This window comes from Schistocerca americana, chromosome 8, assembly GCF_021461395.2.
Source record: "Schistocerca americana isolate TAMUIC-IGC-003095 chromosome 8, iqSchAmer2.1, whole genome shotgun sequence".
Taxonomy (NCBI): Eukaryota; Metazoa; Arthropoda; class Insecta; order Orthoptera; family Acrididae; genus Schistocerca; species Schistocerca americana.
In genome coordinates this window covers 373,245,077-373,377,417 of record NC_060126.1, presented here as the reverse complement: position 1 = coordinate 373,377,417, position 132,341 = coordinate 373,245,077, and the positions used below count along the sequence as shown (strand labels likewise).

The window sequence follows — 132,341 nt, the reverse complement described above, 5'->3', positions numbered from 1 at the left end:
CAGGACTGGACGAACTAACGTATTGTAAGCTATTACCTTTGTTGAAGGACTGTATCGCTTCAGGATTCTACCAATAAATCGCAATCTAGAGTTCGCCTTACCCGTTACTCGTGTAATCTGATCATTCCATTTGAGATCATTTCGAATAGTCACACCCAGATACTTGACGGACGTTACCGCTTCCAAAGACTGGGCATTTATTTTGTATTCGTACATTAATGGAGATTTTCGCCTTCTTATACGTAGTAGGCTACACTTACTAATATTGAGAGATAACTGCCAGCCATTACACGACGCATTTATTTTCTGCAAATCCTCATTGATTTGTTCACAACTTTCGTGTGACACTACTTTCCTGTAGACTACAGCGTCATCGGCAAACAGTCTAAGGCCACTGTCAATACCATCAACCAGATCGTTTATGTAAATCGTAAAAAGCAGAGGACCTATTACGCTGCCCTGAGGCACACCTGAAGTTACGCTTTTTTCTGTTGAAGTCACCCCATTCAGGACGACATACTGCTTCCTGTCTGCTAGAAAACTCTCTATCCAACAGCATATGTCATCGGAGAGACGACAGTGCGGAACTGAGTCGAACGCCTTTCGAAAGTCGAGAAATATGGCATCATCGTGGGAGCTGGTATCTAGAGCCTGTTGTATATCATGCACAAAGAGGGCGAGCTGTGTCTCGCATGACCGCTGTTTCCTAAAACCGAGTTCGAACACCTTCTGCTGCAATACATATTGCAACACAGTCCGGCATCGAGTTGATTAGATGTCTGAAGTTGTCCTGAGGCAGAATGGCCCACAAATCCTGAATAGCCACCTCCATATTATATAGGTCCCACATGGGGTTGAAGAATGTCATCAACATAACGCTGCCCTGTTAAGGTTCCACGTGATTTAGAGTTCATCAGCTGTCATACTCTATAGCTCCACCAGACCAATGCGCAGGCTGTGCGTCTGGTGTGGCGCTTGAGAGCATGGGTGGAACAGTACCGTTCATGACGCTGCCTCCACACCCGTATGCTTTTACCATCCGTCCCCAAAAACGAATCGGGACTCATCACTAAACACCACGTTTTGCCAAACTGTGGCAGTCCACTTCGATCTGGCTGGCCACCATCGTAGTTGGAGTCGCCGATGTCGGGTTGTTAACGGTGGTACACGACAAGGTGACCTCGGCTGCAAATTAGCATCGGCAAGGTGTCTGGAAATGGTCTGTGGAACAACTGGCACCCATACATCTGCTTGTTTCGTGGAGCGAGTCACTGTAGGATCCCTGATCGCTTGCTGCAGGATCATTCGATCCCCTCGCCTCGTCATCTTTCTGGTCACTCCAGACCCAGTAACTCTCATGTGGGTGCCATCTAGTGTCCACCGCTCCCAACATCATCTGATGGAACTTTCTGAACGATCGACCTGGCGGACCACATGGTGTGTCGATCAGCCCGTGCTTTTCATGCCGATGATTAGACCTCTTTCAAACTATCCATAGATGTCGCATAACACGCCTGCCTGGCATTCTGCTGCTACTAACATCCTCCTTGTGTCGGGATATGATCGTCACTGTATGATTCGTCTACTATGCACCTTTTAAATGGAATCACCTGTAAAACTGCAGCTGCACTACAGGGTCTGTGGCCATGCATACTGGCACCAAACTTGGGTCATTTTCATATCGGATCTCACTGTACTTATTTACAAGTTTCGCGTTTGTACCCTTATTCCCTCTGGGTGCAGAGTTTTCAGGTTCTTGAATGTATATTCAATATGAGGTATTTACCAGTTCGTTCGACAAAACCGTGATGTTTCCGTGACGTCACGGATCTTGTGCTGTAATTGGGTGACAGGGGCAAACTGAGCAGCCGCCACTTTCCCTTTTAGTGACGTTTGACGTCCTTAATTGTCGGGAAATGTGACATCATTAGTTAAATGTGTTACTCCATAATGTGCGGTTTCAGGTTAACGGAATGTTTTAATTATTCACAAGCATATAAAATTGACAATAACTCAGACACAATGAATTTACAAGAAGAAACGTTGCTAACTTAGATTTGTTTTTGGAGAGGATCCGCCTTGAGCACAACACAATTTCTTATTTTTCTTTTTATTCTTAGCTTTTAAAGTAGCTTCCTACGTCGGAGAGAACTACCAATGGCATGAACAGAAAATTAACTTCAACACTGTTAAAATACCAATATTAAACATTGATTAACGATACAGCTAAGCACAGTAGAGAGATACAGAGACTGATATTCGGTAACAGAGGTTCAGCCACTCCGATGATACCTTTCGTCGTAAGCAGTGGAAAATGAAGATGATGTGGAGGTCAGCAGGGCACCCATAGGCTGAACAAACTGAGCCTTCAGCAGGCCTTACACACCTGTAGGCTAGTCCATAGGAGCCACGCCCCTAACCTCTGTTGCTAGGAGCTAAACCGCATTACGAGGGGCACTTGTATGTCTACCAAATATTAGTCATTATCAACATTCCAGACACCTTGTCAGTCATTACTAAATTCCCTTGGCAAAATACACTCCTGGAAATTGAAATAAGAACACCGTGAATTCATTGTCCCAGGAAGTGGAAACTTTATTGACACATTCCTGGGGTCAGATACACCACATGATCACACTGACAGAACCACAGGCACATAGACACAGGCAACAGAGCATGCACAATGTCGGCACTAGTACAGTGTATATCCACCTTTCGCAGCAATGCAGGCTGCTATTCTCCCATGGAGACGATCGTAGAGATGCTGGATGTAGTCCTGTGGAACGGCTTGCCATGCCATTTCCACCTGGCGCCTCAGTTGGACCAGCGTTCGTGCTGGACGTGCAGACCGCGTGAGACGACGCTTCATCCAGTCCCAAACATGCTCAATGGGGGACAGATCCGGAGATCTTGCTGGCCAGGGTAGTTGACTTACACCTTCTAGAGCACGTTGGGTGGCATGGGATACATGCGGACGTGCATTGTCCTGTTGGAACAGCAAGTTCCCTTGCCGGTCTAGGAATGGTAAAACGATGGGTTCGATAACGGTTTGGATGTACCGTGCACTATTCAGTGTCCCCTCGACGATCACCAGTGGTGTACGGCCAGTGTAGGAGATCGCTCCCCACACCATGATGCCGGGTGTTGGCCCTGTGTGCCTCGGTCGTATGCAGTCCTGATTGTGGCGCTCACCTGCACGGCGCCAAACACGCATACGACCATCATTGGCACCAAGGCAGAAGCGACTCTCGTCGCTGAAGACGACACGTCTCCATTCGTCCCTCCATTCACGCCTGTCGCGACACCACTGGAGGCGGGCTGCACGATGTTGGGGCGTGAGCGGAAGACGGCCTAACGGTGTGCGGGACCGTAGCCCAGCTTCATGGAGACGGGTGCGAATGGTCCTCGCCGATACCCCAGGAGCAACAGTGTCCCTAATTTGCTGGGAAGTGGCGGTGCGGTCCCCTACGGCACTGCGTAGGATCCTACGGTCTTGGCGTGCATCCGTGCGTCGCTGCGGTCCGGTCCCAGGTCGACGGGCACGTGCACCTTCCGCCGACCACTGGCGACAACATTGATGTACTGTGGAGACCTCACGCCCCACGTGTTGAGCAATTCGGCGGTACGTCCACCCGGCCTCCCGCATGCCCACTATACGCCCTCGCTCAAAGTCCGTCAACTGCACATACGGTTCACGTCCACGCTGTCGCGGCATGCTACCAGTGTTAAAGACTGCGATGGAGCTCCGTATGCCACGGCAAACTGGCAGACACTGACGGCGGCGGTGCACAAATGCTGCGCAGCTAGCGCCATTCGACGGCCAACACCGCGGTTCCTGGTGTGTCCGCTGTGCCGTGCGTGTGATCATTGCTTGTACAGCCCGCTCGCAGTGTCCGGAGCAAGTATGGTGGGTCTGACACACCGGTGTCAATGTGTTCTTTTTTCCATTTCCAGGAGTGTATACAAAATACGTCCTGATAATTTAAATTGTAATACATGACTGAGAAATATACAGTGCGAGTCACTAACTATTGCCACAAAGAATAACTCCGCAAGTATGATAGGAACTGAAAAGTTTGCGGGACAAAAGTTGCATGGGACAACGGGGGCCATAATATGACGTTGGTTTTTTGTAGCTGGGTGGAATCGCGTCAGAGATAAGAGGATCAACCTTGTTTTCTTAAATGGGATGCTATAGTTTGCTACTTATTTTCTGATAGCGGCTATCGAGACCAATCCAATGATGTGTAACAGTAAGGTCTTCAAAGGTCAACGAAGGTCACAAAGGTGACATGAACGTCCATTTCCAGAAAGATTTCGAAGTGATGACCATTGGTATCAATGCAGTGCTGCAATATTCTTATCATGGATTGAGTGGTATTCCTCATCACGTCGGCATTTATCGAAGCACATACTCTGACAATTCTCTCTCGCATATCTTCAGGTGTAGTTGTAACGTCTTTATAAACAATGTCTTTTACGAATACCCACAAGAAAAAATCCAGAGGCTTCAAGTCTGACGAACGAGTCGGCCACGACACATCTCCTCCGCGTCCAATCCAACGATTTGGGAATTGCCTCTGCAACTCATTTCTAGCCATCAGCGAAAAACGTGCCGGACACCCATCGTGTTGATGTCACATTCTGTGTCTTCTTCCTACAGGTATTTCTTCTGATGTGTCGGCAGCTGGGCCAACACCTTGTAGCTAGAGATGGCTGAAAATGCACGCTAGACTAACGCAGACGGGCGTGAAGTACTGGAACAGGCTACGTAATTAATGCTGTGAAGAAAAGTACGTAGCGGGATTAATACTTATTTTTAATCAATCATTGTGGTACATCGCTCTTGACTATACACAGGAGACTTTAATTACAATCACTGTAAGGCTAATGGCGCCTTGCTAGTTCATAGCCATTAACTTAGCTGAAGGCTATTCTGTCTCTCGGCTAATGAGAGAGAAAGGCTTCGTACATCTAGTCACTAGCTAGGTCGTCCGTCCAACTGGGGCGAGTGCTTGTTCGTATCACGAGACCTGCCTTGTGGTGGCGCTAGGTCTGCTATTACACAGTGGCGACACGCGGGTCCGACATGTACTAAATGGACCGCGGCCGATTTAATCTACCACCTAGCAAGTGTGGTGTCTGGCGGTGACGCCACATCTTCCAATAAGAAACCTGATGTTTCTTGCAGGAATGTGGTGTACTTCCTACCATTAAGATTTCCTTCGATGAAATAGGGGCCGGCTGGAGTGGCCGAGCGGTTCTAGGCGCTACAGTCTGGAACCGCGCGACCGCTACGGTCGCAGGTTCGAATCCTGCCTCGGGCATGGATGTGTGTCATGTCCTTAGGTTAGTTAGGTTTAAGTAGTTCTAAGTTCTAGGGGACTGATGACCTCAGCTGTTAAGTCCCATAGTGCTCAGAGCCATTTGAACCATTTGATGAAACAGGGCCTATAATTCTGTCCTCCAGAATCCCACACCATACATTCACCGACCACAGTATTTGGTATGCAACTTGCCGCAGCCTACATGGATTTTCAGTTGCCTAATAATGCAAGTTATGCAAATTAACATTTTCACGGTTCGTGAATGTAGCCTCCTCAGTAAATAAAATCAAATTAATAAATGTGTCATCCCTCTGAATCTGAAGTTAAGCCCATCGGCAAAATTCAATGCGACGCATACAATCCGTGCCACTTAATTCTTGGTGGAGACTCATATGGTAAGGACTATATTTATGGCGACGCAGAACACGAGCAACACTACTCTGGCTCATGGCAGATCCATTTGCGATTTGACGCGAACTAACACAAGGATCTCGAACCACAGTGGCAAGAGTACCAATTTCCATTTCCTCATTAGTAACTTCCCTTTGCCTCATATGTTTCCGATGTGTTAAATATCCTATTGTTCTCAATTTATAACATACATATTTAAATGTACGACGTGTATGGTGATTACACTGAGGATACCTTTCAGCGTATAAGTCTCTAGCTCTCACTGAATTTCGTTGGCATCCTTCGTAAATGAGAAACATATCGACTTGTTCGTCGAAGGAATACATCATTCACATTCGCTTGAGTCGACGACACTAGTCTTACCGTTCCTATTAGGGTTGTATTGCGAAACCGTCGAATGGTGTTTACATGGCAATGGCACTTAGATGGATACGCCTTATTCAGCGAATATTTACTATTTGCACGATATACGAGAGAGAATTGTCAGAGCAAGTGCTTACATAAGTGCCAATGTGATAAGAAATACCACTTGATCCATGATAAGAAGATTGCAGCACTGCATTGATACCAATGGTCATCACTTCGAACACCCTCTACAAACGGACGTTCATACCACCTTTGTGATCTTCGTTGACCTTAAAGACCTTACTGTTAGACATCATTGCATTGGTCTCTATAGCCGCTATCAGAAAATAAGTACCAAACTATAGCATCCCATTTAAAAATACAAAGTTGACCTTCATATCTCTGACGCGACCCCACCTAGCTACAAAAAACCAACGTCTTGGTGCAGGCAGTCTATATGAAAGAAAACGTTGTTCTGCTCCTTTTTGTAACAGTTATTACACAACTGTTTATGTTATCTACGAAAAACAGTAGCAGCATATTTTTATTTTGCCTGGACGAAGAACGTTGTGCTGCTGAAACACACTGCTTTTCTATGTTACTTATTTTACAAATAGAAAGCTTCTTTTGAGAAATTACAACAGCACAGGTCAAACACATAATGTTTACTGCAGTAAACATCTCCTCGAGGAGCAGCATATGGTATGGAAAAATTTAACTCTATTCATATTGCAATTACACTATAGATATACACTCATCATCAAATTTTCTGTTCCAGTTGATTTGCTTTTCACAGAGAGACGCACATATCCTCAGTTCACTTGATAATTGCTCACAGAAATTCTGTTTTTCAGCTGGGATATGATGGCTCATGTCACTTCTTCGCACTTTTTATTGGCAGAAGTTGATCATACAAGATAGGGAAAACTGACATGTTATCTGGCCACATATTTTTCCCAGTATCTGTCCGTTCCTCTGTAATGCTTTCACAAAGCCATGGTTGCAGAATGGTTTTTCTTCGCCATTAATGTATTAGTGTCGGGAGGTGAAATTTGTAGCTCTCACTGAATTTCGTTGGCATGTTCTGAATGAGCCTCTAAGCAACCCTTAGACTGGTGCGCTAAGAATCCTGGACTCCTCTAGATCCATTTTGCAGACAAGAAATCCGTTGTTCTTGGCGTTTGACATTAATGTAATATAGTCGCGTGTGTGATGTAACTTACGTGAAAGGATCTTTTGTTCCACTCTATAAGGGCACACTCTCTATGAATTGGTGTGATACAGCATCCACAGTCAACATCTATCTTCAGAAGTTCTGGGAAACGGGCTGATGTAAAACTTTTTTGATGTGTGTAGGCTGTACTAATACCTTCAGCACTTCGTACTGGTTCGTACGAATTCATGCTTTTCAATCGAATCATTATTAAAATGGTTTGGAGAAGTGTTATCAGTAGTTAGTGACTATAAGTTAACGTATAAAGTGCTGCGATTACAATCAAGAGCCACGACTCCATTGCATCGTGGTCAGCTATAAGTTGATCATTTCTATTTTCTGAAATTTTGATAGGATCTTACGTCAGTTTTTTACGGTATTTGTTTTCCATTTATACAGATTATGCACTTTAATTACCAGTTGCGAGATTTCTTGTAAATGTGTGCTACTGTGACTTTTCTTTTTTATTCTCGAAGTCAGATGGCGTTACAGAATTGATCACTGGTTCATGAATTTATTCATTGAAAGTCATAGTTCCGCCAAATAAAATTTTCTGGCTACTACTTGCTGTATTGCGAGGTGCCGGGCTAGCAGTGTATTTAACACTAAATTCTTCTAGAATCTTCATATGTAAATGATGCTCTAAGCCCCCCCTATTCTAACTCCGGCTTTTGCTGTTGCACATGGATTAAAAAGAAACGCAAACTGACTGTAATCGACCCTGCAAGTGGAGTAGCAAAGAGTTTGGCACCTGCAATAATTTAATTTGATAAATAAGGTAAATAAAGGAAAGTTTCATTAACGTAGTGAGAAATGATAGGGTTGCTCTACCGATTAACAGAATGAAAGTTCTGTCCGAAATAACAATATGATTTATTATGACTAAAAATAATAAACAAAACACATGAAACATTTACAATACATCAAATTGGCTCAAACTGGATACTCAAACAAATGCTGTGAAGGTGAAGTTGTCCCTAAACTAGATTGTGACATTTATGACGAAGTGGTATGTGGAGCCAATTCCTTGCAACTCAAATCTTAAGAGAAACACACAGCAAATCCAACAGTAATTGCTGCTACAGTAGTGAGAACTCAGACAATGACCCCCAAGACAGAACAAAGTTAGAAAAGATGAACAGGCGCGCTCTGCTGAGCTCTGATTATCACCTAACAAAATTGCCTGCTTTGCCGGTGCTGCGGACGTACATTACCAAGCTGTCTTCTTAACTGCAAGGACACGATCTGGCGTACCGGAGGCAATGGCTGGTTGCTTCGACGTCCCGTCGAGGTGATGATAATGTCGCGAGTATGTCCCGAAACAAATTATCCTGGTCTGGTTGTTCCAGACTAAAGACTTACTAGCAATACAAATACGCCTCTGAGGGAGATGAAGAAGGTTCGCCACACAATCACTGACGGTACAGTGATTGATTTTAACAAGCGAAGTCACACAGTAACTCCGATACAGTCATATTTAGCCAAAACTGCTCAAGACAACCAACATATGGCGCTTGTACGCAGAACGCTCAATTTCCAAATGTACTCGGAAAGTTACGTTGAAGTCGAAACTTCAGCAACTTCGTCAAACAGTTACAATCAAATAAAAGTATATTAGACAGCCAACGGAAGGCAGGCTGTCCAGAGCAGCGAGAGCTCATTCTTGTAACCTACTCTGACCGAAAGGCGAGAGCCGGCTCTCTCAAGAGCACCTGTAAAAACTGAACACAGAACATTCCCGCCCCCACGACAGTGGCCGTGGTTAAACGTTCCAATCAGCAACTCGTAAACCAGCGCCGATTTTGCTACGTCACGGAGCTATGCCCTGAGCAAGCCAATCACAGCTACGATTTTGCAGCAAACGCGGGAATTTGCCCGCCAAGACTGCCTGGGAACACAAGTCATTCCCACGCCTCGCTGGTAGCCCGTCAGAAACGGTTTTCACTAAGTTTCTGCGAAGTAACGGGATCTCTAGCCCAGCCGCCCCTTCCGGCGCATCTGGGCGCGTCGCTCCCGCTCTTATGACAATTTCGGCTTTTGGAAAGCATCCACTCGACTCCCTCACACCCGTCGGCTTAACCCTTTCAAGCTCAGCGGAAGTCGCCTGTCACTGGATCACCCGGGTGACGAGAGACGCTGCGTGGAAAGTCCGCGTGTGAAGGAATAGCAACTTTTCACCGCATGCAATTAGAGAGAAAAATCGAATTAGAGTAAGATAGAAACATTAGAGGGGGCTTCTGCCACCTCTCAGTATTAGTCCAGTTTCTAAGCAGTAGCCCACTTACAAGTTGTGTAGATAAATGAGTTCCAAAACTGAAAATGTCAAATGGGTCAAATGGCTCTAGGCACTATGGGATTTAACATCTGAGGTCATCAGTCCCCTAGACTTAGAACTACGTAAACGTAACTAACCTAAGGACATCACACACATCCATGCCCGAGGCAGGATTCGAATCTGCGACCATAGCAGCCGCGTGATGCCGGACTGAAGCGCCTAGCTGAAAATGTCATACCACATGAAAAGGGCACCTATTCGCACAGTGATAAGTGATCACGGATTAGATTTCAGATTTATAGATATGTTGATTCACTCCAAATAATTTCAAAATTTCTGCTAGATGATGATAGGTGTAAACTAATCGCAGAAAACAAAACCTTTTAGCAGCTTGGAGTGGCTATTTTATAACAAACTGAACTGGACTGGTCGTAGATCAGACACAGTTCTCAACATTAAATTAATTTTATTCAGTTTTAGCTAATCGAGCTGCAGCACTTACTTATAGATATGGAGAGTTGGATACTGGACGGGACATCGAGCCCGTTCGCTTCAAGTCAGTTTCAGGACCGCTGACACAAAAGTTACATGTATAAAAATAAAATAAAACTTTTCCTTTTAACTTTTCGGTAGGATTTTGGATACGGACAATGTCAAACTGCCGCTGAGGTGCTCAGAGTGGTCACATCCCTAGTGCGCGTCGCGTAGACCTGCTGACGTCACCAGTCCGCTGTTGCGCGTCCGTTACGGGGAAAGGCTGGTGGCAGGGATCGGGTTAATGGGCGGCCGCGCGGCCGAGAGGAGCTGCTTCCGGCGGGACTGCCGCGCTCTGATTGGCCGCGCTGACCCGCGGGTCGCGGCGATTAGCTCCGGCACGCAGGCAGCCGCCGACTCTGCGCAAGCAGGTCCGGCTCTCCGCCGTGGAGTACTCTCGCGGACGGGGAGCAGATCAGTGTGTACTATCCCGTCGACAACGAAGTCGTTAGAGACGGAGCACAAGCTCGGATTAGGGAAAGATGGGGAAGGAAACTGGCGGTGACCTTTCAAAGGCATTTGCCCTAAAGCGATTTAGGAAAATCACGCGAAACCTGAATCTGGATGGTCGGAGGCGGGTTTGAACTGTCGTCCTCCCGAATGCCAGTCCAGTGTGCTAGCCACTGCGTTACCTCGATAGGTTCTCTCGCGATGACCAATGCATGGGGCGAACGAGTCATTGCACCGCCCACTCATTTAAGCTGTAACGCAGTGGTCGTCAAACTTTTTTGCTCAAGAGCCAAATGCAGACATTATTAGACGGCACGTATGACCACAGATGTACCAATCTAATTATAATAGGTAACTTACATGAATTAGCACGTTATGAGCCCAAATAGACTAGTTATAGTAAGGACGCAGTAAGTTCGCCGCTGATCCCCCATTATTGATCGTTACGTCGGCAACATTCGGAACACTCCTTGTCGACTATTCTCTGTTTAATTGCTACCACTCTCAGTGACCCTAAAACTGTGACACTGTAATTGCCTGACGACCTATTGTTGCATTATTTAATGAATGTAGCTCCATCTTCTGGTGGAGTATGGGATTATGGCTGTTCAATGTTCAATAAAAACAATAACAATCACTGTTAGATATGTTTATTTCCAGGCAACCAGTTTCGACGTCATACTACGTCATCTTCAGGCCAAAACTGTTCCAATCCAGTAACCTTCGTGTTACAAATAAAGCAGTGCCTTTAACTGGTCTCGTAATAGCTATTACGGGCATACGTGCTCGTTGGAAAACACTTACTGACTGTTGTCCAACGAGCGCGTATAACCGTAATGGTATTACGAGACCAGTTAAAGGCACTGCTTTATTTGTAACACGAAGGAGCAGTTTTGGCCTGAAGATGACGTAGTGTAACGTCGAAACTGGTTGCCTAGAAATAAACCTATATAACGGTGATTGGTATTGTTTTTATTGAATATTGTTGCATTGTCTATGTGAGTGGATTATTAATTGCTTAACAGCGGTAACTACACTTATATTTAAATGGATTATGAAATACGCAGCAGCAGTAGGATTCGTTATGAATAGAAAGATAGGGCACAGATTGTCTTACTGTGAATAGTCCAGTGATAGTTATAATCTTGTCATAATCTACAGTAAACCAACGTCGACAACGACTGTTCAGGTATAGACGACGACGTTGCAAGCTGAAGATGAAGCGATAGAGGAAATATATGAGGATATTCAAAGGGTAATACAATACTTAAAGGGAGATGAAAATCTAATAGTCATGGGGGACTGGCATGCAGTTGCAGGGAAAGGAGTAGAAGAAATAGTTACAGGAGAATATGGGCTTAGAACGATGAATGAGGCATTAATAGCGAATACTCTGTTCAAGAATCACAAGAGGAGGAGGTATACTTGGAAAAGGTAGATTACATCATGGTTAGACAGAGATTTCGAAATCAGATAACGGATTGTAAGGGGTACCCAGGAGCAGACATAGACTCAGATCTCAATGTAGTGGTGAAGAAGAGTAGGCTGAAGTTTAAGTGATTAGTCAGGAAGAAGCAATACGAAAAGAAGTGGGATACGGCAGTACTAAAGAATAACGAGATAACCTTTAAGTTATGTGAGGCTATAGATACAGCAATACTTAATAGATCAGTAGGCAGTACAGCTGAAGGGCAGTCACAGAATTTGGAAAGAAAAAGTTAGATACTAAGGAGACAACTGCGAAGAAACCATGGGTAACAGAAGAAATACTTCAATTGATCGATGAAATAAAGAAGTACAAAGATGTTAAGTGAAATTCAGGAAAACAGATATAAAGTCGCTGATTAATGAAATAAATTGGAAGTGCAGAGAAGCTAAGCGAAGTGAATGCATGAAAAATGTGCAGAATTCGAAAGACAAATGATTGTCGGAAGCACGAAATCAGCATAGAGGTAAGTCAAAACAATATTGGGTGAAATTAAAAGCAATGGTGGTAACATTAACAGAATAACGGGAATTCCACTGTTAAATGTAGAGGAGAGAGCGGATAGGTGGAAAGAGTGCACTGAAGGCCTCGATGAGGGAGAAGATTTGTCTGATAACAAGAATTATCGCATAATTAGTTTTGTAGCTAATGCATCCAAGTTATTGACAAGAAAAATAAACAGAAGAATGGAAAAGAAAATTGAGTATGTGTTAGATGACGATCAATTTGACTTTAGGAAGGGTAAATGCACCAGAGAGGCAATTCTGACGTTGCAGATGATAATGGAAGCAAGATTGAAGAAAAAATTAAGTCATGTTCGTAGGATTTGTCGACATGGAAAATGCGTTCGGCAATGTAGTTTTCTGGGCATGGTCACCATTAGACCCAGAAGAAGGCCGCTGCAACCGTGGCCGAAACGTTGGTTTTTCTCCAGAAGCAGTAGTTTTATGCATTATGACGCGGTACCACACCCAGAAAACTTTTATGTCGACTGATTCTGGCCGCGGAAGCCTACGCAATTATATGGTGCAAGATGTTCGAAATTTTGAGAAAAATAGGGGTAAGCTGTAGGGAGAGATGGGTAACATACAAAATGTGCACGAGCCAAGAGTGAATAATAAGACTGGATGACCTAAACGAAGTGATCGGAGTAAAAAGGGTGTAAGACAGGAATGTAGTCTTTCGCCCCTACTGTTTAATCTGTAAATCGAAGAAGCAATGATGGAAATAAAAGAAAGGTTGAGAAGTGGGACTCAAATTCATGGTGAAAGGATACGTTTCGCTGATGACATTGTAATCCTGAGTGAAAGTGAAGAAGATTATGTGATCTTCTGAATGGAATGAACAGTCTGTCGAGCACAGAATATGGATCAAGAGTAAATCGAAGAAAGACGAAAGTAACGAGAAGTAGCAGAAATGAGAACTACGATAAATTATACACCAGGATTGCTGGCCAGGAAGTAGATGAAGTTAAGGAATTCTACTATCTAGGCAGCAAAATAACCAATGACGGATGGAGCAAGGAGGATATCAAAAGCAGACTATACTGGCAAAAAAAGGCATTCCTCGCCAAGAGAAGTGTACTAGTTTGGAACAGAGGCCTCAGTTTGAGGAAGAAATTTTTGAGAATGTACGGTTGGAGCACAGCATTGTATAGGAGTTAAATATGGACTCTGGGAAAACCGGAACAGAAGAGAATCGAAGCATTTGAGAAGTCTTACTATAAACGAATTTTGAAAATTACATGGACTGATAAGGTAAGGAACGAGGAGATTCTGCTCAGAATCGGAGAGGAAACAATACGTGGAAAACACTGATAAGGAGAAGGGACAGGATGATAGAACATTTATTAAGACTTTAGAGAATGACTTCATGGTTCTATAGAGAGCTGAAATCTGTTGAGGAAGACAGAGCTTGGAATACATCCAGCAAATAATTGAGGACGTAGGTTGCAAGTGCTACTCTGAGATGAAGCGGTTAACACAGGATAGAAATTTGTGGTGGACTGCATCAAACCAGTGAGAAGACTGATGACTCCAAAAAAATGTGAAGTAAACTAAACAGTTACAAATTTAAAAATGGATTAAGAAACAGTCCCGATCGCAAAACTATTTATTTCGGTGGTAACCGATTTCGGTCAGTGTTCTCAGATCCTCATACGGTGAATGGAGTTACAACACCCACTCCATTCACCGCTTACCGTCATGGTATGACAGTCTGAGGACGGTCAAACACTGACCAAAACTGGTTGCCACCGAAGTAAATGCTTTTGCTGTCGATACTATTTTGTAATACATTTTTAAAGTACTTTTAAACAGACCGCTGTTTCTCCACGAGAGATGTTCTCAAAAATTAATTATCACAGATGGTTATTAAATGTTTTGAATATAATTTTTTCTATTAATTGCACTGTATTACAACAGCCTTAATTTACTGTCGTATTCCTTGCTACAAATATGTACCGCATATGTAGATGACCGTCTCTATAATGCTCATACACGATTCTGTGTTACTTCTGTTTGAAATTTGTACCATAGCAGCTTGTCGGTATGAAGCACAACGCAACTTAATTGTGTGGAAGACAAACAATAAAACATTTCCGTTGTCACATCCTTTAACTCCACTGTGGCCGCATTACTTACACGTCAGCCGCTGAGGTTGGCGGTCAACTTTACTTGGCTCATGGTAGAATTCATCGCTGTCAATTAAAATTAAGCTCATCTAAAAACATTACTGTCGCTGTACGTATTTTTGTGGGGAAGCGTACACTCATAAGAAGCTGTTGAAGTTTGTTGACGTTTTTGGTTCCGGGTGTTAATTTCTAGATGCATATTGTTGTAAAATACAGTTAAGAACCGCGGGCCACATGAATATTTGATTTCTGCCGCATTCTGCCTCGGACGAAGCTTGAAGACCTCTAAAGTTTCTGTGCAACAAAAATACACAGAAGAAGGAGAAAGAAAATTGCCAATCTGTTAGATGACTAGTTTAGGAAATGTAAAGGCAACAGAGAAGCAGTTCTTACGTTGTGGTTGATAATGGGCCCAAGACTGAAGAAAAATCAATACACGTTCATAAGATATGTCGACCTTTAAAAAGCATTCGACAATGCAAAATGGTGCACGATGGTCGAAATTCTGACAACAACAGGGGTAAGCTATAGGGAAAGGTAGGTAATATATAATATGTACAAGAACCATGAGGGAATAATATTCATAAAATGGTATATTAATAAGTAAGAAATTTTTAGTTTTCCCCTTTCGCAAAAATTTTGAACCCACACAATTGTGTGGGACAAGACTACCTAACATATTTAAATTATTTATCATGAAAGCACTCTGGGTCTTCTTGGCAATAGAATATTACGCTTCACACACATTTTTCTTGTCCTCCTTTTGCAGTTATGACTAGGCTGCAAATCCTCAACTGCAGGCCAGTGCTAATACCGGTGTGGCTTTTTATCAAACGGTGCACTCGCTGATTTGTATATTTTATTTGGTGGCTCTCTGTCAGATCCACTTAGATGCTCTCCGCCAGAAGATGATGAAATTAGCACTTACCTAATCACCTGTCGGAAACTCACTGACGTCTTCCTTGTTGGCTTCATCTAATAAAGCTAGAATTTCCTCAACGATAAGTCCTAAAATCTTTTTTTAAAAAAACTAACGTACTGTGACAATAACGTGTAAAACTAACGTTAGTACGAAACGTCTATTCCGTTATCTGCTCCAAATCCTAACCTGAGACAGCGACTGAAATGAGCATACGCCGAACACGTAGTCCCTACATGCGTAACTGTGCGTGCCGGAGTTACTGTCTTTGTAGCTGTGGACTATTTAAAAATTTTTCTCGAACTAATTTTTAATTGTTTCCGTGTACCTTTCAGACACTGAAATACGTCTGTCTAATGTCAAAATGCAATAAATAATACACAACTAAGACTTTTCTCCACGCATATGATCCCGATAAACCATTTTGAAAATTTCCAAAAATTTAAACACAGTATCTCGCATCTGTAACAAGATATCAGTATGCTTCGAATTGTATATAAAGCAGTAACCCTTGCATAATCGTTTCACTTACATAATGCGATAATATGAGGCTACAACGCAAATAAACAGCACCCTACAATTGTGCGTGTTACAACCGAACGGAATAAGATAGAATATAGATATCAGAATTAACAACAGAGAAATGTAAAGCCAGCCGTCCAGAATACCATCTATTTGAACACGAGGTGATCGGACTGCGTACCCCATAGCATCCCATTCCATCACTCCTAGTGCTTCGTCGGCATGATGATGATGACTCCAGTGTGGTAACGTTTATCATATCCGTAGCCCCACATACAGTTGGGTCCATCGCGATACTGCATGCAGAACCGAGTCTGGCCTGAAGAGACGACGTGGCCCCACTGTCATGTAGTCTTGCCGTGGGCGCACCACACTCCCTGCTACTGTGTCATGGATAGCCGCAACAATGTGCACCTTGATTACAGTCCGCGGTGCTCCCACGTACTGTCATTGTCTGTGAGGATACTTGACTCGCTGCAGACAGTCCTAAATTCTGACTCAAGGAACACAACGCAGCTGTGCAATCCTGCACGGCCGAGCCAACGATGGACGTGCTGAGATCTGCATGGCGTTGAGTACACTCAGCTTGAACACACTGATTTCACGTTTACATGGCAGTCATGAGATCCTGACAAACGCGAGTTGCGATATCGTACAATGATAAAACGCAGTGCAGGTAAGCCATAATCCGCCCGCTGCAGAATTCCTACGTATTAGGATAGATGTTCCGTCTTGCACAAGGCATAGTACGATCTTCTCGCAAACAACCAGCATTCAAATACGGTTTCTGAATGTGAAATCCGCTGTATAATATTTCTAATGTGCAGAATGTAGGCGGCGTTACATAATCTGTGCGGTCGCCCTGAAATGCCAATATTTTGCACATTCAAGGGTGCAGTACACTTCGTGCAGATATCACATTTGTTGCATGCCGCTTGCATGATGTTGCAATTTTAATGATCAGCACTATAGACCAATGCTGTAGTTATACAAGAAATAAGACAAAAAAGTCTACAGATATATCCTTTTTTTAATATTCTAGATATTCGCAAAAAATACCAAGAACCACATATAAAATCAAGGTAAGAAACAATCTGGCCGTAGATACAACATAGCACAATACATGATTTGTAAATTTTTGTAGAAGGTATAATATGCAGCAATGACTCTGAATTACTGCTTTGTTTGGGATACAGAGTTCGAGAAAGACTTTGACGCGCTTGTCAGTTTTATCAGTGGTTCCAACCCTTTATGAGATCATTACCCCTGAGATCAATCAATCACACATTTGCGAGTTCCCCAACCCCCTCCTCTACCGTCACTAGCATTAGCGCCGAACTAAACTTTACAATAAAAAAAACAGTTTTCTTTGAATACTTTTATTTTTAAAATGACGAAATATATACTAAATTTCATTTTTCACGTGTTTTATTAAACAACAAGCAGATGAGACAATGATATAATTGGTACTGCTTATTTCTAACAACTTTTTTTTATGGAAAGATGAAGCAATTGTCAGTGTATCATGAGTCCCAGTTAGAATTCCTTCTCACAAAAGAAAGCTTTCTGCAGTCAGGGTGGACACAGGTTACAAAATGCGCTGCGTCTGCACCACTTCTCTCGCTAGCGATATTTGCATCACCCACACCTTGCACCCCCCATTTAAAATTATACTTACTGTTCTTAAATCATTTGATTGCTGGAATCTTTAATTTTGAAGTGCAAGAAATTGGAAGACTTCGGGCTGCCAATGCTTCGTGACTTAGCACTCCTACTACTACTATTCTATTACTACTACTACTAATAATAATAATAATAACAATAGTAATAGAATAATTTAGGCCCTACAGCAGCCATAACATATTGTCGTGTTGTGGTGTCAATTTGTTCTTTTATCTGTTGCGAAGTGGTTAATGAAGGAATTTCTAGTCTATTGTAGAAACTACTTACAATCTGGAGAGAGAGGGTAAAATTGAGACTGATATGATGAATTTTGCAAACAGAACTTTTTCTAAATGTGAACATGGATATTGAGCTCTAGCTGTCGTTTGAGCTTTTAAAAACTTTAATTATTATGTTTATGGTAAATACATCAAAGTGTACTACAATCTGCAGACATTAAGTTTTCTATTAACATAAAAGTTACTGCACCCTCTAACTACTAGTTGTATAGCATTTCTTCAAGAACAGGACTTGGAAATAATGCATCTACAAAGTAAGAATATGTCATCACTGACGCTTTACTGTGTGTTCCGCAAGGGATAACTGAACTTTTGACCTTACTCAACAAATCGCAGGATACTGAATACTTTACATGAAAGACACTCATCATACCCAATATTATTTAGACATGTGTAATAATACGGCAACATGGCAGGATTTAGATCCTAGGTGGCATAAGGTAGAAACACTTCTATCAGACAACCCATCTGAGGGAATTCAAGAAAATTACAAGATTCACAATGATGCTTTGTTCTACAGATGCAATGACAGTGGCAATCACTGTTTTCTATGTATCCCTAACGCATGTAGAGGATCGTTAACCTGGCATACTCACTGTGTTTGAGGCACCTATACCGCTATTTCTCAAATATGCACTGATACAGTCAACGGCTTTTAAAAACTTGACTTATGTAAAAGAAGGCTAAGCCAAAAAAAAAAGTTGTAATATTGAACTCAATACTTCCAACACAATCAATGCTTTTAGTATCTGTCGATATGGATGAGCCAGCGCCACCTGCAATGAGGTAGTGTCAAATACTTACTAATTTTCTATGTTTTTTTTCTAAATAGGTTAACTTATCTGCCTTGAAGCCAATAACAGTATTTGCTATAGTAAGAAGAATTCACAAACAGTACAAATACACAGTTGGAAAACTTGTTGCACTCGTTACAGACAATGCTTCAAAGATTTACTGAAAGACAATGACATTAATCATGTTTTGATATCTCGCTTTCAACCGGAAAGAAACCCCCCTAAACCTATTTTTAGGGAATTTAATTGATTTACAAGAACATACGTAAATACACAACACACACTCTTGGTAGAGTTTATAGAACCTTATGAACAAGTAGTGGATTACCTGTCAATTTACACCACACTCACCTCCTAAATTACTAAGCAACAACAAACAAGCAAATGATTGTATAAATCCCTTGCCACACCTGTCGAAAGAAGAAATCACTCTACGAGAAAAGGTAACAGACACACTAATCGCACTGATAGAACACGCCAGAACTCCAAAGAAAACACACAATAGACAGTTAGGTCGAGTTCAGACACTTTTGGAGAAACAGTTTCGCTAAGATCACATTCGAAACTTGATGCTTATACATAGTGCGTGTTATGAACTTTTATAGAGAGCGAGGATGTTAAAGACTGTGTTGTGTTGTACCACAATCGCGACAAAAAGCGATAAACAAAATAAGACAAAATAAACGTTACGAAAGGTCATATCCTTTGACAGAAAACTCAAAGGATCTCGAAGATAATACAAAAAAAAGTTTTAAATTTATTTCTCTGTACTTGATACCAAGAACGACAATTTTATATTTTTATGTCTAATATTTTTCTTTCAGCACAACACACAATTGTTGTGTGTTGTGCTGAAAGAGTTGTCCAGACAGACAACTCCATGGGCTGATATCATTCGTCATCCTGTATCGTCACCCGTCACACGTAGTCTCTACGTCGACATCGGTTCTACGCCTAGACACATAATATATTGTTATACGGAATCAGTGGAGAATCTAAAACTGGAACTCACGTAAACCCTTCTTTTTAATAACAGTGAAACGACTATTTAGCATCCAATATCGACACAAAACAAGTACGTTGAAAACGTTACACTCAAAAGAAAAGGACAGTGGATTTCCCAAACTGAGCAAAGACAATACCTGTGTAAATAGAACTACCATCTGTTATTTATAAACTCAAGTGTGTATAAAGCGAGAACTCTCTACAATGTATTGTAAAGTAAGTTATTGAACTATTAACGTGAATGTGTGTTAAAGAGAAATGATTATCAGAATAACAGACAATTAACAGCCACCACCTAACTACTTGTTGAATGGCGTCGCCAAGTTAGAAGATGAACTATGTCACCGCCATTCAAGGGGACGTGTGTCATCCCTTCTTCTAAATTAATCGGATAACCGACCAATCCATAGACGAAGAAAGTTATGTAAGCGTAATCAGTAACTCTTAAAAATGTGAACTGATGTCTTTTGAAACAAATGATTCTAGTTTCTTTAATGACGGATCTTGTCTCCTTCACTCTCTTCTGCCTTAGCTCCCGATGTAGACGCACTCTTTGATAGGAGGTGCGGTATTTCTAATGTCTGGAATGACCGCTATTGTGGCAGCCTATATGCAAACTTGTATAACCAACGCACTCTTTGATAGGTGGTGCGGTATTTCTAATGTCTGGAACGACCGCTATTGTGGCAGCCTATATGCAAATTTGTATAACCAATCATAGAACCTGCCTTCATTATCTTTTCATGATTTGCGAAGTCCGATTTAAATTTGTTGTAAGCATTTTTATGCGCCCCAGCACTGGCGATTCAAACATTTACTACCGATACGCTGTCTAGGGCCACCCTATTAAAGACTAACCACGAAAACCAGTTTTAAAGTAAAACTTTTATTCATTTTATTTCCTTTATCAGAACGTCTCGTTCTTCCTTACAATATTGCTGCTCTTATCAATTCCAATAGCAAACATTGTCAATGATTAGCTGTGAAGCGGAGTTGAAATATTATATTACGCATCGACAGCAAATGTCTACATTTGCCGCAAGGATTTTTCATTTTTTTTAACAACAGCATTGCAATGAATTAACTGTATCAAAATCAGTTCATTATCAGTACTGTAAAACCATAATATTGGATTAGGGACTATTTCACTGAATACAACCATTATTCGCTGATAGAATGTTGTGAAGTAAACAGCATTGTTTTAGCAATGTAATACTCTACACTATTAGAGGCAGAAATCATCTTCGTGAGTCTTTATTATAGTCGTGTACAGCTATAGCAAAAATGAAATTATATCCAACAGATTTCTTCCATTGCTTGCTCAGTTGCGTAAATTACCAAACGTAGCTTTACAAGAGAGCAAATCTGTTTCTTCCTGACAGTACTTATTTAACAAACATGTTAGCAGAAACTGAGAGCATATGGATTGGAAATTAATAAAATAGTACCTTCTGCAGTTAAACTAATGTGCTTTTAAATCGTCTATATCTCCATCAGTAAGACATACAAAACAAGGAATACGTAGAAGTTAGCAGCATCTTTTCATAGCATTACACTTTGTATGAAATCTGCTGTCAACTAAATTATAGCTGATGTTCCATAGTTTTCTTGCTGTTACATAAACTTACGTCAGTACAATTTCAGGTCAAATTCTATGTATCAGCTTCGTTAGTATTCTTCATCAAAGTGACATATACTCCACCATTTCACTCTCATTACCTGTCAGTATATTCTCCTGTCAGAATGCAAGCCTCCAGCTGGATTATTCTGTGAACACATCAGATAAATGTTAGAAAGGAGAGTGAAAGAAAAACACTTTATAAATACAAATAATAAAAGAAAGGAAACATCAGAATTGTTATTAACGCTGTAAAGAAATGTTTATTGTTATTCTTTCCAAGAAGTAATTTACTCATCCGAAGTAACATCTCCAGCAATATTAGAACAAACGTAATCAATGCTCTCTTTTGCTATAGTGTAATTCACACTTGAAGCAAACGACTGGCAATAATATCAATGAACGAACGAATGAAAGTTACACATAGAGTACAGAAAACAATTAAATGTGGTACACATGGCTTCAGAATTATTGTACAGAAACTTTGATACAGCACATAAAAATGTTTCAAGGTTATGAGTATTCATAATGTGATACCCAATTCGACGATGGCTGATTAGCGTAGCAAATGATAAGAAAAACGCTTGAGAATTAACTAATTTTATATCGGCAACAAATCTTTAGCGCATGCAACAGTATTCGAAATAAATAATTTGCCCATCTCTCTTTCTTAATTTTTTTCAGAACCGTACGTTCATGTCATAAGTTTTCGTGATGGAAATGGTATCAGGGTGTTATTGGTCGTTCAGGTGCATCCAATGTTTACATAGATTTTGTATGATCTCATGTGCCACGTCAAGATTTAATTTCAATCTTTTCATCTCAGAGCAATTACACATTCCGTCCTCGGTTATTATTCTTGGATATACCACAGCCTCTAAAGCCCTCCCTAGCATCGCGGAAGTCTTACACATGTCTTATCATCCTTCACCTTGTCTTGTTAATGTTTGGCATAAATTTCTTTCCGTGCTGAGTCTGACTGCGATGTCACATAACTGGTTTTCTCCTGAGTAGTTGCTCTCTCAGCAACAGTCCGTACGAACAAAACAATTGCGAATTTACCTGTAGTCGCTCGCACCTTAGCTAACTGGGCTTTGCGATTCTCTGCCTTTAGACTTATCAAGGCAGAAAAGTGACGCCTATTGTCCAAATCACCGTCTGTTTGAACAGGAGGTGATCGGATAGTGTACTCAATAGCACCCCACTCCGTCACGCAACTTGCTGAGCCGGAATGATGCTGAATGCAATCTGGCAACTTTCATTTGCCACACTGTCCGCCACGATAGCTGAGTGGTCAGGCCTTGGTGCTGCAGATGCTCGCACTGACTGTGTCGATAATTGGCTTCATGTAAACGAGCTCATTCCCTGACACAGTGTGCGTGACGTAGCTACACGATCCGGCCGAGCGAACAGTACACTGAGGCGACAAAGTCATGGGATATTTCCTATTACCGTGTCTGATCTCCTTTTGCCTGGCGTAATGCATCACCTCGACGTGGCATGGACTCAACAAGTCGTTGGAAATTCCTTGCACAAATATTGCGGCATGTTGCCTCTATAGCCGTCTATAATTGCGAAAGTGTTGGCGGTGCAGGACTTTGTGCACGAACTGACCTCGCGGTTATCACCCATAAATGTTCGACTGGATTCATTTGTGATGAGTCGGGAGGCCAAAACATTTGCATCAATTCTCCAGAATGTTTTTCAAACCAGTTGCGAACAGCTGTTGCACGCTGAAGGTTCAAATGGCTCTAAGCTCTATGGGTCCCCTAGACTTACAACTACTTAAACCTAACTAACCTAAGGACACCAACACATCCATGCCCGAGGCAGGATTCGAATCTGCGGCCGTAGCACTAGCGTGGTTCCGGACTGAAGTGCCTAGAACCGCTCGGCCACAGTGGCCGGCTGTTTGGCGGTGACATGGCGCATTGTCATCCATAAACATTACATCGTTGTTTGGCAACATGAAGGGCGTGAATGGCTGCAAATAGTCTCCAAGTAGCCGAACGTAATTTCCAGCCAGTCATCGGTTTAGTTGCACCAGGGGACCCAGTCCTTCAGTCCATTCCATGCAAACAGAGCCCACACCTTTGTGGAGGCACCACCAGCCTGCACAGTGCGTTGTTGCCAACTCGGGTCCAGGGCTTCGCTGGGTTTGCGCCACGCTCGAACCATACCATCAGCTCTTACGAACCCACTAGTTAATATGGTACGTTATTATATCTGCACTGAGATGACAAAAGTCATGGAATACCTCCCAGCATCGTGTCGGTCCTCCTTTTGCCCAGAGTAGTGCAGCAATTGGACCTGGCAAGAGTGTCATTGGAAGCCCCTGCAGAAATAGTGAGCATTGCTGCTCCTCTAGCAGTCCATAACTGCGAAAGTGTTGCCGGAACAGAACATTGTGCGCTAACTGACCTCTCGATTATTATCCATAAATGTCCGATCGGATTCATGTCGGGTGATCTGGGTGGCCAGAAAACTAGTCGCTAACAATTGTGGCACGATGGCATGCTGCATTGTCATCCATAAAAATTCCATCAATGTTTGGGAACGTGAAGTCCATGAATGGTTGCAAATGGTAGTCGAATATGACCATTTCCAGTCAATAACCGGTGCAGTGGAACCAGAGGACCCAGTTCATTCCATGTAAATACAATCCACACCGTTATTGAGCCTCCACCAGCTTGCGCAGTGCCTTGTTGACAGTTTGGGTCCATGGCTTCGTGGGCATGCGCCGCACCTTACTATCAGCTCCTACAAATTGAAATCGGAACTTATGTGATCAGACCACGGTTTTCCAGTCGTCTAGGCTCCATACGCAATGGTCACGAGCCCAGGAGAGCCGCTGCTTAGCAAAGGCACTCGCGTCGGTCGTCTGTTGGCCATTAACGCCACATTTCCCTGCAATGTTCTAACGCATACCATCGTCGTACGTCCCACATTGATTTTTGTGCTTATTTCACACAGTGTTGCTTGTCTATTAAGCACTGTAAACGCTGGTGCTCTCGATTGTTAAGTGAAAGCCTTTGGCCACTGCGTCGTCCGTGGTGAGAGGTAATGCCTCAAATCTAGTATTCTCAGCACACTCTTGACGCTGTGAATTTTGGAATATTGAATTCCCTAACGATTTCCAAAGTGGAATGTCCCATGCGTCTAGCTCCAACTATCATCCCAAGTTCAAAGTCTGTTAATTGCCGAAGTGCGGCTATAATCATGTCGGAAACCCCTTCACTTGGAGCACCTAAGCACAAATGACAGATCCGCCAATGCACTGCCCTTTTATGCCTTGCGTACGCGATGGTACCGCCATCTGCGTATTTTCAATCGCTATCTCTTGACTTTTGTCACCGCAGCTATGTCTCTCCTCCCTGACGCAGTTAATATTGTTCATGGCAGTATCGCCCTTTTGAATATTTCGATTGAGAGTTCGCAAGACACACGCGAGTTCCAGAGTAGCTCGAGGTGTTATAAAGCGGAACAATAAACCGGGTCTGTCTTATTTCATCAGATGCTTGCCCTTTATTACACGAGGGATAAAGCTGTCTCCTCACAATGAACCAACATTCAAATGGTGTTTTTTTCGTTTTTTTTCGTAAGCTTTCAGTATAAACAGCGTGTAGATGATGTTACTTCTATCCATATGTGGCTGCTCTGAAATGCTGAACATTTGCATATCGTAGCACGTTGAGCAAAACACGGAAAGTTGTCGTTTCTTGCACGCTGTCTTGATGACGTTGCTGCTTAATGGCTAGCAATGTGTGGACGAGATTCACAACACTAGAAAAAATGTCACGAGGCACATTTCGAAAGGCGAGTGCGTAGTATAACCAGTAGATGCAGGAAGTGGCTATCGTATGTGACGGTTAACACTTCCTGGCGCTGTCACATCCTCCATCTTAGCGACTTACTCTGAGTTTTCCTCCTTACAACTGCAAGGAAATGCGTGAGCAATCGTTTACAAGCTCTTGGATCGTAGAGCCTATGGAACTAGCTGCTTATATTGTGTTATAATGATAATGAGAAACTAAAAGATGATTATAGCAATAGCTTCTAACGCTAAGTAAAAGAAAAACCAAATAGCGAATCTGTGAACCCGAAATCGCGATAGTTTCCACATCGAAACAAAAGCATAATCAAATAGCGAACTTATTACCATTTAGACTGTTGCTTAAGTTTACAGATGTGTAAAGAGATCAAATGTGTCATAGCATTACAAAGGCGTGCTGTGAAGTAATGCCTCCGAATTTTTTATGTGGAAAGTTTCAAAATTTAATAAAGGAAACAAACTTTATTATAATTCTAAATCTTTATTTGTCAACATTGTATTGTACTGTATGTTAACCGGGGGCCTAGAAACGACGGAGAGGCTCCGTCCCTGCCGCAGCCGCGGTGGTCCATAACCCCACGATGACTACCGCAGTCCACTTCACCCCTCCGCCGCCCCACACCGAACCACTCTTTCAGGATTATTGTGCAGTTCATTCCCCGGTGCCCCCCCCCCCCCTCCCCAGGGAACGTCTCACACCAAACGAGTGTAACCCCTATGTTTGCGTGGTAGAATAATGGTGGTGTACGCGTACGTGGAGAACTTGTTTGCGCAGCAATCGTCGACATAGTGTAGCTGAGGCGGAATAAGGGGAACCAGTCGCACTGCCGAGGCATATGGAAAACCGCCTAAAAACCATCCACAGACTGGTCGGCTCACCGGACCTCGACACAAGTCCGCCGGGAGGATTCGTGCCGGGGAATTTGTCAACATAGGCACCCTGGTGTCGAACACATTTCTCACAACGAGGGACGAGCTTATTGTTACCATCACTGTAGAATGCTTTACTTTGTTGATGGAGCCACAATCTCACCTGTTCTTGCACCGCTTCACCATCATCAAACTGAAGTCCTCGAAGCTGTGCTTTAAGTTTTGGAAACAGATGAAAATCGGATGAGGCCAAGTCTGGACTGTATGAAGGATGATCGAAGACGGTAAAACCAAGGCCTCGGATTGTTTCAGAAGTCGCAGCGCTCGTGTGTCGTCTGGCATTGTCATTCCGAAGCAGAGGGTCCTCCATGGGTGAACAAGTTTTTCGAATTCGTTCTTTCAATTTGCCAGCAGGAGTGGTCGAGCGCTTCTAGGCGCTACAGTCTGGAACCGCGCTACCGCTACGGTCGCAGGTTCGAGTCCTGCCTCGGGGATGGATGTGTGTGATGTCCTTAGGTTAGTTACGTTTAAGTAGTTCTAAGTTCTAAGGGACTGATGACCTCAGCAGTTAAGTCTCATACTGCTCTGGGCCATTTGAACCATTTTTTTCTTTCAATTTTCTGAGCTGTTTCCCATTCACCGACATACTTATGATACACACCGCCACGTTACACGTTACAGTTCCGAGACCACTAGCGGCAGAGGTTTGAAACTTGCGTAAGCGAAGCGGGAAACTCGACCGAGTAATAAGCATGACATATGCTTCACCAATATTGAGAACAGAAAAAAATGTCGGAGGTATTACTTTTCAGCACGCCCTCGTATATGCGTTAAAATTCAGTTCCATACTCAGGAAATCGTCGTTGGCACCATACATGCGAAATCTTTTGTTTCTGTCTAGGGTAATGTCTCAGTAGTTCTGGTCAGCCGTCGCCTTGCTCTTATCTCTTATCAAGTATCAGTGTGTACGTGAGTCACGTAAATGACCTTGATGATTGTACATTGTAGTGTTGTGGTTGTAGAGCCTTGTTGCGGTTATTCGAAGGTCACTCCAAAAGAAATGCGTCCAACTTTCGTTCTACACATTTGCTGTTTACACTGTTCTCAGGTGTCCAGCCGCGTGTAGTCCTCTTCGTAACGCGATATTTCGACATCGTACCTTGCCGTCATCTTCAGGTGATACCAGCAGAATGATTGTGTTCTCTGTATTCCGCCTCCTTTATTCTGCGATCGCTCGCCACCCCTTCGCACTACATCGTGGCACAACGCGTCGGTTGGAGCAGGGGAACGGGGGGGGGGGGGGAGCGTGGCGGGGGAGGGGGACGACATGACTGAAAACTGGGTGCGAATCCCCGTCTCTCAGTGCTTCTGTGGCTTCCTTCGTGTGCGGTTGTGGCTCTCGATTGACGCTGTCATTTTAGTTGGCCGAGCGCTGGGTCCCAGAGTGTCCTTAGGATTCAACCAGTGACGCTGGCGTAGCGCTCCCTCAGAAAAGCTGTTTCACTTGATGTTTGTCTGAAGAAAAGTGCTGTTACAGCGTTCCTGTGATGTGATAAGGAGACAATGACACAGTTTCACACGAGACTGAAGAGCGTGTACGGGCGCTGTTGATCGCAGTACAGTTATTCGTTGAGCAAGCAGATTATTGGTGAATGTGGGCACGCCAATACTTCGGACCCCGCGCAGCGGCAGACCGAAAACCGCACGGATTCCACTGTGCAGCGTATTCACAAACTAATTCTGGCTGAAGAACGCGTAACACTGAACTAACTGCCAATCCGAATTGGAGAGGGGGAAGCGAAAATGTGCAGAATATTGAAGTAGTTGAAAAAGATTTGCGTCAGGTGGATTCCGAGAACGTTGACGACTGGACAACACTGAAATACCTACCCACCTATCCTGACTTCACACCGTTGGATTACCACCTCTTCAGTAAACTTAAGAAATACCGTCGTGGAACTGGATTTGAAGATTATCACGCCCTTGGAAAGGCTCCTAAACAGTGGCTCAGATGTGCTGATCCTGACTTTTACCACACAGGTTTACAAGTCTTAGTTCCGCAGTGGCGCAAGGGATGGCGACTATGTGGAAGTATTACAATTATTCTCTCAATAATGTATCAACATACTGCAAAAAATATCAAAAATATGGAAAATTAATTGGAAGTTTTTTTTTTAAAAAAAAAAAAAAAACATTGTGGACTTGCTTTGGAGTGAGCATCGTACATAGACTAACATCAATATCTGCATCCAGATCCAGAAAGTCTTAAAAATATGTTCCTCACCGGGTCCTGTCGTTCGTCCGGCCGGTTCACTTGGCCGAAGGCGCAGTGCTTCGTGGCCGGCGTGAAGTTTCCAGTCACCTGGAAGTGGTGGAGGTAGCCGGGTGGCGGCTCCGATTCGCAACTGGAGGGACCCAGGAGAACGCTGGGAACAGTCCGGCCCAGCTCCACGTCTTCGTGAAACACCCGGAGGCCCACTTGCTGCGCCAGGTCCATCAGCGAAGCCTCCACTTCTTTGTCTCCACCTGCAGTACAGTCAGAGACCGATGGTCAATATTCGATTCGTCGACAGTGCAGCAATTACATAGCGCTGTGGGGCAGCGAGTGTCGCAGAGACCTAGACAGTTGCTTTCGTTACATGATACTGCTACAAACGGGAGAAAAGGATTATTAAACTAGTATGTGACAGCATACACTATCTGATCAAAATGATCCAGATGCTAATAGGGCGGATCGGGGAATGCCTCCCAGATGTGGGTCGTACCGGGGAAATGAAACGCCTGGGGTGGACCAAAACCAGCAACGTTGGCGGCGGCTGTGCCCCAGAGGATCGGCTTCACGGCAGCGCGTGTTCTCTAGCTTAAGAGCGGCTGTCTACTACACGCTGACACAGAATGACAGGAATGTTTGAAATGAGTAGTGGCAGCCATGGGCAGCTGGCAGCACTGCGGGTTGGTGACAGTTAGCGAGTAAACAGAACGCCATTTCAGTAATCATGGATCAGTGGAACGGACAACAGCGTGCGTTAGCCAAAAAATGTTTTAAAAAAACTAGGACAGTTTGGTAGCGCTTTTTAATTTCTGTAATTTTTCTAATCTTTAATGTAGAAATAGGATTAAGTCAATCAATTGTAATAGTTATGAAAACATCAGATATTATAGCTTTTATAATTTAGAACGTCATGATGCCGTTCCGCCGGAATACGCGATACAGTGATGGATTAATAATTTTTAAAAGACTGGATCTGCCCTCAAGAAGAAACCAACAGGACGACCAAGATGTGAGCGTTCTCCAGCGAACGTTGATGTACGCGAGTCTGTCTTAAGAAGTCCAAGGCGTTCAATTCGTAAGCAAGCAGCATTGGTTGGAATGTCCCGAAAGAATGTTCGCAGAATTCTTCATCTTGATTTATAATTTCATCCATACATACTACAGATGGTGGAACAACTGAAGGACAACGATTTACGGTTACGATTAGAATTCTGTCAACAAGTGAGAACAATAACAGACAATGACGGTGAATCCTTAAACAAGTTGTGGATGTCAGATGAGGGACATTTTCATCTCACAGGTTATGTGAATAAACAGAGCTACCGTTACTGGGCAAACAAAAGTCATAATGACGCTCATGAGCGATGAGCGCCGTTTACACGCTAGTAAAGTGACACTACGGTGTGGCGTTTCATCATATGGGATTATCGGACCGTATTTTTTCACAAATTAACAGGGAAAAGCAATAATTGTCAATGCCGATCGTTATGTGGAGATGTTACGAACTTTCCTTACACTTGTCTGAATAACTTTCCTAACGTTCAAGAAGGACGGAGCAACTTCACATACTGCACGGCAATCAATGCCACGTGTGCGAGAATTGTTTGGCAACCGTGTGATCTAGCGATTCGATACCATTCCTTGGCCCCCTATATCATCGTATTTATCCGTTTGTGATTTTTTTCTTGTGGGGGGGGGGGGGGGGTACCTCAAGAGCAAAGTCTACAGGACTCGACCAAGAACCTTGGATGAGTTAAAACAGAGAATTACGGATGCAATTTACAGTACTCCAGCTGAGATGTTGCAGCGGTCAATGAGGAATCTCAACAGCGGATTTCACAAATGTATTCGTACAGGAGGAGGCCTCCTAAAGGACGTAACTTTTTAAAAATGATAAATGCCATCAGTGTTTCGTAAATGGCAAAGTTGTAAAGTTTCAGTTACTATGAATGCAATTTCTTTCCTTCATCACATCTAGTTTTATTGGGTTGTGAAAATTTTCCAGTTTTCTGTGTCACATGGGGAGGATGGCAACCGGAAACTACCTCCGACAATAATTCCCAAGAGAATCACATAAGCCAAAAAGACAAGCATATTTAACCCAAAATTTTTAGGTATAAATGGTTCCACAATCGGATCTCCGGTGGGAACTGTGTTAATTGCTCCTGAGAGTAGCAACATGAATCTTCGAAACTAAGTAAGGATCGGTACCTGGAACGTACAGAGTTTGTATGAATCTGGGAAATAAGCAAACTTAATGCAGGAAATGGGAAGAATGAAAACATATATTCTAGGAGTGGCAGAGACGTGGTGGACACATGCTGGAATGTGTGAGGTTCATGGAGGAACTATCTACTATTCAGGGAATCAAGGCAATAGATACAGAAAAGGCGTGAGATTAACTGCCTCAGAAGAAGTTTCGAAATCTATAATAAATTTCTTCCCCACTCAGATCGACTGGCTTTAATTAAACTTAATGCCATCCCAATTAATGTCAACATCATCCAAGTAAACGCGCCCACATCAGATTCAACTGAAGATGAAGTGTTCTACGAAGAGTTGAAGCAACGTCTTAGGCTGGTAAAAGGAAGAACATGAGATAATAATGGTTTATTTTAACTCTAAAATACGAGGGGGAAGATTTGAAGAACTAGCCTGTCCATGTGGATTATGGGTACTTAATGATCGAGGCGAACGGCTTTGTTATTTTTGTCAAGAGTAAAGGATGAAGATAACAAACACTTGGTTTGAGTTACCAACTAGACGCTTGTACACATAGAGAGCTCCAGTTGACCCCCTTGACAGTATAGTACGGAATCAAGTAGATTACATTCTGCTAAACAAGCGCTTTGCATCCTCGGTAACGAGGGCATGCACCTATTAGTAGAAATAAAAATAAAAATTACAAATATCAAAAAACATACACAACGGTGGAAAATAGAATACGATCGCCTTACGGATGAAGATATCGAAAACAAGGTAACCACAAAAATCAGGGGAAGAGTTACAAAAACATTTAAACCACAACCAGGAGAAGGAACAAATATAAACAACGTATGGGACGAAATACATAAAATTGTGACAGATGTTGTGGAAAATGAAATAGGTTACAAACAGAAAACACGAAAGAAAAATTGGCTGACAGACGAAATTTTGGCATTATTTTTTTTTTAAAAAAAAGAAGAAAGTACAAAAACGAAATAAATCAGGACAAACGTAGGGACATGCAGAAAGTCATAAGAAAGGAGATAAGAGCAGCAAAAAATAACTGGCTGAAACAACAATGTAAAGAGTTGGAACGACTGCAACAAATAGATGACGACTTTAGCTTACATAAGAAGATAAAGGAAACTGCAGGTATATGTCGTAAGAAAATCTTCTCAAATACAGAAAATGACCAAGACGAAATAGAATAGGAGAATCAGCAAAAGAAAATTATCAGGGAGGACTATATAAACAATCTTTTTGCAGATGAAAGACCTGAAATAGAAAATAAAGATGACGAGGATCTATCGGGTCCTGCCATCACAAAAGATGAAATAAGAAGAGCAATATGAACGGCAAAAGATAGAAAAGCAGTTGAAATTATTAGATGATAACGGCATCTCAGTTCTCCAAAAAATATTCAATCAAATTTATAATACGGTTAAATTTCCTGACAAATGGCTGACGTCACACCTCATCCCTTTACCCAAGAAGAACAATGCAAAAAAATGCGGAGACTACAGACTAATTAGCCTGATAAGCCACACCGTAAGGATATTTCTCAAGATCATCCAACATAGAATCACAGCCAAGTGTGATAGGGATATGGGATAGTCACAGTTTGGATTTAGACGGGGTCTAGGTGCGAGGGAAGCATTGGTCGCGATTAAGGCATTTGTTCAAAAGTCCTACGATCTGAGGAAGAATGTTGCGCTTCATAGACTCTGAAAAAGCGTTTGACAGAGTGCAACACCATAAGCTTGTACAAATTTTGAGAAGACGGGAAAGGTATTCGTTGCATAGAAAATCTGTACTGGAATCAAACTGCTGAGGTCAGAACTGGCGGCCAATCGACAGAAGCACAAAACATCTTTAGAGGAGATAGACAAGGCTGTGTACTCTCACCACTCGTCTTTAACCTGTACTCAGAACACATATTCCAGGGAGCGCTTGAAGATTATGAGATACGTATAAAAGTAAATGGGGTATGGATTAACAACATAAGATACGCAAATGACACAGTCTTAATTGCAGATAACATGAACGAGCTGCAAGATCTTCTAACTACAGTGGGAGAACAAAGCACGAATGTGGGTCTGAATATCAGCACCAAAAGGACCAAATTTATGATAAGCACTCGCAGTTCAAATGAGCAATTAATGGATAATAATCAACCCATAAACAGGTTGAATAGATTGCACTACTTGGGGACGTGGTTGTGCGAAAATTGGTCATCGGACATGGAAATCAGATGCAGAATAGAGAATACCCGCTGCGCATTCATGAATTTTAACCTCGAAGTTAGATTTATGAAGAGCTACGTGTGGTCGGTATTTTTGTATAGCGTGGAAAGTTGCACGTTGAAAGTGAACACCGTGAACAAGCTGGAAGCATTTGAGATGTGATTATGTCGAAGAATACTTACAATTCAGTGAGCAGCAAGAAAAACAAATGGAGAGATCTTGAGAACAGTAAAAAGAGACTGCGAACTGCTAACCACAATCAAACGTAAGGAAACAGCTTACTTAGGCCATGTGATACAAAATGAAAGGTATCACCTTCTTAAACTGATAATTGAAGGGAAGACTGAAGGCAAAAGAGGAATTTGCAGAAGAAAAACGTCATGGCTCCGCAACATCAGACAGTGGACAGGAATAAGAAACGCCGGCGACTTGAACCGTGCTGGAAGAGATAGAGAAGACTTGACAAATGTGATCGCAAAATTCATTAGTGGATATGCAGCAGAAGAAGAAGAAGTATCTAGCCTTCGTCTTTATGACGGCTTGAACTCTACTGGAGACAATTTCGAAGAGGTGCCTGACGTATGTAGACGGACAGCAGCCCATTGTTCCCTAAGAGCCGAAGCCAGAGAAGATAGTGATGATGGACGATGAGATCTGGAGAGAAATCGACAATCTTACTCATCGCAAATTTTTTCGATTGGGCTCATGACGGGACTCTGAGCAGTTCAGTCCATTTTTGGAATGTTTATGTCCACAGACCCGCGAATACACAAAGCTGTAAAATTTATTCATATACTTCCGCACTTTTGCGTTTTTAAGCACAATAAGGGGGCCGCAACCTAACCGAGGAAAACGCCCTCCTACTGTAACACACCTCCTCCATACTTCGTTATTGGCACTGCACATTATGGCACGTAATGCCCTCCAGCTGTTCGCCAAACCTAAACCCTTCCCTCTGATGTTCACAGGGTATAGCTTAATTCATCACTACGAATGTCCGCCCCAATAAGGCGGCACGGTAGCTCAGCGTGTTCGGTCAGAGGGTTTAGCTACCCTCTGTAATAAAAAACTGAGTGAACGGATCAACGAACAACTTGAACGAGTGTCATCGGACGTCCGCCACGAACAAAGTCAACGAACGATATAGAACCAAATGGGATTTAAAAAAAAGAAAAAATAGCTGAGTGGTCAACGTGACGGATTGCCGTCCTACGGGCCAGGGTTCGATTCCCGACTGGGTCGGAGATTTTCTCCGCTCAGGGACTGGGTGTTGGGTTGTCTTCATCATCATTTAGTCCCCATCCGGCGCGCAGGTCGCCCAATGTGGCGTCGAATGTAATAAGACCTGCACCAAGGCGGCCGGACCTGCCCCGCAAGGGGCCTCCCGGCCAATGACGCCAAACGCTCATTTCATTTCACTACGAATCATTCTTTTCCAGTCAACCACTGTCCAGTGACGACGCTCTTTACGTCACCTCACGTCTCACTTAGCACTGACTGCAGTTTCCTTTACCATATTTTAAGTTAAGATTCCCTACGTGCGGTCACTGTCCTATCTGGACTGGTGGCAGCACTTTGAAACTCACGAGTGATTCCTTTCGCCGACGTCAAGCGATTATTACAGCCACCGTCTGCAATATCCGTTGATTCCTGTCCTTGAATACATGAGTTCTGCCTTGGTCTTCATTTAGCTGTGGTTCATCCTTCGCATATCCACTTGAAAATCACATCGTCAACGGGCGACTCGGCCAGCTTTAGAAGGGGTGAAACGTCGCTGACGGATGTGTTACTCAGGTGACATTCAGGGAAGTCACTGAGCTCTGGTGACCGACCCTTTCCGCTCTTACTGCTTCCCTACTGCCAACAAAGTACTACCCATCTCCTTTTATACATCTCGTGGCATCTAGTGGACCGCCGCGCTGGGTAGCCGCGCGGCCTCGGGCGTGCGGCTCCCCACGTCGAAGTTTCGAGTCCTCCCTCTGGCATGGGTGTGTGTGTTGTCTATAGCATAAGTTAATTTAAGTTAGATTAAGTAGTGTGTAAGCTTAGGAACCGATGACCTCAGCAGTTTCGTCCCGTAAGACCTTACCACAAATTTGCAAATTTGCATCCAGTGGTCAATTCCGCACAACATATGAGTGTCCGGATACTTTTCATCAGATAGTGTATGGGATTGTGATGGCAGTCGAGTTTGACTTTAATGTTGCTGCGAACTGCGTAGGATGCACTGCTCATGAGGACCCGTTAGTTTGCATAGTCTGGTTGTCGATCTTGATATAGAAAGGATAGCTTTTAAAGGCCTAGAGACATCATTCTACAATGTAAGATTGAGTAAGAGGTTTGCAATTCTTAGAAGACTGGAACTAAAGCACAGAGAGAGGACGAATAATCTAACACATCTACAAAACCTAAGCGCGAGTAATAAAAGCGGAAAGCAAAGAAAGAGCGTGTTAGGAGTGATGTGAAGCAGGGCTGTAGCGTATTTCTACTGATGTCGAACTTGCTAGTCGAAGACGCAATAAAAGCAGTAAAAGAACTTTCAGAAGAGGAATAAAAGTTCAGGTGGACTAAATATCAATGCCAAGGTTCGCAGAAGACATGGCGCTTCTTCTCAGATGTAAAGAAGTCATAGAAGACGTGTTGCAAGAGAAGGGCTACATACTTAGCGCGGAATATGTATACGAATGAGCAAAGCAAAGACGAAGGGGATATAGAGTACAGAATAACAAAATGCTTAACATCAAAGACGCAGTAATGGACGGGATATAGAATTCTCCCACCTAGGAAGCAAGATTATGTTATATGACCAAAGCATGAAAAGTAACAGGCATAGTTCGACACACCTGAAGAGCTCTACTGATATGAGATGTTGATACGTAACTGAGGAAGAAGTTCGCTGAAACTGTATCTCTGGATCACAACGTTGTATGGAAAGGAAAGAGCATCAGAAGTACAGAGAAGAAGAAACTGGAAGAATTTGAAATTTAGTGCTGTTGAAGAACATTAAAATTACGTGGGCAGATAAATTACTAAATGAATGAGTACTGAATGTATAGATGAAGGGTAACAGCTACGACATCAAGAAATAGTTCAAATGGTGCTGAGAGGAGCAGCAGAAAGCACAAATACAATGATAAAAATGGAAAACGTTACAACATAAAGCACCAGCCCAGTATTGTATTGTATTGTATGTTAACCGGGGACCTACAAACGACAGAGAGGCTCTGTCCCCGCCGCAGCCGCAGTGGTCCACAACTCCACGACGACTACCGCAGTCCACTTCACCCCTCCGCCGCCCCACACCGAACCCAGGGTTATTGTGCGGTTCGGCCCCCGGTGGACCCCCCAGGGAACGTCTCACACCAGACGAGTGCAACCCCTATATTTTTGTGGTAGAGTATGGTGGTGTACGCGTACGTGGAGAACTTGTTTGCGCAGCAATCGCCGACATAGTGTAACTGAGGCGGAATAAGGGGAACCAGCCCGCATTCGCCGAGGCAGATGGAAAACCGCCTGAAAACCTGGCGGATTCGTGCCGGGGACCAGGCGCTCCTTCCCTCCCGGAAAGCAGACCTGTACTCATCTAACTTTGTAGTTATGTTCATCACATGACGGATATTGGATGACTAAACTTTCATTCCATTCACAAGCGATGTCTATCCTCAAAATCTCTTTTTATTCGCTGTACCATGGAAGCAAACATCCTTCGATCATCATCTTCAAGGATTTTTTGCAGTGTTTGCATCGTTCGCAGTTCCACTTCATGAGGATTGATAGCTGGTGGCTAGTGTGCTTCCCATTGCATTCCAAATATGATATATAGAGCCATGGCACCTGGCGGGGTGGTTAGCCGTACATTCCTCAAGACGATTGTCGTGTAAGCTGCTTTTCGTGACTTTCACCAGATGGTCAGTGGACACGCTGGCATCTAACCGCGCACAATAAGCGTAATCAAAGCTCAACGCTGAACACCGCTGAATGTCTCGAACACTTCAATGGTGATATGCATGAGCAAAATCTTCTCTGTTTACAAAGCGTGTCACTTCGAATAAAACACTCGTGCTTCCGACAGCTGCCTCCACCATCATTACCATGAGGAAGAAACAACCAGGGCTGGCACGGTGTTTTGTAGGAACGTGGACTGAGATCAGCAGCGCTCTGGTCTGCCCCCAAGATACGAGATATGTTACGCCCTGTTAGAGACGACATAGCTCTTCGAGTGGCCAGTGCTAAGCCACACGTGACATTTCAAACAAAGGGAGCTTGATAAGTCGGCTGCAGGTGAAAATTTCTTGGAGAATGGACTACGGTTTGATTACGAATTTGAAAAGACGAGAGTGTTGGCTCATATGTCATCGCACTGGGGTTCTGTTATAAAGCAGGAGGACGAGATTAGAGTAAACTACAAAAGTTTTAGCAGAGGCCAATTGCACACACTAGTGCTGAGGGTCGGCTCTGCACTTTAGCGTAACCGTAGGTGGATGGTTGACACTTGTAGGGAACCGGCACCTCGTGTCACCTGACGCCATTGGTCCTGCAGCAGATGGGATCTTCCCAACTCGCTTTTCCACGCATGCGTCACTTCCGCCCTTTCCGGAATGTTCCAGTTGCTGCTATCATGACTGCATAAGCGGAACACCACGACAGCCGCGGCAGTCAGTGGTTTCCTTCTGATGATGAGAATGGCGGAGACAGTCGTCGAAGTCTCGAGTGTTTTATTCGAAGTGACACAACTTGTAAACAGAGAAGATTTTACCGAATTATACAATGATAGTCACTGTCGAAACTGACGTCTGGCTCTGCACCATTACAGATGCTGTTGTCTGGTGTATATGATAAAGGACACATGGCAACTCAAGATCCGAGACTCTCTTCCGGTAATCTGTTCCCACGGTTCATGGTGACACTTTTCTTGAAATCCTTGCCCAGATTTTACCTGTTGTCATCGGTCTATTATTCAGAGCGAACATTCTAAGATCTCGTGGTGTTTCACTAAACAGTTGTCTTGACTCGTCTCATTTCCGCTCATTCTGTAGTCATTGCAGAGCAGCCAGCTGTCTGCTCGACCTGCCAGAATGATGATCTCATGTGTCCTCATGCCAATGCTTCTATATTTCTCAAAGTCCAAAAGATGGTGGTAAGGTGCATATCTACATGCTCTAGGCATTCTGTGTTGCGATCTTCAGCTGGGAAATTCCAGTATCGTTACACACTCCAAGCAGCCATCACTTAGTTCACCTATTGGACTGAATTTGTTTGAGTACTAAACAAAAGTGAAAGTAAACTCGCATATGGATTACATTCACTCAGTGTACTAGCGACTGCCCCCCTCCCACCCCCGTCCTCCTTCACACCAGTAGCACAAAGTATCTACGGCCGGACGACTTGGGTCACTTTATAGACTTACGTTCAAAGATCAGATAACTAAGATAGGCAAATGGATAACATCACATTCACATAAGTTAGGCGATTTAAGCACGCCAGTTAACTTATCGGGAGACGCGTATGTTATACGTAATCGGGCTCCGAATCAGTGTCTCTGTTAGTGAAAACCGTATAAAATTCGCTACGGCAGTTCCTAAGAGTAGCCTATACGTATAGACAGAAAACGGCGCCGGGGTACTTTTAATTCATAAACTGTATACAAAAAGAAGACATACAGGGCGGTCCATTCATAGTGATCGGGCCAAATATCTCACGAAATAAACATCAAACGAAAAAACTACAACGAACGAAACTCGTCTAGCTTGAAGGGGGAAACCAGATAGCACTATGGTTGGCCCTCCAGATGGCGCTGCCATAGGTCAAACGGATATCAACTGCGTTTTTTTTTTAAATAGGAACCCCCATTTTTATTACATATTCGTGTAGTACGCAAAGAAATATGAATGTTTTAGTTGAACCACTTTTTTCACTTTGTGGTAGATGGTGCTGTAATAGTCACAAACGTATAAGTACGTGGTATCACGTAACATTCCGACAGTGCGGACGGTATTTGCTTCGTGATACATTACCTGTGTTAAAATGGACCGTTTACCAATAGCGGAAAAGGTCGATATCGTGTTGATGTATGCCTATTGTGATCAATACGGCCAACGGCCGTGTGCTATGTATGCTGCTCGGTATCCTGGACGACATCATCCAAGTGTCCTGACTGTTCGCCGGGTAGTTACGTTTTGTAACGAAACAGGAAGTGTTCAGCCACATGTGAAACGTCAATCACGACCTGCAACAAATGATGATGCCCAAGTAGGTATTTTAGCTGCTGTCGCGGCTAATCCGCACATCAGTAGCAGACACATTGCGCGAGAATCGGGAATCTCAAAAACGTCGGTGTTGAGAATGCTACATCAACATCGATTGCACCCGTACCATATTTCTATGCACCAGGAATTGCATGGCGACGACTTTGAATGTCGTGTACAGTTCTGCCACTGGGCACAAGAGAAATTAAGGGGCGATAACAGATTTTTTGCACGCGTTCTATTTAGCGACGAAGCGTCATTCACCAACAGCGGTAACGTAAACCGGCATAATATGCACTATTGGGCAGCGGAAAATTCACGATGGCTACGACAAGTGGAACATCAGCGTCCTTGGCGGGTTAATGTATGGTGCGGCGTTATGGGAGGAAGGATAATGGGCCCTCATTTTATCGATGGCAATCTAAATGTGCAATGTATGCTGATTTCCTTTGTAATGTTCTACCGATGTTACAACAAGATGTTTCACTGCATGGCAGAATGGCGATGTACTTCCAACATGATGGATGTCGGGCACATAGCTCGCGTGCGGTTGAAGCGGTACTGAATTGCGTATTTCATGACAGGTGGACTGGTCATCGAAGCACCATAGCATGGCCCGCACGTTCGCCGGATCTGACGTCCCCGGATTTCTTTCTGTGGGGAAACTTGAAGGATTTTTGCTATCGTGACCCACCGACAACGCCTGACAACATGCGTCAGGACATTGTCAATGCATGTGTGAACATTACGGAAGGCGAACTACTCGCTGTTGAGAGGAATGTCGTTAGACGTATTGTCAAATGCATTGAGGTTGACGGACATCATTTTGAGCATTTATTGCATTAATGTGGTATTTACAGGTAATCACGCTGTAACAGCATGCGTTCAGAAATGGTATGTTCACAGAGGTACATGTATCGCATTGGAACAACCGAAATAAAGTGTTCAAACGTTCTGTATTTTAATTTAAAAAACCTACCTGTTACCAACTGTTCGTCTAAAATTGTGAGAAATACGTTTGTGACTATTACAGCGCCATCTATGACAAACCAAAAAAGTGGTCCAACTAAAACATTCTTATTTCTTTACGTACTACACGAATATGTAGTAAAAATGGGGGTTCCTATTTAAAGAAAGGCAGTTGATATCCGTTTGACCTATGGCAGCGCCATCTAGCGAGCCAACCATAGCGCTATCTGGTTTCCCCCTTCAAGCTAGACAAGTTTTGTTCTTTGCAGTTTTTTCGTTTGATGCTTATTTCGTGAGATATTTGGCCCGGTCATGATCAATGGACCACCCTGTATACCAGAGAAAAAATGGTCCCATCATAGCAAGGAAACTGTGGATATGTTCCCGTTTATTCAAAAGACTCTGAAAAATGAGGTACGAGCTACCTCTATCTGCCTCCGTCAGCACCTTTAAAAATTTTCCCAAAAAGCGTGGCATACAAACATATTCGCGCTCTCTTTAACATGCGACTCAGCTCAAACTACCACAAGTTCCTCAAATTGTAACTCACTCACCCCCACTAGTCCATTGTAAGACGCTCATACCCATCCACTTCCAGTTACTCTTTCTCACTCACTCATTCTGCCGAACTCACTGTCATTATCTCTCTGTGTCTCTCTGTCAGTTATTGTCCCCTGTGTCACAACCACAGTCCGCTTTGTTCTGTCCCACAACTACAGTTTTCTCTCACTGTCACTAGTCATCTCTTGCTCTCTCTTACTGCTAGTATCTCATTCCTTCCTTCCTACTGGTCTGTTCTCACCTCAGTATCTCTCCCTTCTTCTTCGTTGTCAATGTCATATATTCTGTCTCTCATTATCACTGGTTCTCATCCACTTCCACTTTCTGTTTCTCTGTATTCCTTTCCGCTTGGCACAGTCTCCTTCCCTCTTTTCTAGCACTGTTATATCACTATCAACTATGTTACACTGCCACTGTGTCTCGCTCTTTCTCTCACACTGCCTTGGTCTCCTTCGCTCTTTCTATAAGATAACCACTGTCTACAGTCTTGCAGTATTTGTTACTTTTCCGTCTCTTTGCCACTGCCACTGTCTTCTTCTGTCTCGGCATAAAAAAGCGCGATTATGTTCGCAAGCCAAACTTTTTGGGAAAATTTTTAAAGCTGCTGATGAAGGCGGAATGAGCCAGATGGTACCCCACTTTTCAGTCTGAGCATTTTAAGTAAACAATAACATATTCACATTTTTTGGGTTGTGATAGGAGTATCTTTGCGCTGTTTCCCTTCTTTTCCCTGCTGGAACAAGTTACGTAACTCACATAAATGTAATTTATTGGTCAGGAAAATTTACATAGTTTACTTATGTGAAACTGAAATAACACAAAACTAATTTTACGCCGCAGGCCGGATTTTGCGTGCCAAAAAACTGCACTTGCTTCAGTACTACAATGTGGGGTTCCCAGATATTAATGGACACACTTTACAACATATGCTGCGTCACTTTGTAAACTAAGATTTCGAATATAATGAATATTATGTGCGCATTTTACGTAAACAAATAGGGTAACTTTGAACCTCAGTATCTTCGAAACGGATAAAGACGTGAAGAAATTTTCACGGTTGTTCGAGATCGAAATGTTAGAAACATCGAAAAATTACAGCCATTTGCTGTGCATAGCAATTTCGGAATCCGTGGTTGGTTTTTTGTACCCATAAAACACGTTTTTGATATGTTTCTCCATAACAGATAAGTATATTTGAAAGCGGGGAGATGGATCTGCTAGCTTAGGGGATATACTGTTAAAATTTGAGCAATTTGCAGCAGTTATTTATTACATAGATTTCGTCTCTTACTGCATTTTTCTCAGAAGAAGAGTAACTTTGAACCTCTGTATCTTGAAAATGGACAAAGATATCAAGAATATTTTCAACGTTGTTTGAGATCGAGAACTTAGGAATATATGGTAAACATTTTAGCCATTTATTGAACATAGCCATTTTGGAGCACTCGGCTGAGTTCTGGTCCGCTTGTGGCGACGAAAGTGTAGTAAAAAGACGCTTTATTGAGACTTTCAGAGGAATTGCCCATGAAGTAATGGTGCCTCCGTAAGTCCCATCAAGCCCTCCGTCGACCACATTAAATTCAACAAGAACTAAGCGATTTGCTCTAGTTTCCTAACCAAGAGGAAGTGTGCAATATTCATACTTTGACGCTGTACTGTAGGATAGTGACACTGAGACGATCCTTCTGTTGCGTATAAGAATGGTCCCTAGCCCAAAGGCTACCAATGCATACTGTCGCATGCATACCGATGTATAGAATGTGGCAATTAGTTTCGTGTGGCTCAGTGGAATAGTGGAAGTTCCTGAATTTTGTGCCACTTCATGTTTGTACTGGAGAGCAGTGACTTGATCCGTCAAGATATGCAGGTATCAAAAAGTAAACAAACGCCAGAAAGGAAAACGACAATAGGCCACAGAACCTTGACAGTGATGCCTGAAAAAGAACGCAGAACCGTCCCTGCTGGTGAAGATGAAATGGACGCTGTCAGTCATGAAGCGACAGCATGAGGAGCTAGCTCTGGCATTCACCACTATATGGCTCAAAATGGTTCAAATGGCTCTGAGCACTATGGGACTTAACATCTATGGTCATCAGTCCCCTAGAACTTAGAACTACTTAAACGTAACTAACCTAAGGACAGCACACAACACCCAGCCATCACGAGGCAGAGAAAATCCCTGACCCCGCCGAGAATCGAACCCGGGAACCCGGGCGTGGGAAGCGAGAACGCTACCGCACGACCACGAGATGTGTGCACACTATATGGCAATCGTATCTTTTTCATACCAGCGGTTCGCTTTAATTCATCATAGTTCGGTCAGTTTGCAGGAACTATTTATAAATTATATATGAGTATAGAAACATTGCTTGTAAATTAATCTTCCTAGTAGTAAAAACCATATCAAAGTCCCTACAGTAGGTCATGGGATTAGCCTGAACGTATAGACAGAAGCGAGGAGGGCATTTCAGTTTATACAGGGTACGGTGTTCCTACAGTACACCATATCACTACATACTGGTAAAATTACTGCTACAGAAGGGACTCATTACGGCGAGTGACAGTGTCCAGAAGAGTCTGAAAGCACAGGATTGCATTCTGCACAGCAGAAAGAAAGACGTCCGTAGGTATACTGGCTACTCTCTTGAAATGCTGCGCTTCAGATCAGTACTTGGGTGAATGTCCCCTGGTAAACCCTGTCCTTCAGTTAGCCCGACCACCAGAAATCACAGGGAATGAGATCAGGTGATCTCACGAAGCATATGGCAGTAACACTGGCCAGTCACACTGCACGTCTCTGGTCCCTGAGCGCCAAACTGTTCAAAAAAGAATGGGCCAATGATGAAGGTAGCCGTCAAGCCACACCATATGGTTACACGTTCACTATACAGAAGTGCACAGTCACTGGAGGTGAACATCCCCACACTCGTCAATTCTGTGTGTTCACCTTACCCATCAGAGAAAAATGAGTTTCTTCTGGCCATAGGATGGTCCAAGGCCAGCTCTCGTCAACTTCAATCGTTGCGAGAAAGTGGACAGCTAAGTCAACACGTCGTTGTGAGTCCTGTGGTGCAAGCTGCTGAACGATATTGATCTTGTACAGGTAGCATTTGAGAACGGTTCGAAGCACCATCCATACAGTGGGCCAGCCGTCTTGACACTACGCCATACGATCGGGAACTGCGCGCACCGTCGTCTGCCATAGCAACCGTGATTTCATCAACCTCCTGTGGTGCAACCGGTCATTGACCTCTTCTCAGAGCGACGCGCAGTTTCCCATTGATTCGAACTTCTTCACCACGCTCCGCACAGCAGCCAACGATATTCTCGCAGTGCAACTGCAGCGTTACTGTTGTTTTGATAGGCGCTTCGCCGGCAAGTGTGGCCGTGCGTTTAAAGGCGCTTCAGTCTGGAACCGCGTGACCGCTACGGTCGCAGGTTCGAATCCTGCCTCGGGCATGGATGTGTGTGATGTCCTTAGGTTAGTTAGGTTTAATTAGTTCTAAGTTCTAGGCGACTGATGACCTCAGAAGTTAAGTCGCATAGTGCTCAGAGCCATTTGAACCATTTTTTGATAGGCGCTTCAGTCTGGAACCGCGCGACCGCTACGGCCGCAGATTCGAATGCTGCCTCGGGCATGGATGTGTGTGATGTCCTTACGTTAGTTAGTTTAAGTAGTTCTAGGTTGATGACCTCAGAAGTTAAGTTCCATAGTGCTCAGAGCCATTTTTTTGTTGTTTTGATAATAGAGCTTCACCAATAATGCACTGCTCCTTTGTCCAAGCCCATGTGGACAGGTCAACAAGGTCACTGCCATTCGTCAGGTGTGTGAGACTATGAATCAGGATGACTGATCACAGCACCAGGTTGCCATAATTGGAACTGGAGATTGACGCTGTAACGCATGGAAATCATGCATCCCATACCTCTTTTTTTGGTCATCAGTCTAATGACTGGTTTGATGCGGCCCGCCACCAATTCCTTTCCTGTGCTAACCTCTTCATCTTCATCTCAGAGGTAGCACTTGCAACCTACGTCCTCAATTATTTGCTTGACGTATTCCAATCTCTGTCTTCCTCTACAGTTTTTGCCCTCTACAGCTCCCTCTAGCACCATGGAAGTCATTCCCTCATGTCTTAGCAGATGTCCTATCATCCTCTCCCTTCTCCTTATCAGTGTTTTCCACATATTCCTTTCCTCTCCGATTCTGCGTAGGAAATCCTCATTCCTTACCTTATCAGTCCACCTAATTTTCAACATTCGTCTGTAGCACCACATCTCAAATGCTTCGATTCTCTTCTGTTCCGGTTTTCCCACAGTCCATGTTTCACTACCATACAATGCTGTACTCCAGACGTACATCTTCAGAAATTTCTTCCTCAAATTGAGGCCAGTATTTGATATTAGTAGACTTCTCTTGGCCAGAAATGCCTTTTTTGCCATAGCGAGTCTGCTTTTGATGTCCTCCTTGCTCCGTCCGTCGTTGGTTATTTTACTGCCCAGGTAGCAGAATTCATTAACTTCATTGACTTCGTGACCATCAATCCTGATGTTAAGTTTCTCGCTGTTCTCATTTCTACTACTTCTCATTACCTTCGTCTTTCTCCGATTTACTCTCAAACCATACTGTGTACTCATTAGACTGTTCATTCCGTTCAGCAGATCATTTAATTCTTCTTCACTTTCACTCAGGATAGCAATGTCATCAGCGAATCGTATCATTGATATCCTTTCACCTTGTATTTTAATTCCACTCCTGAACCTTTCTTTTATTTCCATCATTGCTTCCTCAATGCACAGATTGAAGAGTAGGGGCGAAAGGCTACAGCCTTGTCTTACACCCTTCTTAATACGAGCACTTCGTTCTTGATCGTCCACTCTTATTATTCCCTGCTGGTTGTTGTATATATTGTATATGACCCGTCTCTCCCTGTAGCTTTCCCCTACTTTTTTCAGAATCTCGAACAGCTTGCACCATTTTATATTGTCGAACGCTTTTTCCAGGTCGACAAATCCTATGAAAGTGTCTTGATTTTTCTTTAGCCTTGCTTCCATTATTAGCCGTAACGTCAGAATTGCCTCTCTCGTCCCTTTACTTTTCCTAATGCCAAACTGAACGTCACCTAGCGCATTCTCAATTTTCTTTTCCATTCTTCTGTATATTATTCTTGTAAGCAGCTTCGATGCATGAGCTGTTAAGCTGATTGTGCGATAATTCTCGCACTTGTCAGCTCTTGCCGTCTTCGGAATTGTGCGGATGATGCTTTTCCGAAAGTCAGATGGTATATCGCCAGACTCATATATTCTACACACCAACGTGAATAGTCGTTTTGTTGCCACTTCCCCCAATGATTTTAGAAATTCTGATGGAATGTTATCTATCCCTTCTGCCTTATAAGTCCTCCAAAGCTCTTTTAAATTCCGATTCTAATACTGGATCCCCTATCTCTTCTAAATCGACTCCTGTTTCTTCTTCTATCATATCAGACAAATCTTCAGCTTCATAGAGGCTTTCAATGTATTCTTTCCACCTATACTATGGACATTAATGCCGCCAAGTCTGGTACTTGTACGGTAATTAGTTTCCGTATTATAACGTGTTAAATAGGGAAAGTTTAATTATAGCCATCGCGTACATAGGAAAGGCAAAGTAAAGGCACTCACCCAGCTGCTCTCCAAACTTCATCTTACAGCGGAACACCTTGGCGTCTTCGAACTCCACATCCAGACGGACGATGAAGTAGAACTCGGTGCCGTCGACGTCTCGGCCTATGGGCACGCGGTGGCTGTGGCACACGAGAGGGGTGCGGCCGGGGAAGGCGGCCTCCAGCTGGAAGGACGGCCCCGGGGCGCCGAGGAAGGTCCGCTCGGGCACGTCGCAGGTGGCGGCGCGGCCCGACGGCGACGTGACGGTGACGTCGAGGCCGTAGTCGTCCTTGTAGGAGCCCGTCAGGCGCAGCAGGTCGTCGGCGCGCGGCGCGCGCTCGGGGCAGGCCTCGCGGCAGGTGTGCGCCGGCAGCCAGGTGACGGGCCGGCCGCGGTACAGGCCCGAGCTCAGGCCCAGCTCCAGCACCACCGACAGCAGCAGCGTGCGCGCCGACGGGCCTGCGGTAGTAGTCGCTGGTACAGCAGGGAGCCGCGGCTACAACTGCACCCACACACTGAACATCCGCGGAAATGTTCTGTTCTTATTGCACTACTGCCTGTTTCTCCCCCACTCGTAGATGGAATGTGCGAAGAATATATATGGTAGTAAAACATGGGCTGTGTGAAAACAGGAAAAAGAACAGAGTCGACGCATCTGAGATGTGGTTCGACGGAGGATTGCCGAAAATTAGGTGGACTCATAACGTATAGAATGAGGTGGTTCTCCGCAGAATTGGCGAGGAAAGAAATATGTGGAAAACACTGACAAGAGAAAGGGACAGGACGGTAGGCCATATGTTAAGACGAATAACTTACATGCTACTAGAAGGAGCTGTGGAGGGTAAAAACTGTAGAGGAAGACAGAGACAGGAATACACCTAGAAAATAATTGAGTATAGTCTTCAATAGGCAGCGTTCTAGGTAATCGAGAGTGTCGTTTACTTCACGCTTAAACAAATACACTTACATATACACTCAGCTTTCGTTATTTTTCTCTGGACATTTTCTTCCCGCATCACCTGCTTCTCACCAAGGTTTTCAGTCTCTTTCTCTTGGTTGTGAGGCAAATACCCGAGCTGGAAATTTCTCTACAATGTACCCAATTGTGACTGGCTTCAGATCCAAATGGATAGCCCACCGAATTGCTCAGAACTGGACCAGACAAAATTCTAAAATTAATGGCCTATGTTTTCAATTCCTTCCTAACAATTACCAGAAGAATGGAAAACATCATACACGTCCAACATAGGTAAAAAGGATGACGGGCAAAATTGCTCAAACTCTAGAGGAGTAAGTATAACCAACTCAATCTCTAGATTATAAGAGAAAATTATAAACGCGCGAACGCGAATAACAAATTTGTACGAAGAAGAGGGGAGTACCCGTGGTCTAGGGGTAGCGTCTTTGATTCATAATCAAAACGTCTTCGGTCCCGGGTTCGATCCCCGCCACTGCCTAAATTTTGTTAAATAATCAGCACTGGCGGCCGAAGACTTACGGCATAAGAAGTCAGCCACATTCTGCCAACGGCCTTGTCAAAGAGGGTGGAGGAGCGGATAGAGATTCAGGGCACTCTCTTGTCCTAGGGGTGGGAAATTGCCCCTAAAGGCGGAAGAATCAGCAATGATCAACGACATGAGGATGCAGAAGGCAATGGAAACCACTGCATTAAAGACACGTAAGTGTATCCACAGGTCATGTGGCCTATAATTGAAGAAGTGTCATGATGATCTCTCCATTGGCAAAAGATTCCGGATTAGTCCCCCATTCGGATCTCCGGGAGGGGACTGCCAAGGGGGAGGTTACCATCAGAAAAAGATTGAATAATCTACGAAAGGATAACGTTCTATGAGTCGGGGCGTGGAATGTCAGAAGCTTGAACGTGGTAGGGAAACTAGAAAATTTGAAAAGGGAAATGCAAAGGCTCAATCTAGATATAGTAGGGGTCAGTGAAGTGGAAGGAAGACAAGGATTTCTGGTCAGATGAGTATCGGGTAATATCAACTGCAGCAGAAAATGGTATAACAGGTGTAGGATTCGTTATGAATAGGAAGGTAGGGCAGAGGGTGTGTTACTGTGAACAATTCAGTGACCGGGTTGTTCTAATCAGAATCGACAGCAGACCAACACCGGCAACGATAGTTCAGGTATACATGCCGACGTCGCAAGTTGAAGATGAACAGATAGAGAAAAAAAAATGGTTCAAATGGCTCTGAGCACTATGAGACTTAACATCTGTGGTCATCAGTCCCCTAGAACTTAGAACTACTTAAAACTAACTAACCTAAGGACATCACACACATCCATGCCCGAGGCAGGATTCGAACCTGCGACCGTAGCGGTCACGCGGTTCTAGACTGAAGCGCCTTTAACCGCACGGCCACACCGGCCGGCAGATAGAGAAAGTGTATGAGGATATTGAAAGGGTAATGCAGTATGTTAAGGGGGACGAAAATCTAATAGTCATGGGCGACTGGAATGCAGTTGTAGGGGAAGGAGTAGAAGAAAAGGTTACAGGAGAATATGGGCTTGGGACAAGGAATGAAAGAGGAGAAAGACTAATTGAGTTCTGTAACAAGTTTCAGCTAGTAATAGCGAATACCCTGTTCAAGAATCACAAGAGGAGGAGGTATACTTGGAAAAGGCCGGCAGATACGGGAAGATTTCAATTAGATTACATCATGGTCAGACAGAGATTCCGAAATCAGATACTGGATTGTAAGGCGTACCCAGGAGCAGATCACAATATAGTAGTGATGAAGAGTAGGCTGAAGTTCAAGACATTAGTCAGGAAGAATCAATACGCAAAGAAGTGGGATACGGAAGTACTAAGGAATGACGAGATACGTTTGAAGTTCTCTAACGCTATAGATACAGCAATAAGGAATAGCGCAGTAGGCAGTAGAGTTGAAGGGGAATGGACATCTCTAAAAAGGGCCATCACAGAAGTTGGGAAGGAAAACATAGGTACAAATAAGGTAGCTGCGAAGAAACCATGGGTAACAGAAGAAATACTTCAGTTGATTGATGAAAGGAGGAAGTACAAACATGTTCCGGGAAAATCAGGAATACAGAAATACAAGTCGCTGAGGAATGAAATAAATAGGAAGTGCAGGGGAGCTAAGACGAAATGGCTGCAGGAAAAATGTGAAGACATCGAAAAAAATATGATTGTCGAAAGGACAGACTCAGCATACAGGAAAGTCAAAACAACCTTTGGTGACATTAAAAGCAACGGTGGTAACATTAAGAGTGCAACGGGAATTCCACTGTTAAATGCAGAGGAGAGAGTAGATAAGTGGAAAGAATACATTGAAAGCCTCTATGAGGCTGAAGATTTGTCTGATGTGATAGAAGAAGAAACAGGAGTCGATTTAGAAGAGCTAGGGGATCCAGTATTAGAATCGGAATTTAAAAGAGCTTTGGAGGACTTATAAGGCAGAAGGGATAGATAACATTCCATCAGAATTTCTAAAATCGTTGGGGGAAGTGGCAACAAAACGACTAATCACGTTGGTGTGTAGAATATATGAGTCTGGCGATATACCATCTGACTTTTGGAAAAGCATCATCCACACAATTCCGAAGACGGCAAGAGCTGACAAGTGCGAGAATTATCGCACAATCAGCTTAACAGCTCATGCATCGAAGCTGCTTACAAGAATAATATACAGAAGAATGGAAAAGAAAATTGAGAATGCGCTAGGTGACGATCAGTTTGGCTTTAGGAAAAGTAAAGGGACGAGAGAGGCAATTCTGACGTTACGGCTAATAATGGAAGCAAGGCTAAAGAAAAATCAAGACACTTTCATAGGATTTGTCGACCTGGAAAAAGCGTTCGACAATATAAAATGGTGCAAGCTGTTCGAGATTCTGAAAAAAGTATGGGAAAGCTACAGGGAGAGACGGGTCATATACAATATGTACAACAACGAAGAGGGAATAATAAGAGTGGACGATCAAGAACGAAGTGCTCGTATTAAGAAGGGTGTAAGACAAGGCTGTAGCCTTTCGCCCCTACTCTTCAATCTGTACATCGAGGACGCAATGATGGAAATAAAAGAAACGTTCAGGAGTAGAATTAAAATACAAGGTGAAAGGATATCAATGATACGATTCGCTGATGACATTGCTATCCTGAGTGAAAGTGAAGAAGAATTAAATGATCTGCTGAACGGAATGAACAGTCTAATGAGTACACAGTATGGTTTGAGAGTAAATCGGAGAAAGACGAAGGTAATGAGAAGTAGTAGAAATGAGAACAGCGAGAAACTTAACATCAGGATTGATGGTCACGAAGTCAATGAAGTTAATGAATTCTGCTACCTGGGCAGTAAAATATCCAATGACTGACGGAGCAAGGAGGACATCAAAAGCTGACTCGCTATGGCAAAAAAGGCATTTCTGGCCAAGAGAAGTCTACTAATATCAAATACCGGCCTTAATTTGTGGAAGAAATTTCTGAGGATGTACGTCTGGAGTACAGCATTGTATGGTAGTGAAACATGGACTGTGGGAAAACCGGAACAGAAGAGAATCGAAGCATTTGAGATGTGGTGCTATAGAAGAATGTTGAACATTAGGTGGACTGATAAGGTAAGGAATGAGGAGGTTCTACGCAGAATCGGAGAGGAAAGGAATATGTGGAAAACACTGATAAGGAGATGGGACAGGATGATAGGACATCTGCTAAGACATGAGGGAATGACTTCCATGGTACCAGAGGGAGCTGTAGAGGGCAAAAACTGTAGAGGAAGACAGAGATTGGAATACGTCAAGCAAATAATTGAGGACGTAGGTTGCAAGTGCTACTCTGAGATGAAGATGAAGAGGTTAGCACAGGAAAGGAATTGGTGGCGGGCCGCATCAAACCAGTCAGTAGACTGATGACCCAAAAAAAAAAAAAAAAACGAAGAAGAACAGGATGAGTTCCATGCCGGACGTCAAGCACCGGCTTGGCGGCAACACTGACCACGAATTTAGAGACCCACGTGGTTTTCGTTGAGCTTAAGAAAGTTTATGATTGCATTCCGCTCCGTAAATTGTCGATTGCATTGCTACACGATGGAATGAGTTGTTTATACACTCCAGGAAATTGAAATAAGAACACCGTGAATTCATTGTCCCAGGAAGGGGAAACTTTATTGACACATTCCTGGGGTCAGATACATCACATGATCACACTGACAGAACCACAGGCACATAGATACAGGCAACAGAGCATGCACAATGTCGGCACTAGTACAGTGTATATCCACCTTTCGCAGCAATGCAGGCTGCTATTCTCCCATGGAGACGATCGTAGAGATGCTGGATGTAGTCCTGTGGAACGGCTTGCCATGCCATTTCCACCTGGCGCCTCAGTTGGACCAGCGTTCGTGCTGGACGTGCAGACCGCGTGAGACGACGCTTCATCCAGTCCCAAACATGCTCAATCGGGGACAGATTCGGAGATCTTGCTGGCCAGGGTAGTTGACTTACACCTTCTAGAGCACGTTGGGTGGCACGGGATACATGCGGACGTGCATTGTCCTGCTGGAACAGCAAGTTCCCTTGCCGGTCTAGGAATGGTAGAACGATGGGTTCGATGACGGTTTGGATGTACCGTGCACTATTCAGTGTCCCGTCGACGATCACCAGTAGTGTACGGCCAGTGTAGGAGATCGCTCCCCACACCATGATGCCGGGTGTTGGCCCTGTGTGCCTCGGTCGTATGCAGTCCTGATTGTGGCGCTCACCTGCACGGCGCCAAACACGCATACGACCATCATTGGCATCAAGGCAGAAGCGACTCTCATCGCTGAAGACGACACGTCTCCATTCGTCCCTCCATTCACGCCTGTCGCGACACCACTGGAGGCGGGCTGCACGATGTTGGGGCGTGAGCGGAAGACGGCCTAACGGTGTGCGGGACCGTAGGCCAGCTTCATGGAGACGGTTGCGAATGGTCCTCGCCGATACCCCAGGAGCAACAGTGTCCCTAATTTGCTGGGAAGTGGCGGTGCGGTCCCCTACGGCACTGCGTAGGATCCTACGGTCTTGGCGTGCATCCGTGCGTCGCTGCGGTCCGGTCCCAGGTCGACGGGCACGTGCACCTTCCGCCGACCACTGGCGACAACATCGATGTACTGTGGAGACCTCACGCCCCACGTGTTGAGCAATTCGGCGGTACATCCACCCGGCCTCCCGCATGCCCACTATACGCCCTCGCTCAAAGTCCGTCAACTGCACATACGGTTCACGTCCACGCTGTCGCGGAGTGTTACCAGTGTTAAAGACTGCGATGGAGCTCCGTATGCCACGGCAAACTGGCTGACACTGACGGCGGCGGTGCAAAAATGCTGCGCAGCTAGCGCCATTCGACGGGCAACACCGCGGTTCCTGGTGTGTCCGCTGTGCCGTGCGTGTGATCATTGCTTGTACAGCCCTCTCGCAGTGTCCGGAGCAAGTGTGGTGGGTCTGACACCCCGGTGTCAATGTGTTCTTTTTTCCATTTCCAGGAGTGTATGACCAAGTGAAATGGTTCAAATGGCTCTGAGCACTATGCGACTTAACTTCTGAGGTCATAAGTCGCCTAGAACTTAGAACTAATTAAACCTAACTAACCTAAGGACATCCCACACATCCATTCTCGAGGCAGGATTCAAACCTGCGACCGCAGCGGTCGCCCGGTTCCAGACTGTACCGCCTAGAACCGCACGGCCACTCCGGCCGGCATGTCCAAGTCGTCAGGAGCTTTATATAGACGCACAACATGTCGAATTCAAGTAAACAAAAAATATATATTTATATATTTGCGGAGGTTCCAGTGACCAAAGTATCAAGGACGCTCGACAGCATCTGCATCACTCTGTATTCAACAGACCATGCAACGCTCTGCCACTGCGCCATCGATCAGTGCCAATGGTCACGTGCCCATTTCTGGCATACCTATGGATCGTCGACTGTGGAGGCCGATCGAAAGGAGTATTCCATGCCCTATGTGTTCAGCGTTAAAGTCTGATGCTAGTTCAGCCACACTTCGCCGCCTCTCCTGTGTTACCAGTCTGCCCAGCCTTCGACGTTCAACATCTGTAATGAGGGTTGGGCGCCCAATCCCACGTCTGGACGTGGTTTCACCTTGGTTCCGCCAGGTGTTGAAGACACTCACCACAGCACTCCTTGAACACTCGATAAGTCATGCTGTTCGCGAAATGCTCTTGCCGAGCCTCCGGGCCATCAGAATCTTCCTTCGTTCAAGCGCAGATAGAGCGCGCGTCTTCCCCCTTCTACAAATCGACAGCATGCTCACTGATACTACACACATAAAAAAAAAATTTGCATCACCTCGGTTACGAGAGTTTCGGAACGTGTACAGAAAATTGGAATACAGATCAACATAAACATTATTTCTGCCCCTTTTTATTGCTCATGAATGCCACACATTGCATGTTGAACCACCATACAGCAAGAGCTTCAGAGGTGGTGGTCCAGATTGCTGTACACACCGGTACCTCTAATACCCAGTAGCACGTCCTTTTGCACTGATGCATACCTATATTCGTCGTGGCGTACTACCCATAAGTTCATCAAGGCACTGTTGGTTCAGATTGTCCCACTCCCCAACGTCGATTCGGAGAAGATCCCTCAGAGTGGTTGGTGGGTCATAAACAGCCATTTTCAACCTGTCCCTGGCATGTTGGATAGGGTTCATGTCTGGAGAAGATGCTGGCCACTCTAGTCGAGCGATGTTCTTATCCTGAAGGAAGTCATACACAAGATGTGCACGATGGGGGCGCGAATTGTCGTCCATGAGGACGAATGCCTCGCCAATATGCTGCCGATGTGGTTGCACTATAGGTCGGAGGATGGCATTCACGAATCGTACAGCCGTTAGGCGTCTTCCATGGCCACCAGCGGCGTACGTCGGCCTCACATAATGCGGCCCTAAAACAGCAGGGAACCTCGCTGGACAATGTGTCTAAAGCGTTCAACCTGACCGGGTTGCCTCCAAACACGTCTCCGACGACTGTCTGGTTGAATTCATATGCGACACTCATCGGTGAAGAGAACGTGATGCCAAACCTGATCGGTCCTTTCGGCATGTTGTTGGGTCCATCTGTACCTCGCTTAATGGTGTCGTGGTTGCAAAGATGGACCACGCCATGGACATCGGGAGTGAAATTGCGCATCATGCACCCTATTGCGCACAGTTTGAGTCGTAACAAGACGTCCTGTGGCTTCACATTGCTGTCAGGGTTCCTCTTAGCCATTATCCGTAGGTAACGCTCATCCACTGCAGTACTATCCCTTGGACGGCCTGAGCGAGGCATGTCATCGACAGTTCCTGTCTCTCTGTATGTCCTCCATGTCCGAACAATATTGCTTTGGTTTACTCCGAGACACCTGGATACTTCCCTTGTTGAGAGCCCTTCCTGGCACAAAGAAACAATGTGAACGCGATCGAACCACGGCATTGACCGTCTAGGCATGGCTGAACTGCAGACAACACGAGCGTTCCTGGTGGAATGACTGGAACTGATCGGCTGTCGGACCCCCTCCGTTTAATAGGAGCTGCTCATGCATGGTTGTTTACGTCTTTGAGCGGGTTTGGTGACATCTCCGAATAGTCAAAGGGACTATGTCTGTGATACAATGTCCACAGTCAACGTCTGCCTTCAGGAGTTATGGGCTCCGGAGTGATGCAAAACGTTTTTGGTGTGTGTATATGCGCCGTGCGTGTGTGTGACTAGCAGTCATTCCAAGCCAGGTGCCGCTGCTATCGCCTGGATAGGTTTATATCGGTGGTCATAATGTTCGACAAAAATGCACTTTAAGTGGCAGTGCCAATTATTAAAAAAATATTTATTGATATGGTTGCTATCATATTGGGAAGCAATACAGTAAAAGACATAATACTTAGTTACTTAGGTTTCTCATCGTTGGCCCTTGATTTTATTAAGTTGTTTTTATCGTCTGCTCTCACGACATTGCTGTATGAAAGTTATTTTTGTGTTTTGTGAAGTCTGTGTAAAGGAAGCGTAAAAGCACAGGAGAAAACTATCTCGCTAATGACACCATTGGTTCCTTCCCGAGAACCGTTGTATTTGGAAAATTGATCTCTGGTACCTTGTTTTGTTCGCATGGAAGAATGATGGAGCACGACGCCCAGCCCAGAGGTCTGACTGAATGGATCTTACATTTATGATATGGAGCTAGCAGATTGCGAAAGAGCAAGTTATTCGAAATTGTCAGGAGCATAGATGTAAGAAACACGGTCTGATCAAAGCATCCGGGCATCCTATGTAATTCGGAATTGACCACTGAATGTCAGGAGAAGCGGACCCGCTGGTATAAAAGAAGGCGGGGAGTACTGAGTTGTTAGTAAAGAAGGAGTAACAACAGGAGAACTCTGCAACTTCGAACGTGGACTAGTTATTTCCTGTCACCTGAGTAACAAATATGTCAGGGATATTTCAGCCCGTCTAAGGCTACCCAAGTCGACTGCTGGTAATGTCACTGGGAAACGTGAGGGAATCCAGTGGAAGTATTTGGGTTTGGCAAATTCCCGGTGCATTTACCTGCCATCATGAATAGCGCCAACACTGAAATATAGAGGAGATGGCGTTACGGTATGGAGATGTTTTTCGTGGTTGGAGTGTTTAAGAAAATGCTAAATGTGGAAGGATATGGACACTTTTACGTCATTATGTACAGCGTGCAGTAGAGTAACAGTTCTAATTCGATGATTGTATGAGAATGACAATGCACACTGTCATAAAGCAGCATCCATAAGACAGTTGTTTGTTCCTGAAATGGAGAGGTCTGCCGAGAGCCCCGATCTAAATCTAGTGTAAGACATTTGGGATCAGTTAGAATGTGAACATTGAGTCAGACCGCAGCTTTCAACATCTCCACCTTCTCAGATTTCGGCTTCCCCCACAGACACTGAGACACCTCACTGATGGATTTCCCAGCATCGTTCAAGCCGTCTTGAAGGCAGTATGAACGTCCATTAACAACCGTCTGGCTACTTCCGATTAGTGTATATGGAAAGACGGGTAATAGTACAATATGTACAAGAACCAAGACGGAATAATAAGAATGCAAGGGCAAGAACGAAATACTCGGATTAAAAAGTGCGTTAGGCAGGGATATAGTCTTTCGATCTCCTGGTATTCAACCTATATATCGACGAAGCAATGACAGAAACAGAAAGAACATTGCGATTAGAATTCAGTGCGAATGGATATCCACAATATGATTCGATGATGCCTTTGTTATCCTCAGTGAAAGGGAGGAAGAGTTGCAGAACGCCTTCAAGGGAATGAACGATCTGATGAGCTCGCACTATCGACTGGGTATAAATTCAAGAATGACTAATGATTTTAGCGATAAACTTGACATAAGACTTGGTGTCTGCGAAGAGGGCGAAGTGAAGGATTCTTCCTGGCACCCAAGTAGCACACGATGGACGCAGCAAAGAGGACATAAAAAGCAGAGTGCATCCTTGGCCAAAAGACGCCTCTACCAAGGCTATCAGTAGTTCTGACGAAATGTCGTCTACTTCCGGGGCTTCGGTTTGACTTACGTCGTTTGGTGCTCTGACAAATTCCTCTCACGGTATCATATCTCCCATCCCACCTACATCTACGTTCTCTTCCGTTTCCATAACACTGCCTTCAAGTGCATTTCCTTGTATAGACCACCTACATTCTCGATCAACCTTTCAGTTTTCCCTTCTTTGCTTATGACTGGTTTTCCATCTGAGCTCCTGATATTCAAACAGCTGTTTTTTTCTTTTCTCCAAAGGCCTCTTTACTTTCCCCATAACAGCATTAATATAAATAGTAAATTGCAGCGGCTCTATAACACTCCCTTACGGAACTACCTAAATTATAAATACATGGCCCTCTGTATCTCATAGATGACGAGCGAGATCTCTATTTGCAGAACCCAAAGTGATTTTTATAGAGGAGATTTTCGTACTCCAGGACCGTCATAATGCGTGAGCATAAAACATGTTCCGTAATTCCGAAAATCTACCTGATCTTAGGCCAGTATCTCATTGACGCTTATATTAGGCCCTAACAATTCAAGTCCGACACGTGTTCTAGAATATTATCTTCGTTATTGTACTGGGATTTATTATTTATGATAATCATTTCCATAAACAATTGTCATTTCATAACATGAGTGAATAGCCTAGACAAATACTTCGTCGGTTTCGAAACCGTATGTGGGATTCAGAGACAATAAATAACCCTTTATATGTCTGAGAAGTATTGCCTACCGCTGCCCAAAATGAAGGTATAGCTTCGTGAAATATAACTCATGGTCGAAAGGTTATTTTTAATGTAGAACAGGACGCGCTTAATTCAAAAACGTACCTGTAGTGTTGTTAGCTCTTTGGAAATTACACCTGAAATAAGTGCTCCAGTTTTCCAAGAACCCTTGAACGAAGAAGTCAATATCTTCGTCACTCGTGTCCTCGGTTTCGTCGTTGCGCCTCACGTCGGGACTGCACAACACGTCTGGGACGTGTTCAAGGTGTATTCTGTCAATTTACAAAGAACAGATGTGAGCAGATAAACGTTCCGCAGACATCAAAAGTTCAATCTGCCATACCTTACACAGAAAATTAGAAAATAATACAAGAGCAGAAATTAAAGTGAAAATTTGCAATCAGATGTTGTCGTACGGTAATGATAGCTGGATAATAGCATGTCAAACGATTTCAATGCTAGAGAATGTAAAGATGAGATTTTTTAACTCAGATCTGTGATACAGAAAAAGTCTGGAAAGTAACTTAGGCTATGCGATTAAAAGCGAAAATAGCTTCCACAGGTAAAAAACTAGAAGTTTATAATGTGCCAGATATCACAGTCAAGTGAAAGAAAGATTTAGGAAGGCCAAAGAAAACACCGCCTACAGAACAGGCAACTACTACAAACTGTAAGAGCATGGGTATCATCTCCTGACAGTGGTGCTGTAGGAATACCATATGAATAAATAAAGTTAAAGAATTTTTGACCGCGCACGTGTACCAACTAACAGTGTTACAAATTGGAATTTGTCATACATTTTTATTTAGTGCTCTATATAGTCACCACGAAAAATCAGCACCTATCGTATCTTTAAATCAGTTTCAGTAGTCACTGCTCATAATGTGACTGTGCCTCATAGTTCTACAGTGAATGGCAAAATCCTGGAGCAAATCCACACAGTGGGTTCCAACGAAATGTTCATATTCAGATTTATGTTGAGTTAAGCGATCCATCTTTTAATTACTGTGTTTGTCAGGACAAAGAGTGTCAACACTTCTGCACCACGTCTGTTCGCCTACATTTAAAAATTTTGCTAACCTTCAGGACACACAGCGACCATAACGCTGCCACACTCATTCTCACAGCTTTTTTCAGTCACCACGTAAACAGCGCTACACTATCAGCGTTAATATATTATATTCTAGACCTGATGAGACAGAAAGATAAAAACACGCTGCGGCTCTACACACACTTTCAATAGCAGTACAGTAGTTAAGTATTCCAGACTCAACAACATACTTTTGATGAGAAATTGAGAGATAATCTATAGGACTGTAAAAGTATCTTTCAGAAGCACACTCTGTCAAGTTTTGATGTTAGCGGTTCGTTCATTCCTGGTGTAGATATCCAAATTTTCTGTTCGCATATACAGAATGAGTTAAAAGAATATATTCTAGCATAAGTGTGAAGTTCAAGAACAACTGTTAGTACACTTGGTATCTACTTAAAAAAAACTTTGTGTTTTGCATTACGGCAGGTCTTGTCATGGGGGAAGCCTCGTCAGAGAGGTGCACCGCATGAGCGTCTAGGGAAGTGATTCCAGTGGTGGTTTCCCGTTGCCTTCCACTGATGAAGATGAAATTATAATGAGGACAACACAACACCCAGTCTCTGAGCGGAGAAAATCTCCGACCCATCCGGGAATCGAAACCGAGCCCCTTGGCGCGACAGACTGCCGCACTGACCACTCAGCTATCGGGGCGGACTGGTATCTACAAACGGGGAAAAAAGTGTTGGATTAAGACATCTGTCCCACCCCTAAAATCCCGATGACATTTTACCTTTTGGGATTGGTGTGCCAATAGGAAGGGAATGGTCTAGAAGAAAAATTGAAGTGGACCGATTTTAGTGCTTAATCAGCTCTGAGACTCATACGTGACAGAGATTACGACATTCGTGTGTATCAGTTGCCGTGCAGTAGAGTAGAACGAACAGAATCCTGTAAAATATTCAGTATATTTTTAGAAAAGAAGAAAAGTGAGTAGAACGTTGTACGATAATCCCAGAAAATATTTTACCACACCTATGTTCTGAGAAACACGCGTACGGACATATACCTCCAACACCTATGGCGCCACTTTTCTGTTTTTAGATTGTGCAAAACCCCAACGCACAGAAAAAATATTGTCATATAAAGAAATTCCCCCCCCCCCCCCCCCCCCCCAAGAACCATGGACCTTGCCGTTGATGGGGAGGCTTGCGTGCCTCAGCGATACAGATAGCCGCAATGTAGGTGCAACCACAACGGAGGGGTATCTGTTGAATGGCCAGACAAACGTGTGGTTCCTGAAGAGGGGCAGCAACCTTTTCAGTAGGTGCTAGGGCAACAGTCTGGATGATTGACTGATCTGGCCTTGTAACAATAACCAAAACGGCCTTGCTGTGCTGGTGCTGCGAACGGCTGAAAGCAAGGGGAAACTACGGCCGTAATTTTTCCCGAGGACATGCAGCTTTACTGTATGATTAAATGATGATGGCGTCCTCTTGGGTAAAATATTCCGGAGGTAAAATAGTCCCCCATTCGGATCTCCGGGCGGGGACTACTCAAGAGGACGTCGTTATCAGGAGAAAGAAAACTGGCGTTCTACGGATCGGAGCGTGGAATGTCAGATCCCTTAATCGGGCAGGTAGGTTAGAAAATTTAAAAAGGGAAATGGATAGGTTGAAGTTAGATATAGTGGGAATTAGTGAAGTTCGTTGGCAGGAGGAACAAGACTTCTGGTCAGGTGACTACAGGGTTATAAACACAAAATCAAATAGGGGTAATGCAGGAGTAGGTTTAATAATGAATACGATAATAGGAATGCGGGTAAGCTACTACAAACAGCATAGTGAACGCATTTTTGTGGCCAATATAGATACGAAGCCCACACCTACTACAGTAGTACAAGTTTATATGCCAACTAGCTCTGCAGATGACGAAGAAATTGAAGAAATGTATGATGAAATAAAAGAAATTATTCAGATTGTGAAGGGAGACGAAAATTTAATAGTCATGGGTGACTGGAATTCGAGTGTAGGAAAAGGGAGAGAAGGAAACATAGTAGGTGAATATGGACTGGGGCTAAGAAATGAAAGAGGAAGCCGCCTGGTAGAATTTTGCACAGAGCATAACATAATCATAACTAACACTTGGTTAAAGAATCATGAAAGAAGGTTGTATACATGGAAGAACCCTGGAGATACTAATAGGTATCAGATAGATTATATAATGGTAAGACAGAGATTTAGGAACCAGGTTTTAAATTGTAAGACATTTCCAGGGGCAGATGTGGACTCTGACCACAATCTATTGGTTATGACCTGTAGACTAAAACTGAAGAAACTGCAAAAAGGTGGGAATTTAAGGAGATGGGACCTGGATAAACTGACTAAACCAGAGGTTGTACAGAGCTTCAGGGAGAGCATAAGGGAACAATTGACAGGAATGGGGGAAAGAAATACAGTAGAAGAAGAATGGGTAGCTTTGAGGGACGAGGTAGCGAAGGCAGCAGAGGATCAAGTAGGTAAAAAGACGAGGGCTAGTAGAAATCCTTGGGTAACAGAAGAAATATTGAATTTAATTGATGAAAGGAGAAAATATAAAAATGCAGTAAATGAAGCAGACAAAAAGGAATAAAAACGTCTCAAAAATGAGATCGACAGGAAGTGCAAAACGGCTAAGCAGGGATGGCTAGAGGACAAATGTAAGGATGTAGAGGCCTATCTCACTAGGGGTAAGATAGATACTGCCTACAGGAAAATTTAGACTTCAAGAAGAATATAATAATTCCAATCCCAAAGAAAGCAGGTGTTGACATATGTGAAAATTACCGAACTATCAGTTTAATAAGTCACAGCTGCAAAATATTAACACGAATTCTTTACAGACGAATGGAAAAACTAGTAGAAGCCAACCTCGGGGAAGATCAGTATGGATTCCGTAGAAACACTGGAACACGTGAGGCAATACTGACCTTACGACTTATCTTAGAAGAAAGATTAAGGAAAGGCAAACCTACGTTTCTAGCATTTGTAGACTTAGAGAAAGCTTTTGACAGTGTTGACTGGTATACTCTCTTTCAAATTCTAAAGGTGGCAGGGGTAAAATACAGGGAGCGAAAGGCTGTTTACAATTTGTACAGAAACCAGATGGCAGTTATAAGAGTCGAGGGACATGAAAGGGAAGCAGTGGTTGGGAATGGAGTAAGATAGGGTTGTAGCCTCTCCCCGATGTTGTTCAATCTGTATATTGAGCAAGCAGTAAAGGAAACAAACGAAAAATTCGGAGTAGGTTTTAAAATTCATGGAGAAGAAATATAAACTTTGAGGTTCGCCTATGACATTGTAATTCTGTCAGAGACAGCAAAGGACTTGGAAGAGCAATTGAATGGAATGGACAGTGTCTTGAAAGGAGGATATAAGATGAACATCAACAAAAACAAAACAAGGATAATGGAATGTAGTCTAATTAAGTCGGGTGATGCTGAGGGAATTAGATTAGAAAATGAGGCACATAAAGTAGTAAAGGAGTTTTGCTATTTGGGGAGCAAAATAACTGATGATGGTCGAAGTAGAGAGGATATAAAATCTAGACTGGCAATGGCAAGGAAAGCGTTTCTGAAGAAGAGAAATTTGTTAACAATTTGATAAGTGTCAGGAAGTCATTTCTGAAAGTATTCGTATGGAGTGTAGCCATGTATGGAAGTGAAATATGGACGATAAATAGTTTGGGCAAGAAGAGAATAGAAGCTTTCGAAATGTGGTGCTATAGAAGAATGCTGAGGATTAGATGGGTAGATCACATAACTAATGAGGAGGTATTGAATAGAATTGGGGAGGAGTTTGTGGCACAACTTGACGAGAAGAAGGAACCGGTTGGTAGGACATGTTCTGAGGCATCAAGGTATCACAAATTTAGCATTGGAGGGCAGCAGGAGGGTAAAAATCGTAGAGACAGACCAATAGATGACTACATTAAGCAGATTCAGAAGTATGTAGGTTGCAGTAGGTACTGGGAGATGAAAAAGCTTGCACAGGATAGAGTAGCATGGAGAGCTGCATCAAACCAGTCTCAGGACTGAAGACCACAACAACAACAAATAAAGCAATTCTGCCAGCAAACTGGATACAAACAATGAGATGATAATCTTAGAAAAATTTGTTCTTAACTGCCGGATTAGACTCTCCCTGAGGGGGAGTGTTTACAGCGACAAGAAGAATCATTACGTCAAACGAAATCACAAATGAATACAAGGGTGAACAAATGTGGACAAGAGTAACCGCTCTCAGTAGTCATATGTTCCTGCCCACCATCAGATTCACACCAATCAGTCATACGGTCGTTAAAAGATAGCCAAAACTAGATAGCAAGGTAAAACCACAACCATATGGTGCTATAGTAGACGCGACGAAGAAATACGTCTGGCAGCTGGCAGTGCTGTTGCCAGCTTTCATTTCCGGAAAATAAATTGTCCCAGGCGAAATAACAGTTTTCTCTAGAATTGTGCCAAACCTGAGGCACTGCTACAGGGAATTATTCAAAATAGCGCTACATGACTGGTTGAGAGAGGCGCGTGAAGCACTCGCTACAAGCCCACCGCAGCTGTCAGGGATGAAATTCGCCAACTCTGCTATTCTAGATGATGACCTTAACCTGCTCAGCATCGACTGGGGGAACTACGACTACCCTCAACCATGCACTGTACAGTGGCTTATTTGTACAGCATATACGTAAGTGGAGATACGTCTGAAGTTAGTGGTGGTTGAATCGTTCGGGAGAATGGGAGGGTCGAGTGGTGGCTGCAATGGAAGTTTTAAGTTACATTAATAATACCGTGAACTTATAAAATATTTTCCTTTATAGCTTTCATTCCCCTCGATTACTTTTGCGGTTACTTGTTTCCTTTGATTTTGCTCTTTGGATAGACTAGATTTCCTTTCCAGCTTAACACATGATTAGTCTTCCTAAACAACTGGATAATAAGACGACTGGATAATTAGAGAAAGTATGTGTAAACGCCGCCGTTCTCAGCCGCAAATGTCTTTATTTTAAATGAAACAAAGTGATAGTTAACCTCTTTATCTTCCTGTTCACATTTGCATACGACCTTTTATACGCGAAACTTAGTATAAGTCAAGATCTAAGGGCAAATATTAAAAATACTGAAACTGCACAAGTTCGTTACTTATGACAGACCTTAACCTAAAGATGGTGCACGATATAAACAATACTAGTCATGGAGCGCCCTTAGTAGACACAGTAAGAATAAGGCAAGGGAGTTTTTGGCGCCTGTGGAAATGTACACACGTTTTTCCTCCGACCCATTCGTGGAGAGAATGGAAAAGATGGTGGATGATATTGTGTGTGTGTGTGTGTGTGTGTGTGTGTGTGTGTGTGTGTGTGTGATAATGTTGGCATAGTCCACCATTCATCGTACAGCGGCATGAATCGCATATGTATCTAGAACACAACGACAATAGCGGACGAACGGTGTACACAAATTCCTTTCCATGTGTGTAGGAAGAGACTGAAGCCATTGTGTGTAAAAACGCATCAGACGCGAACCCTGCAGTGAAACCAGGATACTGCCAAAACAATCGGGTTTTCTAGATGTTTCAATGAAAACACGAGTAATTTGACGTTTATGTCGAACCGAGGCGGCAGTTGCGTAATATCCCGTTCCGGACAGTACTCATGGTCGGGCCGTGTTTCCTGCAAGATGGAGTTACGTCAGCCTCGGATGAGGACCCGCAGCCGGTGCTCTCGGAAAAGATGTTTCCAGCGGACGTCTGCGGGATGTGTGGTTTGTGGTCTGTCTAGAGAGCAACTAGATGGGACATGAGTCCAACTTAGTTCATAATCGCTACAGATGCAACCTCGTAGTTCATTACTGGACACCAACGATTCGTTTACAATATACGTTCGCATACCGAAATGTGCTAAGCACTTACAACCGATATCAGATTAGCCATCTCGGATGGTCCTCACTGTTACCTGACTTTTAATGTGTTTATTCAAACCAGTTACTGTGTATTTCTGGACGGCTCGATTATTCTCACTAAAATTCACAGTACTCATACGGCTAAAAAATTAAGCATACGCCATAAACAATGAAACTTTCGCTCTGCAGCAAACGATGCGCTGTTAACAGACTCCGTAACATATTTAGACTGAGTGTTGGATCCCGACTTGAACCCACTCCCTACTGACAATGAAACTTATTATTTTTATCAAACAATAAGGAAGGATCTTGCGTAGGATGTGTCGAACCTAAATCACGTTACAACTGCAAATGATTATAGACTTCTATACGCAGAGTGTGACCCTGTTTGATGAGAAACCGATGCACAGTGAACCAGACTCCTGACCTCTATGCAACACAGATCGAACAGGCATTCGCACAGCCAGAATCAACGCGTTCACGTCCAAGTAAGAGGCGGAAAATTCGAAGTGTTGTGCCACCTACAATATCCGCAACTATGTCCACTAGAGGGTTTTCAAATAAAGGATAATATCCGCAACTATGTCCACTGCAGAGTTTTCAAATAAAGGATATAAAACTTCAACCCGACGTCACTTTTACCTTGACGTCACAAATACATTTAAACCGTTGCGCTGCAGACCTGCTACATGACGGCTCAGATGACTTGTGTGCCCACCCTCTTTGCGGCGAGCGACGCTGTTAAGCGACACCTAGCGCCATACGCTAAGTCATGCGTACATGGATTGTTACGTGAAATATGTTTGTTGTGACTCACTCTGCCAGCCCTCTCATTGTCTACATTCATGTCAAGAAACAGGAGTCGATGTACAGGGGCTAAGGGCTTCACTATTAGAATCAGAATTTAAGACAGCTTTGGAAGACCCAAGACTAAATAATGAAGAAGGGATAGGCAATATTCCATCAGAATTTCTAAAATCATTGGGGGAAGTGGCAACAAAATGTCTATTCACTTTGATGCGTAGAATGCATGAGTTTGGCGATAATCCATCTGACCTGCGAAAAAACATTACGCACAGAATACCAAAGATTGCAAGCGCTGACAAATGAGGGAATTATCGCACAATCAGCTTAACAGCTCATGCATCCTAGATGCTGACAACATTAAGCAACTGAAATCACTCAATAGAGGAGAGTCCACTGGACCTGACGGGATACCAATTCGATTCTACACAGAGTACGCGAAAGAACTTGCCCCCCTTCTAACAACGGTGTACCGAAAATCTCTTGAGGAACGGAAGGTTCCAAATGATTGGAAAAGAGCACAGGTAGTTCCAGTTCTCAAGAAGGGTCGTCGAGCAGATGCGCAAAACTATAGGCCTATATCTCTGACATCGATCTGTTGTAGAATTTTAGAACATGTTTTTTGCTCGCGTATCATGTCATTTCTGGAAACCCGGAATCTACTCTGTAGGAATCAACATGGATTCCCGAAACAGCGATCGTGTGAGACGCAACTCGCTTTATTTGTTCATGAGACCCAGAAAATATTAGATACACGCTCCCAGGTAGAGGCCATTTTCTTTGACTTCCGGAAGGCATTCGATACAGTTCCGCACTGTCGCCTGATAAACAAAGTAAGAGCTTACGGAATATCAGACCAACTGTGTGGCTGGATTGAAGAGTTTTTAGCAAACAGAATACAGCATGTTGTTCTCAATGGAGAGACGTCTACAGACGTTAAAGTAACCTCTGATGTGCCACAGGGGAGTGTTATGGGACCATTGCTTTTCACAATATATATAAATGACCTAAAAGATAGTGTCGGAAGTTCCATGCGGCTTTTCGCGGATGATGCTGTAGTATACAGAGAAGTTACAACATTAGAAAATTGCAGCGAAATGCAGGAAGATCTGCAGCGGATAGGCACTTGGTGCAGGGAGTGGCAACTGACCTTTAACATGGACAAATGTAATTTATTGCAATGTATTGCGAATTCACAGAAAGAAGGATCCTTTATCGTATGATTATATGATAGCGCCCCCCCCCCCCCCCCCTGAACCGTGGACCTTGCCGTTGGTGGGGAGGCTTGCGTGCCTCAGCGATACAGATGGCCGTACCGTAGGTGCAACCACAACGGATGGGTATCTATTAAGAGTCCAGACAAATGTGTGGTTCCTGAAGAGGGGCAGCAGACTTTTCAGTAGTTGCAGGGGCAACAGTCTGGATGATTGACTGATCTGGCCTTGTAACAATAACCAAAACGGCCTTGCTGTGCTGGTACTGCGAACGGCTGAAAGCAAGGGGAAACTACAGCCGTAATTTTTCCCGAGGGCATGCAGCTTTACTGTATGATTAAATGATGATGGCGTCCTCTTGCGTAAAATATTACGGAGGTAAAATAGTCCCCCATTCGGATCTCCGGGCAGAGACTACTCAAGAGGACGTTGTTATCAGGAGAAAGAAAACTGGCATTCTACGGATCGGAGCGTGGAATGTCTGATCCCTTAATCAAGCAGGCAGGTTAGAAAATTTAAAAAGGGAAATGGATAGGTTAAAGTTAGATACAGTCGTAATTAGTGAAGTTCGGTGGCAGGAGGAACAAGATTTTGGTCAGGTGAATGCAGGGTTATAAATACAAAATCAAATAGAGGTAATGCAGGAGTAGGTTTAATAATGAATAAAAAAATAGGCATGCGGGTAAGCTACTACAAACAGCATAGTGAACGCATTATTGTGGCCAAGATAGACACGAAACCCACACCTACTACAGTAGTACAAGTTTATATGCCAACTAGCTCTGCAGATGATGAAGAAATTGATGAAATGTATGATGAGATAAAAGAAATTATTCAGATAGTGAAGGGAGACGAAAATTTAATAGTCGTGGGTGACTGGAATTCGAGTGTAGGAAAAGAGAGAGAAGGAAACATAGTAGATGAATATGGATGGGGGCTAAGAAATGAAAGAGGAAGCCGTCTGGTAGAATTTTGCACAGAGCATAACTTAATCATAGCTAACACTTGGTTCAAGAATCATAAAAGAAGGTTGTATACATGGAAGAATCCCGGAGATACTAAAAGGTATCAGATATATTATACAATGGTAAGACAGAGATTTACGAACTAGGTTTTAAATTGTAACACATTTCCATGGGCAGATGTGGACTCTGACCACAATCTATTGGTTATGAACTGCAGATTAAAATTGAAGAAACTGCAAAAAGATGGGAATTTAAGGAGATGGGACCTGGATAAACTGACTGAACCAGAGGTTGTACAGAGTTTCAGGGAGAGCATAAGGGAACAATTGACAGCAGTGGGGGAAAGAAGTACAGTAGAAGAAGAATGGGTAGCTCTGAGGGATGAAGTAGTGAAGGCAGCAGAGGATCAAGTAGGCAAAAAGACGAGGGCTAATAGAAATCCTTGGGTAACAGAAGAAATATTGAATTTAATTGATGAAAGGAGAAAATATAAAAATGCAGTAAATGAAGCAGCAAAAAGGAATACAAACGTCTCAAAAATGAGATCGACAGGTAGTGCAAAATGGCTAAGCAGCGATGGCTAGAGGACAAATGTAAGTATGTAGAGGCTTATCTCACTAGGGGTAAGATAGATACTGCCTACAGGAAAATTAAAGAGACCTTTGGAGAAAAGAAAACCACTTGTATGAATATCAAGAGCTCAAATGGAAACCCAGTTCTAACCAAAGAAGGGAAAGCAGAAAGATGGAAGGAGTATAAAAATGGTTCAAATGGCTCTGAGCACTATTTAACATCAGTCCCCTAGAACTTAGAACTACTTAAACCTAACTAACCTAAGGACATCACACACATACATGACCGAGGCAGGATTCGAACCTGTGACCGTATCAGCTGCGCGGTTCCGGACTGAAGCGCCTAGAACCGCTAGACCACCGCGGCCGGCGAAGGAGTATATAGAGTGTCTATAAAAGGGCGATGTACTTGAGGACAATACTATAGAAATGGAAGAGAATGTAGATGACGATACTGCGTGAAGAGTTTGACAGAGCGCTGAAAGACCTGAGTCGAAACAAGGCCCCGGGAGTAGACAACATTCCATTAGAACTACTGATGGTCTTGGGAGAGCCAGTCCTGACAAAACTCTACCATCTGGTGAGGAAGATGTATGAGACAGGCGAAGTACACTCAGACTTCAAGAAGAATATAATAATTCCAATCCCAAAGAAAGCAGGTGTTGACAGATGTGAAAATTACCGAACTATCAGTTTAATAAGTCGCAGCTGCAAAATACTAACACGAATTCATTACAGAGGAATGGAAAAACTGGTAGAAGCCGACATTGGGGTAAATCAGTTTGGATTCCGTAGAAATATTGGAACACGTGAGCCAATTCTGACCTTACGACTTATCTTAGAAGAAAGATTAAGGAAAGGCAAACCTACGTTTCTAGCATTTGTAGACTTAGAGAAAGCTTTTGACAATGTTAACTGGAATACTCTCTTCCAAATTCTAAAAGTGGCAGGGGCAAAATACAGGGAGCGAAAGGCTATTTACAATTTGTACAGAAACCAGATGGCAATTATAAGAGTTGAGGGGCATGAAAGGGAAGCAGCGGTTGGAAAGGGAGTGAGACAGAGTTTTAGTCTCTCCCCCAATGTTATTCAATCTTTATATTGAGCCAGCAGTAAAGGAAACAAAAGAAAAATTCGGAATAGGTATTAAAATCCATGGAGCAGAAATAAAAACTTTGAGGTTCGCCGATGATATTGTAATTCTGTCAGAGACAGCAAAGGACTTGGAAGAGCAGTTGAACGGAATGGACTGTGTCTTGAAAGGAGGATATATGATGAACATCAACAAAGGCAAAACGAGGATAATGGTATGTAGTCGAATTAAGTCGGGTGATGCTGAGGGAATTAGATTAGGAAATGAGACACTTAAAGTAGTAAAGGAGTTATACTATTTGGGGAGCAAAATATCTGATGATGGTCGAGGTAGAGAAGATATAAAATGTAGACTGGCAATGGCAAGGAAAGCGTTTCTGAAGAAGAGAAATTTTTTAACATCGAGTATAGATTTAAGTGTCAGGAAGTCGTTTCTGAAAGTATTTGTATGGAGTGTAACCATGTATGGAAGTGAAACATGGACGATAAATAGTTTGGACAGGAAGAGAATATAAGCTTTCGAAATGTGGTGCTACTGAAGAATGCTGAAGATTAGATGGGTAGATCACATAACTAATGAGGAGGTATTGAATAGAATTGGGGAGGAGTTTGTGGCACAACTTGACGAGAAGAAGGAACCGGTTGGTAGGACATGTTCTGAGGCATCAAGGAATCACAAATTTAGCATTGGAGGGCAGCTGGAGGGTAAAAATCGTAGAGAGAGACCAAGAGATGACTACATTAAGCAGATTCAGAAGTATGAAGGTTGCAGTAGGTACTGGGAGATGAAGAAACTTGCACAGGATAGAGTAGCAGGGAGAGCTGCATCAAACCAGTCTCAGGACTGAAGACCACAACAACAACAACATATGATAGCGAAACAAACACTGGTAGCTGTAACTTCTGTAAAATATCTGGGAGTATGCGTACGGAATGATTTGAACTGGAATGATCATACAAAATTATTTATTTGTAAGGCGGGTGCCAGGTTGAGTTTCATTGGGAGAGTCCTTAGAAAATGTAGTCCATCAACAAAGGAGGTGGCATACAAAACACTCGTTCGACCTACACTTGAGTATTGCTCATCAGTGTGGAATCCGTAGCAGGTCGGGTTGACAGAGGAGATAGAGAAGATCGAAAGAAGAGCGGCGCGTTTCGTCACAGGGTTATTTGGTAAGCGTGATAGCGTTACGGAGATGTTTAGCAAACTCAAGTGGCAGACTTTGCAAGAGAGGCGCTCTGCATCGCGGTGTAGCTTGCTGTCCATGTCTCGAGAGGGTGCGTTTCTGGATGAGCTAGCGAATATATTGCTTCCCCCTACTTATACCTCCCGAGGAGATCACAAATGTAAAATTAGAGAGATTCAAGCGCACACGGAGGCTTTCCGGCAGTCGTTCTTCCCGCGAACCATACGCGACTGGAGCAGGAAAGCGAGGTAATGACAGTGGCACGTAAAGTGCCGTCCGCCACACACCGTTGAGTGGCTTGCGGAGTATAAATGTAGATGTAGGTGTAGAATAAAATTCAGAAGAATGGAAAAGATCAATTTGGCTTTAAGGAAGGTAAAGGCGCCAGAGAGGCAGTTCTGACGATGCGGTTGATAATGGAAATAAGGCTACAGAAAAATCAAGACACGTTCACAGGATCCGTCGAGCTGGAAAAAGCATTTGATAATGTCAAACGGTGTAAGATGCTTGAAATTCTGAGAAAAATAGGGGTAAGCTGTAGGTAAAGACGCGTAACACATAGTACGTTCAAGAACCAAGAGGGAATAATAAAAGAGACAGACCAAGGACGAAGCACACAAATGTATGCTATGTAAGATAGGGATGTAGTCTTTTCGCCCCTTCTGTATATAGCGAAGAAGCAATGACGGAAATAAAAGAAAGGTTCAAGAGGGGGAAAAAATATGAGGTGAAAGATTATCAGTGACAAGTTTCATTGAAGCTCTTGCTGTTCTCAGTGAAAGTGAACAAGAATTAAAGGCTCTGCTCAATGGAATGAACAGTCTAACGAATGCAGAATATGGATTGAGAGTGAACTGAAAAAAAGACGAAGGTAATGAGAAGTAGTAGAAATAAGAACAGCGAGAAACTTAACATCAGAACTGGTGGTCACAAAGTAGATAAATTAAGGAGTTCTGCTAACCAGGCAGCAAAATAACCCATGATCGACGGAGCAACGAGGACATGAAAAGCAGGGTAGCACTGGCGAAAAGGGCATTCCTGGCCAAGAGAACTCTGCTAACATCATACAATTTGAGGAAGAAACTTCTGAGAATGTACGTTTGGGGTACAGCATTGTATGGTAGTGAAACGTGGATAGTGGGAAAACGGAACGGAAGAGAGCCAAAACATTTGAGATGTGGTTCTAAGGAAAGAAATAAGGATATTCTCAGCAGAATCGTCGAGGAAAGGAATGCGAGTATATAGAAAACACTAACAAGATGGTAGGACGTCTGTTAAGGCATCACAGGATAGCTTCCATAGTACTAGAGGGTGCTATAATGCGGTAAAAACTGCAGTGGGATACAGAGGTTGGAATACATTCAGCAAATATTTGAGGACATAGGTTGCAAGTGCAACTCTGAGATAAAGAGGTTGACACAGAGGGGAATTCATGGTGGGCCTCATCAAACCAGTCAGAAGACTGATGAGTCAAAAAACAAAAAGGAGAAAAAAAAATCTATATATGCTTGGTTGAGTGTAAATGTGTACAACGCTTTTGAAGACTGCCATAAATTTATTTTAATATTTAATCTCCTTACAGCTTCGTTAGAGTCCATCTGATGCGGGCAGTCAGTCACACTAAGTCAAGACTAGCCTTACAATCCTGCACACTTCAGTAGGAGAGAACGAGTAGGAAGCTATCGCAAGAGCATCGTTTTCAGATTCGTCATACTCGCGATACTACGGCGGGAAGGAAGGCAGCTATTATACACTACTGGCCATTAAAATTGCTACACCAAGAACAAATGCAGATGATAAACGGGTATTCATTGGGCAAATATATTATACTAGAACTGACATGTGATTACATTTTCACGCAATTTGGGTGCATAGATCCTGAGAAATCAGTACCCATAACAACCACCTCTGGCCGTAATAACGGCCTTGAAAGGCCTGCGCATTGAGTCAAACACAGCTTGGATGGCGTGTACAGGTACCGCTGCCCATGCAGCTTCAACACGATACCACAGTTCATCAAGAGTAATGACTGGCGTATTGTGACGAGGCAGTTACTCGGCCGCCGTTGACCAGACTTTTCAGTTGGTGAGAGATCTCGAGAACGTGCTGGCCAGGGCAGCGGTCGAACATTTTCTGTATCCACAAAGGCCCGTACAGGACCTGCAACATGCGGTCGTGCATTATCCTGCTGAAATGTAGGGTTTCGCAGGGATCGAATGAAGGGTAGAGCCACGGGTCGTAACACATCTAAAATGTAACGTCCACTGTTCAAAGTGCCGTCGATGAGAACAAGAGGTGACCGAGACGTGTAACCACCACACCTCATACCATCACGCCGGGTGATACGCCAGTATGACGATGACGAATACTCGCTTCCAATGTGCGTTCTCCACGATGTCGCCAAACACGTATGCGACAATCATGATGGTGTAAAGAGAACCTGGATTCATCCGAAAAAATGACGTTTTGCCATTCGTGCACCCAGGTTCGTCGTTGAGTACGCCATCGTAGGCGCTCCTGTCTGTGATGCAGCGTCAAGTATAACCGCAGCCACGGTCTCCGAGCTGATAGTCCATACTGCTGCAAACGTCGTCGAACTGTTCGTGCAGATGGTTGTTGTCCTGCAAATGTCCCCATCTGTTGACTCAGGAATCGAGACGTGGCTGCACGATCCGTTAGAGCCATGCGGATAAGATGCCTGTCATCTCGACTGCTAGTAATACGAGGTCATTGGGATCCAGCACGGCGTTCCGTATTACCCTTCTGAACCCACCGATTCCATATTCTGCTAACAGTTATTGGATCTCGACCAACGCTAGTAGCAATGTCGCGGTACGATAAACCGCAATTGCGATAGGCTACAATCCGACCTTTATCAAAGTCGGAAACGTGATGGTACGCATTTCTCCTCCTTACACGAGGCATCACAACAACGTTTCACCAGGCAACGCCGGTCAACTGCTGTTTGTGTATGAGAAATCGGTTGGAAACTTTCCAAATGTCAGCACGTTGCAGGTGTCGCCACCGGCGCCAACCTAGTGTGAATGCTCTGAAAAGCTAATCATTTGCATATCACAGCATCTTCTTCCTGTCGGTTAAATTTCGCGTCTGTAACACGTCATCTTCGTGGTGTAGCAATTTTAATGGTCAGTAGTGTAGGACAGACGTAAGAGCGGCGCCTCGATTTCAAATGCATGCAACCCGCAACAGGAATGTCGTAATCGTTCCGTTTGTGGTGTCTAGTTCACAGGAGCAACAATACATACCTGATGGCCAGAGCGCCGCCGGTGGGCTGCGGGAAGCGTGGGCGGTAGGCGTCGTGTGGCGGGGGCGGCGACTGCACCAGCAGGCACCAGGCGGCGTGGTGGGGGGCGCGCCCGGCCACCACTACCAGGTCGAAGAGCGACGCCAGCAGCCGGGGGCGCGGCACGCACCGCACCTCCGGCGCCGACACCTCCACCATCATGCCGCCGCGGCGCAGGGAGCGCGCGCTGTACAACAAACATTACGTAAACTTAATCTACATTTTTCGATTCATTAACCTATTTCCAGCATGTGTTAAGTATGCTTCCCACCATTTTCATTGTTTTACGTTCGCACTAAAACCTCTTAGCACTTCGGATCTTACTAGACATCTAGACACTGATTTCGTTACCTCCTGCAGGAAACGCACTGGTTGATACTTGGCATGTAGTACAAGGTCACTGGAATAGATACTCACTCTACTGTTCGTGAAAATTGCAACATCGAGAAGGACACGTGTAATTACAATTAATGATGAGCGTCAGTGACCATTGATGATAGTCAGTGACCGTGAGAATTCTGTAGCGCGTGAAGTTGCCATATGCTGCAATCAGGGTGTTGACATGGAATCGAGGCTCGTCTATGCTGCTGGGGAATACACTGCCATGTGGTTTGTAGGTGCATTCACAAAATATCGACATTGTTTGCAGGAAGGCCAGAACAAACAAGTTGCCGACCAAATGGTTCAAAAGGCTCTGAGCACTATGGGACTCAACTGCTGAGGTCATTAGTCCCCTAGAACTTAGAACTAGTTAAACCTAACTAACCTAAGGACATCACAAACATCCATGCCCGAGGCAGGATTCGAACCTGCGACTGTAGCGGTCTTGCGGTTCCAGACTGCAGCGTCTTTAAGCGCACGGCCACTTCGGGCGGCTCAAGTTGCCGACCGAACGTATCCCAGACATGGTCGATGTGTGACACGCCAGGTGAATTTGCAGGCTAGGGAAGCAGTGTCACCCATAATTCTACGAAGATGGCTTAGAACAGGGGTCTCCAAACTACGGCCCGCGGGCCGAAACCGGCCCGCGAGAGCCGGCAAACCGGCCCGCGTTAGCTGGCCGGACATCCTCGGTATCCGGCCCGCCAAATATTTGAGGTGGTACCTATACTGCCAACAATTGAGTTTCGAGGTCTATCGCGACCAATACACCGCGACATTGGCTCTGCTACTCGCTACCAGACTGCATAACTAATCTTATTGTTGCGCCGCTTGAAATAACAATGCGTTGACTTGCTCTACCTCTGTTACGTCTTGCAGTAATAGTGTTGCTAACAATGATTTTGAGATTTCGTTAACTTTGCAGGACGGTTTCGTGAAGAATGTGCAGTGACATACTTTTTTGTCGGTGAAATTCCCCAGAATAAAATACGCCAGAATTTCGGTCAGGTACGTCCACCAATCAAAATTATGTAATTAAATAAAAATCGTAGTTCGTTTCAGTGCTAGCTAGTCCCACAACCTTAGATTTTTGCGATTTCATCTTTTCTTTAGCCTTACATTACGTTGATCATGGAGTGCTAGGGTGCTTTAATCCCACTAAGTAGATCTTGGCCCTTATGACTTCGCGGACTAAAAAGTTTGGAAATCCCTGGCTTAGAAAAATGGTTCAGATGGCTCTGAGCACTATGGGACTTAACATCTGAGGTCATCAGTCCCTTAGAACTTAGAACTACTTAAGCCTAACTAACCTATGGGCATCACACACATCCATGCCCGAGACAGGATTCGAACCTGCGACCGTAGCGGCCGCGCGGTTCCAGACTGAAGCACCTAAAACTGCTCGGCCGCACCGGCCGGCGAGATGGCTTACACCTTGTTACCACACGTGGCTGGGCATTGCCCTGCTGAAATATAGCATGTGGAGATTCCTTGCTCTGTAACATTCCCGAAGCAACAGTTGGTACTCATATTTTCATCAGTATAAGTGAGGCGACACTGCATGCTATAGCCAATGACGCTCCAAATCATCACACTTGACGTTTGCCAGTTATGCCGCTCAACAATACAGTCTGTCCAACTACATTCACCACTACAGCATCTAACATGTATACGGCCATCACTGTAGCAAAAACTGAAACAGGACTCGTCCAAAAACGCTACATTATCCCATTCAGAACACCAGTAACAGCTTTCACGTTCACAGTGCAATCTGAGGACTTTCTGGTCCGAACGAACACTGAGTCGCAAAAGTGTACAACTTTGCCTCCGCCGTTTGCCGATAGGTGGCGACAACGGTAAATAGCGGTCGAAAGAAACATATCGCAGACACCAGGCAGTTAGCTTGGACCTCGGTCAACATAACCTCATTCAAACATTAGTCGATTTGTGTCTGCATCATAAAACTGTTGTTGATTGAAAATGTCAATTTACGAGCCTAATTCTCGTCATTTGCGGGAGGTGTTACTGTTTTGTTTTAGTATGAAGAAAACAGCGGCCGCGCCTCATCAAATGCTCTCAAGTACGTATGGTAAGGACGCTATTAGTGAAAGAACGTGACGTGAGTGGTCTCAACGCTTCAAAAACAGTGATTTTAACGTCGTAGACCGGCATAGTGGTGGAAGAGAGAATGTTTTCGAAGATGCAGAATTGAAGATATTGCTGAGTGAAGACTCGCGTCAAACTCAAAAGAATTGGCACGCTTAGTGAGAGTGACACAGCAAGCCATTTCAAAACGCCTCAAGGCTATGGGCATGATCCAGAAAGAAGGAACTTGGGTCCCGTGAGAGCTGAAACCAAGAGACGTTGAACGGCGTTTGTATGTTTGTGAACAGTTGCTTCAGAGGCAAAAACGGAAGGGATTTCTGCATCGCATTGTGACCAGGGACGAAAAATGGGTTCATTACGATAACCCTCAACGCAAAAAATCATGGGGATATCCCGGCCATGCTTCTACGTCGACGGCCAAACCGAATGTTCACGGCTCCAAGATCATGCTCTGCATTTGGTGGGAGCAGCTCGGAGTCGTGTACTATGAGGTGTTAAAACCATGTGAAAGAATCACAGGGACTCGTTATCGAACGCAATTAATGTCTTTGATCAGAGCTTTAAAAGAGAAACGACCGCAATACAGCAGGAGGCACGATAAAGTGATTTTGCAGCACGACAACGCTATACGTTTCAAAAGAGGCCAAAAAGTACTTGGAAACGCTAAAATGGGAGGTCCTACCCCACCCGCCGTATTCTCTAGACATTGTTCAAAAATGGCTCTGAGCACTATGGGACTTAACATCTGAGGTCATCAGTCCACCAGAACTTAGAACTACTTAAAAATAACTAACCTAAGGACATCACACACATCCATGCCCGAGTCAGGATTCGAACCTGCGGCCGTAGCAGTCGCGCGGTTCCAGAATGATGCGCCTAGAACCGCTCGGCCACAACGGCCGGCCTCTAGACATTGTTCCCTCTGACTATCACCTGTCTGGGTCAATGGCGCATGGCCTGGCTGAACAACACTTCCGATCTCATGAAGAAGTCACAAATTGGATCGATTGGTGGATCGCTTCAAAAGATGAACAATATTTTCGACGCGGGATTCGTACACTGCCCGAAAGATGGGAGAAAGTAGTGGCCAGCGATGGAAAATACTTTGAATGATACATGTGTAACCAATTTGTTTCGTTAAAGCCTAAAATGTTGGGGAAAAACGTCGGAAGCAAAGTTGTACCCTTGTAATTCTGGACGACACAGGCACTGCAATATCGGTTTCTGTTTTCTGGTTTCTGATCAATGGAAGCCGATGCAATGGTACGCACATACCCAGTGCAGCCCTCGGCAGAGAGCCTCGAACCGCCGTCGCAGACATGTCCACACCCGATGCAGTGCACAAATGTCGAGCCAACAGTGTAGCAGAAGCTGTTTTGTTCGTTGCAGCTATGCGGAGAAAATCACACTCATCCTGCGCTGTGGTCACAGTGAGTGGTCCAGTACCCCCTAGCCACTGAGTGAAACCTTCTCTCATCCAGTGCTTCCACACCTGCATCGCTGTCACTGCAGCGCGCCCAGAGCGAGCCGCAAAGTCATCGTATGAGAAACCTCTTTTAACGTAGACAAATCGTTCTGCCCCGTTCGAACTCACTCACATGCTGCTATTGGGTCCTTTGATGTCGACAAGGCATACTGACACGTTTCCACTACGTTCGGCGGCTCTGCACCGAATGAGCATGGAATGTTGTTGTTGTTGTTGTTGTTGTTGTTGTGGTCTTCAGTCCAGAGACTGGTTTGATGCAGCTCTCCATGCTGCTCTATCCTGTGCAAGCTTCTTCATCTCCCAGTACCTACTGCAATCTACATCATTCTGAATCTGTTTTGTGTATTCATCTCTTCGTCTCCCTCTACGATTTTTACCCTCCACGCTGCCCTCCAAAACTAAACTGCTGATCCCTTGATGCCTCAGGATATGTCCTACCAACCGCTCCCTTCTTCTAGTCAAATTATTCCACAAATTTCTCTTCTCCCCAATTCTATGCAATACCTCGTCATTAGTTATGTGATCTACCCATCTAATCTTCAGCGTTCTTCCGTAGCACCAAAGGAATAACTCGGACTTTACCATACAATGCACGGTATTTACGTTTTCAGTGATTTTTTGTTTTATGGACATTAGGCTATGGTTCAAGGCATATTTCTCTGTTAAACATTTCGTTAGTAAGAAGATATCATACTGCCACTGTTGTTCAACCTTCTCCTTCTGAAAGCATTTCCAGAAAATCTTACGGCGACTGTGAGTACTTTAGCTGCCACGAGAGACAGAGTCTTCATCGCAAGTTGTAGCAGTTTTCTCCGACTTTGCCTGGCGTTCTCTGAGAACCAGAGAAATGGAAACCTCCGACCGCCAACTCATCCTGTAATTAACCCATTTTCTCCTTACAGCAGCCACGAAGGAAACATATTTTATATACAGTAATTTTTTTTTCACAGGCTTGTATATTAGACAAGTAAAATTTTTTTTAAATCTATGCATCTAGGCAAAAAATCAAAAGAGAGTTTAAACGCAGTGCCTGTCTTATCTGAGTCAAAGTCAAAGGTCAAGTTAGATGCCGTACCTAGCCACTAGCAATGTTGAACCGGCTAAAGATGTCGGACAGTTGCTCCGAGGAAATATTGTGGAATTTGCACAACGTGATCCGGCGACAAACCCGTGAAGACTATTTACAACACATCCGCCGGGGAAGCTTGAAGAGTCACAAGTTGTATCTCTTCTACGCCTCGAATTACGTCTACATGCAAACTTACCTGACTCCAATAGTTATTTCTTACCTCCAACAATTGCAAAATAAGCAAGATGCTTTTTTTTTTCACAGCAAAGATCGTTGTCGTCTCAACAAAGAGCATTGTCGTCCCAATTACGGTAGCACATCATCTTTGGTACTGGCAGCCGGAATATTACAATTCGTAGAGACACTGCACTGATTCGTGCGATTATCCTCTGCAGCTTTAACAAATTTCAGCATCTGTGTGGTACCACTCAACCTGAATGGGCATATAATAAACAATAAGAGAACACTTCCGGATTCAGCGATAGTGAGTGCCATCAAGAATTTTCCCACACCATCAAACAATGAGCAGTTAAAATCTTTCATGGTAATGACGATCTTCTTTGGCCGAATTTTAAACAAACAGCTGAAGAATGCAGAGCCCTTACACCAGATTCTACAAAAAAAAAAAAAAAAAAAAAAAACGTACTGTGGAGGTGAACAAATGACTGAAGTTGCATTTCAGCTCATCAAAGACACTGTTGCGGATGCAGAATTGTTACACGACCCAGATATGACTTCGGAGTTTGGTTTTAAGACTGATTCATCGAGGGTTGGTTTATTTTGCTGTTTGTTTCAAATAAAGGACATCAATAATCAGCCAACGGTGTGTCCCATAGCTTACGCAAGTCGCGTGTTATCATGTTGCGAGCGCTCCTACATAATCATGAAATTGGAAGCTTTGGCGGTTGTGTGGGCGTTTCGAAAATTCCACCATAACTTGTCTGGAGCGCGCACTACCGTGTACTACGATCATCAAGCTCTCATATTCTTGCAACAATGCAAACTACTTCACGCTGGACCTTGGCTTTACAAGAATATAATTTCTGAGTTGTATACGTAATGAGACAACAAACCAGATCGCAGGTGCTTTATCTAGACTACCTTAAGGTTTGGAGAACATTACCACTGTGGAAGATGAGGAGAAGCAATATAGGATCTTGCTGAGGAAAGATTTGGAATCCAGGAGATACTATTTGTACATGTCTAGTAAACTGTCATCCAGCAACGAAATGATCATTGGTCTATAATTTTGAATTTTAAGTGTTTGTCAAGTAATTCTAGCAAGTCAACAAAATTTCATTACTGACAACGTTTACATTTTGCCTTACATAAGCGCAACGGACATTTTAGCATCTGCAGAAAAAGAACAACAGTAACATTCAGATGTAATCGAAGATAAATGTAGAATGTCTTTGAAGAAGTTTGGCTACCCGTACAATGGTGGGTATGTCTTACTTCTTGGTACACTCGTCTTATCACTTGAAAGCAGATGGTGTCTCTTCATACATACGAACGCCACTGTAACAGTACTGACACGGAACAATGTGCTATTATCAATAATTAGTCCTGTCAACGAAAGAAAATTAGAGGAAAATCGTGTAGCCAAAAATTTTTGCCCAGTGTTAGGAGGGAGTGAACTGAACAGTATACTAAAACTCCTGACCAGCGGGGCGCGAATGTAGGAGAGGGAGTGGGTTAAAAGTCATTTTTATGTTTTCTGGAATAACTCGAAAACCACGGCTTCTAGCAAAAATATTTCCCCGTAAAAAATGAAACTACATGAAATTTCCTACGAAAAGGGTCCTGTTCACTTTTTCCCTAGGAATAATAGTTTTCGTGTTCATCAAATATAAAAATCGCAGATTATTAAAGCATTTGCTGAGCAGTTCTGTTATGTGAATAGACAAAATAACTTCATTGAGCTCCTGTTTATGTAGTGGATTTATTTTCAGTTTCAGAAAAATGCATGAACACAACCGGCGACCTATCGTGCTTCTACCTCACACTAGTCCTCCCCCCCCCCCCCCCACCCACCCCCCTCCGACCTGGTATACCCTCAGAACTCAGTTTATCCCTTAACATGATTCTACTGGTCTTAGATGTGGTACACACATTTAATATTTGTTTTTAACCCACTTCATTAATTTTACACCATCGCCTGAACGCAGAAATTGTTAGTGCTAGAGAAAAAATAAATGAGACATTTCTTGAGCGAAATTTAAAATAGTTTTAATTTAGTACTGGGAAACATTTTCGTTAGAAGCCCCGGTTTTCGAATTATTCGAGAAAAGCATTAAAAAGTCACCTTCAGATTCATTCCACCCCAATGCTCACACCCCACCAGCCACGAATTTTAGAATGTTCTTCAGGACCCTACCTCCCAGAACTGTGCAAAAAATTGCGACTATGCAATTTTCGGCATTAGTCAACCAGTTTTGGTCTTCATTGATTGGGCTGGCTTGACAGTTGCGAAAAATACTAAAATGCGTCTAATGGTTGCTAGGTCCTTTTTTTTTTAATTCTGATAAATGTTTATAGTCCCCATGGAAGATAGGGTTTAACATTCAAGAAACTCTTAGCGGCTCTTGAAATCAACGTAAATAAAATGAAAATTGAAGTTCTCTGCCGCCTACGAAGCAAGATTACATAAGATGGCCGTAGCAAGTGAAACATCAGACGCAGATGTTAGCCCATCTTGAATAAAGAAGAAGGAAAAGAATTGAGGGTTTTACTTCCCGATGAATAAGCAGCCACTATAAATACCTCAAAATCTCCGTATTGAAAAAAGGAGGAATGATATCGGCCCTGTCTTTTTTAGAGGAACCCCTGAAGAATTCGCCTTTTTTTTACTGTCTGACCTCTCCTTGCAGCCTTATCATTCCCTCGCGAAGGATTTCCTTCGACGGCTTGCCTTCTCTGTCGTTATCATCTGTTCTGCACAAAGTACAGTTCATTATATTGGATAGCTTTATTTTTCAGTAGGCTGTCCTCTCACCCAACCTGAGAACACACACAAAGTGTGTCCCAGATCCGTTAGGGCTGCTTGAGTGAAATTCCAAACTGCGCTGCCATCTCGTGGCAAGTTTGCTGCGTTACGACCTTTGAAGTTTCAAAATCAGATGCGTAGAAAGTCAAAGCGCTAATAATGCTGCAACAGGCATACTGGCAGCAAAATGTGACAGTACGTGTCTGAAACTCGTTGGAAAATGTCAGTGGAGAAGTGAGGCAACAACAAGTTTTTTGAGTCCTCCGGCGTTTGTCGGCGTGAGTTCGTCGAGTTCGAATACCGAGAGGTAGGTTCATGGTTGCTCCCGCATGACTACACACCAGCCCATAAAGCCAAAGATCATGCACGAGTTTTTCGTCAGCAAATGGATCAGTCCTAGATCACCCACTGTATTCGATGGACTTGGCCCCGCCGACTTCTGGTTGTTCCCCAAATCGAAGCCGGCAATTAAAGGACACCGTTATGACGCAGTAACGGACATCCAAGAAAATTGCACTTCGGTACTAAATGCAACTGCAGAAAAAGGACAACAGTGACTGTTTCAAAAAAATTTAAAACGATTTTAGCAGTGTTCTGATTCAGGGGGAGACTATTTTGCACAAATCCCGTGATTTTCTGAATGTAATCCTCGACTTTTATTTTTCATGGTCACAGTCCTAATGGAACAGCGGCACACAGTGTACATAAATAGGAATACTTAAAGTACGAAATTAATCGAGCCAAAATCCCGCTGCTTAGTTGGGAACTTAAAGGACACAGTTCATCGCTACACGTGACGCTTCAGATCGGGTCTTACGTCAATGTAGTATTTAGAAACAAACAATTCTGCTAGAGGAACATCCGTAACTGAGCGTAATAGCATAGATTGAAAATACCGCTTCAGTTGTAAGGTTCTTTTTATTTTCGGGCTAACAGATGCTCATCATCAGGTTTGATACTGAAAATAAACAAGAGACCGAAGCTAATAATAGCTTTTACACGCAGTAGTACATATGAGGAAACAAAAAGGAAGTCACACATAACATTTTAGAACACAGTGGTCGAGCTAGTTGCGGTAAATCCTGAGTCGGCTCCAAGGCGACACCAGACAATAAGCGGACGACTGACTGGGTAAATAAATATGCAATAAACACCAGGAACTTACTTTATGCTGTGACCCCGAACGCCGAGGAAGGACAAGTACAGGACATGGTGTACCACTAGCGAGGGTAGAGCACGGAGTAGCATACTCAAAGGAGGCTGGTTGACTGATTCGGGGGAGGGGACCGAACAGCGAGGACATCTGTCCCACACGACGGAGAAAGGAAACTGGTAAACTAGACTGGCAAAAGTCTTGGCATCTGTCGACGATGTTTTTCCCGTCAACAGGTAGCAATACTTTTGCCACTCTTCTTTACTAGTTTTCTTGTTCCTTCACGTGCGCTACTCTTGCTCTGCGTTCGTATACTCGTCCATATATTTTACAAATTTTATTTTATTTTTAATTATGCATTTCATTATTTTCCAGGTATGTTCAAGTACAATTCAGTGTGGCCTTTGTGCCGAGCAGGATAACCAGTTTAGCAGATGTTGTTTGTTCCTGTGGAACGTGCTCTGCTCGCACCCTACCCAATATGCGCCCACTGTGAGTAGCCCATATAGGGAGTGCGGGAGAGGTAACACGTTTTATAGCTGGCCATTGCCGGAGCATTAGTTCCTGGCTGGACCCTCTATCTCTCTCTCTCTGTCTGGCCCCTCCTTTCGATAACAATGACGTGATTCCTTTCTTGCTTCCTTTTTGGCAGACTTAGTCCTGACGCCGACATTAACGTCTTTTTATGACCGCCATGACTGACTAAGATTTCACAAGCCATCCTGGGCAGGCTCATTTGTATTCAGAACTAGGAATAAACTTCCTTTTTGTTCCTGAAAATCATCGTCCTATAATTCAATGGCCCTATCCCGACCAGGTCCCTTCTCCACCTGTACATCATGATAAGAAGGGCCTGCATCAATTGTTTCTATAAGGGGCAATCAAAAGAAAACAGTAAGTAAGCTGTTTATTATTTCAAAAGCAATCGCCGAGCTGTTAATACGCTTAGCCGACTGTGAGACAACGCGGTCATGGAAAAATGTTTACGTTTGCCCACGGAACCATGATTATACTCGGGCGTGCACCTCTTCTACCAAAGCAAATCGACAGCCAAGAGCGTCATTCTTCAGGCCTCAAAAATACGGAAATCGCATGGGAAGAGGTCGGGACTGTATGGAGGATGTGTAATGGCTTCCCAACGAAACTTCTGCAGCATACTCAAAAGAACCTTTGCATATGTGGACCGGACTAGGCAGCAAAACATTCGCTAGAAATCCCATACGCATCCTCCATATAGCACCTGCGGCCGCGGGGTTCCTTCCGTCCCTTTACGACACACCTGCACCTACCTGTGAACATTGTCTCAGCAGATCATCAGTAGGGAAGCCGAGAGAAACCTACTGTACTTCGACGTGAACCGGGCTGCAATTAAAGTCACTAATCTACGTTTCGGGAGGGAGTTTTCACACGAAATGAAAGGTTGGAAATTTTGTCCTTAATTAATATATTCTGGAACTTAGGTGAACAAGTATCACTGCCAAGCCCGTGCTAGTCTTAACACAGTCACTCACAATCCCTTTCACTCCCGTTAGCAAGTTTATGGTGTTGCATTTCCCGAAAACGTAATAGCTATAAAAATACGGATTGTTTTTGACTGAGAATGCTCGCCAAATATTAAGTCTGTCAGTACCTAATGCAGTCACAGTTTTTAGCCACCGACCTGCTCAATACGCCACGCAAAATTTATGTCTTTTCTCATCACAAAATTCGCTTAAAAATTCCGAAATTTCTACACACCCATCGGAATAATTATGCCGTCACTTTACACTTTTGATGTATGAAACACTGCTAGATACGGCAACTTATCATTTCCATCGGAACTACGTCCGCCCCGGTAGCTGAGTGGTCAGCGTGACAGACTGTCAATCCTAAGGGCCCGGGTTCGATTCCCGGCTGAGTCGGAAATTTTCTCCGCTCAGGGACTGGGTGTTGTGTTGTCCTAATCATCATCATTTCATCCCCATCGACGCGCAGGTCGCCGAAGTGGCGTCAAATCGAAAGACCTGCACCAGGCGAACGGTCTACCCGACGGGAGGCCCTAGCCACACGACATTTCCATTTATATCGGAACTACTACTACACACGTCCGAACTGTTTCATGGCTAGGCTCCGACTCCTCTCTAGAATACTCTAAGTCTTCTTTACCAGCAGAGAAAGGCGCGCGAAGAATATTGCTTTACCATTGGTCAGTTTACTCATCAGCCAATAGCAAAACAACATTCTCCCGCGTCAGTCCGCGCTTTTCATCAATAGCCAATCGCAAAATAGTAACTCTAACGACTGCACTTTTTACCAACGTCATTATCTAATATGCTGAAGTTTTGCTTATGCATTAAGTTAGTTACTATTGTTATTTATACCTGAATTAACTTTCCCTTTACCATAAACTTACTTTACAAATCTATTCTATAAAAATCCCCTTTGTTCACATCCATACTTCTTCGAAATGTTCCCACACTAAATCCTACCACATAACTCGTTAAACAATTATCTTCATATTAACCTTAAACCACACTCAAGCATCATTCATACTGCTAAAACACATCTATAACATTTTACATAAACAAAAACACATAATAACACTTTATGAAAATACTATAACAGTTTATGAAAAACATTCTATTACTTTATTGCACTCTAGTGGGCACAATCGAAACTAAATCACGGACCCCTATCCAATACTCTATCGGGTGATACATAAGCTATGTGTGCGTCCAGTCTCGCATCACCGTCTGTCACTATCCAGCTCTGAGACAGATCTCCACTTAACCGCCTCCAAGACAGGATCGGTATACGGCGCTACGCCTCACATCTCTCTCCAGTCGAAACGACCTTGGCAACTTGTGAGTGGAGTTGTTTCGAGTACGCTGCAGAAGTTTCTGCATACAATCCCGATTTCTCCCCTCACATTTTAGAAGTGAAGTGATCTTGGCATGTTCAGTTTTTACCATTTTAAAAAATTCATCAAGGAAAGTTAATTATTGTCTAACGCATAATGTACTTATTGGTCTATAAGCCCTTAAAAATCATACCCAATCTGCACTGGATATGTGACCTACTTTTATTTGTGTCTCGCTAACTCTGGTCGCAGCACTTAGTTTTTCCTTAATCCTCTTTCACATTCTGCACTGTTAGGATAATTGAATCTAGTAACTAAAATTTTTGCCGTAAGTCGGCTCGTCTTAGTTTAATTTTGTGCGGATTCCTGCCTATGGATGCGACATTGTTGACCACTTGATATCGTTTCAACTCATCAAATCTTGAGGAATATTGTAACTGTGATTTTTATCCTTTTTCGCGTCTTAGGAAAGCCTGCCTCATAAAGTTTCACTTCTATTGTTGGGTGTATTAGGCCGCTTGATAATGTATCTCTATACATTTCTTTTAATTGGCGATTGTTGCTCCCTGTAGGTACTTCAGTTTCAGATGATACTTGCGCACGTAATCCGACACTACAGATATCTCTCGGCTACCCAAGCATGTCTCACAACCCACCTCCCACAGCTTCAGTTCTCCTAGTACTTGTTGATTCGAGTCCCAGAATGATATACTGTTATAATCTCTCAGAAAGTTTCAAAACAGACAGACACACGTCACATTTTTTTCAAAATGGGTTTAGAAAAATAAATACCGCTTCTATGAAGAATTCACTGAAGATAGCAGTGTAGGCATTTCGCGTTATCGCGAAAGCAATTTAGCTAGTTTGTGGGATTTTTTCCAGACTGGAGCGGAAGTCTCACATTTACAAAAGAAAGCGCCTCAAGATAGAGTAGAGCGACGCCTGTCAATATTGTTACAATAGGCCATAGGTTAGTGATATGTTCAGCATAATGCTACATTAAACACGAGTGGATTATATAAAAAGTCGTTCAATTTCGTTCTGGGCTTCTAGCGGAATTGAAGGGGAGACCAGGGCTAGTTGGTATATATTTTGGCTTTTGATTTTTTTAATGTTTTGTGCAGTACTTGTGGAGATTCTGGTGAATGTGGCGGATTGCTTTATCTTTTGGCTACAAAATCATGTTGCACCCATTATTTAAATACGTGTCTCGACAACTCTAAATATACTTTTTCTGAAAGCTTGCATCCTAAGTAAGCCTGGTGCTAGTATGCCTCTAGCGGCGAGTTGGCATAAGCTGATACACATACGGATACTTGAATCACAGAAATTTACGAAGAAAAACATTTTATTTTATCAAAATGTGGGGTAACTTCCTTTGAAAAGAATAAATTGTTCAAAAATTATATTCCTCGCAATGAAGTCGCATTTGAACAAAAATGAATTCTGCTTGGATGTATAAACAACAGTATGATCTTAAATATGTAAACAAACAATAAATCCTTCAAGAAAAATGAATCTAGCTTATTATTAGAGCTACCTATACTTATTCAGATAGAACTAGAGCAATGTTTTAAATCAGTCACAAAAGTAGGAATTCGTCACTCGTACATCTGAGCAGGTGGGTTCAATTTTCGCACAATTTTTCTTTGGTCGTATACAACTGAATCTGCCCATTTTCTGACAGTCTCCAGTTTTGCTCTGTTTGACCTTGGTAGATACTTGAATTTCGTTGCGATCGGATTCGACAGTCTTCTCAGGATAACGGCGAGGAGGTACTCCACCAAAACACTCATTTACATCAAATTCGGCGTGATCAGGAGGCCCTTGAGATTATGGGGGATTCGTTGCTAGTCTTGTTCGATGTGACATGTAGGAAACTTTTTGAGTTTCTCCAAGATTCGTGGGGACTATCGAATGAGGACCGTACCCTCACCTATGCAAGAGGCTGAAGGGAAAGCTCTTCACCATGGAGCTTTCTTCAGCCGCTGAACTGTCACTGAGGGAGGACAAGCTGTTGTTATTTCCGGCGAAGTTAATATGTGACAAGCCGTCACAAGAGTCCTTAGAAGAAAATTTAAGTCGACGTTTTCTGGGAAGTTCTTTTTCACTTATAGCTGGATTATTTTATTTTTCTAATGGACAGTAATGGAGGATTTAGCTGGTTTAGGTGCGGGGCACGTTCTCATAGGCGTGCCAACTGACCTCGTATCTAACTATGCCATCTAGGCCTAGGCCGATATTAAAAACGAAATGGATACCACACAATCCGAATCAACAGAAACAAAAGATTATAATCGTGCGTGTAACAACAGTTAACAATGTTTTCGAGCCGGCCGGTTTGGCCGAGCGGTTCTAGGCGCTACAGTCTGGAACCGCGCGACCGCTACGGTCGCAGGTTCGAATCCTGCCTCGGGCATGGATGTGTGTGATGTCCTTAGGTTAGTTAGGTTTAAGTAGTTCTAAGCTCTAGGGGACTGGTGACCTCAGAAGTTAAGTCCCATAGTGCTCAGAGCCATTTGAACCAATTGTTTCGAAAACCGCTCCTCAATTCCATCTACAGGTTCACCAGAACAAAAGAAATTACCATGAAAGAGTTTACTCACCAGTCAGAATAATATTACACAGGGGTCCTTTATTCATGACGCATCCAAGCGGACTGAAGCTAAGGTGGATGTCGCACCTTTACAGACACTCCCCACTAAAAGGATCGCAGCACTTTCATTTCACGGTGACAGAAAATAGCAGCTGTGTGCCGACTAACTCCTTATTCCAACTAACACTGGTCTTCCATACTGTACAAGCGTGCTCTATACTCTATGATTTTCTGTCACTACATTCAGGATATATTCCTGTAATGGTAACATGAATATGGATCTTACCTCCATTTGAGACCGACGTGCCGAATCATGGCTCGCAGATCATTATCCGTACCTCGGAGTGCGCAGAAGAGGTTCTTGGGAGATTCTGGAGTCTTGAAGAAGAACTTGCGGTCATAGCCTGGGAACTTGTCACCGCGAGGATAACCGGTCTTGGCGCAGGCGAACTTCGGGTGGCCGGTGAACTGAGCCTCGAACCAGTCGTCCCGTTCCCACCTGGGCACAAAACAAGACAAGAAGGCAAAAAAGACTGAGAAAATCTGGGCGATGTCGCAGTCATTCGAGACAGTGCTCCAGATGGACGATGGTGGCAAAGGAAGCAGCCTTGGACCGTACCAGCAGATGTCATCGTATTCATTCATGAGATTCAGGAAAAACGTAAAATTTAAGAACAGTAATTCGAAGAAGGTTTGGAAGTAGCCTCTCCCGAATATTAGCAATGTGTCCAGACCACTTACATCTTATTCGTATGAGCCAAAAAAAAAAGACCAGGCCGTAGTAACTTACAAAATATAAGTGTGTTGGAGCTATACTGACCGAAAAAAGTATTTGAACACCTGCCTGTCTACCAGCGTCTACATGCTTAGAATCAAGGAAAGCAGCGAATGGAAGACGAAGATATAAGAAACATTAAAAAATAGCGTTACTGTGAACTAAAGGCAGTCAGTTCAAATGAATATTAGTAAATCTGCGAAATCATAATCTAAAACTGCTCAAAGAAACGTAGGCGCTTCAAAAAGTAAGTTACACGTGTCGTCCAACACTTAGACCACTGCGCAACGAGAGTGCCGTATTGTCAGAAGAGAGTACACATTCTGGCTTTCCTGAAGACACAGTTCTGCGGCTGTGCAGATGACACATGCCCCCCAGTGTGCGAATGAAATGGCGCGGCAACTGGAAATGTACTCCAAAGTTGAAGTACATAGGTACAGGTAGCGGGAACAGAGAGGGGGGGGGGGGGGGGAGCCGAGGCGGAATGGACTACTGGGACAGAACGGTCCAGGTCGTCTAATTTCGTCTACAGGCGCTAGGGTGCACACAGACTGACAAGTGTTTTAACAAATCAATGTCTGTTATGGTTTAGTAAGGTTACAGTTACTGTCGCACGCAAGTTGCGTAGTCCGTCAATAAAAGTGATCGAATTTGAACCATTTCCAACTAGAGTCTGTCATACTTTTTTCTTCACAATCAATGTTTAGTCCACATAATCGGGATGTTCTTAGCTATCTTTGTGTACAACGCAGTTGGAAAAAGAACGTGTTTACATTGGTTACTGATTATTTTCTCAATAAATGGGGTATAATGGTTTCTATTATAGTCCGTTCCTCCACGGATGCCATTTATTCTTCATTTCTGCCGCACTGTTTTTTGCAGATGGTACGTCATTATGTACGGAAAACGGAGAGACGAAGTAGGTCCACGAAAAACATGGAACAAGCTGTTGATTAATCGGGTTTCTGCCTGTTATTCGCGTCTTTTTATGCATGATATTTCAGCTGCGCGACTCACAGTCTTCTTCAGGTGCTGTCTGACAGCACCTGAAATACCGTGCAGCAAAAGACGCAAATAACCGGCAGAAACCCGATTAAACAACAAGAGAGTGCCTCGCAGGGAAAGTCTGAAGAATTACATGGAACAAGCTGTACCTAACTGATAAAACTATGACCCACAAAAAAGCATCGAAATAATTTCTCGTGTCTTTGACTACTTTAAAACGAAACGTAAAAATGATAAACGACAATCCCCTTTCAACAAATGACAAAACATACGGAAAATATCAGAGTGGTTTCGATAAGAAGCAAAAGTAGTTGGAACTTATCAAATACCTTAGAATCCCCAAAAGCGAGGTTTTGGTAGAACTATGAAAAATTCTGCGCATATTAGTGTATCAGATTGCTGAACGAAACGGATGCTTCCACCCATTCCACACGAAACAAAAATGGCTGGAGAAAACTGGGTTCTTAGATTTCTCGCTCGCCATCCTAACTTAAGTTTCAGGAAGCAGTGGGCTCATAACTAGTGTGCCGACATGGATACGGAGGACGATGAAGCCTAGCTTACTTTTAAGATGTGTCATCGAAGAAGGAAAAAAAAAAGAGTCCATTCCACCCCGTGCGTGCGTCTGAACGCACTTAAAGACAGCTATTGTATGTCCATCCTTCTGACTAAATGCCTGAGAGACTTCGGCAGTTCACTTACGTAATAAGATGGAACACCGGCAGGTGTCCTTGCGATGTTATTTGTTATATAGATACCAGTTGTTGGCTGCAGACGCAACATCGCTGTTAGTCTACGGAAACCAGTTCATAGAAGTTGGCCAATATGGAAATTTGTAAATTTGTGGTAAGATCCTATGGCACCAAACTGCTGAGCTCATCAGTCTCTAGGCTTACACACTGCTTAATCTACCTTAAACTAACTCACGCTAAGGACAACAGACACACCCACGCCCAAGGGAGCACTCGAACCTCTGACAGGGGAAGATGTTGGCCACTGACGGGATCCTGTACACGACTGGAATTCACACCCTCAGCGTCAGTTGACGCCTGAAGATGGTGTACTGAATCAACGAAAGTGTACTGAATCAACGAAACTGGTAGCTGTATAATAAAAACATCGAAAGAACGGCTGCAGGTGTTCCATTTTATTACATGAAGGCACTTAGTTTGTTGATATAACAAAAGAAATATGCCGTTTTATGTTGTTTTCATTTGAAAATTTTAGTACAAAAATGTTTGAATAAACGGTTCCAAATTTTTATAAAATTTTTTTTCATCACTGAGACCTCCAGAATTTGCTGCAAACGTTAGGCGTTCCGCCCTGGTCACCCCTGTGATTATTTTGGCTAAAATTCACCTTGAAACTCTGGCGCAGTGAAATGGTGGCCACTATTTGCCCAAGAACGCACAGACCAAGGGCCGTATTTCTATTGTCGACGACCTGAACGACCGGTAAACGGCCGGCCGGTGTGGCCGTGCGGTTCTAGGCGCTTCAGTCTGGAACCGCGTGACCGCTACGGTCGCAGGTTCGAATCCTGCCTCGGGCATGGATGTGTGTGATGTCCTTAGGTTAGTTAGGTTTAATTAGTTCTAAGTTCTAGGCGACTGATGACCTCAGAAGTTAAGTCGCATAGTGCTCAGAGCCATTTGAACCATTTTTTGAACCGGTAGACGTTTAGACTGTTGTTTACAATGTCTTGGCCAGTACGAGTATAGCTATGGCTACAAAATAACGGGACTATTGCTGTAAAACATTTCACGTCATAGATATACATATTTAGTTATTGCCGCCTTCAATATACTCCCCTATCCCTACAACGCTGCAATGATGCAATTTTCCATTGATGCAAACGGTGCTGGAAGTCTACCTCTGTGAGCTCCTTGATGTCGCGTCTCGTTTTTTCCTTCACTGCTTCGACGAACTAAAATGTTCCTTTTAATGCAGATTTGATCTCGGGGAACAAATAAAAGTGCTATGTCAAGCGAATAAGGAGGGCGGTCTTACAGTGGCATCCAGAACTTCGCTAGAAACCTCTAACAGGCAATGCGATATGAGCTGGTAGGTTGTCTTGATACAGAAGCCATGACTTGTTCTTCCACAGTTCGGCTTGTTTCCTTTTATTTTTTGTTTCTTATTTTCTCACGGAGTTGAGCAAAAACCTCGAGGTAGTAACGATAATTATCATCATGCAGGGCCTGTGTTGTTAAGAATATCGATGCAGTGTTTCTTCGGCCAACACAGGCATTGCAGTATCGTATTTATCCACCGACACCAAGCAGTGACTCTCAGTTCAAATGTACTCCTCTGTACGGGAGTCACATAATGTGTGTACAAGCACAAATTGTGACGCTGGAACGACGACATATGTCAGTTTAAGTATGGCCGTGAGTCGTGCACGGATAGCCAAAATAAGGAGAACGCTCGCGTAAAACGGGAAAACGGGTTTCGAGTCGCAGTCCGGCATAAATTTTCATTGTCGTCGTTCCCTTACACAGCTGATGATTATTCGAACTCGCAACGGCGAATACATTTCATGTATATCAATGTTGTAATGTTGATTAATACTTTGACATTCTGGATCCCAGTGAAGATACACCATTCCATTAACATCGAAAAAAAGAAAAAAAACAAGCATCTTCGCTTTGTATCTTCATTTGCTCATTCGAGCTTCTTTCGCTCTCGGTGAAATTAGGCCCTTCCAAGCATGGACTGGCGCTTAATTTCTAGGTTATAAGTGAAAAATCAAGATTCGTCACATGTTTCCAAGAAATTACGGCCATTTTCAATGGTATTCAAAGTGTCAACAACAACATTTTTACGAGATTTTCTTTTTGGTTCGTTAGTGAGAATTTTCAACGCCAGTTTAGCACTCATTATTCTCATGTTAAACTGGTTATGTAAAATTTGCCTTACTCACTCTTTGTCAATTCCAGTAGTTTCAGAAAGTGATCGAATACTCAACAGACGGCCAGAACGAATCACAGTACCTACGTTTACACGTAGTAAAGTTTTTGATGTTGAAGGCCCTCCCGGACCCGATTCATCTTGAACGTCTTCACAGCCATCTTGGAAACTCTTGAAGCACTCAGTTGCCAGCCGCTGTGGCCGAGCGGTTCTAGGCGCTTCAGTCCGGAACCGCGCGAACGCTACGGTCGCAGGTTCGAATCCTGCCTCTGGCATGGATGTGTGTGATGTCCTTAGGTTCGTTAGGTTTAAGTAGTTCTAAGTTCAGGGGACTGATGACCTCAGCTGTAAAGTCCCATAGTGCTTAGAGCCAAGCACTCAGTAACTCGTGTACCTGATAAACAGTATTCGCCATACACTTCTTCTAATAACAGATTTCAGTAGCAGTTTTTCCACTTTCAAGCTAAACTTAACGACAATTCGTAGCTCTGTAATTACGCTTATCATTTTTCAGTCTAAATAAAGCAGCAGCTCTTACACAAATGAAGTTCATGGTTCAAATGGCTCTGAGCACTATGGGACTTAACTTCTGAGGTCATCAGTCCCCTAGAACTTAGAACTACTTAAACCTAACTAACCTAAGGACATCACACACATCCATGCCCGAGGCAGGATTCGAACCTGCGACCGTAGTAGTCGCGCGGATCCGGACTGAGCGCCTGAACCGCTAGACCACCACGGCCGGCTGAAGTTCATGGCGTTACTGGTTTGTGTACAGACACCAGAGACCGCATTCGATTGAGAAGGCTCTACGCTGCACACCTACTGGTTGTTTATCTTTGGCGCTGTGTGACAGAATCAATTTTGTTATCTTATAGATGTGATAAAAAGTGTCGTGTAGCTGTTTCACTTTCAAATGTAGTGCAGCATCATTAAACGTTATTTGGCCTTCCATAATAATGTGTTAATTACGTTCCGATGTCCCATCGTAGTTTTAATTACATGCAGTAGCGATATATCCTCCTCACAGATCGCAAGAACAGATACCACACCATTACTTCCCATTTTACGCCTTCGTAAATGTCTAGGACAAACTGCAAAACCGGACAAGATATTTTGCATGAACACGCCGAAAAAAACGAGTTAGGTAGAAAAAGGAGATAGACCATTCCGACCCCTTGCGAGCAAAAAATATGCAGACGCCCCTGCGCGCATTGATACTTTGAGGACTCTCGTGGCTGTGAATTCAGCACAAAACGGAAATCGTGATGTGCATCCAAAGAAAACAACTCATTTCGTGTCACTCACGAGCAAGGATCACTGTAATTACGCTGCGGCACAATGCATTAATATCGCTCGAAATGCGACAAACGTTATTTATCATGGTTTTTCCGAAGATAAGAACTTGCAACGTTGGTGGATAGTTCGAAGCAAACGTCCGGAAAAAGTGAATGTGGAAACTACATGTATGTCGTCAGTTCACTTTCAACCCGAAGTTTATGAATGAGATTAGAGAAACGAACTGTTAGCGTTACCTCCAAGAAAGAAGCTACTACCGAAAGTAATCCCCAGCATTCCAAACTGGGATGGGGAAGAATGCAGCGATGCAGGTGCAACGAGAGAATTCAGTGCATAAATAACACTCAAACTAATTATAACTCAAGAATTACCTTAAAATAAAAAAATCACACAAATTCAACAATTTTTTTCAGGAAATTGTGGATTGCTCCACGCTATATTTGCTCCTCGATACTACAGCTTCATTTCTAGTAGAAACAGCCGATATTTTTTTCCTATCGCAAGATGTGTTAACTATTCTAGTGAGAAAACATTGTTCAACTTTTGATTGAGATCTTATACCTGGACATTTCACGTGTTACTCAGAAAGCTCAGAAATAACAATAACAGCCGAGATTTAACTTTTAATAAAACTAAATGCACAGAAAAAAGCAGTACTAAAGAAATGTAATGTAGCCTTATGAAGTATAACAAATTCTCTTCGCCGTGTTCTCTCGTGAAAGCGGACAAAAAGGTTATCTGACGCGAAACAGAAAACCAATTACACATAAGTGTGAGTAATATCTTGTCAAAATGTTTTACACTGGCGCAAATACGATGTCTGTTGAACAAAAGCAAAAGGATAAAGTGAAATTCAGAACACATTGCCTATGCATCGACTTTAAGAGCTCTATCGTCCAAAAGCATATGCTTATTTACGAAAGCAAAAAATGGCTTTGTTATGCAGATCAGCGCTTCAGAAATGGACGAAGGAATTTAAATGCAGACCTGGTACTTCAAAATGGTTGGCTCAAATGGCTCTGAGCACTATGGGACTTAACTTCTGAGGTCATCAGTCCCCTAGAACTTAGAACTACCCAAACCCAAGTAACCTAAGGACATCCCACACATCCATGCCCGAGGCAGGATTCGAACCTGCGACCGCAGCGGTCACGCTGTTCCAGATTGTAGCGCCTAGAGCCGCACGGCCACTCTGGCCGGCTCAAAATGCTTCAAATGACTCTGAGCACTATGGGACTTAACATCTGAGGTCATCAGTCTCCTAGAACTTAGAACTACTTAAACCTAACTAACCTAAGGACATCACACACATCCATGCCCGAGGCAGGATTCGAACCTGCGACCGTAGCGGTCGCCGGCCGATGTGGCCGTGCGGTTCTAGGCGCGTCAGTGTGGAACCGCGTGACCGCTACGGTGGCAGGTTCGAATCCTGCCTCGGGCATGGATGAGTGTGATGTCCTTAGATTAGTTAGGTTTCAGTAGTTCCAAGTTATAGGGGACTGATGACCACAGATGTTAAGTCCCATAGTGCTCAGAGCCACCTGAAGCCATTTCGTAGCGGTCGCGCGGTTCCAGACTAAAGCGCCTAGACCGGGTACTCTCGAAGATATCCCGTGTTTATTGAACGCTAAGTCAAAAACCTTTACTACCCAACAGAGACTAGCATTTTTGACATCTGGAGAAATGAATGTTGATGTCTGCGTATCTTACGATTTGTCGGAGGACATAGCGATCGATCTACAATCTAGTATTCAAGTTTGCATGATCCCTAGGTTGTGCAAAAAGTGGCGCAACCAATTTATTTTCACTTTTACACAGTTATCACTAGTATTTTGCTTCAGAGTATGATTAAGGCAGTTGAGGAATCGGAAATAAATATTGTAGCTGTGACATCTCATACGGGTAAAAAAAAAATAAAAGTTTGTAAGGAATTTTGTGCCGATGTAGATAAAACATATTTCGTGGATCCAGCAGACGATAACAGGAATGTATGGGTAGTGTGACAAAAACAATGTAATGTCTCTGCGCTCTGTTTTGAAATTAAAATTTCCTGAGGTTCGTGCTCTTTATGTAAGAACAAGAGTATATGTATCTGAATCGAAAAGCGAAGATGGAAGCCATGAAGAAATGTGCCATAAGGAGGAAGCAGCTATGGACTGCATCTTCATCTGATAAATAGCATAATAATTCTGAAACAGGCAACATTAACATCTGCTTCTTCATCGAACGAGTGACGTATTTTTCATCTTAATTATCATTTATTTGGACCTAATGTGTAATACATCTGTCATTCCACTTGATTTGATTTGTCCAAGTGTCTACTGAACCAAACCGAAAGTAAAATTAAAGTGTAACACGACACTGCGTGTGCTGCGCAGCCTCACTGTGACGTCAGTGGACTGCTGCCAATAGCAAGGGGTTTTGCCGAAATGCTCCCCCCCCCCCCCCCCCCACCCCACCCATTCACCTGGCAAAAACCATCACTGGCACAGGTGTTTCAAGATTCCTCTGGAGCCCTCGAGGTACGGGCACGCATTCCACGACTATTCGCATCAGTATAGTACGAAATGCCAGCGTTTTGCTGATCACGTTTCCGTTGTGTGGCCAAGCAGTTGCAGATACTCACCTGAAGCGCCCCTTGCGGCTACCAGACTGGACAGAAGCTCTGGTGACGTCATCGACGGCGACGGCAGCCGTCAGCATCAGCAGCAGAATGGGTCCCACTTTCCGAGCGGAGAGCCCCATGTTTGCCGCAACGCTCCTCCGTGGACTGCACTGAAACGCCTCACATATCGCGCAGTCTGTAACCGCCGCAAACAGGATCCGCTCACTGCGGCTCTTGTTTTGGCCGCGTTGTGAAATATGGCAACCGGTCGCTGCCGACAAAGTTATCGCTCCGACGTCCTTCCGGATTTTTCTCAACTCCCTCCTCCCCCCTTCTCTCTCTCTCTCTCTCTCTCTCTCTTTCTCTCTTCCTCTTAGACTGTGTATTATTAATTGACGGCTCCGCAAACGAGTATTGACCAAGCTGAGCACTTAGAAAGATGCCACATTTCTTCTATGAAGCACCCTGCGTGCCAATGCTTGCTTTCTAACCTATAATCTGTTCAAAATTACACTACTGACCATTAAAATTGCTACAACACGAAGATGACGTGCTACAGAGGCGAAATTTAACCGACAGGAAGAAGATGCTGTGTATGCAAATGATTGGCTTTTCAGAGCATTCACGCAAGGATGGCGCCGGTGGCGACACCTACAACGTGCTGACATGAGGGATGTTTCCAACCGATTTCTCATACACAAACAGCAGTGGACCGGCGTTGCGTGGTGAAACGGTGTTGTGATGCCTCGTGTAAGGAGGAGAAATGCGTACCATCACGTTTCCGACTTTGATAAAGGTCGAATTGTAGTCTATTACGATTGCGGTTTATCGTATCGCGACATTGCTGCTCGCGTTGGTCGAGATCCAATGACTGTTAGCAGAATATGAAATTGGTGGTTTCAGGAGAACGCCGTGCTGGATCCCAACGGCCTCCTATCACTAGCAGTCGAGATGACAGGCATTTTATCTACATGTCTGTAACGGATCGTGCAGCCACGTCTCGATCCCTGAGTCAACAGATGGGGACGTTTGCAAGACAACAACCATCTGCACGAACAGTTCGACGACGTTTCCAGCAGCATGGACTATCGGCTCGGAGACCCGTAGACCATGGTTGCGGTTACCCTTGACGCTGCGTCACAGAGAGGAGCGCCTGCGATGGTGTAGTCAGCGACGAACATGGGTGCACGAATGACAAAACGTCATTTTTTCGGATGAATCCAGGTTCTTTTTACAGTATCATGATGGTCGCATCCGTGTTTAGCGACATCGCGGTGAACGCACATTGGAAGCGTGTATTCGTCATCGCCATACTGGCGTATCACCCGGCGTGATGGTATGGGGTGCCATTGGTTACACGTTTCGGTCATCTCTTGTTCGCACTGACGTTCTTTGAACAGTGGACGTTACATTTTAGATGTGTTACGACCCCTGGCTCTACCCTTCATTCGGTCCCTGTGAAACCCTACATTTCAGCAGGATAATGCACGACCGCATGTTGCAGGTCCTGTACGGGCCTTTCTGGGCACACAAAATGTTCGACTGCAGCCCTGGTCAGCACATTCTCCAGATCTCTCACCAATGGAAAACGTCTGGTCAATGGTGACCGAACAACTGACCCGTCACAATACGCCAGTCACTACTCTTGATGAACTGTGGTATCGTGTTGAAGCTGCATGGGCAGCTGTACCTGTACACGCCATCCAAAATCTGTTTGACACAATTCCCAGGCGTATCAAGGCCGTTATTACGGCCAGAGGTGGTTGTTCTGGGTACCCAAATTGCGTGAAAATGTAATCACATGTCAGTTATAGTATAATACATTTGTCCAATGAAAACCCGTTTATCATCTGCATTTCTTCTTGGTGCATCAATTTTAATGGCCAGTAGTGTACTTCCGGATTGACAGCTACGATGGAAGTACCGCTTTCTGCCAGTCCCAGGATATCTGTAGATCTGTAGCAGCAGCAACCACCCGAAGTTGTCACGCTTTCGCCCCAACACCACAAACTTCCCGCTTGCACTATGTTACAGTTTCAGCCAGCTTGCAGTCCTGTGTGAACGTCGTACTCTGTGATTTAGTTTGTTCTTCTCTTTTTACTGTTGCAGGAGTTATTTTATTTGTAGTTACTTTTATTTATTGTCTTCTGCCGAACAGCAACAGAAGACGTTCGTCAAAAATTATGATTGGAACAGTTCCACGTCTTTTTTTGCCCGCGAGACTCCCATACAAGGTCAATAGAGATAAATAGTTTGCGCGTTATATGTCTATTCTGAGACTGGAAAACTTTATAGTGGCCCTCTGTTCTCCGTTAAAAATTTAATCGATATAGTAATTTTTAAGAACTTTTCTCTTGGACAGCAGCAGTTCTTACTAATACTTGCTAACGAACATAAACAGTCTCGACCGCAAGAAACTTTTTTGTTTTTCAGGTTACCAATTTCAATCTGTTTTAGACCATCTTCAGACATCATATCACGATGTTAGGCGGTGGCGGTGTACGGAGCAGGCGTTACGGCTCCACGAATTCCAACTGCTCCAGCCCTGGTCGTATGCAAAAATACAATTGTGAAGATTGGCTAGGAAATGTCCTAGAAATAAAATGAATCTGGAATAAATGAAACCTTGAAACGCTTGGGGGAATAAACTTTGTATGGATAAGCGAGTTAGCCGGCCACTGTGGCCGAGCGGTTCTAGCCGCTTCAGTCCGGAACAGCGCTACTGCGACGGTCGCAGGTTCGAATCCTGCCTCGGGCATGGATGTGTGTGATGTCCTTAGGTTAGTTAGGTTTCAGTAGTTCTAAGTCTAGGGGACTGATGACCTCATATGTTAAGTCCCATAGTGCTTAGAGCCATTTGAACCATTTGATAAGTGGGTTAACAATATAGATTCATTTCCCGTGGATGCGATTCGCCGTCATGCTTGTGTTTGTGACTGCAGAAAGGGAAATCCACGCTCAACATGTTATCGGTTACTGTTAAGAAATCAGCTCTTTTTAAAGTTAGTCACACACATTTCTTTCATCACATCTGTCATAGCGACGACAGTCATGTTAGGGAAGTTTTTGACTCACCATTACAGAAACGACATATTGTAGAGGATGATTCAGTTGCGTGTTTGAACTGCTTAACATAGAAAGACATATATCTACGTAAGAGAATTATATTTTCGTAGGTTCTGACATTTTAAAAGAAGGCCTTATCAGCAACTAACTACAAATGACATTCGTCTCAGGAATTCAGTCTATATCACGCAAAATAACCTGCTATCCCATCCCCCTCTCCATCCCAGCGTCCTTCTTAGCCCTACCACACTGTTGTCACTCTCATCACATTCTGCTGCTGCTTGAAAACTGGCTTCAGGTGCGAGATACTGTGGTAATGTGTATTTGAGTTGTGTTTGCGTGAGTTTGTGTGTGTGTGTGTGTGTGTGTGTGCGTGTGTGTGTGTGTGTGTGTGTGTGTTGTCAAATTTCGAAGAAGGCCTTGTTGGCCAAAAGCTTAGTTTCTGACAGTCTTTATGTTGTGCCTATGTGTGAATCAGCATCTCTGCTATATGGTGACTAGAAACTATCCTTTTCATGATATTGTTGCATTCTGTCCTGGAGTTTCCATTGCTTGATTTTATCTGGTGGCTCTTCTTCCACCATATAACCAGTGGCATTTTCCTTTGTTATCGTTTTCCAATGCATTACTATACTCAGGGTCCGTCCTTCTTTCTCTTCTTTCCTGTTTTTCTCTTGTAGCCTTACAAACTGCACTGCAGGCTCTACTTACAAGCCACACTGTATCAACAATCTTGCCCACACACACACAGCTACAATACCATGCTGATTGTTGGTGCAGCATATCGTGTCCCACATTACACCCACCAAAATCATTAAGCCTATACCTCCTGTCTCACTCTCACATATGTTATTGTATAAGCATGTTATTACCTATGCTTAACCTGTGCCACAGAAAACTTGTATCTCATCCTACCAACCCCTCCTCACCTCCCACTACTTCTCCTTTCTATTCTAGTTCGCACCTACTAACTTCACCTAACATAGCCACATCTGCCTTTTCCATTTTCACACTTATATACCCACAGACCTGAAACCTACATTGTAATCTTTTTATTGATTTATTCTTTACTCTCATTGTGTCTTCACGCCATTTTCATATGGTATTCGCCATACATTACTGGCCTACTCTCTCTGTAATAATCTCATTTCCCCTTGCTTCACCGTTTCATCATTTTCGTAATTTTTTCTACGTGTTTAGCTGTATTTTTGCAAATTTATGTACAAATTTTTTCAGACTTTATCCTATACTATTCACGTATTTTTAAACATTTTGACCATCACTATGGATCCTTGCTCCTGTCATCTGCATCAATAGAGAAATGTTTTCTTATCCCTGGACAGAACCCAGTCTCACATACTCTTCCTGCATTGTTTCTTGGCCCATACAATCGAACCCAGAAGACCTTACCATCAAATTACTCGCCTTCAGTTGCCACAGTTCCTTCCACAATGACCTTCATCTGTTCAGATTCTGCCAGTCCTTAACCCTCACCAAGATAGTTCTCCAAAACCAAGTCAATCAAACCTATCCCTATTGCAATACCTTCTACCATCCCTAAAATTCTCCTGCTATGCAATCCCAAATTCCTGGATCTCATAAGACACACTGAAACTCTTGCGCTCCAGGAACTAGAACAACATGCACAATGCCACCTCAAAAAACTCTCTGCCCTCTTGAGTTTATACTCCTGTCTTAGACTACTACTATACACCTTCTCTACAACAAACTCCAAATCGCCCCCAAGTCCCCTCATAGCTGATAAACCCTGTCTTGCAGACTTACTACATTTACCCCACCACAAAAAAATCCCTCCCACTACCACACAGAATCCAGAACCTAAACAGACACAAAACACAGTCATGAAACTTTCCTATAGAAACCTTAGCCCCGCAGAAGTATTAGTCCTTTGCAAAGGCCACACTTTTGCCCCAGCTGAAATTCAGTCATGCAGGGCTTCTTAAAGAGCTTCTCTCCCTCTCCTGGAGACTGCAGTGTAAACTCTTTTTCACCACCAACCCTACCAATCAGACTCAATCAAAGATCACTGCTGAACCCTGCCTGACTCAGTTCACTCTTCCATCTGGCGATGATCCATCCCCATTCCCCTCCAAATCACCTCCTGTTAATTTTCCAGAATTTCTTAACCATGAACCTTGCTTCGCTATCATTCCTCAAATCACTCAACATGCAAACTAACGTTAAATTCAATCAAAGAAATGGCAGCCACAACCTAAAAACTGATCCTGATCTTATAACCCTCCCTGCTGACAAAGGCACCACCACTGTTGTTTTGTACTGCAAGAATTACCTGGGAGAAGGACTCTGCCAGCTGTCAGATTCGTCTGCCTACAAATCCAGCCACAGACACCCCATTCCAGAAATCCAGCAGGATCTCCAGATTCTCCTAAAATCCTTAGGCCCATCCAGGAACCTATCCCTGTGTCCATCTCTTTCCTCACCCCTAATACTCCCTGCACTCCTACCTTCTACATGCTTCCTAAAGTCCATAAACCCAACAAACCAGGATGCCTCATTGTGGGTGGTGACTGTTTCCTCACTGAGAGAATCTTTGCTCTCATAGACCAACACTTTCAGCCTATTACCTCAACCTACTCTCCCATATTAAAGACACCAAACAATTATTCCACCAACTCTCCAAAGCTAATGTTCCTTTACCACACAGTGTCCTGCTTATCACTGTTGATGCCACCTCCATTTACACTACATACCTAATCCCCAAGACCTTACTATGTTTCCAATGACTGATGGATTCCAAACCGAACCTCCTTCCTAGATGCCATGACCAACTATATGCTCACCTACAATTATTTCTCCTTTGAAGGCATTACCTACAAACTAATCTGAGGTATAGCTATGGGCACCCACACAGCACTATCCTTTGCCAGACTATTCATGGGCCATGTAGAGGAATCCTTCCTAAACACCCAGAATCCCAAACCCCATACCTGGTTCAGATTCATTGATGACATATTTGTGACCTGAATCAATGGTGCAGACATGCTATCCACATTCCTCCAGAACCTCAACACCTTCTCCCCCACTCAATTCACCTGCTCCTACTCAACCCAACAAGCTACTGTTCTCAGTGTTGACCTCCACCTCACCTGTGATACCAGACATGTGATCTACAAGCTAAGCTCCAACCACTGTGCTGCATTGTATGCAGATATGACAACCAACAAGCTGTCTGTCCATACAGATGGACACCAGCAAATTGTGGCCAAGAAACAGCTGGACCACCCAGTTGCTGAGCCCCCCCGCAACACAATGATCTTCATTTCGGTAGCTACATCACAGTCTGTGATAAATGGATCCTTCACACAAATACCAACTTTCTTAATTGTGCGGGTGGGAACTCTCCCTGCAATATAGTCTACATTCCCCTAAGCTTCCATTCCTCAACCTTCCTCAACCTTCGTTAATCTTTGTCCTTACCCATATGTCCCCTTCCCTGTTCCCTTTCCAGTGCTACACAGGCCTTCATTCCACGAATGCATCCTCATTCTTTTTACTTCCCTCCTTTTCTTCAACCCCCCACCCTCCTCCCCACCCTTCGTCTAACCACCCAACTGCACATAGCTGCCCTACCCTCTCACCACCTCATCCTTGTAAGCTCCCACAAACAGCACATTCTGTCCTCTACCACTACCACTACCCTGCTATCCCTCTCCCTCTCCATCCCAGCCTCTTCCTTATCAGTACCACACTGTTGCCACTCTCATCACATGCTACTGCTTGAAAACTGACTTCAGATGCCATATGGAGAGTAGAAACTATCCTTTTCATAATGCTGTTGCATTCTATCCTGGATTTTCCATTGCTTGATTCTATCTGATGGCTTTTCTTTCACCCATAGTCCTGAAAAGCCAAGTCAATCAAACCTAAACCTTATTGCAATATTTTCTCCTATCCCTAAAATTCTCCTGCTATGTAATCCGAAATTCCTGGATCTCATAAGACACACTGAAACTCTTGCACTCCAGGAACTAGAACAAGATGCACAGTGCCACCTTAAAAACTCTCTTCCCTGTTAAGTTTTTACTGCTGTCTTAGTATACTGCAGTCCATCTTCTCTGTAACTATCTCCAAACCTCCCTCAAGTCCTCTCATAGCTGATAAACCCTGTCTTGCAGACTTATTACATTTTCCCCCACCATCAAGGACTCCCTCCCACTACCACACAGAATCCAGAACCTAAGAAGACCCAAAACACAGTCATGAACCTTTCCACTAAAAACCTTAGCCCCACAGAAGTATCAGTCCTTGGTAAATGCCTCACCTTTTGCCCCAGCCTGAAATTCAGTCATGCAGGGCTTCTTAAAGAGCTTCTCTCCTTCTCCTGGACCCTGTAGTGTAAACTCTTTTTTCACCACCAACCCTACCAATCAGACTCAAGCAAAGACCACAGCTGAACCCTGCCTGACTCAGTTCACTCTTCCATCTGGTGATGATCCATCCCCACTGCCCTCCAAATCACCTCCTGTTAATTTTCCAGAATTCCTTAACCTTGAACCTTGCCTCACTATCACTCCTCAAATCACTCAACATGCAAACTAATGTTAAATCCAATGAAAGAACTACAATCCACAACCTAAAAACTTACCCTGACCTCATAACCCTCCCTGCTGACAAAGGCTCCTCCACTGTTGTTTTGTACTGCAAGAATTACCTGGCAGAAGGACTCTGCCAGCTGTCAGATTCATTCACCTACAAATCCTGTCACAGACACCCCATTCCTGAAATCCAGCAGGATCTCCAGTCTTTCCTCAAATCCGTAGGCCCCATCCCAGAACCTATCCCTGGTATCCATCTCTTTCCTCACCCCTACTCTTTGTGTGTGTGTGTGTGTGTGTGTGTGTGTGTGTGTGTGTGTGTGTGTGTGTTGTCAAATAAATTTCGAAGAAGGTCTTGTTGGCCAAAAGCTTAGTTTCTGAAAGCCTTTTTGTTGCGCCTGTCTACAACTCAGCTTTTCCACTATATGGTGAATAGTAACTATCCTTTTCATAATATTGTTACATTCCATCCTGGATTTTCCATTGTTTGATTTTATCTGTATCACTGAGACAGGGAAGCCTCCCCATCCTTGGCAAGGTCCACAGTTTTATTCCTTATTGCTACAATTTGACCAGTTGACAGGTGTCTGATGGATTGGCATATCAGATGGATTAGTGGTTTATGCCTCAAGCTATAGCAGAATATACAAACTGGAAGAACCATGGCAGCACTTGTACTGGAAATGCTTGTGGTTATGATGTTATAGCATTGTTTATCTCTATATTTTTGATTATGGTTGAACATTTGTTCTAGTGTAATTCATCCATTTTCCCATCTGACATAGCGAGTGTAATCAGTTGGGATTTAAGATGTTGTTGAGCAATAATATTTTATGTATGGGTAACACTCCTGACCAATTTTTTCTGCCCAGTACAATGTAGGCCGTGAGAGCGAGATAATGGCTGTACCCATGACAGGTGCTGGAAGGTGAAATTGCACTCCTACTGTGTTACAAGTTGTACCCTTTGTTAATATAACTCTGTTTTGTAGTGTGAGTATGGGTTTTCCATTTTGGTAAAAATTTGCCATGACAGTTTCTGGTGCAAAACCTGAAAAAAATCCAGTGTGCTCCCACTCTCTGGAAATATGATTGTGAAGCTAACACTTCTCTTTGACACTCTGGCACATCAGTTTTTCTTAATAACACCCATACCTCATCGCCTGTACATGAGTTTGTATCACTTTGGCTGGACAAATTACAATGCTTTCTCTCATGTAGTGCTGTAACTGTGCTAATGACATGAGGCCATAAGCTTCGCTGTGTTCTGAGATTAATAATACTTCTTGTGTTTATATTTGGATTCACTTGTTAATCATTCCCCACTTTATTGGATAAGGGTGAAAAGTAAAACAATGATATTGGGCATTCGTACCCACCATCAGAAGCAGAATGGGTATATGCAATTTTGCTTTATCTGAATTAATACCCACATCATAGAATAAGGCTAGGTTTCTCTCAATTACAGTTCCTAGGTGTTTTAATCCCAAAGGGAATTCTTTTTGTGCCTTGTGTAATCCTGGTAGGAACTGTGTTGGAGGCAAGAGGCAACAGTGTAGATCTCAGTTGTCCATACATAGCATAATGAACTGCATCTTGCAGTGTTGTTACTTTTAGTCTCAAGTCCTTCTATCAGCTAATGCATGCAGCAGTCTAACTATGCTCATTCTCCTATCAAATGCACTGAGTAGAGTCTGTATTATTTCCAAGCTGTTATTCATTGTCTGCATGGTACCTTTAGTATATTATGCAAATTCTGTAATCAGTTATCTTACAATTCTTGTGTTATTAAGCACATTAGGTTCCATGTTTGCAATTGTACTCCAGCAGCCATGTCATCCTCAGCTCACAGGAATCACTCTATGCAGATCTGGAGAGGCATGTGGTCAGCACACTGCTCTCCTGGCCGTATGTAAGTTTATGAGACTGGAGCCATTACTTCTCAATCAAGTAGCTCCTCAGTTTTCCTCACAAGGGCTGAGTGCATCATGCTTGCCAACAGTGCTTGGCAGACTGGATGGTCATGCATCCAAGTGCTTGCCCAGCCTGATAGCAGGTAACTTCAGTGATCTGACAGGAGCTGGTGTTACCACTGTAGCAAGTCCATTGGCTTCCTGCATCCTCTTTTCTATTTTATTAAAGTCTGTCATATTTTCTCACTATTTGGTTTAATTATGCTCGCAATTTCTCATATGAGAGTGTTAGCTCTTTTATATTTCATCCAAAATATTCTCTTTCTGCACTTCCACCTGTAATTCCATGAATACCTCCTGTAACCTGTATACCTCATTTTGTATTTCCCAAATGTTGTATGTTAGTCTTAACATCCATCGATGACTAGTTAATAGTACATCCAAATGTCTGGAGAACAATATCCTAGAATTGAGCATTTGGTTCAGCTGTATTTGGTACTCTGTGACAAAATAAAGCCTTATCGGGATTACAATAAGTTTCCTGTATGTCAGTATTTCATTAATTTCTTCACTTTTCCAAAAATATGTACACCTACAGAAAAAGAAAATAAGTCCTAACCTACTCATTACTAACTTCTGAACCCTATCATATAAGATATGTTGATAACTACATAGCAACACTCAAAGCTAACAAATGTACAGAAAGCTCTCACACAACATAAAAAATCTGATCATAAGTTTACATTATGCAATCCAACTATGTAAGGCATATTCTGTATCTCTTGATTGTCATCAGATACCTGTTTCCGATCACCTACGGACAGTGTTTTTGAGACTGGTGCAAATGACAGAACTTGTGGTAAAGCATCAAAAGGTCCGTTGAATGGTTTCTCCTTGCTTATGTAAACACAAGATGTTTTCATTGGCAATAGAAACTTAACATTTACCATTAAACTCATGCCCTGGTACTTAGTTAAAAACTTTTTGGTTTTGCCTTTTGGTGTAAATGGGTTACTTAAAAACTTGTTGGTTTTGTATAACTCTGTATTGTGCCAGTTTCACTACACATTGCCCTGTCTGTTCCTGGTGGTCTAAAGATTTTGTACTGGCTCATTTTACACTTTGCAAACTTCACATAAACATTTTGTGAGTTCTGTTACTGACTTGCTGTCAGTTCCAAGCATGGATTTTATATGTAAAACGAGACGGCCATTTTCTACTCAATACTGCCTTGTGTGGTGAAAGTTTGGTACTCGTGCAAACTTTAGAACTGTGAATGGTAGATGTATGTTCCAGTTATTGTGCTGTGTGTTAACAATGTGGCTCATCATTTTGGAAATCATCCTGTGAATCATTCCTGTTTGTCCATTTGCTTATGGATGGAAAGGACTTGGTCTTAACTTCCAAATGTGAAGCAAATGAAAGAGCTGTTTCATTAAATCCAATATAAAATCTGTACCTTTGACTCTTATTATGGCATCTGGTACCCCCAACTTGAGGCCTCAATCATTTAGTAAAGCATGTGCTACAGTGTTAGCTTGTCTGTCTGAGATTTCTACCATTTCAGAGTATCAGGAAAATTGATCTTTTATTGTTAGTATTTATTTATTTCCTGCAAGGGTTCTATTAAATGATCCTAAGCCATCCAATCCAAACATTTTGAATGGTTTATTCACTTCTGGCAATATTTGCAATAGAATTTTTTGGTGGCTAAGATCAGCCCCGTGTGCATAAGATACATAATTTTGTACATACTCTTCCACATTAGTTTTCCACCAGTATTTTTTGGCAACACTCCTATCTGTAGTTGTGTGACTCTCATGACCTGATAACAAATGGTCATGTGTGTGTTGCAAAACATCGACCATGATGCTGCTGCAACTACCATATATGGTCTGCACTTCGTCAATCTGCAGAGTAAACCATTGTGCATCATGAAGTATGGCTGCAGTTTAAATACCTGGCAGTCTACTTCATTTGCTTGCGCCTTATACCAGTCAGCTATGTTGCAGTGCTTCAGTTCTTCTACTCAATGTGTTCACATTTGTGTGATTCTTTCCTTGTTTACGATCTACTTCATAACTGAATTCATCCAGTTTTAGTACCCATTTCATTAACAAGCTAGAAAGATCCTTTAATTCTAACATCTGTTTTAGCAATGTGTGTTCTGTTACTACTTCAAAATTTTGATCATACATATAATTAAAAAAGTATGTAATTCCATAAATCGCCGCTGGTGACACCTTTTCTGTCATAGAATAATTCTCTTTTGCCTTGATGAGCATGCATGGGTCACAGGATTTTCTTCACCATTTACATTTTGATTGAGAATGCACCCTGGTGCATATTACTAGCATCAGTTGAAAGGATGGATTTTTTCAAAATCTGAGAATATTAATGCTGGATATGATATTAGTGTTTTCTCCAGCCTCTCAAATGCTGTTTGGCATTCTGTTCTCCTTCTGAATTTGGAACCTTTTTCACAATAATTGGTTCAGTTGTTTTGCAATTTTTGCAAAATGTGTAATGATTTTCATGTAATAATTCCATAGAACAAGTAATGTCTAAAGTTATTTAGTTGTTTGCAGTGTTTTTAAGTCACAGACTGCTGAAATAATTGTGGACCAGTTTTTACACCTTCTGCACTAATTACATGGCCAAGATATTTAACTTTTGCTTGTGTAAAAATGGCGTTTATCTACATTGAGCATCAGGTGTGCTGTTAGCAGTCTGTTAAATACTTCTTCCAAATGCTTGATGTGTTATTCCATGTCTCTTGAAAATACAATGGCATCATCTACCATACAGTTTTTTAGGTTCCAGTCCACAAAGTAATCCATTCAAGAGTTTATGGAAAGTAGCTGGTGCAATGCCCAGATGGCATTCTTCAGTACTGCTAATTATCTGGTGGAGTCTTTAAGACAGTTTGTTAGTCCATCTTCTGGAACAACTTCTAGTTGGTGATACCCACTACTTAGATCCATTGTTGAAAAATATTTGTATTGACCCATATTCTCTAATGCCCAGTAATATAAGGAATAAGATAAACATCAATTACAATTTTGCCTGTAATCACAATAGAATCTGTACTACTTCGAATCATCTGGTGGCTTTTTTGGACAATGACTCCATTTGCACTCCGTGGACTATAACTATGTTCTATTATTCCCTCTGCTAGTTGCTGGTCAAGAAATTCTTTGATCAATAGTTGTAAATGTTTGAGAACACAGTACGTCTCTTATAGACAGGGGCACTGTTTTACATAGGTATATGATTTGTGTAGTAGGTGTCACTGGTTAAGGACAATTTGTGCTAAACAAATCTAAAAATTACAGTAACAAATCTTCCATTGCTTGTTGATCCCTTCCTGGCAAGAGATTCACTTTACAATGCAATACAGATGGATTAATGGTTTGCTTGCAGCTCTGGGCATCACATGACCTGTCGTTATTTCTTCATTCAGAACATCTAAACTGGCAATCACCAAGCCCTTTAGCAGACTGACCACATCCATGTCAAGATTATCTAGGCTAACCATAATTTCTCTGTTTATATTACTAATGCATGATATGCTTCTGCATACAAAACAATGCTTTTTGTCTAAATCTTCATTTCTTGGAAGTGGCTGTGCCACACAAAACTTTTTAAGGCTCATTGACATCTACAGGAATCCAAACCAGCTTTAGTGTACCTGATGCTACATTATTGTGGAACCAATCTTTAGTGTATGTGTTCACACTTCAGTTGGTAACACCCACACAATTGATCTACCATGCGACATTGCCTCACTAGTAGCTGTTGTTCCCAGTGGGAACAAAGTTTCACTGAGTTCAGTTGTGTATCATGAAAGATTGATTTTTGCATGATGTTTATCCAGAAAGTCTAGTTTGATAACAGCCAGTCATCAATATTGGCAATACTTCCATTATTCTTGAGAACTCCTAGCTCCAGTGTTAAAGTTGAGCAGTGTTGTACCCAATGACTTCAAATCATTATCACCCACTCCATGTAACTTGTACTGTGCCTGTGGAGACCTATGTCTGTTCTTGCCTAAGACATCCAGACTAATGAATGACACATGCACACGTTTGTGTACTATAAATTTATGTTCCTTGGCTAGTACTATGTCTGACAAGCAGCATTTTGTATCTGCATATGTATGTGTATTGTTTCGTTCTACTGGAAATGGCTGAAGTTGTTTGGCTGTTTGCAGTGTTGTGAAGTCGCAGACTGCTGAAATAATTGTGGATCAGTTTTTACACCTTCTGCACTAATTACATGGTCAAGATGTTTAACTTTTGTTTGTGCACAATGACATTTATCTGTTTGTGGGTAATAAATGCTCCTCTCATGTTGCTTTTCTTGTTTCTTATTCCTACAGTCTCATGTGTTACAATCAACTTGACCACACTCATAACAATCTGGATGGTGACATTGCTTCTGCAAATGATCCTTACATCCACACCTGATTTCAGAGGCAGAGACCCAATGGTCATTACACCCATTAATAGCAATATCTGTTTCCTACAACCATGTGGCAATCCTAATAGCTTCAACCAGGTCAGATTGATTCTCCATCGTGACTCTGTGAGACATGTCAGCAGATATAGTGCATAAGAAAGCATCAAGAGTCCTATTTTCAGATTTTCACAAGGTAACTGCATCAGCTTCTGCTCCTTGTGTTAGCTTGTAAGTCTCTGCATTGATCTTCTAGATTCTATCTGCAAAACATTCCACTAATTCATTTGTCGTCTACACTAAACTACTCAGTCCCTCTTTAAAACAAATCTCATGCTGTTTTGCTTCTGGTAGTGTCAGTGCAGACCATCAGATGGCTCCTGGAATGTTCCTGTCTTGTGAAGTGCCTCATGTTACATTACAAATGTTCTAGCTTTACCCACTAACCGTGCATCAGCCATACGTAAAAATGTTTCATTCTTCCAGTTGCTCAGTTCAGCAGTATCTGAAACATCTCTAATGAACACAGTGACATCCTCCATTGTTTTTCCAGAAAAATGTATTATTAAATTTACTGCTGGTGGATCACGAGCAGGGGAGGGTGCACTTAGCATGATCTTAGCTGCTCCTGGCACTGACTGCAACTGTGGTACCACAGCTTGGAAGATTTCAGCTCGGTTATGCAGGTCTTCATTTTCCAGTTACTATGTTTTTACTTCCTCTGTTAAAGCAGTGTCAGTTTCATTCACAGTAGCAGTGCTTGTTTCCACCATTTTGTGGATTCTACTTCTGCTGTTACAAAAGAAAGAGATGGGAAATCTACATTTATATTACACACAACAATACAAAAACTAATTCGTATGCCGGATCATAACCCAATGAGACTTTGAGCAGTCCTGCACCAAGTGACTCAGACCTTCCACAAATGTCACAAATAAATAGTACAATCTTAGTGCTTGGGAACTCATGGCAAATAAATTACAAAATTTGCACATCACTGCCATGAAATAAATTCGCTGGTATTTCCTACAGTTTCACAAACAACACTCTGAATTTTGACAAGGCCACAAACATAAAAATACTCACTCATTGCATTGCATTGCATCAGGCTGGAAGTCTAGATGGTGACAACGATGATGCTGCAGATGTGGTCCTGCTACAGTGGCGGCCGATGTAAACACTTCTGACACCAGTTTAGTAGAGGTCTGGATTAAAACCCCTACTGTTTCAAGACAATGGAGCATGGCATGCAGTGGAGCAGGCAGATAGGCACACTGGGTCTAATGATACAACATTGGCAGAGCAATAATTTATTACATGAAAGTTTACAATAGTTTGCTCTCTGTGTCAGCGTCCAAGCTGGCAGCAGTGCAGTGCACAACCTCAGGACTTGACAACACAGTCATCAACAATCTCTGGTGTAAGTCACTCTGTGGCATCTGGCTCACGTAACCAAGGTGTCACACAGAAGGCAGGTCACATTGGCAAACCAGTGTAGGTCATGATGCAGACTAATGTTTTATCAGAAGACTCATGTAGTTATCAAGGGGGTGTGCTGGAGTAATCTTTCAGCAGCACTGAACAATGTGAAGCTGAGCAACAGCATACCCCTTCCTCCAAGGAATGCTGGGGATGTTGATGACTGTTTACAGGTACCAGTCATTGGCAGCAGTGGTTAGCACACCTCCCAAGTACTGCAGCAGCTGTACATTGTGTCAGACATCATCAGTTTGGCTCAACAAGCTGGAGGTGCAAATCTATTCTCATCAGTGGTTGCAAGGTTGGCAGCTCATAGTGACTGAGTACAGCAGAGTAGACAGGTAGTAGTCTCGAAGGCTGAAGTCATCTTCGCAAACAATAGCTCAGCATTGTAGCTCATGAACTGCAATGTAAAGATGGAGTTCAAGGATCAAATACCTGAGTATTTGCTACTGATTGTCTGAGGCAGTGATGTAATATGTGTCTGGCAGTGACTGAATGTGGCATACTTTCCTGAGCCCATGAATGGTCTTCACCACCCCTCTATTTCACAAGAATGGCTTTCAGGGATTCAGCTTGTTGCCTTTCTCCTATATCAGCAGCTTGATAGTCGTTCTTATGAAACTTTTACTCTCTCTTATGAAATCAAAATGTGCTGTTAAAATGACATGATGTCCTCTCCTCACTGAGGTCATGTTGGTGAATTTAAGATTCAAGCCTCGGACTCATGTGTTGTTCTGCTTTCCACATTGTCAGTATTCTGCTTGTTTGTCATTTTGATTGCGATGTGGACCATTGTCCTCACTTGTCTTGGCTTAGTGTTGGCTGGAGAGAACTTTGAGTAAATTTTACGTTTGGCCATGATACATCTGTGCTTTGTAACAGTTCCTTGATCTTTATATTAAAGCAGCAATAGTATCAGTTTCTCTGGCAGTTTCAGAAACAGGGCTTCATTGTGACCTGAGGGGTGATATAACCAAGCAATTATAATTTCCTGTCCCAGTAACATTATGATGGTGGCCTTAAATTTTGCCTTTAGGCACAGTTCACTTACATCAATAATTTCATAATTAGGTTCACAATATTTTTAACATGGACAGATAAAATACCATGTTTTGCACATGTTTCAAAGTAGCTAATTGCCAGTTCATAACCATACAGTACGCTTAATTTTAGTTCTTGATGGTGTCACGAACCGGCTCTACTGTGCAGGAAAAGTTAACTCCATAAGGACACCGTTACGGTGTGGCTAATGGCTGTAAAGTAATTTAGTAGAGCTGGCCATGATGTCTCCTTTGTTGATGCTGCTGTGTCTGCGTTGTCCTTGTGGCTTCTTGTTGTCTAGGCGATGATTCCTTGGCTGCTTTGGGTCCAAGAAAAAGGTGCGGGTTTTTTAATTATTACTGGACTATCAAAAAATGACGCAGTATTCCACGGTTTCTTTGTGCCAAACACATTTATTGCAAGAACTATATGCACAACTACACTCAACCGCGGCCAACACACAAGTGGCCGAAAGCCCGTAGTAGACCAAAGATCACGGTCATAAGCTACAAAGAACATACAATTCCAATATCGATTATTGATCGCAACACCTAACTTAGTATTATCTTAAGCAAAAGCTTTTATAACACGACTTTAGTGAATAATAAAATAAAGTGACGTCTATTAGTGTATCATAAAATAAAATGACGTCTATTCGTCAGTTCCATTACAATAGCCCCCCAAGAATTTTGTAAGTATGAACATGCGAACAAAATTCTGACAACAGAATAATGGAACTGCCAAGAATATGTTTTTAAATAAATTAAAATTTTTAATAGGACTGTTTCCTTTGAGTTATGCTAACGCTGAAATTGTTATACTTAGTAAAGGAAAACATACAATTTTTTAACCTTAGGGTAAATGAAATACGAAAGAAGATTCACAATTTTCACTTAGAAGAGTCCATAATGTTTTAGCACTTCACATGAGACCATTGAAGAACTGCAACTTTTAACTGCAGGCTTGTTTTGTTTTCTTTAAGTGCCCACTTTTCACACTACTCACAGTCTGTCCCACATTGACCATCTGCACATAGGTGACGTCCGTTAAAAGGTCTGATTCCTGCTTGTCCTGCAGTGCGTCTGTTTTCAAAGCTTAGCTGTTTGTATTGCTTTGTTGTCTATAATGCCATGTTATCTAAAAATCACATACAGAGATTACCTTTTGGTTACATAATGTTTATATGTAAGTACATGGTTAAGATACATAGTTAACCTTCTGGTAATGTTTATCTAGTGGGAGAAGTTTACAGTATCTGTCTGAGTAATACTACACAGATATGAACTGGTCAAAAAAGATTCTTTAAATACTGATAAATTCTATAAACATGTAATACAAATGCATTAACATATTGGGTGTAAAATATCTAATCACAGAGACATTACTCCAAGGATAAAAAGTTCAATTGTTTGTTCCGAGGGTTCATATTCACAGTAAAAGTGCAAAGGTAGAATCATGGATGAAAGTTTTGGAATGGTATGTATATATCAAAATTAAAAAATATTACTGCCTTTGCATTTGCAGTGGTTGAGAGAGAAATATACAGTAATTCATGTGGTTTACTGAAAATGATTATCTCCTTGTAGAGTTGGACATTTCAAGCACTTAAGTGTGTAGTAATTAGGACTCTGCCTTTAAGAGTAACAAATTTAAAAAACTTAATTGTTGCAAGACAGATTTAGTGCATATTAGTGGCTTGCATTTTAAATGACATCTCAACAAGTGTGGTGTGAGAGTTACACAAACTAAAAGTACACAAATTATTAAACTTCAATCAAATTGCATAAACATACAGAAATATCAAAAACTAACATGGCTAGCATATTACACAGAAAATTCATTGCAAACACTTCATACAGTGAATACATATTAGACAAATAATAAACATTTTCAAGGGCACAAAACTGTGTCAAACTCAGACAATTTTTTTTTATACACAAAATTTCTAGTGAAAAACTTTTGTTTGCGTCACCTTTTAACTTTCTCAGACTAGTCTTATCCCTTTTGTTTATACAATTTCAACGAAACAATATTCCTCTGCCCGAGAACTTTCCTGGATTTAGGATACACCAACCGGTATGCATTTGGGTGTGGATGTTCTACAATCTCGAATGGACCCATGTATATATCAAAGAATTTCTTTATTTCAGAAGTTAGAATTTTTGATTTCTCATGTGATTTTACTAAAACATAATCTCCTACTTTAAACTTGGATGCTTTGATCTTACCATCATGTCGTCTTTTTCTAATTTCCCCCTGTTTTATCATTGTTTCTTTGACTATGGCCTCACGTTCATGTATAGTCATCATTGTGCATGGTGGAAATTCTACGAGTTCAGTGATAATGTTGTCTGGTTTTAGATGAAACATAATTTCATAAGGTGAAAAACCTGTGGAAGTGTGCTGCAAGCTGTTCATAACATCTTCAAAGTCTCGTACATGGTCGTACCATGTAGGATGTTTATGACTGCAATATGTACGACATAAGCGGCCAATCTCGCGCATATACCTCTCAGCTGGGTTTGACGATGGATTATATACAGATATTTGAACATGTTTGATTCCCGATTTATCAACAAAGGCTTTCCAAACTTTTGACAAAAACTGAGAACCATTATCTGACAAGACTGCTTTTGGTTTCCCAACATTTAAGAAATAATGTTTTTCAACCTTTGTAACTATCTCATTCCCTGTGGCTTTTCTGACAGGATACAACTTGATCAGTTTAGAAAATACATCCACCATGACAAAAATGTAGCAGTGGCCACTCCTACTCCTTGGAAGTGGACCATAGAAATCAACAGCGACTAAGTCTTGAGGTTGTGCAGGAATAATGTTATGCATTTCACCTTGACATTTTCTGTTACTTACTTTGACTCGTTGGCACTTATCACAAGTTGACAATTCTTTTCTGACTTTCTTGGCCATATTGTAGAAGTATATGTTTTCTTGTAATTTCTGCATACACTTCTGTATGCCACAATGACCATAGCTCTCATGAGTGTATCTAATTAACCTCTCAGCTTCTCCCTCAGGCCAGCATAGTTTCCAATTATCAGAGTCTTCGTCAGTTCTCCTAAACAGGGTACCTTTAAACACCTTATAGTACTTATCTAATTTTTCATAGTTCTTTTTCCCTAAACAGCTCTTTACTAATTTCCAATTTGCATCACGGTTCTGGTTCCTCCTGATTTTATCACACAATGATCTAACAACTTTTTCATCTGTGACCCCTTTAATATACCTCATTTTAAACTGTTTTTCTTCATTCTGATCAAAAATTTCTGTTTCCTCTCCTACTGGTAGCCTTGATAGAGCATCCGCAACTATGTTGTCACTGCCTTTGATATACTTAATTTCAAAGTTGAATTGTTGTAAATACAATGCCCATCTTGTAAGCCTATCATGATAGAGTTTGCATTCCTGTATATAGCTTAAGGCTTTATGATCAGAGTACACTATTACCTTATGTCCAAGTAAATAGGTCCTGAATTTTGAAAATGACCACTGTATGGCTAATAGCTCTTTTTCTGTTACTGTATAGTTCTTTTCATGCTTTAGTAACATTCTGCTTGCAAATGCAATTGTAGCATGAACTGTCTCCCCATTGACTTCTTTTACTTGAAATAATTCAGCACCTAACCCATAATCACTGCTGTCAGTATGTAAACAGAAAGGCAAATTGAAATCTGGTCTATGTAACAGGTTCTGGTTATTCAGTTCCTTTTTTATTATGTCGAAAGCCTCTTGACAATCTTTACTCCAAATCCAAACAGTGTCCTTCTTTAACAAGTTACTGAGACAGGGTGTGTTTAAGCTTTGTTTACTTACAAATTTTCTGTGGAAGCCACATAGCCCATAAAATGATTTCAGTTGTTTTCTGTTACGGGGTATAGGAAACTCTGCAATAGCTTTAATTTTGTCTGGATCAGCCAAAATTCCCTTTTCTGATATGACATGTCCCAAAAATTTTAACTCAGGTACTGCAAATTTGCACTTTTCTAGTTTTAGTGTCATTCCCCCTCTCCTAAGTTTCTCACATGCCTGTCTTAAAAGTCCAACATGCTCATTCCAATCTTGTCCAGTTACTAAAATGTCATCTACATAAATCACTAATTTGGATACAAGCTCCTGCCCAAGCACATGGTCTAAAGCTCTAATGAATTCTGCTACCGATGAGTTCAAGCCAAACGGGACTACACAATACTGATAGCAACGGCCATTGTAAAGAAAAGCAGTGTATTTCCTAGATTTGGGTGCCAGGGGTACTTGGTGAAAGCCTGAGGTTAAGTCTAGACTTGACATTAATTTTATGTCCTTGAACTTGTGCAACAGCTCATCAATGTTTTCAGGGTGGTCTGTTTCTCTGTATAAGATCTTGTTTAAAGGCCTTGAGTCAAGAACTATTCTCACTCCCCCATCCCTTTTTGACACAACTACCAGTGGGTTATTATAAGCACTGATACTTCTTTCAATAATGCCACACACTTCCATCTTATGTAATTCTTTCTCAACAGCTGTACGTTTTGCTATGGGCACACCATATGGTTTTATGAAAAATGGGTCATGTGGTCTTACTAGCAAAGTACATTCGTAACCCCTAACTTTCCCTGGAATATTGCTAAAGACATCACTGTATTCCCATAACAAAGACTCTTGTTCCTGTTTTTGCTCATCATTTAGACTGCTAGCTTCTGAAATCTTAGTGTTTACCAGAGTGTTGAAATCTACTTCACTTAAATCTAGCTCCGTTATGTGTTTGTCAACCTATCTTTTCTCCTTTACAAGATTTACAGTGTTAAATTTATCATTACACAAAACTGTATTTGATCTGACAAATTTGGTAGAGATACACCCCCCATTTGGTGTTGTTTGATAAGTTTTTGTCCTCCCCAGTCAAATCTTGCATCTACACTCCGAATCCATGACATCCCGAGAATACAGTCCTCACCGAGGCCTGGTATAATTAGGCATCCATGTGTAAATGTGACTCCCTCAATTGTAAAAGATAACAAAGTTTGTCTTTTCACAGTTTTACTATGTTTTCCTGTAGCCCCTCTTATTTTCACCCCAATGACTGGCATTTCAATGTAATCTTTCTCGCACTTCAGCTTTTCGCTTAGAATTTCAGATATTCCTGACACCTGACTCCCTGTGTCTATAAGGCACTTGCCTTCCCAGGTACCAACTTTTGCTCTAATGAACGGACTACCTATGTCACCACCTTTTTCAGGCTGAACGTATTCATACAATAAATCATTTTGAATTTCACTGAAACAATGACTTTCTGACTTACAAGTACCTATATTACTGTCACCTTTATTATCTACAGTCATTACATTAACACACACATCATTAGCACTGTCACTTGCATTTATAATTTCCTATATCCAAATATTTTCACCCATATAACATTGTTCACCACTAAGGTATTTATCCTTCAGTTGCTCAACAATAATATGTTTAGTGTCTTTCCACCAATCAGGGTATAAAATTTGAGACATATTAAGAATCGTTTTTCTAAAATTGCTATCATTTTTAATTGCATCACTATTTAGCCACATATTATAAAGAAATAATTCACCTTTGTTCATTGTACATGGTAGCCTACTTGCACAGTCAGTTTCATTGTTCAGGGAATCTTTATCAACTGCCCAGGTTCCTTTATAAGATGTTGGATTACTGAGCCTATTGGTTGTGACACTGGCATTAACACCACTTAAACTGTTAATAACACTTTTGGGTACATCTAAAACATGCATATCAGTATCTCCCACAACACCTAATGCCTCCATTTCCTCTTTCAAGCAAACAAAATATTTTTCACCATCATCACGTATCATTAAATCTTCATTTCCCCACATACTACAATCATCAACCTCTCTCTCCCAAAAACTTAAAACATTGCTTTCACATCCAGGTGTTTTTAATTCTTTGCCCGTTAAATCAGTGTCGACAATTTGCTCACTAGGTTCCCTCATCAGTGCATCAATTCCTAGATTATTTAAATCGTTAATCTGCAGGTCCTCTGACAAACTACAAGCTTCTGCCCATTCATAAAATTCAACTAAGTTAAATATCTTCTCTGGCTCTTTATTACAATCAATGTGTTCATTCTTAACAGGTACTGTGTTTAGAGGGTAGTACACATTCATAAGATAACTACTCATTACTTGAGACGTATCTCTTGGTGCAATGTAGTCACTGTTATTGGTCCTTCTATTACCTATGCTTTTCGCCCCTACCTTGTGGACCGACAATGGAGCGTACATTAGTTTTTTGCTTCAGGACTTCCCATAGCATTTTGACCCCTGGTGTCACTATGTTCACGCCAATTCCTGTTTTCAGAATCCCTGTAATTATTTCTGTTCCAATTGTTCCCAGATTGTCCTCTCGAATGGAAATTATAGTTTTCCCTTGCATGGAAATTGTTATTAATATTGTGACTATTTTGTTCCCTATGATGAAAACTATGGTTGTTGGGCCTACTGTTTTCCCTCCTGTTAAAATTAGTGTTTCCCCAACTATGATCCCCACCTCTTTGTGCGTGATTGAAATAGTTTTTTGGTTTCCCCACTTTGTCTATAATCCTGTCAAGCTTGTCCACATAGTTAAGAAATTGTTCAATGTTGTCATCTGGTCCATACACTAGGTCCCATTGCACATCTGTTGGCAACCTTCTCTTCAAAGCATCTATCTGTGTGAGCTCATCGAAGGGTTTACTCAAATGCACAAGTTTCTTCAGTTGATTCTTACAAAACTGTTTCATAGTCCCCTGTGTTTCTCTATAATTTGGCCCATTTAGGAACTCGCTCTTTATCCTGGCTTGTTCAGTTTCAGACCAGAACCGTTTTAAGAACTCAATTTCAAATTCTGCATAAGACATGTCTATAGAAAAATTTTGATTGGTCCATGACAAAGATTCTCCCTCCAAAAATTTTTTAACAAACTTAATTTTGAAACTTTCACTCATATTGGGCAAAAAGTTGTCTCTACAACTCTGCAGAAAGTCAACAGGATGCAAACTACACTCATTAGAAAAGTTTTTAACTGGAATATTGGATAACAAGGTACATGTGTTCATAGAAAAATTTTTGTTAGCTACCTCATTGCTAAATATTTCAAACTTTTGGTTTAACTCTGATACTGTACTTTTTAATTCACTAACATCTGACTTAGTTTCAATCTCGTGGAGTTTTACCGTGTTACTGACTGTTTCCACTTTATCATTCACACCATTTAGTTTAGAGTCTACTCTACTTTCAAGATCTACTGCCATAGCTTTTACATTTACACAAACTGTATCTATTTGATTATTAACATTAACAAAACATTTTGCATTTTCCTCTCTGTCTGTGACCAGTTCATTTTTTACAGACTGAATTTTGTTACTCAGACTAGAATTTACTTCTCCCACTTTAGATTCTACCACTAAAATCTTTGTTTCTGCCTTGCTAAGTTTCTTGTCTATCTTTAAAATATCGTTGGGAAGTTTATTACCCCAAACTAAGACATTATCAAATTTTTTGTTCATAGTTCCCTCTAGACGCGACACTTTCTGATTTATAACCTGAAAATTGTCCGCGACCGACTGATTCATGCTTTGCAATTGTTCATTAGCTTGTAAGCGGGCTTCAACAGTCTGATTAAAAACTAACGATTGATTCATCATTTGTAACAGTAATTTAATGTCCGACGTCTCACGTTCTGAGGGATTAAGGCTCTGATCTGTTTCATTGACTGACTCGTCTTCCGTTTTTATCGGTATGTCTACGTCCCCAAAGACTAACAAATTTTCACATTCCTGTTCAGATTCCGCACCACTTTTCTCTTTCACAATGGTCATCTTCGTGAAATTTCACACACACAAAATAATAAAAGGAAAAAAAAAAAACAGCACTAAACAAATGTACTTATCTTTTCAGTCTTGGTCCTCACGCGTGTGGTCAGTCCACTTTATTGCTTCGTACCACGTGGTCATTAGACTTCTGCACAACAGATTTCATCAATCCAGTACATATAAATGTCTAGATCCCGGACGAGCCCCCAGTTGTCACGAACCGGCTCTACTGTGCAGGAAAAGTTAGGTCCATAAGGACACCGTTACGGTGTGGCTAATGGCTGTAAAGTAATTTAGTAGAGCTGGCCATGATGTCTCCTTTGTTGATGCTGCTGTGTCTGCGTTGTCCTTGTGGCTTCTTGTTGTCTAGGCGATGATTCCTTGGCTGCTTTGGGTCCAAGAAAAAGGTGCGGGTTTTTTAATTATTACTGGACTATCGAAAAATGACGCAGTATTCCACAGTTTCTTTGTGTCAAACACATTTATTGCAAGAACTATATGCACAACTACACTCAACCGCGGCCAACACACAAGTGGCCGAAAGCCCGTAGTAGACCAAAGATCATGGTCATAAGCTACAAAGAACATACAATTCCAATATCGATTATTGATCACAACACCTAACTTAGTATTATCTTAAGCAAAAGCTTTTATAACACGACTTTAGTGAATAATAAAATAAAGTGACGTCTATTAGTGTATCATAAAATAAAATGACGTCTATTCGTCAGTTCCATTACAATGGCCATGACAATATTCATTTACTAAGGGCACACTGTAGTTTTAACTTTTCAGTCAGTTCTGAATCTCTTTAACTATGTGAGAGACTGCAGATTAATATGCAAGAACATTACAGTTTGTGCTTGGGATTTATCTGTATGAGGTAATTTACTTCCTTGTTTCTGATGTTTATTGAGATACTGCTCTGTATTAACTGAGGAATGAGGCTGAGAAAATGTACAATTTTTTCATGTTTAACTAGTTACAATTAACATACATGAATATAATCTATATTTTCGTGAAAAAGAAAGATTTGCCTTAGTTTTAAAGAATATAACACCAGATCAAATTTTGTGCTTAGTTTTATGTATGTAATTCATTGATTAATTTATTTGGACCATTCCTAGCTGATATCTTTTGTTCTAGAGTGAAATCAGTAATTATTTCGTAATGTAAATTCTATTGTTGACATATAAACAAATATAAAGTTGATAATAATTGTAAACGTTTGTAAGACAAAATACTAGTAATCTTAAAGTATCTATTTGGCTATTTTCAAAAAATGTTAGCGAAGTCAGCCCTTATATAATTCTGAAGTTTTGTCAAAAGCAGTATTTGTGTAACTATATTTGTTAATTTCATGATTTAAACAAATAATTCGGCTTAACCCTTGTAGTAGAAGAACTGTTAAAAATGCAGAATTTTTTGATGTATTCAGTTAATTGAAAGAGTTAAGTTTTAATTGTAATTTCTGTAAATTTAACTTTGATCAATGTGTAGTTTAGCACCTATTATTGTGATGATATATAAGGGCCTGATTTTTGGTCATGAGTCGGTCAGTCCACTGCCAAGTTTCAGATGAGTAACCTGTGCTGGTTAGAACAACAACACTGCTTCAACTTAACAGTGTGATAAGTGTTAAACAATTAGGCCATGCTTAAAAACAATGCTTCAACTTAACAGTGTGATAAGTGTTAAACAATTAAACAATTAGGCTATGCTTAAAAACAATGACAGTGTCTGCTCCATACATACCTGATTATTCTTCAAGAACTGTGAACTTTGTGGTAAGGATTTTACTGCTCATAGATGTTCAACAATGAGCTATTGTAGCAGTATGTGGAGGTTCACCTGCAAACTATTAATGAGGATTATCGAAGGTTTAACAATAGTGCACTGGCCAGCTCACTGTGTATTACTGGGGGCTTCAGAACAGCAAAAGTAAAAGACTGTGAAACATAACTGTGTGCCTGTCAGCTACATTATTTACTATAGTCAATGTTCAAATTACAAACCCCATTTTTCAGCCAGTGTAGCAATGCAGTACACTGACATGGAGGACAATCAAGAACTGAAGAAAGAAAAAGCAGGTGGAAACACTACATGTGGTTCCCTGGCAGGTGAGGAGTACTGTACGTAACCAAAATAAACAAGGACCTGCGAACTTTGAAAAGTGAAATCAAGAGTGGTTTACAGTGTAGTGATGATACAGTCAATCAGCACTGGGGTTTTAAGGCCACAGTAGGACAGCAGCCAATCAGCGAGCGGGTTCTGTGGAAGCAGCCATTAAATACATGAGCAGCCAACCAGCACACATTTGGACACAGTTGATCAAGATAAACAAGATACTTCGCGAAGAGAATTACAACATGCAGCAGACAAAGCATTGAGGTGACAACTGCAACATCAGCGGCAGTGAGCAGCAGAAGATGAGCAATTAAAAACAAGGTAATTCATTAAAAAAAGCTGTTCTGTATTAAGTGATACATAATGAGTGACCTTAATGAACAAGACAATGTGACTGAAGGCAAATATGTACAACTTAAGTTGTTAAATGAACAGGAAGATGTAAGTGTGACTGGTTCTGTAGACAGTGATGATTATAAATCAAACATGAGTGTAACTTTGTATGATGGGAACAAAAGTCCTATACTAAAAGCATGTTCTACGGTGTACGGTAAGGTGAGAGGAATGGACAAAACAGTACTGAAGAGCATGAGATCATTAAGGTTAAGGAGGAGAAAACTAGTAGCAAAAGTTGGCAAGGGCAAAATTTTATGGCAGACGAAAATTTGGGAGCAATGATATGGTTCAAATGGCTCTGAGCACTATGGGACTTAACTTCTGAGGTCAGCAGTACCCTAGAACTTAGAACTACTTAAACCTAACTAACCTAAGGACACCACACACATCCATGCCCAAGGCAGGATTCGAACCTGCGAACATAGCGGTCGCACCGTTTCAGACTGTAGCGCCTAGAACTGCTCGGCCACTCTGGCTGGCTCAATGATAAGGCAAATTATGATTAGTTGTTTGAGTAATATTAGTACAAAAGAAGACATGGAAAGTAATATGAATAGGACAGAAAGTAATATGAATACGATGGAAAGTAATATGAATAGGATGGAAAGTAGTATGAAAGAAGGCATTAGTAGTGCGAAAAAATACATTAGCAGCGTTAAAAAACAAAACTGATAGCATTAGAACTAACATGGTATAATGGTACAGCCTCCCCCAGGACTCTTATGAAATGTCCAATACCACCTTTTTTATATGCATCTGGATAGTTACCAGACAATTCAGTGCTTCCTAAGGCCTTGTATGTGTGTCTATATTTATATAATTATGTCCTATTTCATAAAAAAACTTGATATTCATTGCGAGGGCATGTGGAATGTTCTAGAAGGATGTGCATTGTCACAGTTATCGGTGGATTGTTGTCATTGATAAAATTATGTACATATACTAAATTAAGTAACTAATCAAGAAATTGAAGTAATAAGTCCTTAGAAATAAATAACTAGACACTGCAGAGATGTTAACATGAAAAATCAATGCTTCTAATTATTGAAATTGTAATCTAAAAATCCAGTAACCTTAGACCTCACTATCTTGAGAAGCAGCTTAAAAGTTACTACCAAGCAATATTTTCATTTGTTATTTATTGTTACATCTTCCTCTGTAATCAATATTCTTTTAATTACATTTCTAATTAACTCTCCAATTGCTTACATCTCGCAGTTTTGCAATTTTCAGAATTTGATACCTTATTTGTATGTTTTATGTATTTAATTGGATAAAGCATGAGCTCTGTACTATCATTACATGTTAGTAACCAAATCCAAACTGTAATGTTGTCAGGCATTTTTTATTCCGGAGATCACTAGTATGAGAGATGTTATTGTAATTAAAGTTCAGAATGGTTTTCTTATGGAAAACTAAAGATATTACTATAAAAGATTGTCATTGAATGTTGTATTTTATACCTTATTTGGCTGTAACATCGGTTTCTTTACACTTTGTAAATTTTAATTGTAACATCAAAATTGTACAAAATTAATAATGCTTTCTTTTGGAAGTTATTGTTAAAATTCTATATGAAGCGATGCAGAGAGACTGCGAGTTAGTTGTTGAGTTGTTGTTTTGTGAGACAGTTTTTGAAGTTACTTTTGGAAGTCAAAGAAATCAGTGAAGTCTGTCTGTGTTTTGTTTACATGACGAGAGTGCATTTCAGATGACAATTAATGTGAATAAAATTTTGTGAAGCATGAAAATTTCCCATTTATTCATCAATGGACCAGGCAGAAGAAACTTAAGTTAATTAACATTCAACAAGAACCATTACATTTGGTGGAGTTGAGCTGCAATTGATATTTGAAATGTGGAAATATGTTTAACAAGTGGTTTCAGGTGAACATAACACAAATGCCAAGCATAAATTGTCTTGAAAAACTTTGTGTTATGGGCACACAAATGGATGGATGTTACTGCATGAGAAGAGTTGGTGTGGATAAAAAAATGACCAAATTCTCGGACAGCACCATCAACCTTCAGATGAGTAACAATTTATCTTTTTAATTAAGTAGTTTTGTGACAGTGACAAACATTTGTGTGGAAAGTTGTTATATTTTGTAATTTACCATGGGCAATAATGACAACGTAAAAATGAGTGAGGAACCAATGGAAAACATTTCAGACCTAGGAGCAAGTATCAGTGACTGTCACCCAATAGTTGGGTTGGGTGGGTTGTTCTGGGGAAGGAAACCAGACAGCGAGGTCATCAGTCTCGTCGGATTAGGGAAAGACTGGGAAGGATTCGGCCGTGCCCTGTGAAAGGAACCATCCCAGCATTTGCCTGGAGCGATTTAGGGAAATCACAGAAAACCTACATCAGGATAGCCGGATGCAGGATTGAACCGTCGTCCTCCTGAATGCGAGTCCAGTGTCTAACCACTGCGCCACCTCGCTCGGTCACCCAATAGTAATCAAAGTGTAGATCCAAACTTTGGTGGAGAGGGTTCCAGTGAAAATGTCACCACGAGTACTCCAAATCCACAGGGAAAAGTTGGCGGAGATAATTTGTTAATTTTATTAATTCTGCATATGAAAGAAGCAAAGGAACAGATGGGACAGATCAGGCAAGAAGCGAAGGAACAGTTGGTACAGATTAAGCAAGAAGCTTAGGAACAGATGGGACAGATTAAGGATATTGGTCAACAGAGTCTACAGGTAAGTCAGCAATTCAGTGAACAAATGGCGGAACTGAAGAATACTGTTACTGAATTCCCAGCATGTAAGGCTATGAGTCCACAGAGAAGAAATAGTCAAGAAAGTAATGGAGCAACAGGGGAAACTGAGAAAAAAAAATCACAATAATAAGTGTGATTTGTGGATTATGGTGTGGGAACTTGTTTCACAGTGAATGTGTTGAACTTACCAACAGTGAAGTTCGCCTGGTAAATAGTTCTAAGGAAAAATTAAGTTCTCCTGTGGTGCATGTGAAGTTAGTTTACACAAAGGACCTTTGAAAATGGTGTCTACAGCAAAGTATCAACAGCTTGTTACTGGAACCAGTCATAGCAGCAGTGAAAAAGTAAAGGTAGGTGATATTATAACAATCAGTGATGAATGCAAAAGTTCTGATATGCAAGACAACTCACAAAAACAACCCTGTAAAGGATGTGGAGTTTAACTGCTGGAAATAGAAAACAGTGCTTGTGATGTAAATAATATGAAAAACCACCTGAGATTAACCACTGCAGTTGAAGGTTTAACAAAAACAGTAAATCAACTATTAAAAGACAGTTCAAAAATGAGAATGCAGCTCAGTACAGTGAATGCCACAAACCGTAGATTAGGAAAGCTAGCATCACATCTGACAATATCATCTCGCAAAAAAAAGTGGAAAACCCCGAAAAAAATATCACACTGATTGCTAAAAATAACAACACTAAATGCCTAATAGCAAATCTAGGGTCGACTACTGAGCCTGTAATACATGGCGCTGCTCCATTTATTCGAAATTCTAATGTAAGTTCGTCACATCCTCCTGTATTACTTGAATAACAAACTGAGTGTGCAAACGAAAAAAAATTTAACCACAATAGGCGAGTTGGAACAAATAAACAATAGTGAATCAATAACCCACAGTGTAAACCAGAATCTCTGTGTGAATACTACCAGTATTTCCTCTTACAAAACAAAAACAGGGCAAGAAAATATTGCAACAATGACAGATGCATGTAACAAATCAGAACAAACAAATAAGCCTATCAATAAAGATCTTACAGTCCATGAAGCGACAGAAGATCGATGTGTTTGTTTGAACAATTCGAAAATTGGAGCTAGTATAATTGAAACCAGTCCCTACATCTCAGCCAGACCTTCTGATGAGAAACCTTCACCCAATACAGATACAAATTGGCGTGATGTACAGTGTAGGAAAAGAACTTTTCGATCTACAGATCAGCAAGTATCATTCACAACACAAAAACAACAAACTAACAACATACACAAGACGAAGCGGAATGCATCTGTACAACCAAAAATGCTGTATGCAACTGCACTAAAGAAAAGTGTAGAGGAAGAAAAACCTCAAGCATCTGCCATAGCATCAGTCAGAAATTCAAGTACTAGAGAAAGAAAAAATCAGATAATAGGCACTGGTGAAGAACAAGGAATACTATATGGCAAGAAAAGAGCATGGTTTCATTTAGAAAAAGTAAAAAACAGCACAACAACTGAAAATGTAACCAAATTCCTTGAGAAAATCTTTCCAGGATATAGCAACTTTCATGTAGAAAAACTGGAAACGAAGTGTGTGAACAGCAGCTTCAAGATTGGTGTGGACTTCCATCTGAAGGACAAGGTGATGGACACAACACTATGGCCAAAGAATATTGTTGTCAGGCGTTTTTTATTCCGGAGATCAACCAGTGCCCCAGTAAAATAGTGCCTGAAATAAAAACCCAGGGCCCCATAATATCTCACAGAAGTAACAGTAGAGATGATACTTATATGCCCATAGTTATAGCAGTTGTTATTATATAGTGTTTAAGAACCAAGGTGGACCTTCTATCATTCTTTGTAGAAGAAGTCAAACCAGATGTTTTATGTATCTATGAACACAGGTTAGATGAAGCAGAAGGTGACTATTGCAAAGCCATTGAATATTTGGACATGGTAAATTCATGGTATTGAACTACTACAATTCATGGTGGTGTATCTGTATTTGGAAGCAAGACTCTTAGTGTAAAGGAAATAGACTTATAAAACTTTTCCACAGACCTAGATCTAGAATTAGCTTCACTAGTGTTAACAGATATTGACCTTATTATTGTCTCTGTGTACCACTCACCAGATGGTAATTTTGAAAACTTTATTGCACAAATGGAAACCTGTTTGTCCTACCTAACATGTCTTAAATCTAAAACTGCACTGTGTGGAGATTTCAACATACATATAGGTGATGGAAGCACTAAAGAGAGTCTTCATGACTTTGATAAATAGCTGTGGGCTGTTTGTTGCAAACCAACTGCCTAGACACAGTTATCACTAACCTCAATGTAGTTGAACCAATGATTGCTGACCATAGTGCATTAGTAATGTAAATAAGTATGAAATGCTCGAGTCAACTGCAACCAAGCTCATGGCACTCCAGTTACACATTTAGTAAAAGGATTGTGGTGTCTCCACCAGACACCACACTTGCTGGGTGGTAGCCTTTAAATCGGCTGTGGTCTGTTAGTATACGTCAGACCCCCGTGTTGTAATTATTGCAGACCGAGTGCCACCACATGCCAGGTCTAGTCTAGAGAGACTCCCTAGCACTCGCCAGAGTTGTACAGCTGACTTTGCTAGCGATGGTTCACTGCCTACATATGCTCTCATTTGCAGAGACGACAGTTTAGCATAGCCTTCAGCTACATCATTTGCTATGACCTAGCAAGGTGCCATATTCAGTTACTATAATAATTACTTCAAGAATGTATTCTGAACAGATAGTATAGTGAATCATGTACCGTCAAGAGCGACGTTCATCATTAATGGCTTAAAGTTGAGTATCAAACTAATTACATTCACTTTCTGAATTCTCATTCCTTGTCATGTTCCAGACCTCACATCAGTATAGTTCTTCCCTCCTCACACCAGCCTGCGTGAGCTAAAATGCGTGCATTTCGGCCTCCACTCATAACACGGTGTTGGCTCTTCTGCCAACACAAAAAGGATCATAAAGAAGAAAGACTAAATGACCTTAAAATAGCCCTGTCAAGTGTAAGCTGGCAGCAAAAAATTGCAGGAATGGGGGCAAGTGCTTCATTCGAATGTCTGTTCCAATCATTAAAAGTTAAATTTGATGATATATTTCCAGACATCCACAAGAAGTATCCTACAGGCAAAGCTAAAGGAAGGGACAAACCTACTACAGGGAAGATGTGGTATACCCCTGAGCTAAACAAATTAAAATGCATTGTGCTAATTTTCAGGGACCATATAAAAGCAGCTAGAGACCTCCCATCTAGAGACCTGCTTCATTGTAACTATGTACGAGCCAAACAAATTTACAGAAAGCAAGTGGAGAAGGCAAAAAAGAGATACAATGACAGGTTCATTAAAGAGGCTCACAACACATGCAAAGCAGCTTGGAATCTGGTAAACGAGTGCAGAACAAAGCCCACCTCAGCCTTAAATTCTGGAAGCCCTGATGCCTTCAATCAGTACTTTGTTAGGATAGTGAAAGATACTATTAATGAAATACCTGACTCAGGCTTAGTCCCCACAAGTCACATGAGAAACATAACCAGTAGCGCTTTTGAAAACTGAAAGGAAGTGCACCCTAAGGATATCGTAAAAATAGTTAAGTCGTACAAGAACTCAGAGAGTGAAGATATCTATGGCATGTCTTGCACAATTCTGAAGAAGATTATTCTAGGGCTCGCTCAACCATTATCTATAGCAATTAACAGATGCTTATTCTCTGGTGTCTTCCCAAAATTTCTTAAATTTGCGTGGACAGTACCAATCTACAAAAAGGTGACCCTTGTGAAGTGTCCAGCTACAGACCAATTACTATCATTCCTATTCTAGCTAAAGTTATGGAGTCTGTTACAAAACTCCAGTTGCAGAATTATTTTAAAGTAAATAAGTTCCAGGACACACAGCATGGTTTTCGCAATGGAAAGTCAACGTTTATGGCAGCACTGGACTTAACCAGAAAAATAAGGCAAGGATTTGAAGAAGAGGAAGTGTGGCACTGACAATCTGTGATCTTAGCAAGGCATTTGACTGCATTTTACACAAGATACTGCACAATAAATTGAAGTGTTATGGTGTCAGAGGTGTTGTTCTGGCAACTTTTCAGTCTTATCTGGAAAACCGGATACAAGTTGTATCAATTCTTGGAGCAACATCACAAGAACATAAGCTGGAATATGTAGTACCCCAAGGGCCCGTCATAGGGCCTTTCCTGTTCCTTATTTATGTCAATGATATGGGTTATAACAACAATATGTTACAGTTTGCTGATGACACCACCCTTTTTGCCAAAGGAAGAACTGCTGCAGAATCACTCCAAGAAACAGATGTACTTTTCCAAAACATTAAACAATGGTTCACCAAAAATAAAATGAAAATGAATGAAGAAAAACACAACATTTGATTTGCACCCTTAACGACATTGGATGCCATGATAATATGGAGGCTGCCAAACTGTTGGGCTTCATTATAGAGAGGAAACTAACAATGAACGAACACACAGTGTACGTTTGCGCCAAGCTCTCCTGTGTAATATACCTCCTGAGGAAGTTAAAAGGTGTATTGAGTGACCAATATCTCATAACAGTATATTATGCCCTATTTCATAGCCACATCAATTATGGCCTACTGTTATGGGGACATCCTGCAGGTTGTAAGGATGTGTTAATTCTACAGAAAACAGCTCAATAATCACATTAAGCAAAAGACAGGAGCACTGCAGGCCTATATTCAAGTAGTTAGGAATTACGACAGTCTACAACCAGTATGTGTTTTTATGTCTCATCAGCATGAAAGAAAACCAAGGAGTCTTCAGCATGAAGCAAGATATATACAATCACAATACCCGTAACAAGAGGAGCATCGAAATACCCAGGTGTCAACTGATGGGAACGCAAGACAGCTTTCCAGTGGTTGCCCTATAGATGTTCAACTCACTGCCTCAAGAAGTGCAATGCCTGCTGCTAGGAACATTCAGAAGGAGAGTAGCATAGGACCTCAAAGAACGCCCATTGTACTCCATTGGTGAATTCTTTAATAGTGACCAAAGCGAATGGACAAACAAATATTGTTTCTATTAAGTATAAATGTCTTAATTTTGTGAATATTTTTTAAATGTATATACGTAATTAATCTTGATGCAGTCTGTCCAGTCATGACTAGTAAACAACACAGACCTAGTAATAAAGTAATAATAGAAATAAAGATGAAACCTACAAATTTTAAAATTGATGATCTGATCCTGGTGAAAACACATGAAAAATCCAACGTTTTAAGTAATGAATTAAAGAAATTCTTTGGCATCTATACTGGTCCATTTAAAATTCAGGCTATGCCACATCCAAATGCATACAGGTTAGCGTATTCAAAATCTTCGAGGTTATTTGGTCTACATAATGTAACTGAACTGAAACCCTACAAGCAAGTGAAAAAAAAAAAGTAAAAGCTCTCAGGAGGACACATCTTTGTGTCAAGTGCGTGGCGAGCACTAGGTTTCCGAGCTATGTAGCATTTTCTTTTCTTCTTTTCGTTTACGGATGCTACATCTTTTACTCATCTATAAACCTGTAATGAAGTTATCTCTTACTGAAAATACTATCCATTCTGTGTAGTGTAAGTTTTCCATTTGTAATATAACTATTGCATGACATTATTTGAGAAATAATTTGAAAATGTAACTACGTACTAAATTTGACTTTCCTACAATGGTAATTGACCAATTATTGTAGCTATACTCTGTGCAGCGTGTATTTGATTTGTGGGTGCTTCTTTGAGAATTACAGGCATGGTCATGATTTTGTGA

The 132,341-nt window shown here is 42.4% G+C and overlaps 1 protein-coding gene across 1 annotated transcript; it reads right to left on the bottom strand.

Annotated features, from left to right (window-relative positions):
• Positions 1-21,099: 21,099 nt before the first annotated feature.
• Positions 21,100-97,144, bottom strand: LOC124544939. The gene is made up of 7 exons (XM_047123686.1): positions 96,931-97,144; positions 88,605-88,817; positions 73,665-73,889; positions 57,705-57,871; positions 46,354-46,794; positions 28,479-28,720; positions 21,100-21,641 (listed from the first exon to the last, which is right to left on the bottom strand). Exons 1-7 carry the CDS (start codon positions 97,047-97,049, stop codon positions 21,597-21,599), a joined length of 1,452 nt encoding a protein of 483 aa, XP_046979642.1. The 5' UTR covers positions 97,050-97,144; the 3' UTR covers positions 21,100-21,596.
• Between the last annotated feature and the right edge of the window lie 35,197 nt (positions 97,145-132,341).

Bases quoted from the DNA above. Each gene is read 5' to 3' on its own strand.
- LOC124544939 (XM_047123686.1), bottom strand. From the start codon at position 97,049: ATGGGGCTCTCCGCTCGGAAAGTGGGACCCATTCTGCTGCTGATGCTG. The intron at 73,890-88,604 runs GTAAGATCCATA...TTTGTTGTACAG, and splicing joins CACGTCGGTCTCAAATGGAG to CGCGCGCTCCCTGCGCCGCG. The intron at 28,721-46,353 runs GTGAGTGCCTTT...ACTGTACTGCAG, and splicing joins GAAGTTTGGAGAGCAGCTGG to GTGGAGACAAAGAAGTGGAG.